Source organism: Cupressus sempervirens, chromosome 5, assembly GCF_028749045.1.
Source record: "Cupressus sempervirens isolate cs-2001-9-10 chromosome 5, ASM2874904v1, whole genome shotgun sequence".
Lineage (NCBI taxonomy): Eukaryota > Viridiplantae > Streptophyta > Pinopsida > Cupressales > Cupressaceae > Cupressus > Cupressus sempervirens.
Genome location: NC_143122.1, coordinates 821,160,047 through 821,304,225, shown reverse-complemented (window position 1 = coordinate 821,304,225; position 144,179 = coordinate 821,160,047).

Genomic DNA, 144,179 nt, shown 5'->3' with positions numbered 1-144,179 from the left:
AGTGAGAGTTTGAGCTAATTCAGCCCCTTCTCTTTGCCAACCTATGTCTCAGCTCATCTCAATTTCTTGTGCTTTTCAAGAAGTTGTCGAGCCTCATTTCTCTCCTTGCCACCTTCTTGAGGGGACATCATCTAAGTCTAGTCTCTCCTCTTCTTATCCGAGACTGGGGCAACCTTGTTGCTAAAACATCTTTCTCATGTCATTTTCATTAGAACTTCTTTGAAATAATGTTGTCTCAACACTATGTCAAAGAGGGGAAAAATGTAGACACCTAAATTTTATTACATCGCTTTGGTAATCCTATTTAGTTATCTCTAAAGGCATCATTAATTAAATTCCTATTTAATTAATCCTTTGCCATCCCCTAGCTGATTAATTTAATTAATCATCTATAGTCCTAATTGATAAATCAAATAACCTATTATTTATCAATTAAATCCTATTCTCCTATCTAATTCTAAAATCCCCATTTATTAAATAAATTTATTTGATAAATAAAATCCTCAAAATCTAAAAAATCATAACTTATCCCTAATCCTCCATTTTAGCCTAATCCACCCCATCCACCCATACTAACCAAGCTTAGCCACTAATTCACCCACCTTCATTAATTTCATCCACTTGCACATCTCTAACATCCCTAATCTAATCCTAAATCCAAACCTAATCCACCCCCTAATGTTGTCAGATTCCCTAAACAAGTTTAAGACTTTCCTAAGCCAAACCAAAGTCTCCCCTCAAAAATCCCAACCACCAAGTCATGAGTGCTCTTACAAACCATAAAAGACTCTTACAAACCATAAAAGACTCTTACAAGCCCACTCATGACTCTTACATCCATCTTCCACACTCTTCCCTCTTCCACACTCATTCCTCTTACATCTCTCTTACATACTCAACCCCACTCATCATGCTTTTAACCAAACCCTTACCCTACCCTCTCACACTCATCTTCTTTGTGACAAGTGTCACCTTCTCATTGGTGCTAAACAAGCACAATCCATGTGCTCTCCTTTGAGTGCATCCTAGCCCTCCTTAAGCTTTCATCTCTCCTTGCATCTTAGCCCTCCATCCCTCAAGCCCTTAGCCTATAAATTGAATCCCCTCCGAAGCCATTGCAACAACAACCATTTGAGTAAAGTTATCATGCTAGTTTGAGAAGCAAAGCCATCAAATCTTAACCTTATAATGCCAAATTGAGAGCTCACAATGATACCAATTCGCCATTACCCACTCCCATCCATTGAAGCATTTGAGCAAGCAATTGAGCATACATCCACATCAAAGGACACATCTACAAAATCAAGGAAGCATGGAGTGTTTCCTCTTTTGGGTTTGCATTTTATAGTGTGCTTTCTTTGTCTAATCTTATATGTGAATATAGTTTTAGTTTGTGAATGTTTTCTTTAATGTTAATGTTCTTTGCACACTAAGATCTAGTTCTACAACATGTTATTTGATCCTGATTCCAAAGAGGTCCTATTTCGACAGGATGTCAAATTTGATGAAAGCCCTCCTGTAGTACATTCCTCACCTCCAGAGACTCCTCTAGCTCCCACTACTCCCTCCTCATTTCCACTTTGTTTTACAGATGATGAGGATGATGATCATGGTGATCTTGATATAGCTCCACCACAGGATCCTCGCTAGATTCCTGAATGGGCTCGAGCTATTGCTGAGGTTGCAGGATCTCTAGCTAGTGACCCATCCACATCTCATCACACCTATTCTCACATTGGGAGTTCTAGTCTACTTAGTCACACTATTAGTACTGATCCTCAAACATTTGCAAAGGTGACAGGACATTCAAAATGGGATAGTGCAATGGAGGAGGAATATTCTTCTTTGATGAAGAACCACACATATGATCTTTGTTCTCTTCCTAAGGGGAGAAAACTAGTGTGTTGTAAGTGGATTTATCACACTAAGTATGTTGCTGATGGTTCTATTGATAAGGATAAGGCTCATCTTGTTGCGAAGGGTTTTTTGTAGGTTGAGGGTGTTGATTATTCTGAGACATTTGCCCCTGTCACCAAGATGAATTCTATATGCCTTGTCTTAACCCTCGCAGCTTCACAGGGATGGTCAGTTTATCAAATGGATGTGAAAAGTGCCTTCCTGCATGGTGATATCACTAAGGAGATTTATATGGAGTAGCCTCTAGGTTTTGTGCAGGATCCCACCTTGGTTTGCAAGCTTTGATGTTCATTGTATGGTCTCAAACAAGCCCCTAGGGCTTGGTATGAGAAGATGGACTCATTTTTGCTATTTATAGGCTTCACTCGCTACCATTCTGATCCCACAGTGTACATTTAGTGTCTTGGTCATGAGATTCTGATTCTTGTTTTGTATGTTGATGATCTTATTCTTATAGGTAGTTCATCATCCATGCTCTAGGATGTTAAGTGTGCATTGATGGACTAGTTTGAGATGAATGATCTTGGTTTGTTGCACTACTTTCTTGGTCTTTAGATTCATCAATCTTCCATTGGCATTTTTGTGTATTAGCAGAAGTATGCTCTTGACATGCTTCATCACTTTCACATGCTTAATTGTAAGGCTTCTCCTACACCATTTCAGTCAGGTGTTACTTTTTCTACCTCCTACTCCGCATCTACAGTGGATGCTACTTTGTATCGGTAGTTGGTTGGCATCCTATTGTACCTGACACACACTCGCCCTGATCTTTCTTTTGCGATTGGCCTAGTCTCTTGGTTTTCTCAAGACCCTCATGAGAGTCATTAGCAAGCTGCCAGGCATATTCTAAGCTACATTTAGGGCACACTTATGTATGGAATTCATTACACTATGGAAACTCCACACATTGTTGGCTCCACTGACTCAGATTGGGTCGGTGATGTTGATGATCGAAAGTCTACTTCTGGCTTTGTGTTTTTCCTTGGATCCAATCCCATGACATGGTCATGTAAGAAGTAGAATGCTCGAGCACTTTCATCTATAGAGGCTGAGTAAAGGGCCACAGATCTTGCTAGTTAGGAGGCTTTATGGCTTCGTCAATTGATGTCTGAGTTTGGATTTCCTCTTGATCATCCCACTATTTTGTGGTGTAATAATCAAAGTGCCATCCACATTTCATGCAACCCAGTGGAACATTAGTGTACCAAGCACATTGAGTTGCATATGCCTTTCATCTGTCAGTTGATTTAGGATGGTGTTATTACATTGGAGTACATTCCTACTGTTGGTCAGGTTGCAAACATCTTCACTAAGCCTTTTGCATCACCTCACTTTCTTTAGCTATGGTCAATGCATGGGGTTATGGAAGTTGTCCTTGGGGGGATTGGTTGAGGCCATCCTTCCCTCACTTCATATTTTTTTTAGCATGTTTTTTTTTACCTCTTTTTGGGGGAGAGTTTTTCCCATTTGGTTTTCTCTCTTGCCCCATTTTACAGAGGTTGCATTTAGTTTCATTATACTTGGGTACCTAAAATGGCCTCGTTGTCGGGACCCATTTTGCATTTTTTCCTTTGTTTTATGAGCTTAAGGCATTCCCCTAAGTTGCACTTAAATGGTGGTGCTAGAGTAAATAATTAATTAATTGTTAATTATTTACTCTATTAATTAAGCTTACTTAGGTTAATGCATGTAGTTGAGGTTAGTTGTTGATGTGAGGCCTCGCCCCCGACCCATCGTAGCATAGTGATACATTACTCTTATTTTGTTATCCGCGACTTGAGATGTAGAGACATTATCTGATGCTTAAAACATATTTTATTATTTCATGTTGTGTGATGTTATTTCCAGATATATTTGATGATTGTCATTTAATGCTCATGTATATGTATGTTGATGAAATCAGTAAAATGTGGGATTAACACATTGAGTTGGAATCTTTATGATTAAGGATATAAGTAGGATGCAAGAAAACCCTAATTTATGTATGTTTCAAATTATGTAAATTTCTGATACGTATATATGTACATGTGATTTTTGGGACTACTGATGTGTGCAATGAGTGTGCAGATATTTAGCCGAGAAACACTACGAAGGAACAAAACTGATCTCCATGTGCTAAAATTTGGAAACCCTATGGTTCGTAATTATGCTTTTTCAGTGTCGCTTGACACTCGTAAAATGTTACCTGCTTAAATTGCTAGTTAGAGTTGTTAGATGGACCTATTTTATTCCTAGATTTTGTTTTGTCTCTAAACCTCTTTCTTAAGGCTTTTAACTTGTTTTTATTCTAACCTAAGGGTATAGGTATGGGTTAGGGGTCTTTTCCAACCCCTAAGCCCCTAGCTTTGACTTTTGAGGGCACTCAAAAAGTCCCTTTTTTCCTTTGTGCGAAAATTGCAAGTGTTTGTCATGAGTTGTCTTACCCCACCTCCTTTTAGGGTTTAACCATGGTGTAGGTTGAGTTATGAGTTTCTAGTGTGGCTAGTGGGTGGAAATAGTTATTGCTCCTTTTGGGTGGTTGAGTTGGAGGCTTATTTAGAGGCCTTCCTTGGTCTAGTGGTTTGGTTACCCAATCTCTACATTTAGAGAAGATTTCTTGAAGCTTGAAGGAAGGAGGGATACTCTACTCAAATTTGTTCATTGCCATTACCTCTTTGTGAAGGTAGGAAACTCCCATCTCCCTTATTCAGTTTTTATGTTTTGTTTTATGTTCTTGTTACCTTGTTGTATTTTTACTGTTATATGGTTGTGGGTATGTTGGGAAGTTTTGTAAACCTTGTTATTTTTTATTGTTTTTCCTTTCTTGTTTATGTTTGCAATTTTTAGTTCCTTGTATGGGTGTTTTGGTATTACTCACCCTAGGAGAGGGCAGAAGTGACCAATTTTGGGAGAGGTCTATTTAGTTGGACTCCAACCTGTTTAGAGTCTCTTCTCAGGATGAGAAGAGGGATAAAGGGTAGGGTGTTATGGGCCCCTACCCATCAACACAAACCTGGTATGAGTATGGCAAGTTAAAATGGAAGAACGAAAGTTCTTGGTTATTGGCCCCGATTGGGCATCTGAATTGGTGTTGTGCTTGACTTCTCCAGTTGGAAGAATCCACCTCTCCCTAGTCTTGATTCACTGTGAATCTTATTGTGTAAACCATGTATGATTATGCATGCTTGATGTTCTTTTGGTTCTGCTTGGTTGTCACCCGATCAGTTATTGGTTTCCTCCATGGTTGTCACCTCTTAATTTCTCAATTGTCTTAAGACTAGTTTAGTCATTATGTTGATCCATCAGTTTTATTAGATAGTTAAATGAATACGTAGATGGTTATTTCATGTATTGTGGTTTCATTGAAATGCATGGCCATTTGAGGTTCATGGAAATAATAAACTAGAAATTTATAAGCGAATGCATGCACCTATTGTGGTAATATAGTTGCAAAAGAAAAATATACATTGAGTTTCAAGAGAGAGAGAGAGAGTAGACAAATTATCAAATAATCCACCTACAGGATGCTGGAGTTTGTATGAGAGAATGTGATAATCCTTGTTTTGTAACAGAGAATATTCTAAGAATCTATTAGTGTTTAAAATTAGAAATAAAACAATATATATATATATATATATATATATATATATATATATATATATATATATATATATGATATCTAATAAAATGCATATGTTATTAAACCTTTATAACTTTAATATTCTAAATATCCTTTCTTACCATAAAAACTTTATGTCATCAATGCCCAGCTTTCTCTCCTTGGGCGTCAGTCTTAAAAATGCATATTTTAAAGGGTTTTCTTTAAAAAAAAATGGATTGCAAGTCTTGGGTCATCACATGGGATGACGTCATTCTGACCCTTGTCCCATCCCTCCCCCTCATCAATTGGAAATGGACGCAGGTGTTGGGGAAAAGCATTTAAATTTAGTTGATTTAACATGCTACCAAGCAGGTCTGTGCTTATGTCCAACCTTGAGCCTTGTTGTAGCGTTGACCTCCCACTTGGGGCTGACTCAGGCCTGGGACAGTACATGCCGAGTCAGACTTGGGCAGCGCGCAGCCTGGAGATGTGAGGGTCTCGTGGGGTGGGGCAAGCCTAGGAGTAGGGTGGGCTTAGGGGGTTGGTAGAGTTAGTAGGTGTGTAGGGGGGGAGCTTAGAATAGGGGGTTAGTTGTAGGTAGTTTCTCATTTAAGTTTTCTTTTAGTGTGTAATTAGTATGTTTAGTTAGTTTATTAAGTATGTTAAGTTGTGTTTTATTTAAATGTTATTAAATATGTTAGAGTGTTAAGAGTTTAGTTTAGTTGTAGTTAGATTAGGAGATAGTGTTAGGTTAGTTTTAAACTTTAAGTTTAGTCTTAGATTAGTTAGTTATTTAATTATTTGATCTTAGTTTCTTTATTAACATTATATATATATATATATATATATATATATATATATATATATATATATATATATATATATATATATATATATATATATATATATATATATATATATATATATATATATATATATATATATATATATATATATATATATATATCTAGTTAGTTTAAAATGAAATTTTAAATTGTTAAAGAATAATTAGTTGAATTAATAAAGTTTAAGTTTATCTTATGTTTGTTTAAGGACGTTGTTTGTAATTGTTAATATTTCTTTTGTTACTTAGTTATGTTTAAATACTAATTAGCTAGTTTTAATTTAAATGTACTCTAATTGTTTGACCATTAAGTAGATTAAATTATCGATTAATTGGCTATTTAAATAAATTTTAAGGTAGTTTTTGATTGATTTGTTATTGCAAGAAATTTTAGATCCGAATTCATGTACATTGTTATGTAAGTAAATTTGATTGCATATCATTACAAGTTAATGTAAATGTTAAAACCAATAGAAAATGTTGGATTGTTTCCTTTATCATTTAGCCAAAAGTTAAGAGTAACTTACATTTTTAGTATCTTTTGATATGTTTAATTCTTAAATAGCATAACTCAAGATCGATATCAATCTTATAACAAAAGTTTCAAAATCTTAATGATGTAATAACCTTCATGTTTATAACCTTAAGACGTAAAGTAAAGAACCTGTACTAAAACTATTATCAATCATTTCAAACCTAGGGCATGTTTAATTATTAATTCAAAAAAAAATTGTGTCTGTGTTTTTGCCTTCAAGTTTTGGGCATGACAGTTGACAACACGGGAGTTTGTTCCCTTTAGCATACTTATCGTTTCCACCTCTTGTAGATGTGTGCTTAGTTGTCAACCTTATCTCCTACCTCATTCTAGCTTGTTCTACAAGCATCCATTAGGCCTTTTTTATTTGGTCTCTCCCTCATTGTAAATTCATTCCATTTTCACATAGCAATTCTAATTTCCTATTGTGAAATATTCTCTTGCATAGTATTTGCTTCAAGGTCTTTGCTCCCTAGGTTTCTCTTCAGCAAGCTATTTGCATTGCAGGTGATCTTGGCACATTATCAGAGTCAGATTCTCAACTCCTACAGTGTTACACGTGCCAAGTCTACCACATGGCACTTTGCCACGTTGCCCCTGTCATGTCATCTACTCCACCACATGGCATTGACATGGCATCTTTTTTGCATCGACATTTTTTGGGATGTCAAATTTAAGATCATAAAATGCTGACATCAACATGATGTCAGCACTACATCATCCACCAGCATCTCTCCTAGGTACTTTTTGACCTACCTTCAATATTTTGGCCATAACTTGAGCATACAGAGGTATTTTTCCGATTTGAAAGAAGTACTAGAAAGCTGGTTCCAAGATAGAGACATTGGTGTAGGTATTTTTAGGTTTTGATTCATTTTCATTGCCCATTTTTTTAGTTAAAGTCCAAAGTTCTATTTTTGAATATAGCAAGCTTATCTTTTGCATCCCATGTCAGTTTTTTGAAAATTTTATATTTTTGAGAAGCTAGTTCTGTAACCTTTTTAGAAATGTGGTCTTTTTTTTTAGTTTTTGGCCCATGCTCTTTCTATCATATTTTTAGCATTTTTTTCTATATGGTGGATATCTTGAGTGTTTTAGGCTTGAGGATCATTTTCCTGGCATAGTTTCTTTTGTTTTGGGATGTACTATGTTTTATTATAGCTTGATTTTGGTTTTGATCATTGTAGCTATCATTTTGAAGAACTTTTATGTATTGCACTGAGATAAAGTGTCACTTTTTCATTTTGGGGGTCATGAACGTTGTTTTGAGTCAGTTGTACATGCACTATTTTCATAAAGCACAATGGGGGGTATAGTTGTTTTTTGTTTTAGGCATTCTCCCTTTGTCAAGTGAGTGTCCCTTCCACAGAATTAGCCCTATGTCACGTCAGTGTGACCGTGTCTATATGGGTGTTTCTACCTCTTACTCTCTCGTCATTCTTAGTTTGTTTGTAGGAGACTTTGGCCCATCTTCTCAATTTTCTATTATCACACCCCATCTATATTAAGGGGGGTTATGTTGTTGTTTTAATGCATCCTTAGTTCAATGGTTCGTTAGTGTGAACTATGTATTTCGTAGTTGATCCTATACACAAGGCGATTGCAGTGGCTAGCTACCTATGCATTTTGGTGAGATGGATCATCTACCATATAGACATGCTTAGTTCATGCCTTCTTCTTCCATGGAGGTTCTTTAGATTAGCAATTTGGCAGATTTTGCAGCTTCTTCATGCTTCAATGATGCTCTTCACATTCACTTTCTTGTTCCTAGTTTTAGGGGATATTCCAATTTATGCCACTTTAAATGCTTTGTACTAGCTCATCTAAACACATAGTCAAGTTCCATTTTTTTTGAAAGTGCTTTTGTTTTTGTCTAATTTCCATATTTGCAATTAGATTATAGGTTTTTGTACCTCTTTCCCTCTCTCATCATTCTTGGTTCATTTGCAAGAGATTTTTAGCCCACCTTCTCAGTTGCCTGTCATCTCACCCTATCTACATTAAGGGGGGGTTATGTTGTTGTTCTAATGCATCCATGATTTGATGGTTCGATAGTGTGAACTATGTATTCAGTGGTTAATCCTATATACAAGGTGATTGCAATGGCTGGCTACCTATGCATTTCAGTGAGATGGATCATCTACCATATAGACATGCTTGGTTCGTGCCTTCTTCTTCCATGGAAGTTTCTTAGATCAGCAATTTTCTTCTTGATGTTAGAGTTTGGCATCTTCTTCATGATTTAGTGATGCTCTTCATGATCACTCCTTGTTCCTATTTTAGGGGACATTCCCCTAGTTGGAGGCTTCTTCAGTTCTTCACTAGGTTTACCTCTTTTTGGGGGAGGGTATTTTCCACATAATTTTTTCTCTTTCCCCATTTTTAGAGGTTACATTTTTGTTGTATTTGTACATGGATACCTAAAATGGTCTTGTTGTTGGGACCCATTTTGCATTCTGCATTTTTTATTTTTGTGAGCTTAAGGCATTTCCCTAAGTTGCACTTAAGGGGGGGGTGTTAGAGTAAATAATTAATTTATTAATTATTTATTCTATTTACTTAAGCGTACTTAGGTAAATGCATTCATTAATTAGTTGCAACATAGGATTTTGTTATAAGTTGGTTACAATACGGGAGTTTGATCTCTCTTAAGTCATACTTATCATCTCACATTGTTCAAGGACTTTTCACAGTATGTGGATCTATGCTTAGTTTTCACACTTATCTCCTAGTGTCTTCTAGCTTATTCTAGAAGATTCCTTGAGCTCTTTATATTCGGGCTCCCTCATTGTATTTTCACAATAGGGAAAGAGAGAAAACCACATGGAAAAAACCGTCCCCCAAAAAGAGGTAAGAACCTAGTAAAGAACATAAGAAGCCTCCAACTAGGGAAATGTCTCCTAAAATAAGAACAAGAAAGTGATCAAGAAAGAGCATCACTAAAGGAAGAAGAAGCCACAAATCTGCCATCAAAAAGAAAACTTTTGATCTAAAGAACCTCCAAGGAAGAAGAAGGCATGAACTAAGTGTGTGTATATGGTAGATGATCCATCTCACCGAAATGCATAGGTAGCAAGCCACTACAATCGCCTTGTATATAGGATCAACCACTAAATACATATTTCACACTATCAAACTATTAAACGAAGAATGCATTAGAAAAATAGCAAAACCCACCCTTAATGCAGACAAGGTGAGATGATAGGCATCTAAAAAGATGGGTCAAAGTCTCTTGTAAATGAACCAAGAACAACAAGAGAGGAAGAGGTACAAACACCTATAAAGACATGATAACAATGATGCTGCATGGGGCTAATGTAATGGAAGAGACACTCACTTGATAAAGGAATAATGCTTAAAATAGCACACAACTATCCCCCCCATGGTGCTTTATGAAAATACTGCATGTACTACTGACTCAAAACAATGTTATGAACCCAAAATGAAAAAGTGGCATTTTATCTTAGTGTGATACATAAAAGTGCCTCAAAGTGATAGCTAGAATGATCAAAACCAAAAACAAGTTGATACAAAACATAGTACAGCCCAAAACAAAGGAAACATGCCAAGAAAATGATCCTCAAGCCTGAAACACTCAAGATATCCATCATATAGCAAAAATACCAAAAATATGATAGAAAGAGCATGGCCCAAAATCTAAAGAAAAGGACCAAACTTTTAAAAAGGTGACAAAACCAGCTTTCCAAAAATATAATTTTTTTAAAAAACTAACATAGGATGCAAAAGATATGCAAGCCAGAGTCAAAACTAGAACTTTAAAATTAAACTAAAAAAATAGGCAACAAAAATGCATCAAAACTTAAAAATACCTACACCAATGTCTTCATCTAAGTACAAGATTTTTGGTGCTTCTTTCAGATCGGAAAAATACCTATGTATACTCAAGTTATGGCAAAAAAATTGAAGATAGGTCAAAAAGGACCTTGGAGAGTGCAAGAAGAACGTGTTGATGCAGTGCTGATGTCATGTTGATGTCAACATTAAGGGGGGGTTATGCTATTGTTCTAATGCATCTATGGTTCAATGGTTCATTAGTGTGAGCTATGTATTCAGTGGTTGATCCTGTATACAAGACGATTACAGTGGTTGGCTACCTATGCATTTTGGTGATATGGATCATCTACCATATCGACATGCTCGGTTCGTGCCTTCTTCTTCCATGGAGGTTCTTCAGATCAACAATTTGGCAAATTTTGTGACTTCTTCATACTTCAATGATGCTATTTATGATCACTTTCTTGTTCCTATTTTTAGGGGACATTCTCCTAGTTGGAGGCTTCTTTAGTTCTTCACTAGGTTCTTATCTCTTTTTGGAGAGGGGTTTTTCCCATTGGGCTTTCTCCTTTGCTCCGATTATAGAGATTGCATTTTTCATGGTTACCTAACATGGCCTTTTTGCTAGGACCCATTATGCATTCTACATTTCTTAGTTTTGTGAGCTTAAGGCATTTCCCTAAGTTGCACTTAAGGGGGGGTGTTAGAGTGAATTATTAATTTATTAATTATTTATTCTATTTACTTAAGCTTAGGTAAATGCATTTTAATCTAAGAGTTTGTTATAAGTTGTTCACAATATGTGAGTTTTTCTCTCTTAAGTCATACTTATCCTCTCACATTGTTGAAGAACTTTCCACCTAATGTAGATGTATGCTTAGTTGTCACACTTATCTCCTAGTGTCTACTAGATTGTTCTAGGAGATTCCTGAAGCTCTTTATATTCAGACTCCCTCATTGTATTTTCATAACACATATCTCATTCTTATTGTAAATACATATTTTTTTGTGTTTGCATATTCTCTCTCTATCATGTCTATTTAGGGTTTTTCCCTAGCTCCACACTCTTCTCTCCTTGGCTTCTCTTTGACAGGTTTTCGCATGTAGGTGATCTTGGGCATCTTCGGAGTTGGATTTAATCAACTTCAATATCCATGTGGCATTATTTTTTTGCATTGATGGCTAACATGACATCAAATTTTTTTCCATGAAATGATGACATCACTACATCATCCACCTTCTTGCACCTCTACTTCTAGGTTAGTTTTTGACCCACCTTAAATTTTTTGACCATAACTTGAGCATACGAAGGTATTTTTTCGATCCAAAAGAAGGACTGGAAAGACAATTCTGAGTGAGAGACATTGGTGTAGGTATTTTTAGGTTTTGATATATTTTTATTGTCCATTTTTTTAGTTGAAGTCAAAATTTTTATTTTGGACTCCAGCTTGTATATCTTTTGCGTCCCATGCCCATTTTTTGAAAACTTTATATTTTTAGAAAGTTAGTTCTATCACCTTTTCAGAAATGTGATCCTTTTCCTTAGATTTTGGCCCATGCTCTTTCTATCATTTTTTTAGTTTTTTTTCTATATGTTGGATATCTTGAGTATTTTAGGCCTGAGAATCATTTTCCTAGCATGGTTTCTTTTTTTTTAGGCTATACTATATTTTTTTATAGCTTTTTTTTAGTTTTGATCATTGTAGCTATCATTTTGAAGCACTTTTATGTTTTGAACTAAGATAAAGTGCCACTTTTCCATTTCGAGTTCATGAATATTATTTTGAGTCAGTTGTACATGCACTATTTTAATAAAGCACGATGGGGGGGATAGTTGTCTATTGTTTTAGGAAGTCTCCTTTTGTCAAGTGAGTGTCCCTTCCAACACATTAGCCCATGCAGAGTCAGTTTGATCGTGTCTTTATGGGTTTTTTGTACCTCTTTCCCTCTCTCATTGTTCTTGGATTGTTTGTAGGAGATTTTGGCCCATCTTCTCAATTGCCTATCATCTCACCTCGTTTGCATTAAGGGGAAGTTATGTTGTTGTTCTAATGCTTTTGTGGCTCAATGGTTCATTAGTGTGAGCTATGTATTCAGTGGTTGATCCTATATATAAGGCGATTGCAGTGGTTGGATACCTATGCATTTCAGTGAGATGGATCATCTACCATATAGACATGCTTGGTTCATGCTTTTTTCTTCCTTGGAGCTTCTTCAGATCAGCATTTTTCTTCTTGATGGCAGAGATTTGTGGCTCTTCATGCTTCAATGATGCTCTTCATGATCATTCCTTGTTCCTATTTGAGGGGACATTTTCCTAGTTGGAGGCTTCTTCAGTTCTTCACTAGGTTCTTACCTCTTTTTGAGGGAGGGTTTTTCCTATGCAGTTTTCTCTCTTTCTTTGTTTTCAGAGGTTGCATCTTTTGCATTTGTATATGGGTACCTAACATAGCCTCATTGCCAGGACCCATTCTGTATTTTATCTTAGTTTTGTGAGCTTAAGGCATTTCCCTAAGTTGCACTTAAAGGGTGGTGTTAGAGTAAATAATTAATTTACTAATTATTTATTCTATTTACTTAAGATTACTTAGGTAAATGCATTTATTAATTAGTTATAGTCTAGGAGTTAGATATAAGTTATTGACAATATAGGAGTTTGTTCTCTCCTAAGTCATACTTATCCTCTCACCTTGTTTGAGGACTTTCCACCTCATGTGGATGTATGCTTAGTTGTCATAGTTATCTCTTAGCATCTTCTAGCTTGTTTTGGAAGAATCCTTGAGCTCTTTATATTTGGGCTCCCTCATTGTATTTTCATAAGATATTTAGCATATTGTAAATACATATTTTCTTGTGTTGCAATATCTTCTTCTCTCTTATGTCCATTTAGGTTCTTCCCCTTGCTCCGCACTCTTCTAGCGTTGGCTTCCCTTTGACAGGTTTTGGCATGTATGTGATCTTAGGCATCTTTAGAATTGGATTTCATCAACTCCAATGATGTATTTTTCCAATCTGAAAGAAGCACCAAAAAGTTGGTTCCAAGATGGAGACATTGGTGTAGGTATTTTTAGGTTTTGATGTATTTTTGTTGCCTATTTTTTCAGTTGCAGTTCGAAGTTGTGTTTTTGACTCTGGCATGCATATCTTTTGCGTCCCATTTCATTTTTTTGAAAATTTTATATTTTTCGAAAGCTGGTTCTATCATCTTTTCAGAAATGTGGTCCTTTTTCTTAAATTTTGACCCATGCTCTTTCTATCGTATTTTTGGCATTTTTCCTCTATGGTGGATATCTTGGGTGTTTTAAACCCGAGGATCATTTTTCTAGCATGGTTTCTTTTGTTTTGTGCTGTACTATATTTTTTTATAGCTTGTTTTCAATTTTGATCATTGTAGCTATCATTTTGAAGCACTTTTATGTATTGCACTGAGATAAAATGTCACTCTTGCATTCTGAGGGTCATGAATGTTGTTTTGAGTTAGTTGTAAATGCACTATTTTCATAAAGCACCATGGGGGGATAGTTGTTTGTTTTTTTTGACACTCTCCCTTTGTTAAGTGAGTGTCACTTCTATGACATTGGCCCCATGTAGCGTCATTGTGACCATGTCTTTATAGGTGTTTGTATCTCTTCCTCTCTCGTTGTTCTTTGTTCGTCTGCAAGAGACTTTGGCCACCTTCTTAGTTGCCTATCATCTCACCTCATCTACATTAAGGGGGGGTATGTTGTTGTTCTAATGCATCTGTGGTTCGATGGTTCAATAGTGTGAACTATGTTTTTAGTGGTTGATCCTATATACAAGGTGATTGTAGTGACTAACTACTTATGCATTTCGGTGAGACGGATCATCTACCATATAAACACTCTCAATTCATGCCTTCTTCTTCCATGGAGGTTCTTCAGATCAGTACTTTTCTTTTTGATGGTAGATTTGTGGGTCTTCATACTTTAATGATGCTCTTCATAATCACTCATTGTTCTTGTTTTAGGGGACATTTCCCTAGTTGGAGGATTCTTCAATTCTTCACTAGGTCTACCTCTTTTTGGGGGAGGTTTTTTCCCATGTGGTTTTCTCTCTTTCCCCATTTTCAGAGGTTGCATTTCTTTGCATTGTACATGGGTACCTAACATGGCCTTGTTGCTGGGACCCATTCTACATTCTACATTTCTTAGTTTTGTGAGCTTAAGGCATTTCCCTAAGTTGCACTTAAGGGGCGGTGTTAGAGTAAATAATTAATTTGTTAATTATTTATTCTATTTACTTAACCTTACTTAGGTAAATGCATTGTAGTCTAGGAGTTTGTTATACGTTGTTGACAATACAGGAGTTTGTTCTCTCCCAAGTCATACTTATCCTCTCACTTTGTTCGAGGACTGTACACCTAATGTGAATGTATGCTTAATTGTCACACTTACCTCCTAGCATCTTCTAGCTTGTTCTGAAAGATTCCTTGAGCTATTTATATATGGACTCCCTCATTGTATTTTTCACCTTTTGTGGATGCTTGGTTGTCAACCTTATCTTCTACCACTTTCCAGCTTGTTCTACACGCTTCCATGAGGCCTTTATATTTGGTCTCCCTCTTATTGTAAAATCATCCAGTAACATAGCAATTTCATTTTTCCTATTATGAAATATTTTCTCTTGCTTTTTTTCCTTCAAGCTCTTACTCTTTCAATTTCTCTTCAGCAAGCTATTTGCATGTAGGTGATCTTGGTGAGTGTAGAGTTGGATTTCATAAACTCCTACAAGGTATCAAAGCTTCTGTGTTGCTACTTCGTTGAAGGATTTTTGAAGCCATGATTTGAAGTCACAAACTCTAGTTTGTTTATGCAGTTTTTCTTCAAATCGAGGGAACAACAAATTTTTGGAGCACTTTCAGCCCAAACAGACATTGCCATTGGATTCAAAAGGTTCTTTTTAGCTAGGATCCATATAAAATTCATCAATTCTTGAGATAAGGCTCTGGGAGGCAAAAAAAATTTAGTTTCAGGGCTTTCTGTATGACTGTACAGACGATTCAACACCAAAAAAACTTTAAAAAACACAACATAGAGCATGCCACCATAGCTCCACCCAACAGCCATTGTAGGGCCACTTGCACTCTACCTGCACCCTATTGCACTGAGCAACACCACCCAAGCAGCGCTCAGTCTCCTCTACATTTCTATTGCCACTCTCCCCAGCGGTGCTTCTTGATTTCCACCATCTCCACTAGTGAGAATCACCTTTCTACCACTTAGTCTTCGCTCTAGGTCCATCGCCCTCTTGTACCTACCATGTGGAGCTACAAATTTTTGAAATGTGTTTTTTCCCTAGCTACACAGTTACTTGGCCACTGCTATGTCACTTGCCATGTCATCATTACCATGTGGCTACCATGTGGACTTTCCATGTAACATGCCACTTAGTACTTTATTTTTTATGTTGACGAGTGATAGGACATCAATTTTAATATCATGAAATGCTAATGTCAGCATGATGTCAACACTACATCAGCGTCCTTCTTGCACCTCTCCTAGGACAATTTTTTATCTACCTTCAATTTTTTGGTCATAACTTGAGCATACGAAGGTATTTTTTCGATCCAAAAAACTTGTTAAAAATTTGGTTCTAAGGCAGAGATATTTGAGTAGGTATTTTTAGGTTTTGATACATTTTTATTGCCCATTTTTCAGTTGAAGTCTATAGTTGTGTTTTTTACTCTGGCATGCATATCTTTTACATCCTATGTCAATTTTTTGAAAACTTTATATTTTTGGAAAGTCAATTTTGTCACCTTTTTAGAAATGTAGTTCTTTTCCTTAGATTTTGGCCCATGCTCTTTTCCTATGTCAATTTTTGCTCTATAGTGGATATCTTGGGTCTTTTAGGTCCAAGGATCATTTTCCTGGCATAGTTTCTTTTGTTTTAGGCTGTCCTATCTTTTGTATCAGCTTTTTTCCTATTTTGATCATTGTAGCTATCATTTTGAAGCACTTTTATGTATCGCACTGAGATAAAGTGCCACTCTTGCATTTTGAGGGTCATGAACATTATTTTTGAGTCAGTTGTACTTGCACTATTTTTATAAAGCACCATGGGGGGGATAGTTGTTTACTATTTTAGGCATTGTCCCTTTTTCAAGTGAATGTCCCTTCCATGACATTAGCCCCATGTAGCATCATTGTGACCATGTCATTATAGGTGTCTGTACCTCTTTCACTCTCTCATCGATCCTCGTTCATTTGTAGGAGACTTTGGCCCACCTTCTCAGTTGCCTATAATCTCACCTTGTCTACATTAAGGGGAGTTTATCCTATTGTTCTAATGCATCTGTGGTTTGATGGTTTATTAGTGTGAGCTATGTATTCAGTGGTTGATCCTATATACAAGGAAATTGCAGTGGCTGGCTACATATGCATTTCGGTGAGATAGATCATCTACCATATAGACACTCTTGGTTCATGCCTTCTTCCATGGAGGTTCTCCATATCAGTAGTTTTCTTTTTGATGGAAAATTTGTAGTTCTTCATGCTTCAATGATGCTCTTCATGATCACTCCTTGTTCCTATTTTAGGCGACATTTCCCTAGTTGGAGACTTCTTTAGTTCTTCACTAGGTTCTTAACTCTTTATAGGGGAGGGTTTTTCCCATGTGGTTTTCTCTCTTCCTCCATTTTCAAAGGTTGCATCTTTTGCATTTGTACATGGGTACCTAACATGGCCTCATTACTAGGACCCATTCTGCATTTCATCTTAGTTTTCTGAGCTTCAGGCATTTCCCTAAGTTGCACTTAAGGGGGGGTGTTAGAGTAAATAATTAATTTATTAATTATTTATTCTATTTACTTAAGCTTACTTAGGTAAATGCATTTGTTGTAGTCTAGAAGTTTTTATAAGTTGTTGACAATACAGGAGTTTTTTCTCTTCTAAGTCATACTTATCCTCTCACATGTTCGAAGACTTTCCACCTTATGTGGATATATGCTTAGTTGTCACACTTATCTCCAAGCATCTTATAGCTTATTCTAGGAGATTCTTGGAGCTCTTTATATTTGAGCTCCCTCATTGTATTTTCATCACAACACATTCTCAATGTAAATACAATTTTATTATTTTTGCATACTTGTTGTCTTTCATGTCCGTTTACAGTTTTTTCCTTGCTCCGCGCTCTTGCTTCCCTTTAATAGATTTCCACATGCAGGTGATCTTGGCCATCTTCAGAGTTGAATTTCATCAACTCTAAATTTTTTTTAATTTTTTAGATGTCAAAATCATTTTCTTGGCATGGTTTCTCTTTTTTTAGGTTGTACTTTATTTTTTTGCAGCTTGTTTTTGAGTCAGTTGTACATTCTAAGAATTATGAACATTATTTTTGAGTCAGTTTTACATGCACTATTTTTATAAAGCACCATGGGGGGATAGTAGTTGCCATGTTTGTGCCATCTTCCTTTGTCAAGTGAGTGTCCCTTCCATGACATTAGCCGCATGTAGAGTCAGTTTGACCATGTCTTTATAGGTGTTTGTACCTCTTCCTCTCTCCTCGTTCTTGGTTTGTTTGCAGGAGACTTTGGCCCACCTTCTAAGTTGCCTATCATCTCACCCCATCTTCATTAAGGGGGGGTGTTAGAGTAAATAAATAATTAATTATTAATTATTTATTCCATTACTTAAGCTTACTTAAGTTAATGCATGTAGTTGAGGTTAGTTGTTGACAAGATGAGATTTTGTTCCCTTTAGCATACTTATCTTTTCCACCTCTTGTGGATGTGTGCTTAGTTGCCAACCTTATCTCTTACCTCATTCCAGCTTGTTCTACAAGCTTCCATGAGGCCTTTTTATTTGGTCTCTCACTCATTGTAAATTCATTCCATTTTCACATAGCAATTATAATTTCCTATTGTGAAATATTCTCTTGTGTGGTATTTGCTTCAAGCTCTTTGCTCCCTAGTTTTCTCTTTAGCAAGCTATTTGCATTGTAGGTGATCTTGGCACATTATCGGAGTCAAATTCTCAACTCCTACAACTTGTTGCTTGAACCTTTTAGTCTTTGTGGTCATAGCTTCCACAAAGTTCTTTGTTTTCGTCTTTGGCTCACTTGGTTGAACATCTGATACTGTTGCATAGGGAATGCTCTATTATGAAGACATTTTTGCAATAGGCACTGACAAAGGTTGCACATTCAGTATAACTTGCTTCATAGTCTATCTGAATTCTTATGACTCACTTTCAGTCCTACTAGCCTCTAATAACAATATTGTATCAATATTTTTGCGAGATGCCTTCTTTAAGGATGCCTGATGAGATGATTGTGTAATCTCATAATAGGTTCCAAATCTGTATTCAGCTTGGTCCTTCTCAAATTTCAAAAATAAATCAATGTATCCAACTTTTGTTTCATCACTGAATTCATAACCTAAGGGATTAAGAAATGTATCTCAAGGTTCAACTGCTTAAATGTAAGTAAAATCTACATCAACCATAACACAAAAGTTTTCTTTAAATATATCTACAATTGTAGGTGTAATTATGAATCTCCATTTCATTTCATTCTGAAATTTTTTCATTATTAGATTTCCACTATCCAATATCTTATCTACTAGATGTCGTCTACATACTTTTGTGATCTTCTCCATTGTACATCTATCACTGATCATAATCTCTATGACTAACAAATATGGTAATCTCTTAAGCACATGAAAGAATAAATGATTGATTAGTGACTAAAATCTAAACACACCCTTCTTAGTCCTTTTGATTTTCTCTAGATTTTCAAGAAGTTGTATTCTTAGAATTTTACTAAGATTAACTTTTTCCTTCTCAACACATATCTTGTAGGTTGCATAGATGAATCTTGCTAATGATTCATCAATCTTGAAACTTGCACATAAGGAGTAGGCAATGATTCTACTCAAGAATCTTACATCATCTTGTTTAATGGTGCTAATCATCATGGCCTTTTCATTATAAATTGCTTTGGTATAACTCTCAACTTTCTTCTTAACCAATTTCTTGCCAATAGCTACATTGCCTTGTTTACTAAGACCAATTACCTGATGAATAAGGTTGATAGAAATATCAACTACACTATCTTCCATCCATAGTTTTCCATCATGTATTCTACTTAGTATCATCTATGTCAAATTCTTGGTAGAAATGATATTTTAATAGGTCTAGTTCCTTTAAATGTTCAAAACTGGGCTTCACTGTCATATTATAATTAAAGGCTAATTCCATATCCTTGTTCATATACTCGCTTCCAATAGATTCAAACTTAATATTTAGATAACTTCCTACATCTTCCAAATAAACTACATTGTTCAACATAATGGATAATGTTGAACTAGGGTTTTCTTCTATAGGTTTCATGGAAACAACCTTCAATTTTAGTCTCTCCTCATTCTTGAAATTATGAACTACAGACATATCCATGCTTCTACCAAATATGATTTTTTTTTGAATAAATGATAAAATAATTCTTTTGAAAATAGGTTTTTCTATAAAATTTCCTTAACAAGTCACTTCTGAGTGCTCTCTACTTTGGATGTAATTTCTATGAAGTGGTAATCAAGTTTCTACTTGGTGCAGAGGCACCTAATTTCAAGAAGACAAAGATATAAAAGCTAGAGAAGCCATTTGTAATAAGTTGTCAAAGGAGGTCTTAATATGATAAATAATGTAAAAATTTTTATTTAATTGGTGAATGGATCTATTGACATCCATCTAAAGTCATTTGAGTCATAATTTTGGTCTAGGTTGGGTTTGTATGAAAGTTGTAATGTAAAAATGCATAAAGTGCATAAAATGTTGTCAAAAATGCAAAAGGGTTAAAGGAATGTAATGGGTTTCTTTAAAGGGTTGTTTGGAAGTTATAACCAACCAAAAAATATATAAAACTATATGTAAGGTCGAACCAAAACACTGAGGAAAGGAAGTGATACATTTTGGAAGAAATTTGGTAATATCCTATGTTGTTATTTTGATAGGTTTTCAGTTTTAGTGTTGGTTCCAGGTCTTGTAAGACCATGTACAGCTTGGAAACCATGTAAATTTTGTATATCAGGATAGAGAAGTGAATAAAATTTCTTTTTGCTTTGGTTTTGATTGGTTTCATTTAGAAATGAAGAAGTTATACAGGTTTTGGAAAAGCTTGTAAATTGCAGATTTGAGAATGCCCAACTCCAGTCAGATTGAAACGTTTGGTACAGGAATATTTTGAAAAATAAAGACCTCTAAAAATATTCATTGGAAAGATACATGAATTAAAATTCATTTACTTTTGGTTTGGGTTGTTTTTATATAGATTTGTGAAAGTTATGAATATTTGAGTGAAAACTGGTTTTTAAATGCCTTCAATGCTGTTGTAGGAAAAGATTTGTGCTTATAGATTGATTTATGTATTGGATAAATTAATGGCTTACAGATTTGGAAACTAGACTCACAAACGGATGATGTGGAATTGGTTTGGGGTTATTTTAATTTTTTTTGTAAACGTTATGTGATGCCCTCGGAAGGGTTACCAGTTTTGTTTCTGGTTTATGACAGAGAAAATGGGTCTTGATACAAAGACCATAACTTGTAATTGGTTTATTGGATGGATACCATATTTGAATATGTTTTACAATACCTAGTTTGGAAAAATTCCTCCAAAGTGGTTTTCAAGAAGATATTTAGAACTGAAGTTATGAACAATGTAATCAGACATAGAAATCTGATTGTGTGAGTGAAGATGTTGTCTTTATTGGTGTATAATGTCAGGGTTCTTTGTTGTAATCTTTGAGATTTTCTTGGTTCCTTGAGGGTGTACCAGCCTATTTTGAATCCCTTGAGTTGGATTAAGATTCCTTGAAGATAAATACAGAGGGCTCTACATCACTACTCCATTTTATTCCTTCAACTTGAACTTGCATTAATTGTATACTTTGCAAACACAAAAAAAATTGTCAATTACATTTTGTAATCAAATATTTGCTCAAGATCTTCTATCTGATCTTTAGATGCTACCCAAGGTTTTCCATAGCTTCCTTTCATCATGTCAAAGCTCCACAAAACTTTGCTCCACAAAATTCTTAGTAAGAACATAGTTTTCATCTTGTACTATAAAATTAACTTTCTCTATAATAATAGTAACTATTAATTCCTTTGCAACAAGTCTAGATAGGCTCCAAATTACAAGCAAGGATACATATAGTCTAAACTTATCTCGATACAACTTTTCCCAACTTCACTACTCATACTTCAATCTCTGAGTGAAGTTACAAATTTTGGTGTTGTGAACAAGCTTAATTCAACTTAATTGAATCAAACTTGATAACTAACTTCTATATTCATGTCTCATCATCTTCTATGTTTTCTTTTGAGAAGTCTAATCCTTTTACAAATGCTTCATTGAGTTCTTCTCAAAGTTGATTAACTATATTTCTTTGTTCCTCGTCATCTTTCTTAGTTCCAGAGTTCTTCTCATGGTTCCTTTTGTCATTTCTAACATTTCTTCCATCATTCCTTCTATTTTTGAAGTTTCTTCCATTATTCCTTCTATCTCCAAAGTTTCTATCCATTATACAATATTTTGTTGTATATCCAAAGTTTTTGAATAACTAACATATTGGTGGTCTTCTTCTAGGATTCTGTTGATCATCAGTTGCATGATCATTCCGAGCAATGTGTCTAAAGTTGTTACACTTATAACACGTGATCTTTATTCTTCCTTCATAAGGTCTTCTTTCTCTCAATCTCCTTTCATTAGATCTTCTTCTATCTGTAGTGTTAATATTTCTAGACATTCTATTGTTCCTTTTATCATTATAATATTTAGGTTTCCTACAATCAATTGCTTTATGACCCATACCATGACAATTATGACAATAAAAATCCTTAACATGATTAAGTGACTTATTTTTACAATCTCTTTTCATATGATCTATTTTGCTACATGAAAAACACTTACCTCTTAATTCATACCTAGTTTCCTTAAGAGATTCCACTTTCTTTTACTCATCCAAAATCTCAACTTCCTTGTCTTGTCCAACTTCTTTAGGTTTATCAAAAGATTGACTAGATTCAATCTTATCATCAGATTTATCTTTTTCTTTCAGATTTGATCTAATCTCATACTTCTTTGTAGGCATGTTAAATAGATAGCCAAGACTAGTCTTATCATAAGTAGGTCCTTGTATTGACATTGTATCATCAAGCTTTCCTCTACTAGAATAAAGATTCTCCAGTTGTTGCTTGCACTAAGTTAACTCGCCTTTCACAATAATATTGTACTTATGAAATTCTTCATGATCTTCTTTCAAGGTTTCAAACTCAGATGTCTTCTTATCTAGACTTGCTCTAAGATCTACATTTTCAATTTTCAAATCAAATTCAACTTTTCTTGGATCAATCCTCAAAGTCAACTTCAAATTAATAATCTTCAATTCATGCTTCAAGATCTTGTACTCTATCTTCATCTTAGAATAATCATCATCACTAGTTTTAGATTCAATGGACTTAGGCTTGGATTTGAGATGTTCCATGTTATCCTTCAATTGTCCAATATAAACTTTGGAGTCTTCATATTTTTCCTTCAGCTTATCTCTTTCTTCAGTAAGGAGATCAATTTCTTCAAGTGCCTCTTCAAGGTTCTTCATCAACTATTCCATATCCATAGGGATCTTACTCAAGCTATTAAGCCTCTTCTAAGTAGCTATGCTCTAATACCAATTGTTAGAAATTGGAATCACTTGGGGAGGTGAATTAGTAATTTATAAACTTTAGTCACCAATTGGATATTATTTTTTACTTTAAACCATACATAACAAAGTAATAAAGTAATGTTAAATAGTAACAATAACCATGCACAAAGATAACTCATAACACCATATTTTGCTAACTAGGGAAACCTTGGCCATGGGAAAATCCTAGTGGGGATGATAACCACTAGATAATATATTAATAAATAAATTCTTTGTTATAGGATGGACCCTATTAGGAGTCAATAAAAAAATTTAGTATAGAAAGTCCGTGTTAGGAGACTTTGAATCCATATTAGGAGATTCCAACCCTCTTAGGAGTTATGCCAACATTATTAGGAGTTATAGTATAGTAAATGCAAGATGAGCCCACTGCCCAAACATGCACTTCCAATTATAAGAAGAGCTCATTGCCCAAACAAGTAATTAGACTTCTAGAAGATAGAGTCTTTCTCAGTTTGATATTAGATCACAAAATAGCTTTACAAACTTCGCATATATCATTTTCACAAAAGTTCACATAAAATTTCTCAACTCAACTTATCCAAGATAGGACAATTGCATAATTGAATTCATGAGATGTCCTTTGCATAAATACCATGCCTTTACACAAATTGTTGCTAGGTTAGCTAAGACCATAATATACTTTTCTAGCTTAGAGTAAACATCTAGGATGTCAGCCCTAATTGGACAAGTAATTATTTTGTAAACAAAATATTTCCTTTCTTTTAATTTTGTTGTCATATTTCATTGGTAAAAAATGAATATCACTTTTCCATATAGTCTATACTGACTTTTGAGGTTATACATATCATCATCAACATGTTTACTATCTCCATTTAACTTTGCTAGTCATAATATAACTTCAGCAACAAGTTACATACATAACAATACATTATTGTATACCAAATTCATACTTAGACAATTTTTTGTGTACCAAAAGCTAAGTATCTTAATTTCTGAGGTTTCCTATAAGCATGCACATCATGTGTTGCCATAAATGACAACAATTACATATATTCATTAGCTAATTGTCAACAATTAACATCTTAAGGGATCTTGGATTTGTTTAGTGGTAACTGATTCACCCCTTCCCTCTTAGTTACTCTTCTTATATGTCCAATAGTCCTCATCTAGGTGTTTTTGTTTGATTCCTTTTTGTAACTATCTACCTTCTTCTTGTTGACAATCAAATCTTAGTTGATCTAGCTTTGGAACTTTTGACCTTAAACTAATACCTTTTTTGAATAACTCATTGTTGACTATCTCATATCCAATGTTAGATAATTGATCCTGTAATTCTATGATTCTCATAAAAAAAGAATTCATAGATTCAACTTTCTCATGCTTATGTTGTTTAGTTGTGTTTTAGTGCAAGATTTCTTCTAGTGTTATTTACTTAAAATGTATATTCTAAGGATTGGGCATGAGGTACGTAGTTGTTTTCTTTGCTAGAATGGGTACAATGTGATCCCTTATGGAATCCACTATTAATTTCATATCTTTTTTATTGTTTTCAATCCATTATGATTTTTCTAACTCATCCTTGGGGTATCTCCTTTTATCTTTAACATATGAATCCACTTTTGTTTCATCTAATATCATCATTATTCAAAATTTTCATGCTTTGAAGTTATTGGCTCCATTAAGGTGATCCATAAATCTGATTGCACTTGACATTTTTGAAGGATGGATATTTATAAGTTTAAAGGTATGCTATCTAAATCCTCAAGTTTAACTTTATGTTTGTTATAATTGTGGTTCTAGTACCATGTAAATGATTTAAACTTATATCAGATTATATGTTCTTTTCTCTTAATGTATGTAATATACATACATACATACATACATACATAGATACATACATACACACATACATACATAAATACATACATACATATATATATATATATATATATATATATATATATATATATATATATATATATATAGAGAGAGAGAGAGAGAGAGAGAGAGATAACTTGCACTATGTGTAAGAACTCAATCTTCTAGTAATATTAGGCTACAAGTTTGAGACTCACTCTATAAGAAGACACATGTATGTGAATTGTAAGTGCAATATAAATTAGATAGCAAGTGGATGATGACAAGAAATATGAATCAATATTGATATACCATATGTATTGATAATTTATTGATTATGATGTCAATACTACTACATTTGATTAGCATATATATTGTATTCAATAGGCAGATATAAATTGATCTTTCACACCAAGAGTCACAATTTTTATATGAATTTAGTTTGTATTAACTAACTAATCTAATCATGTGCATGATCTAATTAGTTAGTGAATGCTAACTAAATGTGACTATTTATGTGTAAGCGATAAAGATCCATATTAGATTAATCTATAATACCATCAAGTTTGATACTTAGTAAATATATATGTACATATTTCCATCTTAGTTCTACATGAATGTGCATGTAAGAATCAAGACATAACATCAATTCTATTATAATATGTATATGTATGTGAATGTATGTGAAGCATATATTCATAGAAAAATACAATGTTAAGTCTCTAACTGATGCTATTCATTAATACCAATACTAGCTCAATAGTTGTCATTTACTCATCTTCCTTTATTTCATATCCAAATGGTTGTAACCATGATTCTCAGGATTCCACAACTTTAATTATGTATGAATGGTGCTAACTTAATAACATACATCCTTGTATTTTTTTAATAATATAAGGTGGTATTTGATACTTGACATCCATCTTTTTTTAACTTGTTCTTTATTTATGACTCTCGTTCCTTTGATATCATGATCATTAATAGTAGCAAACCAAGATATCTGTAGGTATAGGATACATGTATCTAAACTTAGAAAAAATTTCTAACATGGAAATCCACATGGTCTCAAAGGTTGTGCAATTCGTTTTCTACACTTAGTAGTTAAGTGTTCTAATTGCCCACATTGAAATCATTTGACAAGAGAATTATCTTCCTCCTTTCAATAGTATATCAATTTCCTTGTTGTTAGTTTTATGCATTCTTTATCTTGTGTCCATTGTGATTACTATATATGAGCAATGTTAGTATGCTAATAGAAACCAAATTTAAATAAAGCTTCTACAAACTAAACAAAATTCATAAACTTCAAGATAGACTAAGATGAGCTCTCAATTGAGAATATGAGCCATTAATGGGCTCTCACAATGAGAAGCTCTCTTGTTGAGTAGCTTTGTCTAAATAGATAGGATGTATGCTCAAGCTTTATGCTTCAAAAAGTTCTTCAAATGGAGTTGGAATTTGGGTGTGAGTGTATGGTTTTGATGTAAAATGGGTTCTTAAAATGGCATTATGACTTTACTTCATGGATTGTGTTATTTTTCAAAGGGGAAGGATTCAATTTATAGGCAAGAGGCTTGAGGGATTGAGGGCTAAGATGCAAGGATGAGAAAAAGCTCATGGAGGGCTCAGATTGCATGAGAGGAGAGCACATGGATTGTGCTTCCTTACAGCCAATCAGGGAGTGACACATGTCACAAGATGAGAGGATGGAGGAAAGGGGAAGGATGAGTCAACAAAGGAGGCTCAAGGGATAAAATCTTCATAAAGACCCTCATAATGACTTGTAAGAGCAATAAAAGGGCTTGGAAGAGTCATTTATGGCCTAGTGGGCTTCATAAAGTTTTATGGTTGAGATATTTTGTGGGAGATGAGAGAAATTTTGACTTGGGCTTGATTAGGAGGGTTTTAAGCTTGCTTAGGCTTGTGCAAATTATTAGAGGATGGATTAGGATGGTTTAGGATTAGCCTAGGGATAGACAAGTGGATGGTATTTAATGAGGGTGGGTGAAGGAGGAGATATTTGTTAACTTTGGCTTGGGTTAGTAAGTTTTAACCCATGTTTAGAGAATGTGACAAGGTTAGGAGGGGATTAGGATTAGGTTTAAAGACATCTTCTAGAAGAGTCTAGACTATGGATGAGGATAAAGACTTTCTAGAATAGTCTAGAATTTCCTAGGATGAGGATGAAGACTTTCTAGAAGAGTCTAGAACTTCTTAGGATGAGGATAAGTTAGAAAATAAATAAAGTTTTATTTATTTCAAAGGTTTGGGTTGAGGAGATATTTATTAAAACTTTTTTAATAAACATGAGGATTAATATTTAATCTTAATTAAATATTTTGAGTTGGGATTAGGGGTAAGAAATGATGGGATTAGCCTTTAATTAAAATTAAAGAAGGATTAGAAGATTTTGGAAGAGGTTAGTGGTCTTAAGGAAATTAGCCAAGTTTTGGGCAAAAAATAATTTATTTATTTATTTTGGGTTTTTTGGTCAATTTATTAATTAAATAATTAATAAATAAGGAAATAATGTTTAAATAAGATTTCAACATTTTTGGGATGGATTCCTTAATTAAATATTTTTAATTAAGATAAAGGGATTTAATGGCATAAAAATAAATAAATAAATTAAATAATTAATTAATTAATAAATGATGATGTCATCAGGAGTTTTTCAAAAAATAAAAATACTTTATTTTCTAAAGGTTTTTAGGTGTCTACATTTTGCCCCTCTTTGATGTGATGCCGCAAGTGGCATGGCATCAAAGATAAGAAAATAAGATGCCCAAGGCTAGAATAGAAGAGGAGAGAATGGACTGCAAGATGCCCCCTCAAGAAGGCGGCGGGGAGAGAAAGAGAGGCTCGACGACTTCTTGAAAAGTACAAGAATTCGAGATGAGCAAGAAGACTCAGATTGGCTTAAGAGAAGAGGTTTAGTTAACTCAAACTCTCACTATGGGAGAATGATAAAGGAGAATCAGAGGTACAAGAGGAAGCAAGCTTAAGATCTCAGGAATTGCAGAAGATGAAGGAGCGGAGTGCTATAAAAGCAATCCAGGATGGAGAGATGGATGAGGCGATTAAAAAGCTGATGCTACAGGATTTAAAAGAGTCAGATTGGCAGAAGATAGGTTTCGGAGATCCCTAGGACTAGGATTGTGGATCTCGAAAGATGAGGCTTGGTGGACTGATTTGGATTGGTGGATCCCTAAGACTAGGATTGTGGATCCCTAAAGCTAAAGGTGAGAAGGGATTCAAAGAGATACTGATGCATAAGCTGGGGTTGGAGAGATGTATGTTGGATATGGATGGGGAACAATGGAGATGAACGAAAACCAATGAAGCTTTTTGAGCGGGGGGATACTTCAAAGAGAAGTAACACCATGTAGTTGAGCACTAGATTTGCTATAGGATTGTTGGTTAATTGCCAAGGTTACCAAGAACATTAAGGCCTTTCGACCAACTATCCAGAGGATTGATGAACTAACTCAAAACAAACACGCAAGGATTGCCCCAGAATCACACATGATTCCTAAAGGAAGTAGCGTGGAACCGACAATGGGTAACCCACAAGAAGAAAAGAAAAACAAACAAAAGACATGATCAAGACCTTACGCTCTAATTGCCCCATTCGCAGTATACCATGATATGGAAGATCATGGCAACCTTGAGGAGGGAACAAGGAGATTTCTTGGAAAAGATATTTCAAGACTCAACAGGGAAGAGTCCAAATCAAAAGAAAGCAAAAATCCAAAAGAGAATTGTTTTCCAATGAGATGGGTAGGACGAGGTACTAATGGACCAAGATCATATATGAGGAAAGCTATATCCTGCAAGGACCTATTGGAGAGCACCTAAGCTGGTAGATTTGGATGAGTGATGCGTTTGGCAAGCTGAACTAAGAAAGATAACACTTTGGTGACAGGAAATCTAGCTAAAGGATGCATTGGAATAGCTAACCAAGATGTGCGATGGGTGCAAGATGTTGATCAAGGATGAACTAACACGAACGCTGGATAGATACAATGGTACTAAGCTAAAGAGGATGTACAAGCTGATGGACCAAGATATGTTACAAATGTACAAGTTTGTTCATGTTTTGGTTTTTCTGAGATGGAAATGTTTGTGAAGGATGGGATGTCTATAATATGTGATAGGTGGATAGGTAGATGGTTTGCAAAAAGCTTAAGTGAAAATGGGGTTTTGTGTGTGCATGTGATAGTATACAAGCTAGGATACAAGATTATTTATAGGCTGGAATATGGTACAAACTTTGGACAAGACTCGGATATGCAAGGTATGGTACAAGATTTGCAAGGTATAATACAAGATTTGGTACAAGATTTTACAAGCTGAGGTACAAGATTTTACAAGCTGTACAGGAGGTATTTACAAGCTCCATTAGATTTTGGATATTTGGTTGGAACACCAAGGGAACAAGCAGGTATTTTATGGGATGGTGGGTGAATGGATGAGGGATAGGATAGTGATAGATAATGGATTAGTCTTAGTACACAAGGCACCTAAATTACCAGGTTTTCACCAAGGTTCATATCCAAGGCGCTTGAATTGCCAAGTTTTCACCATTGGATGCTTATTTCTCTTTACTATTTTTTTTTTTTTTTTGTATTTTTCAAAAGCTAGGTATACCAAGGATCTTCAAGCATAGAACTTCTTGAGATGAATGATGTTAGTAGGATCATTCAAGAGTTCTCCTTCCGGTGTAGATAGCTGATAGGCTCCAGAGCCAAAGGAAGCAGTGACAACATAAGGACCAAGCCATGTAGGTTCAAACTTGCTTTTCTTTTCTCGATCTACTTGGACTTTCATGTTTTCTTTAAGGACCATGTCACTTGGCTGAAAGTGTCATGGAAGCACCTTCTTGTTGAAATTCCTTTTGAGACGAGTTTGATAGACTATGAGATGATCATAGGCTTGTTGTTGCTTCTCGTCTAAGAGATCTAGCTGGGTGAGCCGAGCTACTCTGTATTCTTCATCTGATATTTGCCCTTGCAAAGATATGCACAAGGAGGGAAGTTCAACCTCTATAGGTAGTACCACTTCGACACCATAGACTAGGGAGTATGGAGTTGTGCTTGTGGATGTATGGAAGGAAGTTCGATAGGCCCATAGGGCTGAATTTATTTGTAGGTGCCAATCACGGCCGAAATCATTGACAACTTTCTTTAGGATTTTGAGGGTTTTGTTAGTTGCCTCTGCTTGGTCGTTACCTTGTGGGAAATATGGGCTAGAAAATCAGTGATGGATGTGGACGGAAGTGCATAATTCTTCCATGTTGAGATTTTCAGAGTTGCCTCCGTGGTCGGTGAAGATGGTGGATGGGATGCCGAAGCGGCAAACAATGTGGTACAAGATGAACTTGGAGACTTGAACTCCTATAGCAGAGACTAGGGGGACTTCTTCCACCCATTTAGTGAAATAGTCTGTAGCTGTTATTATCCATTTATGTCCATCAGATGAGAGGGGTGTGATAGTTCCAACAAGATCAAGGCCCCAACAAGCGAAAGGCCAAGGTGGTGCAATAGGCTGTAGATCCTGTGCTGGAGCATGTACAATATTTTCATGCTGCTGACATGGGAGACATTTTCTGACAAATTTATAGGAGTCTTCTTCAATGGTAGGCCAATAGTATCCTGCTCTAAGGATTTTTTGTGCTAGGACAATACCACTCCTGTGGGCACCGCAAAATCCAGAGTGTACTTACTTTAACACCATCGCGACCTCATTTTGGTCTAAACATCGAGAGAGAGTATCATGATAACCCCGATGATATAGGGTATTTTCTATGATAACATAGCGTAATGATTTAACCAACCAAGATACAAACATGGTTTGAATCCTCATTCGCATAGGCAGATGTGAAGAGCTGCTCTACTAAAAACTCATACTACGTAGCTACTTGGGGAATTTCCAAGAGTGAGCCGATAGTAGCCATAGCATCTACTGCTTTGTTCTGTATTCGAGGCACTTGGGTAAACTGAAGCCTTGTAAAATGCTGGGTTTGCTTATCAACTAGCTCTTTGTAGGGTAATAGCTTTTCATCTTTGGTTTGATATTCATTTAGGGCTTGCTTGATCATGAGCTGAGAATCGCCAAAGATTTGTAGCTCAACAATGTTCCATTCTATAGCTATCTTTAATCCTACTATGAGGGCCTCATATTCAGCTATATATTGTTGGTGCTAGGGAATTCTAGCTTGAAGGCTTTTGGAATGTAATCTCCTTCAGGTGTGACCAACAATATTCTTGCCCCTGATTCATGAGATGTGTATGATCCATCAAAATAAAGTTTCCATGGGGGTTGTTCTTCAATTAGACAGATATGCTCATCTAGAAATTATGTGATCAACGGATAAGCATCTATTAGAGGTGCATCAGCTAGGTGATCTGCTATAGCTTGCCCTTTGATTGCCTTTCTGTCCACATACTGGATGTCGAATTTGCTAAGGAATATAACCCATTTGGCCAAACGGCCTGTAAGTGCTGTTCTGGAGAGCATATACTTGAGAGGGTCAATCTTGGAGACTAGTTGGATGGTATGACTTAGCATGTAATGGCGAAGCTTTTGAGTTGAGAAAACAACTACCAAACAAGATTTTTCCATAGGAGTGTAATTGAGTTCATAACCAACTAGGGTTCTACTGATGTAGTAGATGGATCTTTCTCTGCTGTAGTCATCGAGCTGTGCTAGAAGTGCCCCTAGAGCAGTAGGCATTATTCATATGTACAAAATTAGGGGATGACCAGGAACTGGTGGAACCAAGATAGGGGGATCGATGAGATACTGCTTGAGCTGATCGAAGCTGCCCTGACATAAAGGATCCCACTTGAAGTTCTCATCCTTCTTTAGTAAATGTGAAAATGGTGTACACTTATCTGCAAGCTAGGAGATGAAGCACCAAATAGATTGAAGCTTTCCCTGAAGAGAATGAAGCTGTCACAGTGTCTGGGGAGGAGGCATGTCTTAGATAGCCTTGACCTTCTTGGGGTCAATCTCTATACCTCGTTTAGAAACTATAAAGCCTAGAAACTTGCCAGATGTGACCCCAAAGACACATTTCTTGGGCTTTAGCATGAGATGATATTTGGCTAACCTATCAAAGACTTTCTCCAGGTTAGCAAGATGATCCATGAAGTTATGAGATTTGACCAAGATATCATCCACATAATCCTCCAAAATTCTATGGATGAGATCATGAAAGATGGCTGTCATAGCTCTTTGATAGGTAGCCACAACATTCCTTAGGCCAAAAGGCATCATGTTGTAGCAAAAGGTTCCCCAAGGGGTAGTGAATGTTGTCTTATGCTGATCCTCTTCTGCAATCCTGATTTGATTATACCCAAAAAATCCATCCATGAGGGACAAAATTTCATGTCCAGCTGTAAGATCTACTATCATATCTATGTTGGGCAAGGCAAAATCATCTTTTGGACAAGCTTTGTTAAGATCTCTAAAATGAGTGCAGATTCTGATGTCACCAGAAGGCTTAGTGACAGGGACCATGTTGGAGATCTACTCTGAATATTCAATAGGTCAGATAACCTTAGCAGCTAACATTCTTTCTAACTCATCTTTGACAAGTAATGCCACCTTGGGGTACATTTTTCTAAGCTTTTGTCTGACGGGCTTGATCTTAGGATCGATTGCAAGATGATGAACTACAAGCTTTGGATCAAGCCCTGGCATGTCCTGATATGACCATGCAAATTGGCCAATGTTCTCTCTTAAGACCTCAAAGAGGAGATCAGTGGTCTTGTGATAGGGATGCAGCAATGTGAACAAGCCTAGGGATCTCTGAAGAACTGATGTTGACTTCCCAAGTATCCTCAATTAGAATAGAAGATATCTTTGGTCGATTATCTTGAGGAGGTAATGCTAAATCCTCATGTTCTACTTGTGGCTCTAGATGTTCTTGCTGAGGGGTTCTCTTCGCTACCTTAGCTAGTCTCAGATTCACCCTAGTTCCAGTTTTGGGTGTATCGAAACTAGGTTGGTGATTTTCTCCAAAACACCCCTTGGGATCTAGCTTGTAGATATAGGCAGAATCTGGCTTTGTTTTCTTGTGAGGTGTTTCAGCTCCCATGAATCTCAGAAGTGCTTCCTCTGATGTGAACTCATCAATGTGTATGACGCTTGGTTGGTCCCAATCTATGAGTTGTGGATGGGCAAGTGGTAGGTCAATGAGTTGGATGGATAGTTCTTGGAGAACAGAGTCTTCAAGGGAGATTTGGTCTAGGATATCATCGTAGGCTCTCTTTTCAACTTCCTCAAGAATTTCTTCAATTTCAACAAGGTTGCGGTGAATTTTCAAAAAAGCATGACCATTTTTATTGGTATCCTCAGTTGTGGGTATGCCAAAGCCAAGACCTGACTTTGATTCCCACTTGTGTGCGTCGATGGGGCACTGCATGCCTCTTTCTTCTGGTCCTAGACCACCACCTTGATAGTTCCATTTGTAAGTGATGAGCTTATGTTCTTGGTGATACTTTTGGCTGAAGTGATCAAGGCATGCCTGATTCCTTTGAGGTGCATCCTTATGTAACCAATTGTTGATATCTGAAGTGAGCTCCTCATGAAGAGGGATTTTTGAGGATACAAAGGTTGTTGGGCCAAACTGTTTGTATTGAGGAGGTGGAATCTCCTTAGCTTTGTGATATGTCAGTCATCCATGGGCATGTGGATCAAGTGGGAGTGCCCCGACAACAAATGCATCCAACAGACTATACTCTCCACAGCCCTTGTTATTGATCTTTATGGTAGATAGGGTAGAGGCGAGGATGGTTTCTAGGTCATTACAAGTGTGGGATGAGCTGGCGATGGATGTGTCGATATCAATTCCAGGGAAATGGTTTGTATATGAAGCTTCAACTACATTGAAGTAAGCAAAGGGTTCTGGATCGGCATGGATGGTTACCTCAGTGCCTTGATGTGGAAATTTGATGCACTGATGGTAAGTGGATGGAACAGCTTTCATGGCATGAATCCATGGGCGACCGAGGAGGATGTTGAATGGTAGGTTTAGATCAATAACATGGCAGAGTGTTTCTTGGATTATTGGCCCAACCTTGATTGGCAGCAAAATACTTCCTTTTGTCGTTCTTTCCAAGTTGTCATAAGCTTTGATGGTGATAACCTCACTGATGATATCTGCCTCAGTATACCCAACTTGTTTTATGAATTTTAGGGTGCAAATATTCAAGGCTGATCCATTATCTATCATTACTCTTTTCATGGCAAAATTGGATACCATGATGGCTATGCAAAGTGGAAGGGTGTGATCTGGCTCGACCACGGGTCTGTTGGTGGGTTTGAATGATAGGGCACATGAGGATGAAAGGTGTCCAACAAGATTACGAAAATTAGTAGCATTAATATCAGAAGGGACACAGGATTCTATGAGAGCACTGTCAAGGATGTTCTTGTACACAGGACTAGTGCGAAGAAGGTCTAAAATGGAGATTTGGGCTGGCATGTTCCAAAGGTGTTCCAAGATATTGTACTGGCTTTTTGATGGAGTTGATGGTGCTCGTGAAATAGGTGGGCCTGCGATGTTAAATCGGGCTCTTCGAGTGGTGACTACACACTCATTGTTTGGTCCTTGGATATTGATAACATTGATAGAAAGGTCTTTCTCGGATATACAACCTATAAGGCTACCATAGTCTATATAGGATGAAGTGTGGTCATTGTTCTTCCCATGCTATTGGTTTAGCTGATGGTTGTTGGTGTTGTTGTTGTTGGTTTGGATAGGTGCTTTTTTAGGATTTTGATTGTTGTGAGGAGGAAAAGCATTTTGATAGATTTGTAAGCCTGCATTGGGAGAGGTTTGGGCACCAACAGTGATTTCCTTCCGATCAATGAGGTCCTGCACATAGTCTTTTAGTTTCATGCATCTGAGGGTAGTGTGACCTTTTACCCTATGAAATTTGTAGTACTCATTGTCTTTGTACCATGCAGCTTTGGATTGGCTTGGGTCAATTTACTGGGTAGGAGGAAATTTGATGAGGTTTTCCTTGACTAATTTCTCAAAAATGACATCCAATGGCTCTCCAAGGGGTGCATAGTTTCTAGGTGTAGGTTGGAATCTGGGCTTTTGTCCTCTAGCTACATTGATGGCATTAGCTTGATTGCTAGACCCTTGAAAGTTTGGTCTTGGATTGTGGTTTTGATAGCTATGGTTATTCTATTGTTGGTAGTTGATAGCTTGTTGATTGTTTAGTTGATATGGTGGGTTGGACTCATTGTGAGAATGACCAACAATATTCACATGTCTGGTGTCAGTGACGCCATCTATTGCAACTTTCTTTTTTTCGTTCCAATATCTAGACTTGTCATTGGAATGTGATTGATTTTGGTTGGCCTCTTTGTAAATCTTGACCATACCATCTTTAATGAGTCCTTACTCAAGGATCATTCCTTTCTCTTTGATATCTTTATAGGTCTGCAAATAGTTCATGGTCATGTGGTGAGCCAAGCTGGGATGGGCATTATCAATAAATATTTTCACCACATGGCGCTCTAGCAAGGTGCAGGATATGCGGGTGGTAAGGGTTTGCCATCTTTGCAGGTATTCAGCAAGGCTTTCTCAACCTTTTTGCTTAGTGTGGACAAGGTCAACTATTGATAGCTCTGTTTCAACAAGATGGGCATATTGGGCTACGAATGCCTCAGATAATTCAGAAAAGTTTTTAATTATGCCATAGGGGATTCTATAAAACCATTCAAGAGCTGGTCCAGCCAAGCTTTTGAGAAAAAGGCACAAGAGGAAGACATCATTGTATGCCACGTCCTGGAAGTGCATGTAAAATTCTTTGATATGTGTGACAGGGTCTCATTTTCCTCTAAATTTGTCAAATTTGGGTACCTCAAAGTGTTTGGGAAATTGTGTCATGGTAATGGCTCTATCAAATGGGTAAAGACACACATTCTCAAACTTGAATGTCTTCGGATCATTCCCTTCTTGGATAGCTTTCAAAGCTATCTTCATTTGCTCCCATTTTGAATTGATAGGTGATGGCTGGGGTGCCCCCAATGTAGGAGTGCCTTGAGGTAGGTATGCGCTAGATGGGGCCACTAAATATGGATGGCTATGAGGGATTTTCTTATAGAGATTGTACATTGTTTGGGCAGCTACATGGTGGATGACGGGTTGTTGAGGGGGATGTGGCGCATATTGATGCATGTGCTGCGAGGCTTGCTGTTGATAGTGGATTTGAGATTGGGATTGAGGAACATAAGCTGGCTATGGGATAAATGAATTTCTTTGTGGAGGTAAGGTATAAGATGGTTGTGAAGCTTGGGGAAAGGATCGGGGGGCTTGTGGGGTTTGACCAAGGTATGTGGGTTGCGCCCCCATTTGGGATGGTACCTGCAAATAATTGGTGGTTGGCTGGATTGGTGGGTTACCTCCTAGAAGTGGAATTGAAAAGTAGTTGGTAATAGGAGGTAATGGATTAGTTGGTAGTGGAGGTGGTGGGATTTGAAAGCTAGGAAATGGAATTGATGGGGTTTGATAGCTTGGTGGCTGGATTTGGAAGCTTGGTAGAGTGGTGGTGGGAGCTTGGGTCACTTGAGAGCTAGGCAGAACATTGGTAGTAGCTTGTGGGGTTTGATAGCTTTGTAGATGAGGGTAGTAGCTTGTGGATTTGTGGCTGATGGCACTAAGCTTCTAAGACCTAATGGAAATGATGGGATTGTGCTTTGGGCTATGGTGAACAAGATGGGGGTGATGAAAGGTTGATTACTTGGCCCCATGGGCGACATCCCTATTGTATATTGCTGAGGTTCGCCAAAGATGCTAGCATTGATTTGGGAGATGAGTTGATTTGGAAGGTTGGGTTAGGGAGCAGTAGCCGAAATAGTGAAGGGCATGAACGGTGAGGTTTTTTGGGTAAAGGGGGTTTGGAACGGAGAGGTATGAACCAAGGATGGAGTGGTGGTGGCTGGGTTGGCTTGCGGCATGGAGATCTCAACTTGGGTGGATGATGATATGTTTGGGTCTGTTGGATCATATGGATTGGCTGGAGGCTCTTCTTTTGGCATATATTGAGGATAATTTGGATCATAAGAGCCTATGGGTGGTGGAAACTACCCAAACAACGGGTGAGATGGATCTGATAATGGAGGGGGTCTTCCAAAGTCAAAGGTTCCTACATTGTCCCTTCAAAAATTAGCCATGATTGGCTCTTTGTTCTTGTCTATAATGGTGTTTACTAATACTGCATTTCTTGGTTGGTTCATGAAAGCTTCAATGTTAGTAGGTGAATAGCTCTCTATGGGCTGAAGGATGGCTGAGTGCTCAAGGGGGGTGAGGCTGTTCGATCCAAATGATAGGGCTCCATTGTTTCTTTCTTCTTGGCTAAGTGAGTGACGGGTGGCATGAAAAATTCTCCTAGGGATGAGATGCAACAAATGCTGGTGGATGCAAAAGGGGAAAGGCTTTTCTATGCAAATGATTTCCTAGGTTGAGGCAAAGCTATATGAAAAAACCTAAGGAGGATTGGGTTTGGGATTCTAACTTCAAAGATATGTTGCCAAAGCACAAAAGGTCTGCTTTCCTGTGTGCAAGCTTGGTGGTGATTGTGTCAACTTAAGGATAGACTAATGATCCTTTAGGAAGAACTCAAGATTGACCACTTGTGGATCCCAACCTTTAGCTCAAGGTGATGAGGGATAACAAGTGGAAAAGCTAGATTACCCTAGACAAAGCTTTGTCAAAAGGGATAACCTTGGTGAGATTGGTGGATTTGGAAGTTTTTAGGAAATGGGAAACTTTTGGCAAGGTGACAAAAATTTTGAAAGCTTGGATGTGAGGTTTGGATTTCTAGCCAGAAGGTTTGGTTCTAAATGAGATGAATGAGCAAATATGCTTAAGGGGATGACAAAGGATGGCTGGCTTTTCTACAAAGATGACTCTAAAGTGAAGCTTATCCAAGAAGGTGTGGAGAAACAAGGGGATCTAATCATAGAAATCATGCCTAGTTGGTAAGGCATAAGCATTGTTAACTCCTGGATGTTGGTTAAATTGGATGGTACGGTCTAACCAGGTGTCTTGAAGGGCTTTTTCAGTAGCTTTGTCCTCTACTTTGTGAAGTTTAGCAATTCAAGGGCTTGGTGTTAGTTCCTTTCTCTTGGCTAAAAGTTCTTGGTATGCCTGAGATGGTTTGAGTTTAACTTTGTGGAACATCTGTTTGGGTTTGGGTTGCTCTGACATCAATTCTTGAATCTGCTTGGCTTTGAGAGATCTTGGTTGTTTTGCTTCAACTCGTTCAACTTTTGGAATAGGCAGTGACTACGCTAAGTATGCCGTAAGCTAGGATTGACCAAGTTTGGCAAACATTCATTCAACAAATAAAGATCAAGCAATAGATAGAAACAACCAGATAGAAGTTTTTGATTCTCAAAAAGTGATACTTGTGCCAAGGAGTGTGTATGTTCTACAAATGTTTCAATCAGTCACTTCAAACACATTAACATCCTAGATGGTTGTCTACAAGGCTGACAATTGGTTTAGTTAGGGAGTCCTCGATATACCCAAGGTACGTGAGGCCCAAATTCGTAGATGAAACCAAAAAGATGTCACACAGCCGAGAGGAGTGGTAACCCACTTCTCCTCTTTCACTTCTCAAGGGTATAAAGTTCCTTGAGGCTTAGCCCGAGTGATAAAATCTTGATCCCAAGAGAGGTGTCTTTCAATTCACCTCCCAGTTCTTATACTCTGCCGAAACACAAGAGTTGAGATCATCCAAGGGGTGATGAAATCCCCAAGCAGGCTTCCAAAAAAGAAACAAGGTTTTGGATCCTAATCTTATGCACCCAAGATGGCCTCAAAAGATGACAAGGGGAGAGAAGACTTGGATGACCTTGGGCTAAAAAAAAACACACTTGTTCTTTTACCAACTGACTCTTATGTGTGCTAATCTAGACTTTGCAAGCACTCATGTTTAAGAGACAATGTTCAATTCCAACTTGAAGCTCCAACAAAAGTAAATCGATCGAAGAATGCAAACAAGAAGAAGAGTTAGGGTCAACAAAAGCAAACTCGCGCACTCGGCGGCCCTCCACGTCAAGTATCGATTAATTTCCTTTAAAGCATTCAAGAGTTGGTGTAATTTTGTTTTAAGCCCAAAGCAAAAATGTGTGAGACTCGATTTGTCAAGCGCGTGCTCAGAGGCCCTCCACATCAATAGTTGTTCAATTTTAGTACCCAAATGAAGTTTGATCGATTTAATCTAGATTTTTTGTCATTTAAGAATTTTGATAAAGTTAAAGCAAACATTCAAAGACCAAGTGAGTGAGTTAGATTGTGGAACATTTAACACCTTTTTCAAGTAGACCCATCCCCATGAATGGCACTGAGATTGCAACCAATGGTTAATATTTGATGGGTGATTAGAAAAGAGGTGAGTCCAAGGAACTACTCAAATTGATTTTTGCAAATTTGTGTTTAACTTAATGAAGTTTCTTAAATTTCCAAAAATCAAACTTTGCCTAAATTGCATGTGGAAAAAAGATTTGTTTTGTTCAATTTTAAAAGCTCCAAATGAAGTGTTTGATATTGCAATGGTTAATTGATCCTTGGAATTCAAGATTGGATTTGTTATTTTAATCATGCATTCAAGGAAAATTTGATTTTAATCCATGGCATTCAAGAGTGTGTTTAGCAACATGCATTCAAAGACAAGTGATTAAACATTCAAGTTTTTTTCCTTTGAGCATTCAAGATTGAGATTATGTGTGTTGTTTTAAGAACTTTGAAGTGCTTTGTTTTAACCTTAGATCATTCAAGATTGTTTTTGGACTCAAAAATGAAAATGACTCTTTGGACTTTGCTTTTCATTCAAGATTTTGTGTTCTAGTTTGCATGTTTTAAGCCCAAAAATGATATTCCTAGATTGTTTTGATGCATGAAAAACTTAAGAAACATTCAAGATTTTGCAATAAGACATTTGTTTGGAACAAATAACAAAACTTTTAGGACAATTTTTGGCAACCATTTAGGACTCTTATTTTTCATGAGATTTTTAAAAGAACTTTAAAATATTTGCAAATGAGGTTCATTTTATCCTTGATTGATGCTTTGAGTTTGATTTAGATTTTAGTGTGCACTTAGTGTTGATTTTGAACCTTTTGAAATGAAAACTTGAAGTTCTTTTTAAATTTTCAAAAATGAAGTGTTCCTAACTTTGTATGAATGCATCTAAAACTTTGATGTTGCAATGATGCAAATGATTAGATTGGTTTAGTTTCACTTGTTAAAAGATTTTTTCTTTTTTGCATATTTTTAATTTTTTAATGGACTTAAGTATGATTTGGGGGTTCATTTTAAGCACTAAAAAGAAGTGTGTATGGTTTTGCTTCCTTAAAAAAAAAATGGCCAAGATCTCCCACAAGAAGAAGAAGAAGAAGTAGATGGAATAAGAAGAATATAGACAAGAAGAGGAAGAAGAATTTCAAGTGCTTTGTCCACCTATAAGCTTGAAAAATCTGCAAATACTATGAGATAGATGATGAGTCCCTTTGTCTTCTTCATGCTCATGTGGGCCTACAAAACCAATTTATACAATCCTACCAATCACAAAAACAAGCAAAATTAGCCAAAATCAGAAAATGACATACAAAACTTGACTAAAAAAGCTAATGAAAATGTATATGAGCAATGTTAGTATGCTAATAGAAACCAAATTTAAATAAAGCTTCTACAAACTAAAAAAAAATCATAAACTTCAAGATAGACTAAGATGAGCTCTCAATTGAGAATATGAGCCATTAATAGACTCTCACAATGAGAAGCTCTCTTGTTGAGTAGCTTTGTCTAAATAGATAGGATGTATGCTCAAGCTTTATACTTCAAAAAGTGCTTCAAATGGAGTTGGAATTTGGGTGTGAGTGTATGGTTTTGATGTAAAATGACTTCTCAAAATGGCATTATGACTTTACTTCATGGATTGTGTTATTTTTCAAAGGGGAAGGATCCAATTTATAGGCAAGAGGCTTGAGGGATTGAGGGCTAAGATGCAAAGATGGGAAAAAGCTCATGGAGGGCTCAGATTGCATGAGAGGAGAGCACATGGATTGTGCTTCCTTACAGCCAATCAGGGAGTGACACATGTCACAAGGTGAGAGGATGGAGGAAAGGGGAAGGATGAGTCAATAAAGGAGGCTCAAGGGATAAAATCTTCATAAAGACCCTCATAATGACTTGTAAGAGCAATAAAAGGGCTTGGAAGAGTCATTTATGGCCTAGTGGGCTTCATAAAGTTTTATGGTTGAGATATTTTGAGGGAGATGAGAGCAATTTCAACTTGGGCTTGATTAGGAGGGTTTTAAGCTTGCTTAGGCTTGTGCAAATGATTAGAAGATGGATTAGGATGGTTTAGGATTAGCTTAGGGATAGGCAAGTGGATGGCATTTAATGAGGGTGGGTGAAGGAGGAGATATTTGTTAACTTTGGCTTGGGTTAGTAAGTTTTGACCCATGTTTAGGGAATGTGACAAGGTTAGGAGGGGATTAGGATTAGGTTTAAAGACATCTTCTAAAAGAGTCTAGACTATGGATGAGGATAAAGACTTTCTAGAATAGTTTAGAATTTTCTAGGATGAGGATGAATACTTTCTAGAAGAGTCTAGAACTTCTTAGGATGAGGATAAATTAGATTTTTAGGAAATAAATAAAGTTTTATTTATTTCAAGGGTTTGGGTTGAGGAGATATTTATTAAAACTTTTTTAATAAACATGAGCATTAATATTTAATCTTAATTAAATATTTTGAGTTGGGATTAGGGGCAGGAAATGATGGGATTAGCCTTTAATTAAAATTAAAGAAGGATTAGAAGATTTTGGAAGAGGTTAGTGGTCTTAAGGAAATTGGCCAAGTTTTGGGCAAAAAATAATTTTTTTCTTTATTTTGAGTTTTTTGGTCAATTTATTAATTAAATAATTAATAAATAAGGAAATAATGTTTAAATAAGATTTAAACATTTTTGGGAGGGATTCCTTAATTAAATTTTTTTAATTAAGATAAAGGGATTTAATGGCATAAAAATAAATAAATTAATTAAATAATTAATTAATTAATAAATGATGATGTCATCAGGAATTTTTCAGAAAATAAAAATACTTTATTTTCTAAATTTTTTTAGGTGTCTTCAATTACATTTATAGAAACATTTAGACAATTGTTGCTAAGATGTTCCACTAGTATTTTCACATCTATATTCATAGGCTTTATGACCAAAGTTTTTGTAATTGTAACAATAACCATTGAAAAGAATGCTTCTAACTAATCTTGCTTGCTTCCAAAAAAAAAAATTGTGTGACCATAATTACCATATTTTAAATAGGAGGGCTTATAGGGCTTCTTACATCATGCATCAATTGATTTTTCAGATATTTGTTTGTTAGAATTCGATGATTCTTCTTTCTCCACCATTTTATTTTTGGTATATCCTAGGCCGATAGTGTCAGTATTATCTATTTCTAAAAAATTGAATAGCAATAAAGTTTAAAAATAAAAGTAGATATGATCTCTTTAATAGAAGAAGGATTGTGAGAAAATATAAGGCAAGGTTTGAGAAGAAAAAGACAAAGATTACAAGTTGTTGAAAGGCCTACCTACTAAATATCAGACAAGTGGACAAGGGAAGGGAGTAGTACGAATCATCATTATGCAAAAGGCTTTCTCCAGCTACTTGGATAAATTAATAGAGATATCTAGTAGTCCTAAAGATAGAGTGACATATCTTTAAGAGCTTAGTGGATGCATACACATGGAAATAGATGAAATGCAAGACTGGTTATGCACAATCAAAGATTTGGCCAAAGAACACTCCAATTGGCTTATCAGATACACTAACGTCCATGTCAATATACATGAAGAAATCATTCCAATCATTGTCATTGCCAAGGCCTATAAGATGAAATTAGAAAAGGGGAAGAAAGAAAAATTATATTTCTCCTACTCTTCTGTATTCTAATATGAAATTGTAACTAATAATTGCCTTCTTTCCATTTGTCATTTTTGAGAAGATAAACCGATCAAACTACTTTTTGTAATGGTTCATCTTAGAATCCTATATGTACTCCATAGAAAGATTAATGAAAGGTTGGCTAAATTTTGGTGTGAAATGTTTTAGATTGTAGAGACAACTTGAATACATTTTGTGTCAATTATTTACTCTTCCATTGCATTTTTTAGTTAGAAACTTCTTTTTGAGTTGAATTAAACTAATGAACAAACAAAGCTTTGTTGCCATATTTTAATATAGCCAATTGAAGATAATCATAGTATTGTTAGAGGTTGAAAGAAAATTTTTCTATTTGGTTTCTTAAGTTAGTTTCATAAATTTTAGAGTTAAAATCATTTTTTAAGCATCTTATTCATACAAATAGAATTCCTTATTGCATCATCAAATTCTATGGTTTCATAAGATTTGTGGACTCACAAGTCTGGTTAGTATTAAGATCCAAATTTTAGCTTGATTTAGTTCCTATTTAGGCCTAACTTGGTTTTCCTCTCCTATTATGTAGTCAAGAAAAAACTCCATCTTAGATTTACAAAAAAACAAATTCATTGTAAATCACAAACTCAAGGGAGTTGTACCTATAAATTTAGAGGAAATTAGTCATTTATTTATGATCTCCCAAATGTTGTAATCAGATATTGTTCATATATATTGGGCATTTAAAGATTAAATTGAAAAGGAACAATTTGTTTACCAATAGTTTGGAATAAAGAGAATTGTGAGGCATTTGAAGGCCTTCACTAATGTAGATTGGGCAGGAAGTGTTGATGACAGGAAGAGCAACTACGGTGGGGCATTCTTTCTTGGTAAGAGACTAGTGTCTTGGACAAGTATGAAGCAAAATTGCATGTCTCAGTCTATAGCAAAGGCATAATATGTTGCAACAACATCTAATTATTCCAATATTGTTTGGTTCTGACAGGTATGAAGGTAGAAATCAAGGATTCAGTGTTTATCTTATGTGATAGCACTAGAGAAATTAATATATCAAAGAATCTTGTGATGCATAGTAAGACCAAGCATGTTGCAATAAATTATCATTTTCTAAGGGAATTGGTACAAGACAAGGAGGTGAGATTGGAATATGTGAACACTAAAAAATAAATTGCAGACATATTCACCAAGCCATTACCTGAGGATGCATTTTTGTATCTAAGAGGTAAGATAGAGTTTATTCCCCTATCTAAAGCTCACTAAATGAATTTTAGTGATGCATCAACCATAGCATGTTGAAGATCAGTCAAGTTGATGCAATAATGAAAGGGTAGACTACATATGAATCTATACATCGGGTATATTAGAATTTACTAAACATTGTCTTCGACATTAGATGTCAAAGAGGGAGAATTTGGTTGTCATATCACAAAAATTTTGTTTGAAGATGTCAAAGAGGGAGGACTTATGAAAGACATCAAAGAAGGAGAACTTGGTCTAATATGAAAGAGGGAAATTTTTATATTAGAATAAGATGTTGAAGACAAAGTAAAATTGGAGAGTTTGCTGACAGAGGGAGAAATTGAAATCAAAGGGATAAATTGAAGTCAGAGGGATTTCACACTAATAGAGGGAGTTCTCATGGATGAGAATCACAATGAAACTAAGAATATTTTCCTTAATTTAATTTTCTTTAAAATTTCATTGTATTATGGCATGTTGAGTTTTCATCAATGCTAAAGAGGGAGATTGTTGAAAATAATTGATCAATTGTATATTGTCTTTGATGTTACACAAAATGTCATATATTTACTAGTCAATATATGTCAAGCTCACTTAGGCAATAAAGATAGTTTCCTATGTCTATGGAGCATTATAGTGTTTTCCAAGTTCAGAAGATAGTTTCTACTAAGTTCACTAAGGCGTTGAAGAAAAGTTATTAGAAGTTGAGTGTTAACCAGTGTTAACTAAACTCACCCAGTTAAAAAAGAAAGTTTTTGAAGATGCAATGTTAATTGAGCTCACTTGGTTAACACATGAAAATCATTTTTGAGTTAGAGTCTATTGAGTTGGGTCGGCTAACGAAGCATTTTCTTTTTTTGGCATATTGATTTTAATGGATTTGTTTGTTGGTTTTAGCTAACTGAGGAGATGAATACTAATTATTCCAAGTTTTATTCAAGTTGACTTGACAATATTTTTGATGTAAGTATAAGGCCAAGTTGAGGATTGAATGTGTGATAATGTGTGGAAGATAAACAGATGCTTAGAGTAAGCAAATTGAAAGGATAATGATAATATTCTTGTTCGACAACAAAGAATAATCTGATCAAGAAGGATCAAGTACTCGAGTCAAAATTGAGATATGAAATCAGAAATACATTTACATCAACAATCAGGTCATATCATTATTACTCTCTAAACATTGTAGCAGTGTATCAAATCTCTTAATAGAGTTAGCCTAATAGCTATTTGCCAAATCCTCTAACAAGGTGGCATTTTGAGATTGAAGTATCTAAAGACCTCTAACAAGGCTAGTCCTAACAAGGTGATTAAATCCCCTAATAGGGTCACACCTAATAGTGTGTTTTGTAACTTTTAACACAGTTGGCTCCTAATAGGGCTCACTTCAGAAGACTGAAAAATAGTAACTAGTATCAATTGGTGGTTTTTCCCAAATTGGGTTTCCAAGTTAAATATTGGTGTCACTTGTGTTCATGCTATTTATTTTGTGCATGAAATTAAGTTAATCAAGTTTAATCATAGTTAACACCTTAAGATCTACATGTTAAGTATTTGTTGAGTTACATTTGTTAATTCAGTGCTTGTTGAGTTACAACATATTGTTATTGTTAATTGGGTGCATGTGTGTTAACTGAGTGACAAGATTATCAACAAAGTTTATGTTTTGTACTGACATCTAATGGATTTTGGATTTGGAATTTGTGATATATTTGCAACAAAAACTTCCCTTCAATTTATACTTCTAGAGAACCCATTTGAGGACAATCTCAATTGAAATCCTAAAAGCAATAAAACATCCCCCTTATAAGTAGAGTTCTAGGCTGAATGACTCAATACTATCCACTATACTATAGGGGAGGAATATTTCTAGGCTATTCACTCAAAGATAAACCTTGGGATCCTTTGTAGCGGGGATTGTTGGAACTTTTAATTAGGGCCCCCTTCTTATAACTTGTCTTGATAGAAGTACCCTTCTCCTTCCCACCAATACATTTTGAGTCCTTCCCCAAGAATGCCAAATCCTTCTTTGGGGAATCTCCAGTGGGGTTGATTTGCACAAAGTCAACCCCCCTCCCACCTAATGGAAATTAACACATCTTCCACCTCACATTGGTCCCTCGATGAAAAGGTTAACACTATCTGCAAATTGGACATAAAAGAGTCCCATAGTCAAATTCCAACAAGCCCCTATGTGTCATACATATTCAAAATTGAAAATTGAAGAAGAGTGAGAAATTTGTAGAGCCTCTCATTAAGATGTAGTTGAAAATAAATGTTATTTTAACTCTTTAAATTAAATAATAAGATATCTATACTATGATCATACATATATATTTGTATGGTGAAAAATCACTCTCTTATTTGATATGTTAAACCATAATAAATATTTGTTTTTTCATATTGTTAGATGATTCCCATTTTATTCAAAATGCTTAAGAAAATACAATTTCTTACACATATTTAAAAATATGATTCATTTATATCAAATATTAATAAACTAGAAATAAGTGTTCCTATTTGATGCTTAGTATGAACAAATATATATATATATATATATATAATCATTTGTATAAGATTCTCATGATCTAAACTAGAAAATGAAAGATTTAAAATGTGTAAATTTATCTTTGAAGATGTATACAAAATGTAAGTTTTTCAATGGGTTTTTCCAATCCTCACAAGGGTTAAGACAAGTTGAGCCTCTCTCCACATTTCTTTTCATTATCATGAAAAGGCTTTGAGTATAAGTATTCAGTCCAAATATAGTCTTTTTCTTTGGAAAGGGGCACAAATCACAAGCACATCCATCTTGAATATGTGCTCTTTCTTTTAGGATGACACCTTGCTATTTGTAGAAGCATCCATTTAGGAAGAAAGGAAGACTAAAGACACCCTAGATTCATATATGTCTATGTTAGGACTAAAAGTAAATCTATAGAAATCAAAGATATTCTTATTTAATGTTGATGAAAGAGTTACCAAGAAGGTTGCCAATACTTTAGGCTTCATGGTGGAGTAATTTCCATCATCATATTTTGGTCTTCCTCCCTTCACATGAGCTAAAAAATTGTGTTATTAGGTATACATAATCAAAAGAATAAAGAGAAGGATATTAGCATGGAAAGAAATATGGTCATTAATAGTAGCCATGATTATTTTAGTGAAGGTGGTACTATCAAGTATTCCTTAACAATTGTTAAAGAAATTGAAAAACTAATTAAGGACATATTGTGGAATGGAAGTTATTAGAAGAGTGAAATATTTTGTTAGTTGCTTTACAAGATATGGCACAAACTAAAGCAATTGTAGGTGTAGGTGTATATGATTTGTAGCTCCCAAATAATATATTTTGTGGAAGTCTAATTTGGTAGATGTATAAAAATCCATATAGGGATTAGTGCAAGATCATGCAGCAAAAATATTTAGACAATATGAATCAAAAATGACTTTTCACCATTCTTAATCGACTTAAAAGTTTTGTTGTCTAGAACTTCATGATATAGGCTAGAGGCCTAGTCCAAAAATATATTTCATAGGAAGTGTATAAAGGAGATGAAATAAAATTATAAAACAAGTCTTGATAGGGATTACCTCCTCTAGCTAGTATTCAATAGGAGAATGACCTAGTTAATGTTTTCTTTGTTAGGTGGGGAATCAAACTTATTGATTATGTAGACTTCGTAGATATGTATTCAAGGAAAGCTATTTGAAAAGATCCTTATGAATTTCCAATTTCTAATGGTCAAAAAGTGTATCTTCATAAAAAATTTAAGGAAAGGGAGATATATCTATCTGATAGGGATGACACATTAGTGTGGGTACTAGAACAAGATGGTAACTATTCAATTAAAGAAGGTTCAAAGTATTGTAGAAAATTCATAAATCAAATCCCATTTATTAGGCTTTTTCCTTGTGCTAGAATAAATACACCATTCGCAATGATGAATGATTTTATTGGCTATCCTTTAAGAATGAGATCCTCACTAGTGAAACACTTAATAAGCTCTCCATTTCTTTATCTTTCAACTATGTCCTTTTCAATGAAGCCATAGATGGTAATGTTCATTTGTTTCTAAATTTTTCATTTGCAAACTAGTGCTAGACTTTTTCTCTCAATAAAACAAATTACAGTATGATTTTATCCAATATATTGTGGGATTTACTTCATTCTTAGCCTATTTGGCCTATTTTATATTCATCATCTAGTGGGAAAGGAATAAGTACATTTTTTGCAAGGAGACCAATCATGTTAGTGAAGTGGTGTTGAAGGACATTGAAAATTTAGTTTTTGAAGTGGTTAATTATAAGATAATATTTTTCAAATATATTTTTTCTTTTTAAACTTGGAATGAATAAATAGTGAAATAATGAAAGGGGGTTATGATTCTGTTTGGATTATTTCCACAATGGAATGTTGGTACTAACATTGATAAAACAAGTATTAAAGTAATGAAGTACTTTGAAATAGAAGAGAAAGAATTCTCGGATCTGTTCTAAAGACGACAAGTGTCAAATTGAAATTCAATCTTGTGCAATTGAGTAACCTCTTTTTTCTTTCATCCCATTTGATCTGATTTTGTTTCATCATTATCTGCAACTGATTTGCAAAATATCTCTGCTTAATGATGAAAGCTTTTTGAATCACCAAAATATCTGATTGCCCCATGAAAAAGCCAGTGAAAATGAGTTTTTATTGAGTAAATTTGAAAAAATTTGACCCTAACTGCATTTCCACTACCTTCTACTGATATTCAGGTCATTATCTTGACAAAATATCAAAACTGAACTTCCTAGTCTGAATATGGTTACAATTCAGGTACCTTATAGAAAACCTCATGTAACTCAAACTGACTGATACCTGTGCAAAAACAAACTCTAGAATCAGAATGTTCATCTTCTCTCAATTTTGACGATATATAACATCGCCTATCTGGCCTCTCGGAAACCTCCAAAATCTTATTTCAAAAATTAGTCCCCTGCTAGTAGGTTCAGGCTTGCAACTTTGATTTTTCATAAAATTAAAAAAATTCTAAAGTATAGACTTTAGAAAATGTTTCTCTTTGAAATTTTTGAATGTGCATACCCATTGCCTAGAAAAAATAAAAAATTATTTTTTATTTTCTACAAATTTTTCCTTGCCCTTTGAATCTGGGGTCAAACTGACTTTGACCAGCTACCACGTGTCTACATTTGATTGGCCCACATGGTCTGCATCATCTGCCATGTCAGCACGCTATGTGGATGCCATGTCACACTCGCTATGTTGCTATATTAATTAGTGAGCAAGTTCACCTTAGCAATGTAGCGAGAATCGTCAGATCTGCCAAATGGCACGATCTGGTGCATTCGAAAAATTTGTCTGCCACATCATAGCATGTCTTGGAATTTGTGCCACATGACGCCCTATGATTGGTTTGAAATTTTCTCATCACTAACTCATCCCCACCATGTCAGCATCACTATCCCTCCATGCTAACTCCTGCACATCTTTTGCTTTCCGAGATAACGAGGACCGCTCGATTCGCCAAGTGGCGCAATCTCGTGCAACCTCAATCTTTTGGCACCATGTCATTGTAATTGTTCTTTCAAGTAAAATTTTGCTTATGTCTCGCTGACATCACTCAAGCCCATGCGCATTAGTCTTTCCTTATAAAAGGCACCAACTTGTTAGACACTATGGTTTCGTGTGTAAGAGTATTTAAACTATTAAAAGTTTGGTGCACAGAGAATGTGGGATATGTCTGCTTTTACACTGTTCCTATGCCCTTTTCTCATGTGCGAGCTGCCTAATGTGCCTTTGCCTTCATGCTTCATTCCATGTCCCTCTTCCTTATAGCATGGTGTTGGACCTTCTATTAATTGCGTGTGATCTCTTTAGACGTGGTTCTGCAGGTGGGTTTCATACCTTGTATGTTTGCTTTGTATGAGGCTATGGATTCATTTTAGTGCATGAGGATATCCTGCTCTTCAGCAACTCTGCTTCCTTTGCTGTAGTCGCAGGTTTCTCCTCTTGTTAATGCGGACACCCTTCCTAATGCTGGATGGTCTGTATTGAGGCATCGGCTTCCTTTGATGCATGGAGGTTCTGTTCTTTCTCTGATTATGATAATTAACTAGGCTATAACTTGTACTTCAACTTTAGTTCCTCCTATACCTTGGAGGAGTTTTGCCTCGAGGCAGATGTCTATCGGGACCTTGGAGGAGAACGCTCTGGAGATGGAGTGCGATACCGTCGAGCAGAAGAATAGCGCTGGCTAAAACCATGACCCCTCCTCACACATTTAGGTGTTTCCTTTGCACTAAGACTCATTTCTATACTCTGACTTCGATTGGGAGGAGGTGTTGTACTCTTTTCTCCCAAAGGGCTATGGCTTAGGCCTTTCGATAGTCTTCTACTAGGGGTCCTGCTTTGACTTTTGGGAGGATTCAGAGGTGGGTTTTGCCTCGAATTTTTGCTCAAACTTTTGGGTGGGCCCTTGCTCTGGCTCCTTCGAGGGCTTGCACTTGCGCTCCCACTCAGACTTTGAGGACTTAAGTTGCTTCTTAACCTTTTTGGTGGTACAATGTTGAGGCTCCTTTGTAATACTAACTGGCTGCAGCTTTCAGAGCATTTGATTCCCCTATTCTAATTGGTGCCTTGGTCTCTATTGAAAGACCTCGCCGCTACCCTCCTCGTGAAAAAGCATATCTTTATTTGCATGTGGGGCTATTTGTTATAAATAAAAAATCATCACTACAATAGCTTGCATGACAACAAGTAGATCGGTCTTCAAATATATGGATAGCTCCATCTTCACCTCCAGTGAAAAGAAAATGACCAAATCGACTGCATTTCAAAGAGTAGACATTTCCAACATGGACATTCAACCTCACTGTGATTAGCTCCCTGTCTTCATTTGATGTGCAACTTGCTCCTTTTTATTTCTTGGTGTTGTTCCCTTAAAGATATCATTCCTTCACTTTTTGAATTTCATACCCAAGTTCAATAGCATAAATATCATTGGCAGTTGGTACCAAGATCAGTGGGAATGGGCTATTTGGAGTAAAATTTGCTTTGCACCAATTTGGCAAAATTGACAATTGTAATCAAACAGAATTTGAAACATATTCATGATTATTTAGTCTTTATTTGACCACTTGTGAATGTGGAAGATCCCCTTCAAAGTTTTAAAAAAAATAACACCTACTCTCCCATCAGCCTTAGAATTTGTAATTAAATCAAGCCACATTTGATATATCTTTTAAAATGATGCCCTCATATCAAAATGCCTTCACTTCTAAACATCCCACCAATCAGATATCGTTTAGTCGGGCCTCGAAACGGGTTTGGCTAAATTTTTTTTTATTTTCAAACAAATAATACTCAAAATTAATCTATTCACCATCTGGTGCTGATTGAAACCAAGTTCAACCACTGAAAACCACTTTTAAAACTCATTTTTCAATGTTCAGTCAACTGTCAAATATGCCAGGAGGTCCGTTGATTGGCTTTGAAAATTGGCCAAATCAACTTATCATGACGTTAAAATTGGCACACTAATTCTTTGCTCCACACTCTCACACCCTGTCAGATCTTGTCTCATGACGAATTCCCAATCAAAAGATATTGACAGTCAAAGTTGCCTTCTTAGATTTACCTGCAAGAAAACACGTAAGAAAACAACAAACTGGGTTTGGATTTGACCTTGAAAACCGAACAAATTAGCACATGGCAAAACAAAAATTGGGACATTCATTCTTTCTCATGAGGACATTATGGATCTACGATTTAAGCTAATGATGAATAATAGGGTGCAAATGGCGATCAGTCAAAGTGGGCTACTCAGAATTTTGCAAAATGGACATGCTGACAGAAAGCATTTTTTGGGAATGGAATTGACCTGTAAATGTGTGCAAATTGATTCGTCATAACTTGCAAACTGGCACACTTAAAGTATTTCAAGAGGAAAACATAGGGGTACAATCTATTTGACTTGAACAATCATGGATTAGGACATATAACATCACAAATAGGGCTTCCAATCAATCTACAAATACTGACACCAGCAAAAAGCTACAAATTGCGTTTGGAATCATGTTTGAAAACTAATCAAATAGATTTGTCATAAGCTGAAACTTGAACCATAACAAGTCTCTGACCTCTAAAATACAACGCAAAAGGAATTTCAATAGTTGGGTCAATTGATCAAAAGTTATAGCATGACAAATTTAAACTACCAACTTTGAGGGATTTAAAACCTAGTCAAACGGATTCGAAATGACTTGAAAATTGAAACATAGGTTTTGTGTTATGGACACTAGACACTTCTGAAGTGGCAAGTCATGATGCAAATTTGGGTGCAAGATATTAAGACTTAAATAGGGCTTCTTATCGCTGTTTGAGACTTTGTGTAAAATGCAGATTTCAAACTAGCTCAAAATAGGACTTTGCCAAATAGCTCAGAATGATGATTTATCTTCATAGAATAGGTACACACACTAAAATGAGGGTGTTAGAAACATTAAACACCTAAGGGACCTCATACTGACAACCAGGTACAATCTCATCAAAAGGGCATTTATAAGGCTTGTTTTTTGCAAATGTGGTCAAATTTGACCACACAATTTTTAGTGCTAACAAGCCCTATGATAAACATGGAAGTTTAGGCTCAAGATAAAGAAACTAATAATTTGATGCAGTTGATTGATCCCTCTATACTAATCTTGAGTGATTCTAGTAGAGAGACCAATCAGGACATTCTCCTCACAAATACAAATGGTATACTAGATTTTTATAGGGTTATCTAAGGCTCCTTTCATGAACTTAAAGAGGTGAATCTTAATATCAGATCCCTTGAGAGAAGGCTTAATGTTGAAGAGGGAAAGACAGGCTTGTTGGATGTAGCCATGGATAGAGAGGATTTCATCAAATTGGGGATAGAGCCAAGGTGCTAGAAAATAAGGTTACAAATTTGGATTTTGTTCTCATGGGAATTGTAGACTAGAGATATAAAAAATTGAAGGCCTCTAATAAGCACATCAAGATAATTATTGGCAAACTAGGGAAGTCGGATAGATTTTTCATCTAGGTCATTGTTGATAATGCCCCTCTATAGAGAATCTCTATGGCTAGGGGAGGAGAACTAGGTCCAACTACAAAAATTAAGAGCCAGTATGGAGTCTAAGCTCAAAGTTATTAAGATGGTTGTAGAGACTATGAATAAGTTGGAGGAAGAAGTGATTGAGCTTCTCAAGAGCCTTTGGTAGAAATTTCTTTAAGACCTTTTTTGTATGTGTGTCTGGTGTTATCTTTTACTCTATGGGACTTGTCCCTTTTGTTTGTATCCTTTTCTTAGGCTGCCTTTTTGTCACTTGCTAGCCATGTTGATATTGGTTATTATGCTCTAAGGTTTGCTATGTAATTATTCCTATTTTTTCTTATTTTGTATTATGGTTTAAGGGGCCCTTCAAAACTTATTTTCCCATAGTAAAAAATAAGTTATAGTTCAAACCATTAGCTTGATAAACATCTTCATAGTTAATGTTATTAGTTAGTGCTATTGAGCCTTTACCTCTTATTAGACATGGAGATCCATTACCAAATCTAACTTTTCCTCCATCACATTCTTCCATTATAATAAAGTTGTTCTTATCACTAATCATATGACATACATCCATTATCAATGATACATTATCATTTTTATTCATGCATATAATAAATGCCTTCTCCTCACAAATTTCTTCATCACCAATAGATAGTTCTTCCTTGACTGCAACAAATACTATCTCTTCTTCATCATAGTTTCCATTTGATTCTTCATTGCATGTACCATATTTTTCATGTTCCATAGTGTGAGAATTTTAGTTTAGGTAGTCAGGTTACCAATTTATCCATGGAATTTAAGGCATGAAAAAGAGTGTTCCCTAATCTTTTGTGTTAAATTCCATTGATTTTGGGAGTTTCATGAATAAGAGTGTATTTTTGTTTGACATATAGTTTGTATAATTAACCATGCCTTATTCCTATAGTTTTGGTTTTCTTAAATGTGTTGGTTTTGTGCTAGGCCAAAACTTTCCCATCTACAACTATGATCCTATATCTATTATCTTCAAGGAAAGATATGGATATGAAGTTTCTTTTGATATTAGATATGTATCTTGTACATCATTTACTTGAATTGTCATTCATGATTCTAGCTTAATGTTGTAGATCCCAATTCCTTTTACAACATGTGTAAAATCATCTCCTATGGTCATTTCATTAGTTTCTTCTATCATAGTTTCTATATTTTCTTAGAATCCAACAATGTGTCTAGATGATCCACTATTAATTACCCAGATGCTTGATTTGTTTGATACTTGATTTGGTAGTGTTGAATAAAATAAAAAATTCTCAAATTCTTCTTGTGATTATATTTTTCAAACATGGGAATAGGATGCATGTTTCTTTGTTTTGTTAGGACAATTTGCAGCATAATACCCATATTGGTCACATCCGAAGCATTGAACTTGTGAGGCATCTTTTCCACATTTTCCTTTCCCATGAAAAATTCTTGTCCTTTTCAAGTTACATTTCTTTCCTTTCTTCTTAGTATTGGTAATAAGAACTTGGATGTCCTATGTTGGATACAATCATTCAATTGTATGTTTTCTTTGATGTTACACACATGTCAAGTATATATAAAGAAATTAGTGTTTGTCAAGCTTACTTGGGAGTCATAGTAAGTTCCAATGTATGACGAGTATTTCAATGTTAACAAAGTTTGGATTTAGTGTTAACTGAGTTCACTAAGTTACCAAAGAAAATTTGGCATGGAATGCATCTTAATTGAGCTCACTTGGTTACCAAAGGAGTTTTGAAGGAAAGTTATTTCTAAGTGTTGACCAAGATGGGTTGGCTAATGAAGGATTTTCCTATATTAGTTTATTTGATCTAATAGTTTTGGTCAGTTCTAGCTAACTCATGGAATGAATTTCATTTTTTTGAAATTATATTCAAGCCGACTTGACAAGGTAAAATATATAAATATGAGTTCAAGTTAAGAATTTAATTCAGAAAAAGAATGAAATTGAAAAGATAAATCAATGACATGAATTGGAAGGATATCAGAGTATTTGAGTTGATCGAGCTGCAAAGAGCATTTTGGCTAAGGAGGATCAAGTATTCAAGCCAAAATAGAGATCTAAAATCAGCAAAGATAGTTACATCAGAAATTAGGTCAGGTCATTGTTACTCTCTAATAATTGTAGTAGTAAATCAAATCTCTTAAGAGAGTTAGCTTAATAGCTATTTTCCAAATCCTCTAACAAGGTGCTATTTCTAGATTGAAGTGTTTAATGACCTCTAACAAGGCCACTCCTAATAAGGTGATCTAAATAATTTAAGAGGGTCACACATAATAGTGTATTTTGTAACTTTCAATAGGGTTGGCTCCTAATAGGGCTCACTTTAGAAGAGTGAAAAATAGTAGCTAGCTACAATTGGTGTTTTTTCCCAAATAGGGTTTCCATGTTAAATCTTGGTTTCTCTTGTGTTCATGCTATTTGCTTTATGATTCTATAACTATGTTAATTAAGGTTAATCACTCTAAACATCTTAAGAACCAATTATTTTAGTATTTTCTTAGTGACAATAATCCTTAGTGTTAACTATGTGTTCCTTTGTTAACTGAGTTACGATAGTATTTCAGTTTCATCAGAGTTTGGTTTTGAATTGTATTGACATCTTAAGCAATCTTGGATTTGTTTTAGTGGCAACTAATTCACCCCTCCTCTCTCAGTTACTCCTCTTATATTTCCAAAAATTTGTATTAGAAATTTTGGTGCTTGCAAAGAAGGTTTCAAGGACCTAAGTTAAATATCAAGATGTCTTACAGAATGGAGATTCCTAAGCTAAACAAAGATAACATCTAAGCATAGAAGAACTTATGAAGCTCCATTTTGTGACCATTAGTGACATAGGCTTGAAATATATAGGGAACAAATATATGGAACTAACTAAAACTTTGACTTTGGATTAGATTGTGGAAAAAAAGAACCATAACATAATGATGCTTGACATTGCTTCCACTCTTAATTATGTTCAATTTGATGAAGTCAAAGGCTATGGTATTGCTCATGAAATATGGAACAATATGAAGGATATCTATGGATGTGATGATAATGTGAGGAGATATAAGGAAGAAATTCCTAGTGGTTAGTTTTTTGATAAATGTTGGGTTAGATAATTTTGATGCACTAGTGGGAAGCTTGATAGTAGTTGAGTTAGATTATTTTGATAAATATGTTCCTAATTTTAGTAGCCTTGAGTCTACATTTCAAACCAAGCTATCACTCAAGAAGAAAGCTACAAAGTCTAAAAGAAAGAATTGATAGTGAAGATGAAGATGGTTTTCATGATGATCTTGAATTCATTGAAGCATTGCTTGCAAGAAGATTTCCAAAAGGAAAAGGAAAGTACAAAGGAAAAATTCCTTTGATCTACTTTTCTTGTCAACAAGTTGGTCACATTGCTACAAGTTGTCCAAATAGAGAAGCAAAGGAAGAAAATAAGCATGAAAAGTACAAAGGCAAGAAGGATTTCAAAAGCTAGAAAGACTATAAAGATAAAGGTAAGAAATCTTGTTACATGGCTATAGATTTTGATAGTAGCGAAGAAGATGAAATGGTTTGCATTGTTGTTAAGGATGAATCAAGTGATGAGAATGATAAGATGATCCTCATCTCTCAATTCAGTAACAATGATGTATTTATTATTGATAGTGGTTGTTCTCACCACATGATTGGTGATAAATCTAAATTTGAGCACTTGGAACAGTATGATGGTGGGAGTGTTAGATTTGGAAATCATGAACCCTATTATGTAAAGGGGAAAGTTTGTATTGCACTAAATAATGATCTTAGATGTGACAATGCTTATTGGGTTGGAGGATTGAAGCATAATCTACTTAGTGTGGCACAATTGAATAACATTGGATTCAAGTTAGAATTCATGGATAAGAAAGCCAAGTTGCTAGATGGATAGGGAAATCTAGTTGGGGTTGGCAATCAAATAACATGCAATCTTTTCTACTTAGATCTAACTATAAATTCATTCCTCATAGATCAACTAGAAGAAAGATGGTTATGGCATAAAAGATTGTGCCATGTGAATTTTGATAACTTGGTCAACATAAGCAAGAATAGAAGGGTTAGAGGCATTCCAAGCCTAAAGAAACTTGATATGGGCATGTCCAAGAATTGTCAAATTGGAAAAATGAGAAAGAAAAGTTTTTCAAAAAAGAACTATAATTCTAAAGAAGTCTTCAAGCTAGTTTATACAGACCTTTGTGGACCTATTGGCATACAAAGCTACTATAGAAATAAGTACTTTATTTTTTTTGTTGATGATTATTCTAGGATGATGACAGTCATGTATTTAAAGGATAAATTAGAAGCATTCTAAAAGTTTAAATGGTATTTGGCAAGAGTTGATAAAGAAATAGGAAAGAAACTAAAGTGTCTAAGGTCAAATAGAGTAGGTGAATTCATCTCAAATAAATTCAATGAATTCTATAATGATTGAAAAATTAAAAGGTATGTATTTGCACCCGGTACACCTCAGAAGAATGGCATAGCTAAGAGCAAGAATAGATCAATCATAAATTGTGCAAGGACACTAATGATAGAGAACAATGCTGCTATCAAGTACTAGAAGGATGAGATAAGCACTGCAGTTCATACCTTGAACCAAGTTTAGCTGAAGGACTCAAATCAAAAACTCTTTGAATTGCGGTATCACTATAAACCTAGTGTTTATTATTTTAAAGTGTTTGGAAGCAAATGTTATATTCTGAAGGAGACAAGAAAAGGAAAATTTGATGTAAAAAATGATGAAGGCATATTCTTGGGATACTCAAATTAGAGAAAAGCATACAAATGTTTAAATCTATCTACTCACAAAGTTATAGAAAGTGCACATGTAAATATTGATGAATTTCTAGAAGAATCTAAAGAACAAAGCATAAAAGAACCTGAAAACTACAAAAACTTTGTTTACTATGAGCCTAATACTTTACCTAAAGTTCAAGCAAATTGTAGTTAGTAGTCTTCAACACCTGAGTCCTCAAAATCTAAGTGCAATCTAAGTCACAATCTAAAGGACCTAAGTCATAGTCATAAGGACCCATGTTTTAGTTAGTGCAATCTGAGTCATCTGATGTACCCAATTCATAAATAGTGGGACTTGAGCATGATTCAGAAGATCATAGTGAACCTAGTGAATTCATAAAGAAGGAGCCTAGACTTGCTAGATATGTCAGCAAGTATCATGCACCTAAGAAAATCATTAGAAATCAATTAGAAGGCATAATAACAAGGAATAAATTAAAAGGTGCATGTTTGCTAACTACGTTTGAAGCTAGAACTATCAAAGATGCATTAGAAAATTAAAGTTAGATTAAGGAAATGAATGAAGAGATTGATTAGATTAAAAGGAACAAAACTTGGACTCGTGTTCCAAGACCCATGGACAACAATGTAATTGGCTCAAAATGGGTATTCAAAAATAAGCTAAATGAGAATGGAGAAGTTTCAAGAAATAAGGAAAGGTTAGTGTGAAAGGGTTATGCTCAGGAAGGTATTGGCAATGGAGAGACTTTTTCTCTTGTTGCTAGACTAGAAGGTGTTAGAACACTCCTTGCATATGTAGTACACAAAGGATTCAGAGTATATGAAATGGATATGAAATCTATATTCTTGAATGGAATCTTAGAAGATGAAGTCTACATTAAGCAACTAGAAGGTTTAATTGATCCTAGCAAAAGGGAGATGGTTTGTAGACTACAAAAAGCTTTGTATTGTCTCAAACAAGCTCCTAGAGCCTGGTATGAAAGGTTATAGAATTATATCATAAAGATTGGTTTTCAAAGAACTAATGATAACAACAGACTATACATCAAAGAAGGACCAGATAAGAAGATTTTGTTGGTAGAAATATTTGTGGATGATACATTATTTCCTAGAAATGATGATATGTAAAATATTTTTCTATAGAAATGAGTAAGGAATTTGAAATGTCAATATTTGGAGAGATTAAATTCTTGGCTGGCTTACAAATTTAATAGATAAAGGATGGTATATGCATTACTCAATCAAGATACGTCAAGGAGATACTGAAGAATTTTGGAATGGAGGATTATGGACCAGTTAGAACACCTATGTCTATTGGACATAAGATTTCTGATAAATATGATTCCAAGGAGGTGGACCAGACTACATATAAATTAATGACTAAAGAACTTCAATATGTAGTGCACACAAGACTTAATATAGCATTAGTAGTTGATATGGTGGCTAGATTCTTTGCTAATCCCAAAGAAAATCATATGATGGCAATAAAAAGAATCATGAGGTATCTAAAAGGTACTGAAGAATATGGTTTGTGGTATAAGAAAGGAGACAACTTTGAATTGAGAGCATTTACTAATGTTGATTGGGAAGGAAGTGTTGATGACAGGAAGAGCACTAGTGGTGGAGTATTTTTTCTAGGAAAGAGGCTAGTATCTTGGACAAGCAAGAAGTAGAACTGTATCTCTCAATCTACAACAAAAGTAGAATATGTTGTTGCAATAGTCAATTGTTCCAAAATTGTGTGGTTCAAACAATCATTTCCAGGTATGAAGGATGTGATCAAGGACTCAGTTGTTATCTTTTGTGACAACACCAATGTAATCAACATACCCAAGAATCTAGTGATGCATACCAAGACCTAGAACATTTGAATTGGTGCAAGACAAGGAGGTGAGATTGGAATATGTGAATACAAAAGAATAGATTGCAAACACATTCACCAAGCCATTACCTAAGGATGCATTTTTGTACCTAAGAGGTAAGCTAGGGGTCATTCCCCTATCTGAAGTTCACTGCTTAGATTTTAGTGATGCATCAACCAAGCATGTTGAAGATCAGACAACTTGATGCAACATTGTCAAAGCAAATTTCATATGAATCTATATATTAGGTACATGGCGACTACATTTATTATTGTCTTTGGCATAAGATTTCAAAGAGGGAGAGTGTTATGTCATATGTCAAAGAAATTTTGGTGAATTTTTGAGATGTCAAAGAGGGAGAATTTGACATATCAAAAATTTTGAGTTAATATCAAAGAGAGATTTTGCTATTAGAAGGCAATATTGTAGTCATTATAATTAGAGATTGATGAAAAAAGGAGTTCACACTCATAGAGGGTGTTCTCATGAATGATAATTAGATTAAAATTAAGGATATTATCCTTACTTCTATTTTTTTCTAAAATTTCTATGTATCATGACATGTTGTGTTACCATCAATGCCAAAAAGATAGATTGTTGGATACAATCAGTCAATTTTATGTTGTTTTTGATGTTACATAAATGTAAAGTATATATCAAGCAATCAATGTATGTCGAGCTCACTTGGGAATCAAAGGAAGTTCTATTGTATAATGAGCATTTCAATGTTAACCAAGTTTAGAGTTAGTGTCTACTAAGCTCACTCAGCCACCTAAGGAAAGTTTGCATGGAACCAATGTTAACTAAGTTCACCTGGTTACCAAAGAAAAGTTGGCATGGAATGAGTGTTAATCGATTTCACTCAGTTACCAAAGGAAGTCTAAAGGAAAGTCATTTTTGAGTTAGTTTTGACTGAGTTGGGTTAGCTAATGAAGCATTTTCTTGTATTAGTATATTTGATCTAACAGTTTTGTTGGTTAGTTCTAGTTGACTCATGGGATGCATTTAATTTGTTTGAAATTGTATTCAAGCCAATTTTCCAAGGTAAAACATATAAATATAAGGTCAAGTTGAGGATTTTGTTGAGAACAAGCATGGGATTGAAGAGATAAATCAAGTAGATATTAGCATATCCAAGTTGACCAAGCTACAAAGAAAATTATGATCAAGGAGGATCAAGTATCCAAGCCAAAACATAGATCTAAAATTAGCAAAGATAGTTGCATCAAAAATTTGGTCAAGTCATTGCTACTCTGATAATTGTAGTGGTGAATTAAATCTCCTAAAGAGTTACCTTAATAGTTATTTTACAAATTCCCTAACAATGTGGCATTTATAGATTGAAGCGTATAAATACCTCTAACAAGGCCACTCCTTATAGGGTGATCTAAACCTTTTAACAGGGTCACACCTTACAGTGTATTTTGTAACCTTTAATAGGATTAGCTCTAAACAAGGATCACTTCAGAAAAGTGAATAACAATAACTAGTTCTAATTGGTGGTTTTTCAAAAATTGGATTTCCACATTAAATCTTGGTGTCTCTTGTGTTCATGTTATTTTCTTCATGATTCTACAACTAACTTAATTAAGGTTAATCACATTGAACATCTTAAGATGCAACTATTTAGTGTTTTTCGAGTGATAGTAATTCTTAGTGTTAATTGAGTTACAACAGTATTTTAGTTTCAATAGAGTTTGGTTTTGAATTGTATTCACATCTTAAGGGATCTTTGATTTTTTTAGTGGTAACTAATTCACCCCTCCCCTCTCAATTACTCCTCTTATATTTCAAAAAGTCCTCATCAAGGTATTTTTGTTTGATACCTTTTTGTAACTATCTATCTTCTTCTTGTAGACAATCAAATCTTAGTCAATCTAGCTTTGGAAGTTTTGACCTTGCACTAATACCTTATTTTAATAATTCATTGTTGTCCATTTCATATCCAATGTTAGATAGTTGATCCTATAATTCTATGATTCTCATAAAGAAGGAATTCATAGATTCACCTTTACTCATGCTTGTGTTCGAAATAAGAATTATTGAGAGGGGCAGGTGAATTAGTAATTTACAAACTTTAGTCTCCAACTAGATATTATTTGTTACTTTAAAGCATACATAAGAAAGTAATAAAGTAATATTGAACAATAACAATAACCATGCACAAAGATAACTCATAACACCATATTTTGTTAACTAGGGAAACCCTAGCCAAGGGAAAGCCCCGATGGAGGTGATACTCACTAGATAATATATTGATATATAAGTTCCTTATTAGAGGATGGACCCTTTTAGGATTTAGTGAGAAATTTTAGTATAGAGAGTCCCTGCTGGGAGGCTTTTAATCCCTATTAGGAGATTCCAACCCTATTAGGAGTTGTAGTATAGTAAATGCAAGATGAGCCCACCACCCAAACATGCACTTCCAATTACAAGAAGAGCTCACTGCCCAAAAAATAAATCAAACTTCTAGAATATAGATACTTTCTCACTTCAATATTAGATCACAAAATAGCTTTACAAACTTTGCATATTTCACTTTCACTAAAGTTTGCATACAATTGCTCAACTCAACCTATCCAGGATAGCACAATTGCACAATTGAATTCACAAGATGTCCCTTGCATAAAGACCATGCCTTTAAAAAAATTACTACTAGTTCAACTAAGACCATAATACAATTTTCCAACTTGGAGTAAACATCTAGGATGTTGAACCTAATTAGACAAGTAATTATTGTGTAAACAAAATAATTCCTTTCCTTTAATTCTATTGTCCTATTTCATTGGTAAAATATGAATATCACTTTTTTGTATAGTTTCTACTAACTTCCAAGATTATACACATCATCATCAACATGTATACTATCTCCATCTAACTTCACTAGTCATAATATAACATCAGCAATAAGTTACATGCAAAACAATACAGTGTTGTATACCAAATTCATACTTAGACAATTTTTTTTGTACCAAAAGATAAGTATCTTAATTTTTCAAGTTTCCTATAAGCATGTACATTAGGTGTTTCCATAAATGACAGCAATTAAATATCTTCATTAGCCAATTTTCATCAATCTCCCCCTTTGGCATTAATGGCAACAAAATAGGGAAAATTGGCTAAGTATCAAAAACTTAAAATAAATAACACATTAATATTACATCTATTACAACTTGTGCATCTTACATATGCTCCCTCTTGCAATATGATTTCATACTTTACAATTGTATCTTCTCTTTACCTGATTTATAATTTTCTTATGTACTTCTCCCCCTATGACATCAATGGCAAAGTTTAAAATGTCAAAAATTGCTGTCAAAAAAATGTTATTCTTTTGCCTTAAGTTGATAGTATCTTCATGCAATCAGCAAAACTTGTCTTAAGATTGTTCATACCTTTAGTCCATGTATCTTTGGCTGATTCAGAAGAGGTGAGAATTGCACATAAGGCATATGATGCAATCTCAACTACATTAAGTTGGAGTATAAAAAATTAGAATAAGTGTCCTTGGCCTTGACACATTCCTCCAACTATTTCTCAGCAATAGATATTTTCAAAGCAATAGAATCTCTAAAATCTAATACTCTCTTCAACATTTGGTCCTTTTAAAGTTCTAGTTTCCTAATATCACAATGAATACTAGCCGCTTGTCCTTCAAAATAATCAATTGTACTAGAAGGATGTTCTAACTAGCTAGATAGAGCTTCTAGCTCACTCATCTTTCCTTCAATCTGACTATTAATATCCTTAGTCAACTTGCTAGATATAATACACTTAATGTACAATACCTTGTCATCTTGTTAACACTTATGAGTATCCTTGATACAAGTATTGACGCTTATCAAATCATTTTTAATGTTCTAAAAAATGGTGCTAAACAAGTTAGCATCATGTGAGATTTGTGTCTTTGATTCTACAACATTCAACAGATTCATAAATTCGTCATCAAAATACTTTAGCACTACATGTGCCCTCTATTTAGGATCTACCTCTATATGCTACACTACCAGAGTACTATGTAATCTATCAATAACCTCCATGAAGGTTCTCTATAGGACCTCCATTATCCTATTCTTTTTAATAAGCTTTGACAAAGATGAGATTAAACTAGTTTCATCATCATCATTAGTTGGCAGGCTAGCAAGAGAAAGCGGAGTAGATGAACTAGAAGATTTAGTGTCATCTTCCCTTTGCTCCTTTCAGCTACCTCTTTGACTCTTCTCTCTTCTTCCTCTTTCTCTTCTCTTTCCTTTCTTTCTTTTTCTCTCTTCTCTTCCTCCTCTAATCTCTTCTTCTTGTCTTCCTCTATTATCCCTTTCATTTCTTTTTCAACTAATCTTTTCTTTTCTTCCTCTACTTTTCTTTTCTTCTCATCTTCAAACAATTTTTTCATGGTCTCTTCTATTTTCCTTTCCTCTTCCTCTAATAACCTCTTTTCTTCTTCAATTTTCTTCAATTGATCATCAATATCTTCAATGTAAGGTCCATTCTATTTGGAACTCTCAAATAGGTTTGTATCATCAATGTTGATGGTAACATTGGTCTGATCTATCTACATTATGTCATTGCTCACTGACACTTTTGAGGCTTTGGGTGTTCATGAAGATGTTGCCTTGGACTCTGTCAGCATCTGATTTATAGCTATTCCAATTTCCCTTCTTAACTTATCTTTCTCACCCATGATAAATAGAAATGGTCTTACTGTGTTCCTCAAGTAAGGTGCTAGATTGTTCAACAATCTCTTGATTTCTTCTTCATCATCAATCTTGCATATTTTTCTTAGCATATACTTCTAAAGTTCAAAGTCCTCTTGAGTTAGTGCCTTCTTCTCAATAAGTCTATTATAGATTTTCTAGTTTAACATGCCTTCAATATTCTTGAGTTTCAAATTGTTAGCTATAATGTATCTCACAGTAGAGATATCAATCTGATATTTATCAAAATTGTTATACAAATCATTAAAAAAATTCATCTAAACAAAGTTTCCTTCATTAGCAATAGCTAAGTTTATCTTCTCTATCTTTAGCTTCTAGGGTTGCCAAGCTTTTACTACTGATTTCTTAGAATTAGTCACCTTCTCTATATGTTTGGCTTCATGTTCTTCTTCTTCTTCACTAGACTCAACAATTGTCAACAATGTCTTTTGTCTTTTTCCTAGTTCAGTTGCTTGTGTTGGAGTTGATGAAATCCAACTCCGAAGATGCCCAAGATCACTTGCATGTGAAAACTTGTCAAAGAGAAGCCAAGGAAGGAACAGCGTGGAGCTAGGAAAAACCCTAAATTGACATGAGAGACAAGTATGCAAACACAAAAAATATGTATTTACAATGAGAATGTGATGATGTAAATAAAAAGAGGGAGAGGCCACTTATAAAGGCCTCATAGAATCTTCTAGAACAAGCTCGAAGATGCTAGGAGATAAGTGTGACAACTAAGCATACATCCACATTAGGTGGAAAGTCCTCAAACAAGTTGAGAGGATAAGTATGACTTAGGAGAGAACAAACTCCCGTATTGTCAACAACTTATAACAAACTCCTAGACTACAACTAATAAATAAAATGCATTTACCTAAGTAAGCTTAAGTAAATAGAATAAATAATTAGTAAATTAATTATTTACTCTAACAACCCGCCTTAGGTGCAACTTAGGGAAATGCCTTAAGCTCACAAACTAAGAAATGTAGAATGCACAATGGGTCCCAGTAACAAGGCCATGTTAGGTACTCATGTACAATGCAAAAGATGCAACCTCTAAAAATTGGGAAAGAGAGAAAACTACGTGGGAAAAACTCTCCCCCAAAAAGAGGTGAAAAACAACATATTGAAAAAAGCATGAAGTGAAGGAAGGATGGCCTCAACCAATCCCCCCAAGGATAACTTTCGTAACCCCAAGCATTGACCATAGTTGAAGAAAGCGAGGAAATGCAAAAGGCTTAGTGAAGATTTCTGCAACCTGACCGGTAGTAGGAATGTACTCCAATGCAATAACACCATCCTAGATCAACTGTCGGATGAAATGCATATGCAACTCAATGTGCTTGGTATGTTGATGTTCCATCGAGTTGCGAGAAATGTGGATGGCACTCTGATTATCGCACTACAAAATAGTGGGATGATCAGGAAGAAATCCAAACTCAATCATCAACTGACGAAGCCATAAAGCCTCCTAACTAGCAAGAACTATAGCCCTGTACTTAGCCTCTATAGATGAAAGTGCTCGAGCATGCTACTTCTTGCACGACCATGTGATGGGACTAGAGTCGAGGTAAAACATAAAGCCAGAAGTAGACTTCCGATCATCAACATCATTAGCCCAATCTGAGTCAATGTAGCCAACAATGTGTGGAGTCCACATAGTGTAATGAATGCCATACATAAGTGTGCTCTGAATGTAGCACAGAATACGCCTGGCAGCTTGCCAATGACTCTCATGAGGGTCCTGAGAAAACTAAGAGACTAGGCCAACTGTAAAAGAAAGATCAGGGTGAGTGTGTGTCAGGTATAATAGATTGCTAACAAATTGTCAATACAAAGTAGCATCCATTGTAGATGAGGAGCAGGAGGTAGACAAATGCCTTAAAAACTTGAAATGAGTTGAAGGCATCAGACTTGTACTTAAGAAAGTACACCCATGTGTGTTTGGAGAAGTCATCAATGAATGTAAGCACATATCTAGCACCCGAAAAAGAAGGAGTAGGCCAAGAGGAAGAACAAAACCCTTTGGGGGATGGCAAATTGCATGATTCCGTCTAGGTCCATGGATTTATGTTTTTGGGTAGAGGGAGTCAGTTGTGCCAACTACATTCAGAATCAAATGCCTCACAAGGCACTTTGACATATGACTCTTGAGGAGGCTTGGTCTCATGTCAAGCCTGATGTATCATCATTCAGAGTTTTTGGGAGTATGGCATATGCATTTGTACCTGATGCTCAGAGGAAAGCAATGGAATTGAAGAGCTGACAACTAATTTTTTTTGGTTACTACAATGATGTAAAGGCTTACATGTTATTTGATCCTGATTCCAAAGAGGTCCTATTTCGACAGGATGTCCAATTTGATGAGAGCCCTCTTATAGTACATTTCTCAGCTCCAGAGACTCCTCTAGCTCCCGTTACTCCCTCTTCATGTCCACTTTGTTTTACAGATGATGAGGATGATGATCATGGTGATCTTGATATAGCTCTACCATAGGATCCTCCCTAGATGCGTAAATGGGCTCGAGCTATTGTTGAGGTTGCAGGCTCTCTAGTTAGTGACCCATCCACATCCTATCGCACCTATTCTCACACTGTGGGTTCTAGTCTACTCAATCACGCTATTAGTACTGATCCTCAAACATTTGCAAAGGTGACAGGACATTCATAATGGGACAGTGCAATGGAGGAGAAATATTCTTCTTTGATGAAGAACCACACATGGGATCTTTGTTCTCTTCCTAAGGGGACAAAACTAGTGTGTTTTAAGTGGATTTATCACACTAAGTAAGCTGCTGATGGTTCTATCGATAAGCATAAGGTTCATCTTGTTGCGAAGGGTTTTTTGTAGGTTGAGGGTGTTGATTATTCTGAGACATTTGCCCCTGTCACCAAGATGAATTCTATATGCCTTGTCTTATCCCTCACAGCTTCACACGGATGGTTAGTTTATCAAATGGATGTGAAAAGTGCCTTCTTGCATGGTGATATCACTGAGGAGATTTATATGGAGTAGCCTCCAGGTTTTGTGCAGGATCCCATCTTGGTTTGCAGGCTTTGATGTTCATTGTATGGTCTCAAACAAGCCCCTAGGGTTTGGTATGAGAAGATGAACTCATTTCTGCTATTTACAGGCTTCACTCGCTACCATTTCGATCCCACAGTGTACATTTAGTGTCTTGGTGATGAGATTCTGATTCTTGTTTTGTATGTTGATGATCTTATCCTTATAGGTAGTTCATCATCCATGCTCTAGGATGTTAAGTGTGCATTGATGGACCAGCTTGAGATGATTGATCTTGGTTTGCTACACTACCTTCTTGGTCTTCAGATTCATCAATCTTCCATTGGCATTTTTGTGTATTAGTAGAAGTATGCTCTTGACATGCTTCATCACTTTCAAATGCTTGATTGTAAGGCTTCTCCTACACCATTTCAGTCAGGTGTTACTTTTTCTACCTCCTGCTCCGCATCGACAGTGGATGCTACTTTGTATCGGTAGTTGGTTGGCAACCTATTGTACTTGACACACACTTGCCCTGATCTTTCTTTTCTAGTTGGCCTAATCTCTTGGTTTTCTCAAGACCCTCATGTGAGTCATTGGCAAGCTACCAGGCATATTCTAAGCTACATTCAAGGCACACTTATGTATGGAATTCATTACACTACGAGAACTCCACACATTGTTGGCTACACTGACTCAGATTGGGTCAGTGCTGTTGATGATCGAAAGTCTACTTCTGGCTTTGTGTTTTTCCTTGGATCCAGTCCCATGACATAGTCATGTAAGAAGTAGCATGCTCGAGAACTTTCATCTATAGAGGTTGAGTACAGGGCCACAGTTCTTGCTAGTCAGGAGGCTTTATGGCTTCATCAATGGATGTCTGAGTTTGGATTTCCTCTTGATCATCCCACTATTTTGTGGTGCAATAATCAAAGTGCCATCCACATTTCATTGAACCCAGTGGAACATTAATGTACCAAGCACATTGAGTTGCATATGCATTTCATCTGTCAGTTGATCTAGGATGGTGTTATTGCATTGGAGTACATGCCTACTATTGGTCAGGTTGCAGACATCTTCACTAGGCCTTTTGCATCACATCGCATTCTTTAGCTATGGTCAATGCATGGGGTTATGGAATTTGTCCTTGGGGGGATTGGTTGAGGCCATCCTTCCCTCACTTCACTTTTTTTTAGCATGTTGTTTTTTACCTCTTTTTGGGGGAGAGTTTTTCCCATGTGGTTTTCTCTCTTGCCTCATTTTATAGAGGTTGCATTTAGTTGCATTGTACTTGGGTACCTAAAATGGCCTCATTGTCGAGACCCATTTTGCATTTTTTCCTTTGTTTTATGTGCTTAAGGAATTCCCCTAAGTTGCACTTAAAGGGGGGTGTTAGAGTAAATAATTAATTAATTGTTAATTATTTACTCTATTACTTAAGCTTACTTAGGTTAATGCATGTAGTTGAGGTTAGTTGTTGACAACACGAGAGTTTGTTCCCTTTAGCATACTTATCTTTTCCACCTCTTGTAGATGTGTGCTTAGTTGTCAACCTTATCTACTACCTCATTCTAGCTTGTTCTACAAGCATCCATGAGGCCTTTTTTATTTGGTCTCTCTCTCATTGTAAATTCATTCCATTTTCACATAGCAATTCTAATTTCCTATTGTGAAATATTCTCTTGTCTAGTATTTGCTTCAAACTCTTTGCTCCCTAAGTTTCTCTTCAGCAAGCTATTTGCATCCTAGGTGATCTTTGCACATTATCAGAGTTAGATTCTCAACTCCTACACTATTACACGTGCCAAGTCTGCCACGTGGCACTTTGCCACATTGCCCCTGCCACATCATCTACTCCACCACATGGCATCCACATGGCATCTTTTTCGTGTCGACATTTTTTGGGATGTCAAATTTAAGATCATAAAATGCTGACATCAACATGATGTCAGCACTGCATCATCCACCAGCATCTCTCCTAGGTCCTTCCCTACCTTCAATTTTTTGGCCATAACTTGAGCATACTGAGGTATTTTTTCGATTCGAAAGAAGTACTAGAAAGCTGGTTCCAAGATGGAGACATTGTTTAGGTATTTTTAGGTTTTGATTCATTTTCATTGCCCATTTTTTCAGTTAAAGTCCAAAGTTCTATTTTTGAATCTAGCAAGGTTATCTTTTGCATCCCATGTTAGTTTTTTGAAAATTTTATATTTTTGGAAAGCTAGTTCTATCACCTTTTCAGAATTGTGCTCTTTTTTTTTAGTTTTTTGCCCATGCTCTTTCTATCATATTTTTAGCATTTTTTCTATATGGTGGATATCTTGAGTGTTTTAGGCTTGAGGATCATTTTTCTGGCATAGTTTCCTTTGTTTTGGGTTGTACTATATTTTGTTATAGCTTGTTTTTAGTTTTGATCATTGTAGCTATCATTTTGAAGAATTTTTATGTATTGCATGGAGATAAAGTGTCACTTTTGCATTTTGGGGGTCATGAACATTGTTTTGAGTTAGTTGTACATGCACTATTTTCATAAAGCACAATGGGGGGTATAGTTGTTTGTTGTTTTAGGCATTCTCCCTTTGTTAGGTGAGTGTTCCTTCCACAACATTAGCCCTATGTCATGTCAGTGTGACTGTGTCTTTATGGGTGTTTCTATCTCTTCCTCTCTCATCGTGCTTGGTTCATTTGCAAGAGACTTTGGCCCATCTTCTCAATTTTCTATTATCACACCCCATCTACATTAAGGGGGGTTATGTTTTTGTTCTAATGCATCCTCGATTTAATGGTTCGTTAGTGTGAACTATGTATTTAGAGGTTGATCCTATACACAAGGCGATTGCAGTGGTTGGCTACCTATGCATTTTGGTGAGATGGATCATCTACCATATAGACTTGCTCAATTCATGCCTTCTTCTTCCATTGAGGTTCTTCAGATTAGCAGTTTGGCAGATTTTGCAGCTTCTTCATGCTTCAATGATGCTCTTCATGATCACTTTCTTGTTCCTAGTTTTAGGAGAAATTCCAATTTATGCCACTTTAAATGCTTTGTACGGGCTCATCTGAACACATAATCAAGTTCCATTTCTTTTAAAGTGCTTTTTTTTCGGTCTACTTTCCATATTTACAATTAGATTATATGTGTTTGTACCTCTTTGTCTCTCTCATCATTCTTGGTTCATTTGCAAGAGATTTTTAGCCCACCTTCTCAGTTTTTTATCATCTCACCCTATCTACACTAAGGGGGGGTTATTTTGTTGTTCTAATGCATCCATGGTTTCATGGTTTGATAGTGTGAACTATGTATTTAGTGGTTGATCCTATATACAAGGTGATTGCAATGGTTGGCTACCTATGCATTTTAGTGAGATGGATCGTCTACCATATAGACATGCTCGGTTCGTGCCTTCTTCTTCCATGGAAGTTTCTCAGATCAGCAATTTTCTTCTTGATGTCAGAGTTTTGCAGCTTCTTCATGATTCAGTGATGCTCTTCATGATCACTCCTTGTTCCTATTTTAGGGGAGATTCCCCTAGTTGGAGGCTTCTTCAATTCTTCACTAGGTTTACCTCTTTTTGGGGGAGGGTTTTTCCCACGTGGTTTTCTCTCTTTCCCCATTTTCAGAGGTTACATTTTTGTTGCATTTGTACATGGGTACCTAAAATGGTCTTGTTATCGGGACCCATTTTGCATTCTGCATTTTTTAGTTTTGTGAGCTTAAGGCATTTCCCTAAGTTTCACTTAAGAGGGGGTGTTAGAGTAAATAATTAATTCATTAATTATTTATTCTATTTACTTAAGCTTACTTAGGTAAATGCATTCATTAATTAGTTGCAGCCTAGGATTTTGTTATAAGTTGTTGACAATACAGGAGTTTGATCTCTCTTAACTCATACTTATCATCTCACATTGTTCGAGAACTTTCCACCTTATGTGGATCTATGTTTAGTTGTCACACTTATCTCCTAGTGTCTTCTAGCTTGTTCTAGAAGATTCGTTGAGCTCTTTATATTTGGGCTCCCTCATTGTATTTTCACAATGGGGAAAGAGAGAAAACCACATGGGAAAAACCCTCCCCCAAAAAGAGGTAAGAACCTAGTAAATAACATAAAAAGCCTCCAACTAGGGAAAAATCAATAAGATCAAGAAAGTGATCAAGAAAGAGCATCACTGAAGCAAGAAGAAGCCACAAATCTGCCATCAAAAAGAAAATTTTTGATCTAAAGAACCTCCAAGGAAGAAGGCATGAACTAAGTGTGTCTATATGGTAGATGATCCATCTCACCGAAATGCATAGGTAGCAAGCCACTACAATCGCCTTGTATATAGGATCAACCACTAAATACATAGTTCACACTATCAAACTATTGAACCAAGGATGCATTAGAACAATAGCAAAACCCACCCTTAATGCATACAAGGTAAGATGACAGGCAACTAAAAAGATGGGTCAAAGTCTCCTGCAGACAAACTAAAAACAATAAGAGAGGAAGAGGTAAAAACACCTATAAAGAGACGATCACAATGACATTGCATGGGGCTAATGTCATGGAAGGGACACTCACTTGACAAAGGAATAATGTCTAAAATAGCACACAACTATCCTCCCCATGGTGCTTTATGACATAGTGCATGTGTTACTGACTCAAAACAATCTTCATGAACTCGAAATGCAAAAGTGGCATTTTATCTCAGTGTGATACATAAAAGTGCTTCAAAGTGATAGCTAGAATGATCAAAACCGAAAACAAGCTGATAAAAAATATAGTACAGTGCAAAACAAAGGAAACATGCTAGGAAAATGATCCTCAGGCCTGAAACACTCAAGATATCCATCATATAGAAAAAATACCAAAAATATGATAGAAAGAGCAATGCCCAAAATCTAAAGAAAAGGACCACATTTTTAAAAAGGTGACAAAACCAACTTTCGAAAAATATAAAGTTTTCAAAAAATTTACATAGGACATAAAAGATATGCAAGCCGGAGTCAAAAATAGAACTTTAAAATTGAACTAAAAAAATAGGCAGCAAAAATGCATCAAAACTTAAAAATACCTACACCAATGTCTTCATCTCAGTACCAGCTTTTCGGTGCTTTTTTCAGATTGAAAAAATACCTCCATATACTCAAGTTATGGAAAAAATATTGAAGATAGGTCAAAAAGGACCTTGGAGAGTGCAAAAAGAACGTGTTGATGCAGTGCTAATGTCATGTTGATGTCAGCATTAAGTAGGGGGGGGGTGGTTATATTGTTGTTCTAATGCATCTGTGGTTCAATGGTTAATTAGTGTGAGCTATGTATTCAGTGGTTGATCCTGTATACAAAGTGATTGCAGTGGCTGGCTACCTATGCATTTCGGTGAGATGGATCATCTACCATATAGACATGCTCGGTTCATGCCTTCTTCTTCCATGGAGGTTCTTCAGATCAAAAATTTGGTAGATTTTGTGACTTCTTCATACTTCAATGATGTTCTTTATGATCACTTTCTTTTTCCTATTTTTAGGGGACATTCCCCTAGTTGGAGGCTTCTTTAGTTCTTCACTAGGTTCTTATCTCTTTTTGGAGAGAGGTTTTTCTCATTGGGCTTTTTCCTTTGCTTTGATTATAGAGATTGCATATGTCATGGGTACCTAACATGGCCTTTTTGCTATGACCCATTTTGCATTCTACATTTCTTAGTTTTGTGAGCTTAAAGCATTTCCCTAAGTTGCACTTAAGGGGGGGTGTTAGAGTGAATTATTAATTTATTAATTATTTATTCTATTTACTTAAGCTTACTTACGTAAATGCATTTTAATATAAGAGTTTGTTATAAGTTGTTGACAATATGAGAGTTTTTCTCTCTTAAGTCATACTTATCCTCTCACATTGTTGAAGGACATTCCACCTAATGTGGATGTATGCTTAGTTGTCACACTTATCTCCTAGTGTCTTCTAGATTGTTCTAGGAGATTCCTGAAGCTTTTTACATTCAAACTCCCTCATTGTATTTTCATAACACATATCTCATTCTTATTGTAAATACATTTTTTTTTGTGTTTTCATATTCCTTCTCTATCATGTCTATTTAGGGTTTTTCCCTAGCTCCACACTCTTCTCTCCTTGGCTTCTCTTTGACAGGTTTTCACATGTAGGTGATCTTGGGCATCTTCGGAGTTGGATTTAATCAACTTCAATATCCATGTGGCATTATTTTCTTGCATTGATGGATAACATGACATCAAATTTTTTTTTGCGAAATGCTGACATAACTACATCATCCACCTTCTTGCACCTCTCCTTCTAGGTCAGTTTTTGACCTGCCTTCAATTTTTTGCCCATAATTTGAGCATACGAAGGTATTTTTTCAATCCAAAAGAAGCATTGGAAAGCTGATATCTTGAGTGTTTTAGGCCTGAGAATCATTTTCCTAGCATGGTTTCTTTTATTTTAGGCTATACTATATTTTGTTACAGCTTGTTTTTAGTTTTGATCATTGTAGCTATTATTTTGAAGCACTTTTATTTTTTGAACTAAGATAAAGCGCCACTTTTGCATTTTGAGTTCATGAACGTTATTTTGAGTCAGTTGTACATGCACTATTTTAATAAAGAACCATGGGGGGGATATTTTTTTGTTGTTTTAGGCATTCTCCTTTTGTCAAGTGAGTGTCCCTTCCAAAACATTAGCCCATGCAGAGTTAGTTTGACCGTGTCTCATCGTTCTTGGTTTGTTTGCAAGAGATTTTTGGCCCATCTTCTCAGTTGCCTATCATCTCAGCTCATTTTCATTAAGGGGCAGTTATGTTGTTGTTCTAATGCTTTTGTGGCTCAATGGTTCATTAGTGTGAGCTATGTATTCAGTGGTTGATCCTATATATAAGGCGATTGCAGTGGCTGGCTACCTATGCATTTCGGTGAGATGGATCATCTACCATATAGACATGCTCGGTTCATGCTTTTTTCTTCCTTGGAGGTTCTTTAGATCAGAATTTTTCTTCTTGATGGCAAATATTTGTGGCTCTTCATGCTTTAGTGATGCTCTTCATGATCACTCCTTTTTCCTATTTTAGGGGACATTTTCCTAGTTGGTGGCTTCTTTAGTTCTTCACTAGGTTTTTACTTCTTTTTGAGGGAGGGTTTTTCCTACGTAGTTTTCTCTCTTTCCCCATTTTCAGAGGTTGCATCTTTTGCATTTGTACACGGGTACCTAACATGGCCTCATTGCCAGGACCCATTCTGCATTTTATCTTAGTTTTGTGAGTTTAAGGCATTTCCCTTAGTTGCACTTAAGGGGTGGTGTTAGAGTAAATAATTAATTTACTAATTATTTATTCTATTTCTTTAAGCTTACTTAGGTAAATGCATTTATTAATTAGTTTTAGTCTAGGAGTTATTTATAAGTTATTGACAATACAAGAGTATGTTCTCTCCTAAGTCATACTTATCCTCTCACCTTGTTCAAGGACTTTCCACCTCATGTGGATGTATGCTTAGTTGTTACACTTATCTCATAGCATCTTCTAGCTTGTTCTGGAAGATTCCTTAAGCTCTTTATATTTGGGCACCCTCATTGTATTTTCATAAGATATTTAGCATATTGTAAATACATATTTTCTTGTGTTGCAATATCTTCTTCTCTCTGATGTCCATTTAGGTTCTTTCCCTTGCTCCGCACTCTTCCAGGCTTGGCTTCCCTTTGGCAAGTTTTCGCATGTAAGTGATCTTAGGCATCTTCAAAATTGGATTTCATCAACTCCAATAAGGTATTTTTCCAATCTAAAAGAAGTGCCAAAAATTTGGTTCCAGGATGGAGACATTGGTGTAGGTATTTTTAGGTTTTGATGTATTTTTGTTGCCTATTTTTTTAGTTGTAGTCCAAAGTTGTGTTTTTGACTCCGACATGCATATCTTTTGCATCCCATGTCATTTTTTTGAAAACTTTATATTTTTGGAAAGCTAGTTCTATCATCTTTTCAAAAATGTGGTCCTTTTTCTTAGATTTTGAGCCATGCTCTTTCTATCATATTTTTGGCATTTTTTCTCTATGGTGGATATCTTGGGCGTTTTAGACCCGAGGATCATTTTTCTAGCATGGTTTCTTTTTTTTTGTGTTGTACTATATTTTTTTGTAGCTTGTTTTCAATTTTGATCATTGTAGCTATTATTTTGAAGCACTTTTATGTATTTCATTGAGATAAAATGTCACTCTTGAATTCTGGGGGTCATGAATGTTGTTTTGAGTTAGTTGCAAATACACTATTTTCATAAAGCACCATGGAGGGATAGTTGTTTGTTGTTTTAGGCACTCTCCCTTTGTCAAGTGAGTGTCACTTCCATGAAATTAGCCCCATGTAGCGTTAGTGTGACCATGTCTTTATAGGTGTTTGTATCTCTTCCTCTCTCGTTGTTCTTCGTTCATCTGCAAGAGACTTTGGCCACCTTCTTAGTTGCCTATCACCTCACCTCGTATGCATTAAGGGGGGGTTATGTTTTTTTCCTAATGCATCTATGGTTCGATGGTTCAATAGTGTGAACTATGTATTCAGTGGTTGATCCTATATACAAGGTGATTGTAGTGACTAACTACCTATGCATTTCGGTGAGATGGATCATCTACCATATAAACACTCTCAATTTGTGCCTTCTTCTTCCATGGAGGTTCTTTAGATTAGTACTTTTCTTTTTTATGGCAGATTTGTGGCTCTTCATACTTTAGTGATGCTCTTTTTAATCACTTATTGTTCTTGTTTTAGGGGACATTTCCCTAGTTGGAGGCTTCTTCAATTCTTCACTAGGTTTACCTCTTTTTGTGGGAGGGTTTTTCCCATGTGGTTTTCTCTCTTTCCCCATTTTCAGAGGTTGCATTTCTTTGCATTGTACGTGGGTACCTAACATGGTCTTGTTGCTAGGACTCATTCTACATTCTACATTTCTTAGTTTTGTGAGCTTAAGGCATTTCCCAAAGTTGCACTGAAGGGGTGGTGTTAGAGTAAATAATTAATTTATTAATTATTTATTCTATTTACTTAAGCTTACTTAGGTAAATGCATTGTAGTCTAGGAGTTTGTTATACGTTGTTGACAATACGAGAGTTTGTTCTCTCCCAAGTCATACTTATCCTCTCACTTTGTTTGAGGACTGTACACCTAATGTGGATGTATGCTTAATTGTCACACTTATCTCCTAGCATCTTCTAGCTTGTTCTAAAAAATTCCTTGAGCTATTTATATATGGGCTCCCTCATTGTATTTTTCACCTTTTGTGGATGCTTGGTTGTCAACCTTATCTTCTACCACTTTTCAGCTTGTTCTACAAGCTTCCATGAGGCCTTTATATTTGGTCTCTCTCTTATTGTAAAATCATCCATTCACATAGCAATTTCATTTTTCCTATTATGAAATATTTTCTCTTGCTTTGTTTCCTTCAAGCTCTTACTCTTTCGATTTCTCTTCAGCAAGCTATTTGAATGTAGGTGATCTTGTTGAGTGTAGAGTTGGATTTCATCAACTCCTACATGGTATTAGAACTTCCTTGTTGCTGCTTCATTGAAGGATTTTTGAAGCTGTGATTTGAAGTCAAAAACTCTAGTTTGTTTATGCATTTTTTCTTCAAATCGAGGGAACAGCAAATTTTTGGAGCACTTTCAGTCCAAACGGATATTGCCATTGGATTCAACAGGTTCTTTTTAGCTAGGATCCATATAAAATTCATCAATTCTGGAGACAAGGCTATGGGAGGCAAAAAAAAATTAGTTTCAGTGCTTTTCGTATGACTATACATACGATTCAACATCAAATTTTTTTTTGAAAAACACAACATAGAGCATGCCACCATAGCTCCACCCAGTAGCCATTGTAGGGCTGCCCACACTCTACTTGCACCCTATTGCACTGAGCAGCACCACCCAAGTAGCCCTCAGCCTCCTCTACATTTCTGTTGCCACTCTCCCGGCGGTGCTTCCTGATTTCCACCATCTCGACTAGTGAGAATCACCACTCCACCACTCAGTCTCCACTCTAGGTCCATCGCCCTCTTGTACCTACCATGTGGAGCTATAGATTTTTGACATGTGTTTTTTTCCTAGCTACACAGTTACTACCACTTGGCACCACGTGATGGTGACATGTGGCACGTGTGCCATGTGGCACATTGCCACATGGCCACTACTACATCACTTGCCATGTCATCATTACCACGTGGCTACCATGTGGACTTGCCATGTGGCATACCACTTGGTACTTTATTTTTTATGTTGACGAGTGACAGGACATCAATTTTAATGTGGTGAAATGCTAATGACAGCATGATGTCAACACTGCATCAACATCCTTCTTGCAGCTCTCCTAGGTCAATTTTTGACCTACCTTCAATTTTTTGGCCATAACTTGAGCATACGAAGGTATTTTTTCGATCCAAAAGAAGTGTTGAAAAGCTGGTTCTAAGGCAGAGATATTCGTGTAGGTATTTTTAGGTTTTGATGCATTTTTAATGCCCATTTTTCAGTTGAAGTCTAAAGTTGTGTTTTTTACTCCGGCATGCATATCTTTTACATCCCATGTCATTTTTTTGAAAACTTTATATTTTTGGAACGTTGATTTTGTCACCTTTTTAGAAATGTAGTTCTTTTCCTTAGATTTTGGCCCATGCTCTTTGTATCATATTTTTGGCAGTTTTGCTATATAATGGATATCTTGGGTCTTTTAGGTCCAAGGATCATTTTCCTGGCATAGTTTCCTTTGTTTTAGGTTGTCCTATATTTTGTTTCAACTTTTTTCTTATTCTGATCATTGTAGCTATCATTTTTAAGCACTTTAATGTATCGCACTGAGATAAAGTGCCACTCTTGCATTTCGAGGGTCATGAAAATTGTTTTTGAGTCAGCTGTACTTGCACTATTTTTATAAAGCACCATGGGGGGGATAGTTGTTTACTATTTTAGGCATTATCCCTTTGTCAAGTGAATGTCCCTTTCATGACATTAGCCCCATGCAGCATCATTGTGACCATGTCATTATAGGTGTCTGCACCTCTTTACCTCTCTCATCGATCTTGGTTCATTTGTAGGAGACTTTGGCCCACCTTCTCAATTGCCTATCATCTCACCTGTCTACATTAAGGGGGGTTTATGCTATTATTCTAATGCATCTGTGGTTTGATGGTTTGTTAGTGTGAACTATGTATTCAGTGGTTGATCCTATATACAAGAAAATTGTAGTGGCTGGCTACTTATGCATTTCGGTGAGATAGATCATCTACCATATAGACACTCTTGGTTCATGCCTTCTTCCATGGAGGTTCTCCATATCAGTAGTTTTCTTTTTGATGGCAAATTTTTAGTTCTTCATGCTTCACTAATGCTCTTCATGATCACTCCTTGTTCCTATTTTAGGGGACATTTCCCTACTTGGAGGCTTCTTCAATTCTTCACTAGGTTCTTAACTCTTTATAGGGGAGGGTTTTTCCCATGTGGTTTTCTCTCTTCCTCAATTTTCAAAGGTTGCATCTTTTGCATTTGTACATGGGTACCTAACATGGCCTCGTTACTGGGACCCATTCTACATTTCATATTAGTATTTTGAGCTTAAGGCATTTCCCTAAGTTGCACTTAAGGGGGGGTGTTAGAGTAAATAATTAATTTATTAATTGTTTATTCTATTTACTTAAGCTTACTTAGGTAAATGCATTTTATTTATTTGTTGTAGTCTACAAGTTTTTTATAAGTTGTTGACAATACGGGAGTTTTTTCTCTCCTAAGTCATACTTATCCTCTCACATTGTTCGAAGACTTTCCACCTTATGTGGATATATGATTAGTTGTCACACTTATCTCCAAGCATCTTATAGCTTGTTCTATGAGATTCTTGGAGCTCTTTATATTCAAGCTCCCTCATTGTATTTTCATCACAACACATTCTCATTGTAAATACAATTTCATTATTTTTGCATACTTGTTGTCTCTCATGTCCATTTAGGGTTTTTCCCTTGCTCTGCGCTCTTCCTTCCTTGGCTTCCCTTTAATAGATTTCCACATGTAGGTGATCTTGGCCATCTTCAGAGTTGAATTTCATCAACTCCAACATTTTTTTAATTTTTAAGATGTCAAAATCATTTTCTTGGCATGGTTTCTCTTGTTTTAGGCTGTACTTTTTTTTTTCCAGCTTGTTTTCAATTTTGATCAATGTAGATATCATTTTTAAGAACTTTTATGTATCGCACTGAGATAAAGTGTCACTCTTACATTCTGAGAATTATGAACATTTTTTTTGATTTAATTGTACATGCACTATTTTTATAAAGCAACATGGGGGTATAGTAGTTGGCCATGTTTGTGCCATCTTCCTTTGTCAAGTGAGTGTCCCTTCCATGACATTAGCCCCATGTAGAGTCAGTTTGACCATGTCTTTATAGGTGTTTGTACCTCTTCCTCTCTCCTTGTTCTTGGTTTGTTTGCAGGAGACTTTGGCCCACCTTCTCAATTGCCTTTCATCTCACCCCATCTTCATTAAGGGGGTGTGTTAGAGTAAATAATTAATTAATTTTTAATTATTTATTCTATTACTTAAGATTACTTAGGTTAATGCATGTAGTTGAGGCTAGTTTTTGACAAGACGAGATTTTTTTCCCTTTAGCATACTTATCTTCTCCGCCTCTTCTGGATGTGTGCTTAGTTGTCAACCTTATCTCCTACCTCATTCCAGCTTGTTCTACAAGCTTCCATGAAGCCTTTTTATTTGGTCTCTCACTCATTGTAAATTCATTCCATTTTCACATAGCAATTATAATTTCCTATTGTGAAATATTATCTTGTGTGGTATTTTCTTCAAGCTCTTTGCTCCCTAATTTTCTCTTTAGCAAGCTATTTGCATTGTAGGTGATCTTGGCGCATTATCAAAGTCAGTTTCTCAACTCCTATAGCTTGTTGCTTGACCCTTTTAGTATTTGTGATCATAGCTTCCACAAAGCTCTTTGTTTTCCTCTTTGGCTTACTTGGTTGAACATCTAATACTGTTGCATAGGGAATGCTCTATTATGAAGAAATTTTTGCAATAGACACTGACAAAGGTTGCACATTTAGTATACCTTGCTTCATAGTCTATCTGACTTCTTATGACTCACTTTCAGTCCTACTAGCCTCTAATAAAGCTTTCTTCATTAATGTATCAATCTTCTTGTGAGATGCCTTCTCTAAGGATGCCTGATGAGATGATTGTGTAATCTCATAATGGGTTCCAAATCTGTATTTAGCTTGGTCCTTCTCAAATTTCAAAAATAAATCAATGTATCCAACTTTTGTTTCATCACTAAATTCATAACCTAAGGGATTAAAAAATGTATCTCAAGGTTCAACTGCTTAAATGTAAGTAAAATCTACATCAACCATAACACAAAAGTTTTCTTTAAATATATCTAGAATTGTAGGTGTAATTATGAATCTCCATTTCATTTCATTCTGAAATGTTTTCATTTTTAGATTTCCACTATCTAATATCTTATCTACTAGATGTCTTCTACATACTTTTGTGATCTTCTCCATTGTACATCTATCACTGATCATAATATCTATGACTAGAAAATATGGGAATCTCTTAAGCACATGAAAGAATAAATGATTGATTAGTGAATAAAATCTAAACACACCCTTCTTAGTCCTTTTGGTTTTCTCTAGATTTTCAAGAAGTTGTATTCTTAGAATTTTACTAAGATTAACTTTTTCCTTCTCAACACATATCTTGTAGGCTGCATAGATGAATCTGGCTAATGATTCATCAATCTTGAAACTTGCACATAAGGAGTAGGCAATGATTCTACTCAAGAATCTTACATCATCTTGTTTAATGGTGCTAATCATCATGGCCTTTTCATTATAAATTGCTTTGGTATAACTCTCAACTTTCTTCTTAACCAATTCCTTACCTATAGGTACATTGCCTTGTTTACTAAGACCAATTACTTGATGAATAAGGTTGATAGAAATATCAACTACACTATCTTCCATCCATAGTTTTCCATCATGTATTCTACTTAGTATTATCTACGTCCAATTCTTGGTAGAAATGATATTTGAAGAGGTCTAGTTCCTTTAAATGTTCAAATCTGGGCTTCACAGTCATATTATACTTAAAGGCTAATTCCATATCCTTGTTCATATACTCGCTTCTAATAGATTCAAACTTAATGTTAAGATAACTTTCTACATCTTCCAAATAAACTACATTGTTCAGCATAATGGATAATGTTGAACTAGGGTTTTCTTCTATAGGTTTCATGGAATCAACCTTCAATTTTAGTCTCTCCTCATTCTTGAAATTATGAACTATAGACATATCCATGCTTCTACCAAATATGAATTTTTTTTTGAATAATTTTTTTGAATAAATGATAAAATACTTCTTTTGTAAATAGGTTTTTCTATAAAATTTCCTTAACAAGTCACTTTTGAGTGCTCTCTACTTCGGATGTAATTGCAATGAAGTGGTAATCAAGTTTCTACTCCATTTTATTCCTTCAACTTGAACTTGCATTAGTTGTATACTTTGCAAACACATTTAAAAAATGTCAATTACATTTTGTATTCAAATATTTGCTCAAGATCTTCTATCTGATCTTTAGATGCTACCCAAGGTCTAGATAGGCTCCAAATTACAAGCAAGGATACATATAGTCTAAACTTATCTCAATACAACTTTTTCCAACTTCGCTACTCATACTTCAATCTCTGAGTGAAGTTGCAAACTTTGGTGTTGTGAACAAGCTTAATTCAACTTAATTGAATCAAACTTGATAATTAACTTCTATATTCATGTCTCATCATCTTCTAGATTTTCTTTTGATAAGTCTAATCCTTTTGCAAATGCTTCATTGAGTTCTTCTCAAAGTTGATTAACTACATTTCTTTGTTCCTCATTATCTTTCTTAATTCCAGAGTTCCTCTCATGGTTCCTTTTGTCATTTCTAACATTTCTTCCATCATTCCTTCTATTTTTGAAGTTTCTTCCGTTATTCCTTCTATCTCCAAAGTTTCTATCCATTCTACAATATTTTTTTGTATATCAAAAGTTGTTGCATAACTAACATATTGGTGTTCTTCTTCTAGGATTTTGTTGATCATCGGGTGCATGATCATTCCGAGCAATGTGTCTAAAGTTGTTACACTTATAACACATGATCTTTCTTATTTCTTCATAAGGTCTTCCCTCTCTCAATGTCCTTTCATTAGATCTTCTTCTATCTATAGGGTTAATATTTCTAGACATTCTATTGTTCCTTTTATCATTATAATATTTAGGTTTCCTACAATCAATTGCTTTATGACCCATATGATGACAATTATTACAATAAAAATCCTTAACATGATTAAGTGACTTATTTTTACAATCTCTTTTCATATGATCTATTTCGCTACATGAAGAACACTTACCTCTAAATTCATACCTAGTTTCCTTAAGAGATTCCACTTGCTTATATTCATCCAAAATCTCAACTTCCTTGTCTTGTCCGACTTCTTTAGGTTTATCAAAAGATTGACTAGATTCAATCTTATCATCAGATTTATCTTTTTCTTTTAGATTTGATCTAATCTCATACTTCTTTGTAGGCATGTTAAATAGATAGCCAAGACCAGTCTTATCATAAGTAGGTCCTTGTATTGACATTGAATCATCAAGCTTTTCTCTACTAGAATAAAGCTTCTCCAGTTGTTTCTTGCACTAAGTTAACTTGCCTTTCACAATAATATTGTACTTATGAAGTTCTTCATGATCTTCTTTCAATGTTTCAAACTCAGATGTCTTCTTTGCCAGACTTGCTCTAAGATCTGCATTTTCAATTTTCAAATCAAATTCAACTTTTCTTGGATCAATCCTCAAAGTCAACTTCAAATTAATAATCTTCAATTCATGCTTCAAGATCTTGTACTCTATCTTCATCTTAGAATAATCATTGTCGCTAGTTTTAGATTCAATGGATTTAGGCTTGGATTTGAGATGTTCAATCTTATTCTTCAATTGTCTAATATAAACTTTGGAGTCTTCATATTTTTCCTTTAGCTTATCTCTTTCTTCAGTATCAATTTGTTCAAGTGCCTCTTCAAGGTTCTTCATCAACTATTCCATATCCATAGAGATCTTACTAAAGCTATTAAGCCTCTTCTAAGTAGCTATGCTCTAATACCAATTGTTAGAAATAGGAATCACTTGGGGACGTGAATTAATAATTTATAAACTTTAGTCACCAATTGGATATTATTTTTTACTTTAAACCATACATAACAAAGTAATAAAGTAATGTTAAATAGTAACAATAACCATGCACATAGATAACTCATAACACCATATTTTTTTAACTAGGGAAACCTTGGCCAAGGGAAAATCCTAGTGGGGATGATACCCACTAGATAATATATTGATAAATAAGTTCCTTGTTAGAGGATGGATCCTATTAGGAGTCAATAAAAAAATTCAGTATAGAGAGTCTGTGTTAGGAGACTTTGAATCCCTATTAGGAGATTCCAACCCTGTTTGGAGTTATGCCAACCTTATTAGGAGTTGTAGTATAGTAAATGCAAGATGAGCCCACTGCCCAACATGCACTTCCAATTATAAGAAGAGCTCATTGCCCAAACAAGTAATTAGACTTCTAGAAAATAGAGTCTTTCTCATTTTGATATCAGATCACAAAATAGCTTTACAAACTTCGCATATATCATTTTCACAAAAGTTCACATAAAATTTCTCAACTCAACTTATCCAAGATAGCACAATTGCATAATTTAATTCACAAGATGTCCTTTGCATAAATACCATGCCTTTACATAAATTGTTGCTAGGTCGACTAAGAGCATAATATACTTTTCTAGCTTAGAGTGAACATCTAGGATGTCGGCCCTAATTGGACAAGTAATTATTTTGTAAACAAAATAATTCCTTTCCTTTAATTTTGTTGTCTTATTTTATTGGTAAAAAATGAATATCACTTTTCCATATAGTCTATAATGACTTTTGAGGTTATACATGTCATCATCAACACGTTTACTATCTCCATCTAACTTTGCTAGTCATAATATAACTTCAGCAACAAGTTACATACATAACAATACACTATTGTATACCAAATTAATACTTAGACAATTTTTTGTGTAAGATAAGCTAAGTATCTTAATTTCTGAGGTTTCCTATAAGCATGTACATCATGTGTTTCCATAAATGACAACAATTACATATCTTCATTAGCTAATTGTCAACAATTAACATCTTAAGGGATCTTGGATTTGTTTAGTGGTAACTGATTTAGCCCTTCCCTCTTAGTTACTCCTCTTATATTTCCTATAGTCCTCATCTAGGTGTTTTTGTTTGATTCCTTTTTGTAACTATCTAGCTTCTTCTTGTCGACAATCAAATCTTAGTTGATCTAGCTTTGGAACTTTTGACCTTGCACTTAAACCTTGTTTCAATAACTCATTGTTGACTATCTCATATCCAATGTTAGACAATTGATCCTATAATTCTATGATTCTCATAAAGAAGGAATTCATAGATTCAACTTTCTCATGCTTATGTTGTTTAGTTGTGTTTTAGTGCAAGAGTTCTTCTAGTGTTATTTAATTCAAATGTATATTCTAAGGATTGGGCATGAGGTACGTAGTTGTTTTCTTTGCTAGAATGGGTACAATGTGATCCCTTATGGAATCCACTATTAATTTCATAGCCATTTTATTGTTTTCAATCCATTATGATTTTTCTAACTCATCCTTGGGGTATCTCCTTTTATCTTTAACATATGAATCCACTTTTGCTTCATCTAATATCATCATTATTCAAATTTTTCATGCTTTGAAGTTATTGGCTCCATTAAGGTGATCCGTAAATCTGATTGCACTTGACATATTTGAAGGATGAATATTTATAAGTTTAAAGGTATGCTATCTAAATCCTTAAGTCTAACTTTATGTTTGTTATAATTGTGGTTGTAGTACCATGTAAATGATTTAAACTTATATCAGATTATATGTTCTTTTCTCTTAATGTATGTAACATACATACGTACATACATACATACATACATACATACATACATACATACATACATAGATACATACATACATACATACATACATACATACATACATTATACATACATATATATATATATATATATATATATATATATATATATATATATAGAGAGAGAGAGAGAGAGAGAGAGAGAGAGAGAGATAACTTGCACTATATGTAAGAACTCAATCTTCTAGTAATAATAGGCTACAAGTTTGAGACTCACTCTATAAGAATACACATGTATGTAAATTGTAAGTGCAATATAAATTAGATAGCAAGTGGATGATGACAAGAAATATGACTCGATATTGATCTACCAGATGTATTGATAATTTATTGATTATGATGTCAATACTACAACAATTGATTAGCATATATATTGTATTCAATAGGCAGATATCAATTGATCTTTCACACCAAGAGTCACAATTTTTATATGAATTTAGTTTGTATTAACTAACTAATCTAATAACGTGCATGATCTAATTAGTTAGTGAATACTAACTAAATGTGACTATTTATATGTAACCAATAAAGATACATATTAGATTGATCTATAATACCATCAAGTTTGATACTTAGTAAATATATATGTACATATTTCCATCTTAGTTCTACATGAATGTGCATGTAAGAATCAAGACATAACATCAATTCTATTATAATATGTATATGTATGTGAATGTATGTGAAGCATATATTCACAGACAAATACAATGTTAAGTCTCTAACTAATGCTATTCATTATTACCAATACTAGCTCAATTGTTGTCATTTACTCATCTTCCTTTATTTCATATCCAAATGGTTGTAACCATGATTCTCAGGATTCCACAACTTTAATTATGCATGAATGGTGCTAACTTAATAACATACATCCTTGTATTTTTTTAATAATATAAGCTCGTATTTGATACTTGGCATCCTTTTTTTTTTTGAAATTTTTAAAAGTAATTACACATGATTATACTATGATTTCTTCCCAATTACTCAATAAACTTATTAATTCAATGTACTACTTGCTCTCCTATTGTCATTTTCACTCTACCAATGCTAGAAAAATAGTTCTATACATAGAAAAATATACAAACTAATTATGTTCCATAACTTAATCCTTGTTTCTTGATTTCCCTTAAATTGAACATTAGTTGATATCTCATCATTTCATCCACATGATATCTATTTCCTTTAGTAACTTACTCTGTTGCAACCTATAGTGCTCCACCTGATATGTTTTCTATTTGATATGCCTAGTAAAATTTATATTCAATGACCATTGCTACAAATTTCATTTGTTTTTCCAAAATTTTTCTTACAGCAAAAGTTATTTTATTCTTACTTGTAACTTATTAATCCTTTGATTTATGTTTTATGATTCATTTCTTATATGCATTTCTTTCCATCATTTGATAGACTAGTGAGTTGATGAATACTTTTTTCCTTATTTCTACTTGTCTATCTCCTCCTCGCTAGATATAGTCTCCATGTATCCATCTCAATACATACTTGATCCATTTTGTTTCAAAGTTCTTGGGTATGTGCATAATATGCATCAATCCTTTCATCTTTGTATATAAGTCTAACATAGTATAACACTTTCTCAAATTATTTTTTACAAATTCTTTCTAGAATGTGTCTTTCTCATGATAAATGTTGTTAGATGTAGAAAAAATCTATGTCTAATGGTTTCTTAGTTTTTGGATGAATTCCCTATGTCATCTAACATAGGGTCTTCCATTGATGTTTCATTATCATATTTCTTTACCGACATCTTCTTCATTTCTTCTTTGACATGTTCTTTATTTATGGCTCTCTTTCCTTTGATATCATGACCATTAATAGTAGCAAACCAAGATATCTGTAGGTATAGGATACATGTATCAAAACATAGAAAAAAATTATAACATGGAAATCCAAATGGTGTCAAAGGTTGTATAATTCCTTTTCTACACTTAGTAGTTAAGTGTTCTAATTGCCCACATTGAAATCATTTGAGAAGAGAATTATCTTCCTCCTTTCAATAGTATATCAATTTCCTTGTTGTTAGTTTTATGCATTCTTTATCTTGTGTCCATAGTGATTACATTTATAGAAACATTCAGACAAATGTTGCTAAGATGTTCCACTAGTAGTTTCACATCTATATTCATAGGCTTTATGACCAAAGTTTTTGTAATTGTAACAATAACCATTGAAAAGCATGCTTCTAACTAATCTTGCTTGCTTCAAAAAAAAAAATTTGTGTGACCATAATTACCATATTTTAAATAGGAGAGCTTATAGGGCTTCTTACATCATGCATCAATTGATTTTTCAGATATTTGTTTCTTAGAATTTGACGATTCTTCTTTCTCCACCATGTTATTTTTGGTATATCCTAGGCTAATAGTGTCACCTAGTTTCATCTAATTTTTCAATTGTTCATTGGATTTTTTCATGCTTTGTTCTTTCTATCAATTCACTTCATGCATGGTTATCTTTTCATTATCTTTCTAAGACTGAATTTTTTTCTGTGGTAATTTCTGTAGTGTTTATTTTCTTTATTTTAAGATATTCTTTGGTATTCTTGCAAATCCTCATTCATTCCAATATTTTTATCATTTCCTAACAGGGATGAGGCTTCTACAAAGGCTTAGTCTCCTAACAAGGACTCGAGACACTATACATTATTCATAGATTCCTAATAGGGTCAATATCATTACCCGAATTCTTTATATAGTGAATCATTTTGTGGGTTTCATTGCCACTAGGGTTTTCCCTTGGCCAGGGTTTCCCTAGTTTAAAAAAATCATGTTATGAGCTTTGTTTATATAAAATTATTTATACTATTTGGAATTATTGGTTCTCTTTCTTATGCATGTGGCAAAGTAATTAATAATATTCAGTCATGTGAAAAAAGATTCAAAATACTAAATCACTCCCCCTGTCAGTATTATCTATTTCTAACAAATTGAATAGCAACAAAGTTTACAAATAAAAGTAGATATGATCTCTTTAATATAATAAGGATTGTGAGAAAATAGAAGGCAAGGTTTGAGAAGAAAAAGACAAAGATTACAAGTTGTTGAAAGGCCTACCTACTAAATATCAGACAAGTGGACAAGGGAGGGGAGTAGTAGGAGTCATCATTATGCAAAAGGCTTTCTCCAGCTACTTGGATAAATTAATAGTGATATCTACTAGTCCTCAAGATAGAGTGACATATCTTTAAGAGCTTAGTGGATGCATAAACATGGAAATAGATGAAATGCAAGACTGGTTATGCACAATCAAAGATTTGGCCAAAGAACACTCCAAGTGGCTTATTAGATACACTAACGTCCATGTCAATATACATGAAGAAATCATTCCAATCATTGTCATTTCCAAGGCCTATAAGATGAAATTAGAAAAGGGAAAGAAAGAAAAATTATATTTCTCCTACTCTTTTGTATTCTAATATGAAATTGTAACTAATAATTTCCTTCTTTCCATTTGTCATTTTTGAGAAGATGAACCGAGCCAACTACTTTTTGTAATGGTTCATCTTAGAATCCTATATGTACTCCATAGAAAGATTAATGAAAGGTTGGCTAAATTTTGGTGTGAAATGTTTTAGATTGTAGAGACAACTTGAATACATTTTGTGTCAATTATTTACTCTTCCATTGCATTTTTTAATTAGAAACTTCTTTTTGAATTGAATTAAACTAATGAAAAAACAAAGCTTTGTTCCCATATTTTAATATAGCCAATTGAAGATAATCATAGTATTGTTAGAGGTTGAAAGAAAAGTTTCATAAATTTTAGAGTTAAAATTATTTTTTAAGCATCTTATTCATACAAATAGAATTCCTTATTGCATCATCAAATTCTATGGTTTCATAAGATGTGTGGACTCACAAGTCTGGTTAGTATTAAGATCCAAATTTTAGCTTGAGTTAGTTCCTATTTAGGCCTAACTTGGTTTTCCTCTCCTATCCTCTGGTCAAGAAAAAACTCCATCTTAGATTTACAAGCAAACAAATTCATTGTAAATCATAAACTCAACATAATTGTATCTATAAATTTAGAGGAAATTAGTCATTTAGTTATTATCTCCCAAATGTTGTAATCAGACATTGTTCATATATATTGGGCATTTAAAGATTAAATTGAAAAGGAACAATTTGATAAGTAGGAGATGATTTCCACAGCTAGTCAAATTGTGATGTGAATATCAGAATTTAACTGTGTGATTTTTGAGTCAAACTCGATGACCCATGTTTCATGAGTAGTGATTCAACATGAATCCATCTCTCATGATAATAAATGGAACACTTAGCACTCATTGAATCTAGGTGATGCTCACAGGGGTGAAGCACCGGGACTTCCCGGGAGGTCACCCATCCCAGTACTACTCCAGCCTGAGCGCGCTTAACTACGGAGTTTCCTCCATAGTTAAACCCAAAGCTTGCAACCCCATTTGCAAAACCTTCACCAAGTGTTGTGCCTTATGAACCATTCATTAGAAAGCCCCTTAAGCTCATCAATTGATAAGTAGGAGATGATTTCCACAGCTAGTCAAATTGTGATGTGAATATCAGGATTTAACTGTGTGATTTTTGAGTCAAACTTGATGACCCATGTTTCATGAGTAGTGATTCAACATGAATCCATCTCTCATGATAATAAATGGAACACTTAGCACTCATTGAATCTAGGTGATGCTCACAGGGGTGAAGCACCGGGACTTCCCGGGAGGTCACCCATCCCAGTACTACTCCAGCCTGAGCGCGCTTAACTACGGAATTTCCTCCATAGTTAAACCCAAAGCTTGCAAATACAAGTGTTGTGCCTTATGAACCATTCATTAGAAAGCCCCTTAAGTTCATCAATTGATAAGTAGGAGATGATTTTCACAGCTAGTCAAATTGTGATGTGAATATCAGGATTTAACTGTGTGATTTTTGAGTCAAACTCGATGACCCATGTTTCATGAGTAGTGATTCAACATGAATCCATCTCTCATGATAATAAATGGAACACTTAGCACTCATTGAATCTAGGTGATGCTCACAGGGGTGAAGCACCGGGACTTCCCGGGAGGTCACCCATCCCAGTACTACTCCAGCCTGAGCGCGCTTAACTACGGAGTTTCCTCCATAGTTAAACCCAAAGCTTGCAACCCCATTTGCAAAACCTTCACCAAGTGTTGTGCCTTATGAACCATTCATTAGAAAGCCCCTTAAGCTCATCAATTGATAAGTAGGAGATGATTTCCACAGCTAGTCAAATTGTGATGTGAATATCAGGATTTAACTGTGTGATTTTTGAGTCAAACTCGATGACCCATGTTTCATGAGTAGTGATTCAACATGAATCCATCTCTCATGATAATAAATGGAACACTTAGCACTCATTGAATCTAGGTGATGCTCACAGGGGTGAAGCACCGGGACTTCCCGGGAGGTCACCCATCCCAGTACTACTCCAGCCTGAGCGCGCTTAACTACGGAGTTTCCTCCATAGTTAAACCCAAAGCTTGCAACCCCATTTGCAAAACCTTCATCAAGTGTTGTGCCTTATGAACCATTCATTAGAAAGCCCCTTAAGCTCATCAATTGATAAGTAGGAGATGATTTCCACAGCTAGTCAAATTGTGATGTGAATATCAGGATTTAACTGTGTGATTTTTGAGTCAAACTCGATGACCCATGTTTCATGAGTAGTGATTCAACATGAATCCATCTCTCATGATAATAAATGGAACACTTAGCACTCATTGAATCTAGGTGATGCTCACAGGGGTGAAGCACTGGGACTTCTCGGGAGGTCACCCATCCCAGTACTACTCCAGCCTGAGCGCGCTTAACTACGGAGTTTCCTCCATAGTTAAACCCAAAGCTTGCAACCCCATTTGCAAAACCTTCACCAAGTGTTGTGCCTTATGAACCATTCATTAGAAAGCCCCTTAAGCTCATCAATTGATAAGTAGGAGATGATTTCCACAGCTAGTCAAATTGTGATGTGAATACCAGGATTTAACTGTGTGATTTTTGAGTCAAACTCGATGACCCATGTTTCATGAGTAGTGATTCAACATGAATCCATCTCTCATGATAATAAATGGAACACTTAGCACTCATTGAATCTAGGTGATGCTCACAGGGGTGAAGCACCGGGACTTCCCGGGAGGTCACCCATCCCAGTACTACTCCAGCCTGAGCGCGCTTAACTACGGAGTTTCCTCCATAGTTAAACCCAAAGCTTGCAACCCCATTTGCAAAACCTTCACCAAGTGTTGTGCCTTATGAACCATTCATTAGAAAGCCCCTTAAGCTCATCAATTGATAAGTAGGAGATGATTTCCACAGCTAGTCAAATTGTGATGTGAATATCAGGATTTAACTGTGTGATTTTTGAGTCAAACTCGATGACCCATGTTTCATGAGTAGTGATTCAACATGAATCCATCTCTCATGATAATAAATGGAACACTTAGCACTCATTGAATCTAGGTGATGCTCACAGGGGTGAAGCACCGGGACTTCCCGGGAGGTCAGCCATCCCAGTACTACTCCAACCTGAGCGCGCTTAACTACGGAGTTTCCTCCATAGTTAAACCCAAAGCTTGCAACCCCATTTGCAAAACCTTCACCAAGTGTTGTGCCTTATGAACCATTCATTAGAAAGCCCCTTAAGCTCATCAATTGATAAGTAGGAGATGATTTCCACAGCTAGTCAAATTGTGATTCAATGATTGCTAAGTGTTCCATTTATTATCATGAGAGATGGATTCATGTTGAATCACTACTCATGAAACATGGGTCATCGAGTTTGACTCAAAAATCACATAGTTAAATCCTGATATTCACATCACAAAAGGAACAATTTGTTTACCAATAGTTTGGAATAAAGAGAATTGTGAGGCATTTGAAGGGTACTAAAGATTATGGATTATGGTAAAATAAAGGAGGCAACTTATATTTGAAAGCCTTCACTGATGTAGATTGGGCAGGAAGTGTTGATGACAGGAAGAGCACCTGTGGTGGGGCATTCTTTCTTGGTAAGAGACTAGTGTCTTGGACAAGTATGAAGCAAAATTGCATGTCTCAGTCTATAGCAAAGGCATAATATGTTGCAACAACATCTAATTATTCCAATATTGTTTGGTTCTAATAGGTATGAAGGTAGAAATCAAGGATTCAATGGTTATCTTATTTGATAGCACTAGTGCAATTAATATATCATTAAAGAATCTTGTGATGCATAGTAAGACCAAGCATGTTGCAATAAATTATCATTTTTTGAGAGAATTGGTACAAGAAAAAGAGGTAAGATTGGAATATGTGAATACTAAAAAAAAAATTGTAGACATATTCACCAAGCCATTACCTAAAGATGCATTTTTGTATCTAAGAGGTAAGCTAGAGTTTATTCTCCTATCTAAAGCTCACTAAATGAATTTTAGTGATGCATCAACCATAGCATGTTGAAAATCAGTCAAGTTGATGCAATAATGAAAGGGTAGACTACATATGAATCTATACATTGGGTATATTAGAATTTACTAAACATTGTCTTCAACATTAGATGTCAAAGAAGGAGAATTTGGTTGTCATATCACAAAAAATTTGTTTGAAGATGTCAAAGAGGGAGGACTTATGGAAGACATCAAAGAAGGAGAACTTGGTCTAATATGAAAGAGGGAAATTTTTCTATTAGAATAAGATGTTGAAGACAAAGTAAAATTGGAGAGTTTGCTGACAGAGGGAGAAATTGAAATCAAAGGGATAAATTGAAGTCAGAGGGATTTCACACTAATAGAGGGAGTTCTCATGGATGAGAATCACAATGAAACTAAGAATATTTTCCTTACTTTAATTTTCTTTAAAATTTCATTATATTATGGCATGTTGAGTTTTCATCAATGCTAAAGAGGGAGATTGTTGAAAATAATTGATCAATTGTATATTGTCTTTGATGTTACACAAAATGTCATATATTTAGCGGTCAATATATGTCAAGCTCACTTAGGCAATAAAGATAGTTTTCCTATGTCTATGGAGCATTCTAGTGTTTTCCAAGTTCAGAAGATAGTGTCCACTAAGTTCACTAAAACGTTGATGAAAAGTTTGTAGAAGTTGAGTGTTAACCAGTGTTAACTAAACTCACTCGGTTACCAAAGAAAGTTTTTGAGGATGCAATGTTAATTGAGCTCACTTGGTTAACACATGAAAATCATTTTTGAGTTAGAGTCTACTGAGTTGGGTCGGCTAACGAAGCATTTTCTTATTTTGGCATATTGAATTTAATGGATTTGTTTGTTGGTTCTAGCTGACTGAGGAGATGAATACTAATTATTCTAAGTTTTATTCAAGTTGACTTGACAATGTTTTTGATGTAAGTATAAGGCCAAGTTAAGGATTGAATGTGTGATAATGTGTGGAAGATAAGCAGATGCTTAGAGGCAGCAAATTGAAAGGATAATGATAATATTCTTGTTCGACAGCAAAGAATAATCTGATCAAGAAGGATCAAGTACTCGAGCCAAAATTGAGATATGAAATCAGAAACACATTTGCATCAACAATCAGGTCATATCATTATTACTCTCTAAACATTGTAGCAGTGTATCAAATCTCTTAATAGAGTTAGCCTAATAGCTATTTTCCAAATCCTCTAATAAGGTGGCATTTTGAGATTGAAGTATCTAAAGACCTCTAACAAGGCTAGTCCTAACAAGGTGATTAAATCCTCTAATAGGGTCACACCTAACATTGTGTTTTGTAACTTTTAACACAGTTGGCTCCGAATAGGGCTCACTTCAGAAGAGTGAAAAATAGTAACTAGTATCAATTGGTGGTTTTTCCCAAATTGGGTTTCCATGTTAAATCTTGGTGTCACTTGTGTTCATGCTATTTATTTTGTGTATGAAACTAAGTTAATCAAGTTTAATCATAGTTAACACCTTAAGATCTACATGTTAAATATTTGTTGAGTTACATTTATTAATTCAGTGCTTGTTGAGTTACAACATATTGTTAGTGTTAATTGGGTGCATGTGTTTTAACTAAGTGACAAGAGTATCAACAAAGTTTATGTTTTGTACTGACATCTAAGGGATTTGGGATTTGGGATTTGGGATATATTTGCAACAAACACTTCCCTTCAATTTATACTTCTAGAGAACCCATTTGAGGACAATCTCAATTGAAATCCTAAAAGCAATAAAACATCCCCCTTATAAGTAGAGTTGTAGTCTGAATGACTCAATACTATCCACTATACTATAGGGGAGGAATATTTCTAGGCTATTCACTCAGAGATAAACCTTCGGATCCTTTGTGGGGGGGATTGATGGAACTTTTAATTAGGCCCCCCTTCTTATAACTTGTCTTGATAGAATTACCCTTCTCCTTCCCACCAATACATTTTGAGTCCTTCCCCAAGAATGCCAAATCCTCCTTTGGGTAATCTCTAGTGGGGTTTATTTGCACAAATTCAACCCCCCTCCCACCTAATGGAAATTAACACATCTTCCACCTCACATTGAGCCCTCGATGAAAAGGTCAACACTAACTGCAAATTGAACAGAAAAGAGTCCCATAGTCAAATTCCAACAAGCCCCCATGTGTCATACATATTCAAAATTGAAAATTGAAGAAGAGTGAGAAATTTGTAGAGCCTCTCATTAAGATGTAGTTGAAAATAAATGTTATTTTAACTCTTTAAATTAAATAATAAGATATCTATACTATGATCATACATGTATATTTGTATGGTGAAAGATCACTCTCTTATTTGATATGTTAAACCATAATTAATATTTTGTTTTTCATATTGTTAGATGATTCCCATTTTATTCAAAATGCTTAAGAAAATATAATTTCTTACACATATTTAAAAATATGATTCATTTAAATCTAATATTAATAAACTAGAAATAAGTGTTCCTATTTGATGCTTAGTATGAATATATATATATATATATATATATATATAAAATCATTTGCATAAGATTCTCATGATCTAAACTAGAAAATGAAAGATTTAAAATGTGTAAATTTATCTTTGAAGTTGTATACAAAATGTAAGTTTTTCAATGGGTTTTTTCAATCCTCGCAAGGGTTAAAACAAGTTGAGCCTCTCTCCACATTTCTTTTCATTATCATGAAAAGGCTTTGAGTATAAGTATTCAGTCCAAATATAGTCTTTGTCTTTGGATAGGGACACAAATCACAAGCACATCCATCTTGAATACGTGCTCTTTCTTTTAGGATGACACGTTGCTATTTGTAGAAGCATCCATTTAGGAAGAAAGGAAGATTAATGACACCCTAGATTCATATATGTCTATGTTAGGACTAAAAGTAAATCTATAGAAATCAAAGATATTCTTATTTAATGTTGATGAAAGAGTTACCAAGAAGGTTTCCAATACTTTAGGATTCATGGTGGAGTAATTTCCATCATCATATTTTGGTCTTCCTCCCTTCACATGAGCTAACAAATTGTGTTATTAGGTATACATAATCAAAAGAATAAAGAGAAGGATATTAGCATTGAAAGAAATATGGTCATTAATAGTAGCCATGATTCTTTTAGTGAAGGTGGTACTATCAAGTATTCCTTAACAATTGTTAAAGAAATTGAAAAACTAATTAAGGACATATTGTGGAATGGAAGTTATTAGAAGAGTGAAATATTTTGTTAGTTCCTTTACAAGATATGGCACAAACTAAAGCAATTGTAGGTGTAGGTGTATATGATTTGTAGCTCCCAAATAAGATATTTCGTGGAAGGCTAATTTGGTAGATGTGTAAAAATCCATATAGGAATTAGTGCAAGATCATGTAGCAAAAATATTTTGACAATATGGATCAAAAATGACTTTTCACCATTCTTAATCCACCTAAAGGTTTTGTTGTCTAGAACTTCATGATATAGGTTAGAGGCCTGGTCCAACAATATATTTCATAGGAAGTGTATAAAGGAGATCAAATAAAATTATAAAACAAGTATTGATAGGGATTACCTCCTCTAGCTAGTATTCAATAGGAGAATGACCTAGTTAATGTTTTCTTTGTTAGGTGGGGAATCAAACTTATTGATTATGTAGACTTCGTAGATATGTATTCAAGGAAAGCTATTTGAAAAGATCCTTATGAATTGCCAATTTCTAATGGTCAAAAAGTGTCTCTTCAAAAAAAATTTAAGGAAAGGGAGATATATCTATCTGATAGGGATGACACATTAGTGTGGGTACTAGAACAAGATGGTAACTATTAAATTAAAGAAGGTTCAAAGTATTGTAGCAAATTCATAAATCAAGTCCCATTCATTAGGCTTTTTCCTTGTACTAGAATAAATACACCATTCCCAATGACAAATGATTTTATTGGCTATCCTTGAAGAATGAGATCCTCACTAGTGCAACACATAATAAGCTCTCCATTTATTTATCTTTCAACTATGTCCTTTTCAATGAAGCCATAGATGGTAATGTTCATTTGTTGCCAAATTTTTCATTTGCAAACTATTGCTGGACTATTGTTCTCAATAAAACAAATTACAGTATGCTTTTATCCAATATATTGTGGGATTTACTTCATTCTTAGCCTATTTGGCCTATTTTATGTTCATCATCTAGTGGGAAAGGAATAAGTACATTTTTTGGAAGGAGACCAATCATGTTAGTGAAGTGGTGTTGAAGGACATTGAAAAATTAGTTTCTGAAGTGGTTAATTATAAGATAATATTTTTCAAATATATTTTTTTCTTTTCAAACTTGGAATGAATAAATAGTGAAATAATGAAAGGGGGTTATGATTTCGTTTGGATTATTTCCACAGTGGAATGTTGCTACTAACATTGATAAAACAAGTATTAAAGTAATGAGGTACTCTAAAATAACCATAATATAATTGATTCACTGCACTAATATTTAGATTATGCTAGTCATATCATGACTGGTGAATATTGAAATATTCATAAGTCCATCTAAAGGGATTATATGGCTCAGTTACCATAGCGTCTCTAAATGAGGTAATAATCACTTCAGCACACTAGATGTCAAAGCTTGGTAATGACATGTATCATATGAATAGTTTTGTAGAAGGTTGATTTTCTTCTACTAAATTTTATTCTAGAGGCTTCTCCACTTCATCTCATTATTATTTTGCATGTTTGCAAGCTCAATTATCATCACACTTTTATCTCATCATTTTATCATACATATTGTGTTCAAATGTATAGTAATGGAAAGGATTATTAATTGTGCAAGTGAAGTCTATTTCACATGCCAATTGGTGGTATTTATAAGCTTCAAGTATTTATTTCATCCTCATCAATTATGTAAGTGAAGGTCTATATGCTTGAGACTGTCATCTTTTCTCTTCTATGGGTTTCTTGTAGATATGGATGACTTAAGTGAATCGAATGTGTGTGTATGTGTTGACATGGTTCATGGTGAAATACCATTTGAGGAAATAGTGTCAAACTCAGAGTTAGAGTAAATCTTCACAATACATTGCCACTATTTTTGGGAGGTTGTTAAAGCCATTTTGGCTAAAGAAATTTTGTACTAGTTTTATAAAAGGGTTCTCTTTCCTTAATAGATGGTATCAATTTTATTTTCCAATTTTCTTGATCGTTCTTAGTCTTGAGTTTATCTTTTTGTTCATCATTATCATGCACATGAAAAAATTGGTGATGTCATATAAGTATAATTTATTTTCTTCCAAAGCATTCATTCATACTTTATTTTTCCCTAAGCTAGTTAGGAAAGGTGATTGGTGCAAAGTAGTATTCCAAAATGTGAAGATTGATTGATGGTTTTTTGGGCTTCACATGGTTTTGTTATTAGACTGGGCCAATATACTTGGACCTCACAGAGATGACATGGAATTTTTCCCTTCTATTTGTGAATGATTTCATTCCAAGTGAAGGAAATTTTGGAGTAGGATTTTCATGATGCAATGAATATTTATCATTGGGTTCTTTTGGCTATGATGTCTATTGAAACTTGCTGATTTATTTGATCAAATTTTTCCAAACCATAAAACTCCTTTCCAAGTAGATTATTAGCTATTCAACATCTTTCAAGAGCTTAAAAATCTTGAGGAACTCAAGCATGTCAAAAGGTCATTCTTTATTATTATTTAGAAATCTAATCTCTTTCTCCTTCTAATAACTTAGTGGTGAAGTTCCTTTTTGAAGTAGGACAAATTAACTTAGCAATGAAGTTTCCTATTTTATAAAAGGAGAATTTTTTTCAGTTTGGTGAATGCATATGTGCAATTAGGAAAGGCTCAAAACAAAGAATCCGACAAAGGAAAAACAATAATTGTATCTGTGGTAGTAAATAACCTAGCACATAATTTTTAACTTTAAGTTGGTTCTTTTTATTTCCCTATAGAGCAGTGATTGCTCTAGGAAAAGAACATTTTGTATATAGTTGTGTAGTGTTGTAGTTTTCAATTTCTAACAATGGTAGGAAGTTTTAATGTAGATGATTACTAGTTTGCAATAGTTTTTAAATTGAATAAGAAGCATTATAATCTATTGCACTTCCAATACTTCCATCATCTTGATATCTATTCTTATATTATTTATTCCACTACGTGATTAGAAATAGAGAAGCCATCTATGTGTTCCATCACTCTGCCCATTTTGGGTAAAAATAATTTGATTTTGGAAGCACTATTTGGATATCTACTATTTTATTTTCCTTCTAAAATTTGAACATGGTATTAGAGCTATAGAGCCCTTAATCTAAGTGAGTTCGAACATTTTTGTTCATTGGGTGTTTCAAGTTATTATGTAGGAGACATGATTAGAGATGAAAGAAATGTGTGGCAGAAATCACCATCCTTTAATGGAAAAAACTATCATGCTTGGGTGAGAAAAATGAAGACAATCATGATAGAAAATGACTTGTGTGATCTTGTCAAGACTGGTTTCATAGATACCCAAAACCCTACTTAGTTTTGTGCCCTCACAAACAATCAAATGACTTAGTTAAGACAGACAAGAAGGAAAGATGCTAAGGCAATGAGAATGATTCAAGAAGCCTTGATAGAGGCCTTATTTTTGAGAATAGCAGAGGCTAGTTATTCCAAAGAAGCTTGGAACATTCTCGAGACTACATTCAAAGGGACTTATCAAGTCTATGTTGTGAAGTTGCAAATGCTTCAAAAAGAGATTTAATCTCTTCTTATGAAAGAGAATAAATCTATTTTTGAGTTCATCACTAGAGTCTCCACTTTGATAAACTAGTTGAAAGCTAATGGATAAGAGATTGAAGAACAAAGAGTTTTGCAAAAGATCTTGAGAAGTTTACCACAAAAGGTTGATACACTTGTGATTCCTATTAAAGAGTCAAAATACTTGTCCAAGTTGACTATTGATGAGTGGATGGGATCTTTCCATACTCATAAGAAGCATATTAATAAATTGGAAAATTCTTCTCAAGAGCTCACTTTTAGAGCTCAAGACAATGCAAGAGGTAGGAGGAGAGGAAGAAACAACTCTGATCATGGTTCTAGGGGAAGAGGATGTGGTAGCTCTGGACAAATAAATTTTGGAGGAGAAATCTTCACAAGTAGCTCTCAAAATAGCCCCCAAGGAGGAAGAAGAAATAGCATCTCTAATAAGAGAAATTTTGAATTCTATTATTGCCACAAGTTTGGGCATTATGCAAATGAATGCTGGATGAAACAAATAGACCAGCCTTAACAACATGTTAGTGTTGCTAATGAAAATGTTGGAGAAAGAAATAAAAATACAACCTTCATCATGTGCAATATTGGTAAAGAAGATAGCTCTAAAGTTTGGTATTTCGATAGCAACTGTAGTAACCACATGAGTGGTAATGAAAGTATGTTTTATTTTACTAATAAAAATTATAAGTCTGAAATCAAGATAGAGAAAAATGTAGGTGTTCTTGTTGTGGGGAAAGGATATGTTATGACCCACACTAAGCATGGTCAGAAGAAAGAACTTAGAATTTTTATTTTTTCCCTAGTATTAAGAACAATTTGATGAGTGTTGGACAACTCATTCAGAATGGATACAAAACACTACTAAAAAATGACCAATGCGTCATTCATGAGAAAGATGGGAGCAAGAAAGTTGTTGCATCAATTCAAATGATGAAGACCTACATGTTTTCATTGAATATTGAGACATGTTTCAACACTCAATCTATTGTTGCATCTCCCAAGCAAGTGTGTACAATAGTGCATAAGAAATCATCTTTTAAAAGTATGATTGAAGACCCCTCCAAGCTATGGCATCTATGGATGTTTTGGCTATGCTAGTTTGAATTTGTTATCCAAGAAAAGAATGGTGGATGGTTTTTTGAGTGTTGGAGAGTCTAGTAGCAAGTCTGAGGCTTGCATTTTTGGGTAAGCAACATAGGTTTCTCTTTAAATTTGGTAATTCCACAAGGGCTAGAGCACCATTGGAGTTGGTGTATACTGATTTGGTAGGTCCTATGCAAGTGGATTCCATAGGAGGGAGTACTTACTTTATGACCTTTATTTATGAATTCAATCGTAGAATTTAAAGCCCAGGTTGAAAAGGAAAGTGGACATTACATCAAATTCCTAAGGTCAGATAGAGGAAGATAGTATACCTCCAATATTTTTGTGAAAATTTTCAAGAAAATGCTATAAGGAAGGAGCTAACAACCAATTATACTCCACAAAAAAATGGAGTGGCTGAAAGAAAGAATTGAACTATCGTTGAGATAGCAAGAAGTATGTTGAAAGAAAAAGGTCTTCCAACAAATTATTGGGGAGAAGTTATTGCGACATCAGTCTTCTTGATTAATAGAAGTCCTACCAAAGCAATTTGTGATAAGATGCCTCTTGAGGCATGGGAAAGCCATAGATGGATGGTTGAACACTTGAGATTATTTGGTTGTGTAGCATATTCACACGTAGTTAAAGGAGAAAAGATAAAAGTTTGATGATAAAGGTGAGAAGTCTATTTTTACGAGTTATAGTTTAGAATCTAAGGCATATAGATTATATAATCCTCTTACTAAGAAGATCATCAATTCAAGAGATGTTGTGTTTTTATAAAATGAGTCATGAGATGGCTCGGTTAATGCATCATCTAGAACTTATAGTAAAGTGCCTATCAATTATGAAGATGATGAGTTGGATGATCAACAAGATGAAGCAACAACAAAAACTTATGGCACCAGAGATATTTGGATTTCTCCTGAAAAAATTAGGCAGCAAGGGAAGCAATTAGAGATAGCAAAATAGTTGGCTTTGTATAGCTCTAGATAGTTCCAAATTTCTCCTAACAGAAATATGTTGAAAGCAAAGCAAGTTGGGATAGCTAGACAGTTGGCTTCAGATTCAGCATACACATCATAGTAGTAGTAGTAGTGAGAGTTTTGATCCTACTCTTTCATCCCTTCTACCAAGAAAGACTAAAAGTCTAAGGGAGATATACCAAGATGAAAGGTATAATAATTTTGATGAGAATAGTAATTTTTCCTTATATTCTCATAGTGATCTAGTTTACTTTGAAGAAGCTGTGAAAGAAGAAAAATGATGTGAGGCCATGGATGAGGAGATAGATTCAATACAAAGAAATGAAACTTGGGAACTCACTAATTTGCCTCCCAATAAATTAGTTATTGGTGTGAAATGGGTGTATAAAACCAAGTTTAATGTGGATGGGAAAATAGATAAGCATAAAGCACGTTTGGTGGTCAAAGGACACAAACAACAGTTTGGTAGAGACTATGATAAGACATATGCACCTATTGCAAGGATGGAAACTATGACTACTATCATAGAAATTGCAGCCCAGCACAAATGGAAGCTATTTCAAGTGGATGAGAAAATTGCCTTCCCTAATGGTGTGTTGAGAGAATAAGTCTATATGGATTAGCCACCTGGTTATAAAGTTTTGGGTGAAGAAGGTAAAGTATATATGCTAAAGAGAGCTCTTTATGGGCTGAAGCAAGTTCCAAGAGCATGGTATGGTTGGATTGACTCATATTTGTTGATAAATGGTTTCAAAAAAAGTGATGGTGAGCCTACTCTTTACATTAAAGAAATAGATGGTAAGATTTTAATTATTGTCTTATATGTTGATGATCTAATTTTTACTAGAGATGATGATTTCCTTATTGCTAGTTTCAAATAAACTATGAAGGATGAGTTTGAAATGATAAATTTAGAAATCTTGAGATACTTTCTAGTCATAGAAGTTAAGCAAATGGATGATGACATTTTTATTTGTCAAGAGAAGTATGCACGTTAGATTTTAGAAAGGTTTAGAATGTTGAACAAAAAGGCATCCCCAACACCAATAGCAATAGGTATTAAATTGAGTAAGGAAGATTACAACAATGGTGTGGATCCAACTATGTTTAAGAGTTTGGTTGGAAGTCTAATGTACTTAACAACAACTAGGCCTCACATTATGCATGTAGTGAGTTTGATTTCCAGGTTTATGGAAAGATGAAAGGACACTCATTGGAAAGTAGGTAAGAGAATTGTGAGGTATGTGAAATGAACAAAAGGATATGGTATTTTATATACTATTGAAAGTGATTCTAGTCTAGTTGGTTATACAAATAGTGATTGGACTAGAAGTCTAGATGATACTTTCGGTTATGTTTTTCCCATGATGGGTTTCGATGTGATTTCTTAGTCTTCCAAGAAGCAACCCATAGTTGCCCAATCTATAACCGAGTCTAAGTATATTGCAGAAAATGCAACAACATGTCAAGTGGTTTTTCTAAGGAGGATCTTAGTTGATTTGAGGTAAGAACAAGTGAAAGCAACAACAATATTTTGTGATATAATGTCTTTAATTGTTTAAGAAAAATCTTGTGTTTCATAGTAGAAGTAAACATATAGAAATTAGATATCATCTTATTCATGAGCAAGTTGAAATCATTTTCAATAAAAAGAGAACAATGGTCCCCCAAATCTTGACATTGGGAATGGATCAAATTGTTTAAGGAGGTCCAATTTTCTAAAGCAAAAAAGAATGAATTATAAACTTGCAGGTAACCAAAGACAATTTGGGAAAAATTAATGGGTGCAACAAATATTTTTGATTAAAAAGAAAAACTAAAACTTTCCAAGGTCATCTAATTTTCTTGAGACATTATGTTGAGAAGCAATATAATGATTCCTTGAGCAACTCCAAAATTAACAAGTCAATAGAAAATAATGGCTTCTTGATAAAGCCACAGCTATATTTTATTGATTCTTATAATCAAACAAGATCATAGATATATTCTTTTCAAGATCTAAAGTTGTTTTTATTTTTCTTAAATAAGAGTATCATACTTTTCTTATTATAACTTCTTACCAAATAATTTAATTTATATTAGCATATAGAAACACTTTCTTTTCTAGATCTAAATGTGTATAGGTAATGATATAATCTATATTCATATTTTACTCATAAAAAAGATGTTACCCTTTTACATGTACCCTCTAAATGATCAGAAACAAGCCTTTTACCAAATTTTTGTGTGGTTGCCATCAATACTCCAAGAAAAAAAATCTATGAATGAAAGAAGTGGTGTTTGAGAGTAGCTTCCTTTTTAAAGAGGCTAGGAGGGTGAATTTAATTGCTATTATTCAATTATGAGTATTTACATAGTCTAAAATAAGATTGTGAGAATTAAACAAAAACATCCATCATGAAAACTTGTACACAAAAACAAAAGCAACCATAGTATGTAATAATGCTCATAATTTTGCAAAGCTAATTTACTTGATCTGCAATCTGCACCATTTTCTTACTACCTTTCCAAGCCATGATTACATGCTAGATGTAACATTTTTCAAGGTCAATTTTAAATTTTTAGGAGATTCTTCACACATGAATATAATGTGCTCATTTCTAACCTCATTTAAATTTAGGGAAATGAAAGTTAATATATTTAAGAAATTATTGTTTAAAAGGAGGTAATAGTTTTTATTTTATTGCACAAAGATGATTGTTGTATGTTAGAAATAGATTTACATTTTCTTGGTCAGAATAAATAGTTAAATGAAGATAGGGGCCTTTTTCATAATTTAAAAAACTCATAATTACAATAATAATAATAAATTATTACGTAAAAAATTATTTCTAAAATGATATTTTTATAATTATTGTTTTATACGTTAAGAATAAAGGATGTTGTTAGAAAAAAAAATTGTAGTCCAACCACACCACCATAGAATGCTCTAAGAAATCATCCAAGAAAATTTACTTTCTACTTTACTAAAAACTCTAAGAAATAATCCTCCAACTTTATCAAGAATTTTAAATTAAGAATTTCAATTTTTTCCCTACCCAAAAAAATTATAATTATTTACATTAAGCTTATAGGATGTTGTCTGGTAATACTCAATTTTCATAGAGTTTTCTAAAATAGTATCATCAAAAAATAATACCTGCACTTATCAAAATTTCCTCCCTCTATTTTGTATAATGTATAATCTCACTACAAAAACTGATCTAGAGTCTTAATGATCCAACTAGTCGACACTAAAAGGAAGGTTAATAGTGTCTAGAATATCAAGACATGTTAGGTAGTTCTAGAAGTATTATTAGCAAATTAAGATACTGATAGAGGTGAGGGGTGCGGGCTGAATTATGATCTATAAAACTTTTAACTCTTTGAAACAAATCAAATGCATTCACTATTAACCCATCTTATATCAACATCATGAACCATACAACCATAAATAGTTATAGATCTAGATTTATCCATCACATGCATAAACATGAAAGCTAATGTAAACACATGACACAAATATTGATTACATAGAAACCCTCCAAGGTGAAGGTGATACTGGGGTGGGGATGATACCTACAAATCTTCACTAATGCAACAATAATGTGTGCCTATTAAGGCTACAAAGTTTGATCACTTTTGGTGATCTACCTTGTGAGGGGTCTACCCTACTAAGAGCTTACAAGACTTATTTAGTCTACATTGATTAAAGGATTTAAACTCACAACTAAGTAAACACTATGTTAGAAGATTCAAATAGGCCTATTAAGACCACTCTATTAAGATATTTAACTTGATTCACTTGCTAGAATGTATAAGTACCCAATCCTTCAATTAGCACATTGATGCTATATTAAAGATCTTCTCTTTTCAATTATTATATTATCTCCTTATTTTATATACTCTATTTTTCCCTTCATTTATAAGTTTCTATGTTTGATCTCTTCTCCTAACTAATCAAACATAGCCTTCCTTCACTTGTACACTTTTCTTTTGGCTCTCTCTTTATCCTTCTCACATGCATACATGAATTTAGGGCTAGGAATATCCTTAAATAAAAATTCTAGATCATGAGATCAAAGATCCAAATTTCTCCCTTTTGTCACCTAGTCCTTCCATTTGTCTCATTGGTTTATCACCTTGCATAGTGAAAGATAACTTTTGACAAAATGCATAGACAACTCCTTAGTTGTCTCTACAAACATAAAATCACATATAGAAGTTGGCTCAATTGATTTACATAAGTATTTGTTCCATCACAAACACATATGCCAAAACTGGTTTACTTGAGACTTGAATACCTTGATGCCTAGTCACAATTGATAGTCATGGTGTCCCTCAATTTTTGTATGCTCAAAATTTTCTGTGAAACTTGATATGAAAAAACTTTGTTTTCTCAGCATCTGTTGACTTCACTCAGCATAAATCGGCACTCGATCCATACTGACAAGCTCAGCATCCTAAGACTTGCTAGACTTAGACTAAAACATAAATAAGTCCATAATACATTAGGGCTTCCTTGGGTGGCTCGATCACAGTGATTATTGACAACTCTTCCTTGGAAATGACTAAGTGTTTGACACTAATAGGTGACATGACTTGGAGATCAACAATCTCCCCACTTGACATTAGTGGCAAGAACACTTTGGCATGACTTATAATTACATTCAGAATTTCAAAATAGCACTCCCTCTTCGACTATGACTCGATCTTCATAAAGACTTCACTATATACATCATATGTACATGTCTACAAAAATGAGTAGTATTACATTAGAATACCTATGATCTTTCATTTGTTTCTATTTCTGATCATGATTACTATTTTCCCTTTGTATATTGAACTCTTTTCTATTTTTCCCCTTGGTTTTGTCACTCATGGCTTAGCGATTGTTGGGGTCAAATTATACTTGTCAAAAAATGATTTATGAATCTTTAAAATCATAGCTAATGCATGATCCCAATTGGATCTAACAAATTCCAAAAATTTCATCTTGATCTCTAGCTGAGGAGCTAGATAGACTAAACTATTTTTTGTAGAGAGATGTGGATCTCTCTAAACTAAATCCTTTGTAGTTATAAGTTCTTTCTACATTTACTCCAAATGAAGTATCAAAAAAGATTTAATAGAAACCAATTTAACTCTTATGTTTTAATCTTTAGCCATTAGCTTGGCTAATCTCCCTTGTGCAAGAGTCAATCTATTGAGATTAATGGAGCTTGAATTTGTGTCCATGCTCAAAGAATGTCATGTGGACTTCAAATTTGACTAAATTTTATCAATAGCCTGGCAATTCTCCAAGCTGAAGAACTCAAAATCACAAAGTTTCTTATGTACAAAGAATGAATATTTTTTATAACTTCATCTAAATTATGTACAAGGGTGGAAAGTTCAACCTATCTAATAGAAATTTTTGTTGAAACTTTCTCCAAAACTTTAGCCTCAAATTTCTTCTCAAACTAACTCACAAGCTTTTCATTTTCCTTAATGTCATCATTTTTTTACCTTCTCAACAATATGAACTAATTTTTATATAATAGGTGTCTTCTCATTAACATTAGGTATCTCAAATACATTTTTTTTTTTAAAGTCTTTTATTTTATGCAATAGCTACCTTTGTTGATTTTCACTTTTTAGCTCCCCTTGCTTTGTCTTTCTCTTCAATAATTCTTGCAATATTTTCATTTGATTAGAATTTATTTTTCTTGAGGTCATACTTAGGAATTACAATGACCTCATCTAATGTCAGAAGATTTCTAGGTGACTTGGCCTTCTTCTTCATTTTCTTTGACCTAAGTGTCCTAACACTTGGTAATATAATCTACAATTCTATTACATCAGCACTCAACCACTGTGTCCTTTGGCATTTTTTGAAATCTACTTCTGAGTAGGTATAAGGTGTTATACAAGTGTATTAGTTGATTTTTTAGTAGATGAAGGCATGTACACTTGGAAATAGAACTAAGTGTTGTATTGTTTCTTTCTATTCAAGTTCCTAGTCTTCCTCAGTCCTTTTTGGCTCGATCTCCCTTGCTTCCTCAATGTGGGGTCCTCATCACTTGCATGTTGATATGCTTTCTTTGGTTCTTTTCCTTCTTCTTTGTCAATGATAAGATTGTCCATGGGCATTGGATGTAACAATTTAATCATTTCCTTTCCTTATTCCTCAACACTTACATCTTCTTGACCTTTCTCCTCAACTGTGATTGTTGATTGGGTTGGTCTTGAATACACAATTGGTGCACTTTCAATCCTTGGATAATCCTAAAATTATATTAGCTCTAGATTGATGCATGATAGAGGAGTCTCTAAGGTTGCATTTATGAATACTTCACTTTTGATTTCTTCCTTAATTAAGACATTAATATTTGTCTTTGTTCCATCAAGGATGTCTTCTATAGTAAAATCATCTTGTTCTTCACTCTCCACTACCTTTCTTCTTATTTTCTCATCTAGATTATTTGGCTCATTATAATCTTCCTTATTATCCAATTCCATTGTTTCTTCCTCTTTTTCTTATTCTGTTGGTTTAACTAATAGCCCTAATGCCTTCTTCCACACTAATGTGATCTTTTGCACTACCTCTTCTATTTTATTTTTTAGAATTTTATAAGCCCTTATCTTGGGCAAAAAATTATTTTTGAAATCCATTAGGGCTATAGACATATATGTCTTCCCTAAAACTAGCAATTCTAAGATAATGTAGCTTCTCTTATTTTTCTTTTAGTAAACAATGCTTGCTTATATGTTGTGCCCATCTTATTGTATAGTTCCTCCTTTGCTTCTTCTTTTGACCATGCTCGGTCCCTTTAGTTACTTGTTTTCTCTTTGGTGGTGTCTTGTGCTTAACAGGCTTACTTATCTTTTCTACCCCTTTCTTTGGCTCAGTAACCGCATGAGACATTGTCTTAGATCCTAGGCTTGTGAATCTTCTTTGAGGTGTAGAGGTGGGATGTTGAACACTTTTATTGAAATTCCTCTTTACCTTAGGATCTACAATCACAATTTCCTTCTACTTTGTTGCCTTAGGCTTGGAAACCACTATCTCTTTTTCTTTTGTCTCATCTTCTTCATCATCCTCATCAATCTCCTCATCTTCCTCTTTTCCTTCAGTAATCTATAGGGGTCCTTCTCCAAGTTTTCCTTCAAGATCAAAAATCATTTCTTCTTTTTCTATCCATCATAGGAACTTTCATTTGCATCACCATCTTGATCTTTCCTATCTCATATGTATCGAATGGCTTAGCATTATTTTCTATCTCTTTAAACAACAAGGTTATCACAACTATTGATATCTCATCTAAATTTACCTCATATTGCAAACGCCTTAGAGATGCAACCCTTGGTAATACAACTTGTGCATAAGTATAGTCAATGCCCACCATGAAACAAATGTCATCATAATACTGGTCAACAACTGACTTAAGAATCCTTATCATGTTCTTCATTTTAGATCTTTAAACTCGTCAAAGTATGCATATAGAATAGTTTCATAATTTTTTCCTAGGTGCTCAATAAAATCATCAATTTTCTTAGTTACTAGTTTTTTCCTATCCCACACAACTTTCACAATTGTAGGGAATGAATTTTTCCCATGGAAAAATATACACAACAAAAGTGATCCAAACTTACATGAGGTATTCTTATCTTTCCTTATGGCTCCAAGATTCTTAGCTAATTGTATTAGCTATAGCTCAGCAAGGTTATATTTGTGGTAATTCTTTGCAATCTTGTATCTTAAGTCAGCTGCAATGCATGGTACACTATTCAGTTAGCTAGAATGATAAAGTTTTTTTTGGAAAGTGAAACTAGTAAAAGCTATACATGAACAAACAAGGATATGACTATAGGTTTAAGTATCTACTATGTAGAAGAAAATTGGTAGATTGGTGAAGGTTATGCAAGAACCTACACCACAAGCCAAGAAAAGGGTCAAGTAGATTACCAGTGGATTAGGAGAGAGGAAAAAGACTATGCAGATAAACAATTTTGAGTGTTCAAAGGATGATGCTCCCATATTTTTTTGGGTGGGTGGGAGGATACTAGGGGACACATTAATGCCTATTATTCTATTGGATTGGAAATGTCCCTTTTCTAATTTCATATGATATTTCAAGCCTCTAATCACATTTTTAAGATCAAACAACCAATCTTTCAAAGATCCACCAATTTCTCAATAAACCCCAAATCGAGTATGCCAAAAATAGTGCCAAAAACTTCATAGCTTCACATATTATTAGTAAATCTGAAAGTGGAAATTTTTATGGAAATTTCACCAGCATAATAGCCTAAAAAATGAGATTTTCAAATCTGTATAACATTTACACAGCAGCTCCCAAATGGAGGTTAAAAACAATGCTCATCGAGCTCTTGAAAACAACATAGAGTAGCCCAGAAACACCACAAAAACACTAATAATATATCACAAAAGTATAATCATGAGAAAATACATATATTCAGCTCTATTTTAACATCTAAAAGTCTGAAATAAAGCAGCAAGCCAAACTGATATGAAATACTCAACCGGAAACACCAAACTCTTACAAAAAACACACCTGAAAAACCACAAATCTATACTATTCAGCACAAAGGAAAACTCTACATGAGCATGCACATGGAATGGCTTCAAAATCCCATCCTTAGCCTTCCTATAAACCTACAAACTCTTGTTCTTGGGTCTCCTTCTTCACAGGTTTGGCAGCCTCTTAAGAATAACAAAGAAATGAGCAAAAATCAAGTTCTGGAATGAGCCCAAAATGCCTCCAAACCCCTTAAAAGAGGGCATAAACCTAACTCACATATAAGAGGGGTTAATAAAACATATTTTAATAATAATTTTCATTTATTAGTCCATTAGCTTCCAAATATTATCCCCTTTTTTTGAAACTTCACCTTTTTAGGCCTGCTTGCCTTAGAAAAGATTATTATTTTTAATTATTTGAAAAGGGGACATGACAAGTCCTCCCCTTCCAAATATTTCTTGTCCTCAAGTAATGGCTGAACAATAAACCAATCAATCCACCTAGATCCCAAATGTATTCATGAACTATACAATTGTCAGTTAGCATAGGCTCCTGTAATATCCTCTGCAATATGACCAAGAGGAATCCATAATGAAACTAATAATTACTGCTCCACCAAACTCCAAAGTCACAACTTCCATAGTCAGAAACCCACAAGACACAAACTCTTAGAACATCAAAACCCAAGTAAAGTGGACAAATCAAACTACCAACACAGTAAATACCATCAATGCATCCCACTGGCCTATACAAAATGTACAATCCAACTCTGCAACAATGGTGAATGCTTTCAAATGAAACTGTACCATGTATGGAGAATCCACACACTGTACAACTCTTGCAGTCAATACAACTCTATAGATCACTAGCCATTGTCTCATAATTATAACTCCCATGCACCTCTAATGGTGAAAAGCCATCACAAGATAAAAAACAAGAAATGGAACCCAAACCAAATTTTCCGGCCATCAACTCCTCAACACAAGGATCAAATGCTAACTAATATACATACCTTGCAATACAATGTTGATAAAAAAAACCAACCTCAGTCAACAAATCACCATGAACAAGTGATACAACCCACTGTGACTAATCACCAGCTAGGTCAGGAGATGTCATAGCCAAAGGAGTAGAATCAATAACAACACCCGCTGAAGCATCACTCCAAAACTCCTGCTCTAAGTCGTGTATTATCAAGCTATCAACTACAGAACCTATTGCCATGTCATGCCAATCACAACTCTCATCCCGAGGCATCAAACTATCCCATAACTTATGATAAGCACTAGGAATCAAAGTACATCTTTGTATCATCATCTCACCAACATGGTCATCAATAGTAAATTGATGAGCATACCTCACAATGCAATGTCGATAGAATGCACCAATCTCAATCAATGGCTTAGACTCTAATCCAGATGTAACTAACTAAAATTGATCACTAATCAAGTTGGAACTGACTACTAACTCTGAAGACATTGCCAAGGGAGTAGTATTACTAGCAGGAACCATGCCAACTGTCGGCTCACCAACATCACACATGATCTTTGATACAACATCTCTAGTCTTCGTGTCATTAGTACTAGAGGTCACCACCATGTCAGGCATACCACAACAATCTTCTACAACACCTAACTCAACTGATCCTGACACTAGTGGGGATGAACCTGGTATGCCAATGCTAGTATCGAGGATGGATGCATCCCCATCTCCACTGTCTTTGACAATCTCGACCATGGACATTCTTAGATCACCAGACACCACAACTTTTGACTGTACAGAATTTGGTAAAGACTGTAGTTGGTCTAGCTCCATGGTCACCTTAGCCAAATGAAACTGTGACTCCTTGAAAGCCAACTGTGTACTCTCAAGAATCTCAAAAGTCACCTTGAGTTTCTGAGTAAGCTCACTCACCTCATCTTCACTAGCCAATAATGCATCATATGTTGTACTCCCCCACACCATAAGATAATCTCTATCGGCTACTAACTACATATAATTCTATCTCAAAATTTGAATAGCCTTGCATAAAGAGTGGATCTCTGTCAAGGAAAGATAATTTCCTTCCTGCTCATCACTAGTAGGAGAACCCCATCCATAAACTGCTAACAACTTACGAGTAGCATTGAAATGCTGGCAAGAGATAGCAATGTCTCGGTCACTAACTCTACACTGATTAGACGCATGATGGCTCTGGCTTGATTGTCTCCTACAAACCTCCTTTGATGCACTATCTAAAGGAGTATCCTCAAAGTTACTAGTCTCTAGAGTATTACCATCCATATCCTGTGAATCAACTCTAAAGCTCATATCAACATACAGAGTATCAAAAACTATAGCACTGCTGTCCAACTCCTCTGTACCCAAGTAAACTAAGTCTTCAAAACTGCCCACTACATCCTCTTGGATGTCATCAATGCCAATATGATCCTAGAACTCATTTGTACACATTGCCAAATATGAAAGATCATCAACACATTCCAGCAAGTATGGTCAACTTGATATATGAACAAAGCCCAACATCGATGTATAAAAACTAATACCAACATTAGATAACCTCCTGGCACAAGAAAAGACAACACCAATCTGGTAATCAAATCCATGATATCACCCAAACAATCATTGCTACCAAAAAGTGTTAAAGATTCCCAGTCAACTGAATCCCAAATGCCAATATAACAATCTCAAGTCCATATCTGTAAACTATAATCAGCTGGTAACTCAAGCAAACTCCTCACCTGAGTAATATGACCAATACCAACTAATTTCACATACATGTCTGACATTGTCCCTATATCCTGGATGTGAAGGCAAGATGAACTCGCAACATTATCAATGTCCACATATGATCTACCATTTGCAGAAAGCTGAGTATTAGGAGTGCAAGATGAAACTAAACTCAATTCCATTCCATGCTTATCCCCATGTCTCTTCCAGTCTTGTAATGTCAATCGAGTATTCACCAAAGAAGATCGAGTGTCCTCAAGCTTGTGAGAAAGCCTATCAACTTCCTCCTCCTTCCTCCTGAAGGCATCTGAATAGTCTCCAAAAAGGATAAGAAGATGGTCATGATCTGATAGAAGATATAAATAGCTTAACTTCATCGATCCCATTCCTTCCCTAATCGCCTATAAGTCAACACAAGGAGACTTTTCCTGAACTCCCTTATGTCTACCCTATAACTGAATCATCTGAATGTGATCCTCTATCATATCCCGCATCCTGTCATGATGAGATAATGAAGTCACAATACTATCTTTGTTCACTTTCAGTTGGCTAGACAAATCATGTGAAGTACTACCTGCCTCAACCTCATGTGATGAAGCATCTAATTGTGCCTGGTACTCTTTCTCAGCAAAGTCATGAATGCTCAATGTCTGCTCATCTCTACCAGGTATCTCACCATCATGCACAAAAACATCCTCATAATCATCATCTAAACCCACTACCTCCTGTGGTAGAGTAGAATTTGAGACCTCTACCTGACTATAAGCTAGTTTCTCAAACTCCTCATGCAAGTTCTTGGTAATTGTGTCATCTGCCCTATGAGAAAATCTGCCAAATAGAAATCCAGTCAACTTATTCACCTTAGTTGGGTCAGACAACATGTGATTCATCATACGGTGGTGCTTAACCAATTGTTCAAACATGCCATGGCTTATTTTCATAATTTTATCTCGAATGTCTAAATAACCATCCTTTCTACTGTTCTGACTCTGGATATCAATTCTCCAAGATCATGTCCTCTGAGACTCTGTACTATACCTATCCATTCTAGATAAAGTAGAGTGTAACCCTAATAGGTTATAACTTCTTCAAACACCAAGAACTAACATGAAAATGATTAGAAGTAGCAGGAAACCATAGATTTTGACATGCAGCTGATTAGAAGCAACATCCAACCACCAAATTCACCAAGAACTAACATGCAAATGATTAGAAGTAGCATGCAACCATAGATTTTGACATGCAGCTGATTAGAAGCAACATGCAACCACCAAATTCACCAAGAACTAACATGAAAATGATTATAAGTAGCATGCAACCATAAATTTTGACATGTAGTTGATTAGAAGGAACATGCAACCATAAATTTTGACATGCAAGATTTGGGTAGTTGTCAAAACTGACATGCAAACTTCTACAAACCCTCAGGCTGGCAAGATCATAGCTCTGATACCACTAAAATGTCTCTTTTTTTATTTTATATGATATTTAAAGCCTCTAATCAGATCTTTAAGATCAAACAACCAATCTTTCAAAGATCCACAAATTTCTCAATAAACCCCAAATTGGGTATGCCAGAAATAGTGCCAAAAACTTCACAGCTTCACATATTATTAGTAAATCTGAAAGTGGACATTTTTATAGAAATTTCAGCAGCATAATAGCCTACAAAATGAAATTTTCAGATCTGTATAACATTTACACAGCTGTTCCCAAACGAAGGATAAAAACAATGCTCATCGAGCTCCCGAAAACAACATAGAATAGCTTGGAAATACCACAAAAACACTAATAATCTATCATAGAAGTATAATCACAACCAAATACATATATTCAGATCTATTTTAACATCTAAAAGTCTGAAATACAGTAGCAACCCAAACTGATATGAAATACTCAACCGGAAACACCAAACTCTTACAAAAAACTACAAATCTGCACTGTTCAACACAAAGGAAAACTCTGCATGAGCATGCACATGGAATGGATTCAAACTCCCATCCTTATCCTTCCTAAAAACCTGCAAACTCATATTCTTGGGTCTCCTTCTCCACAGGTTTGGCAGCCTCTGAAGAATAACAAAGAAATGAACAAAAATCAAGTTTTGGAATGAGCCCAAAATGCCTCCAAACCCCTTAAAAGAGGGCATAACCCTAACTCACATCCAAGAGGGGTTAATAAAACATATTTTAATAATAATTTTCATTTATTAGTCCATTAGCTTCCAAATATTATCCCCTTTTTCTGAAACTTCACCTTTTTGGACCTGCCTGCCTTAGAAAAGATTATTATTTTTAATTATTTGAAAAGGGGACATGACAGGCTTGTCCAGAAATCTATGGAGCACATTAATGAACTGATGCCCCCCTATTATTCAGAAAGGAAGGCTAATGCCACCTAGCTGAGAAACTTGATAGCCTTGGCCCCATTGGGGGTAGGGGGCTAGCCCTCCAATTCAAGGAGCCTACTAAAGTAACAATTCTAGTTGGGGGCATAGTTTCCTAGCCCATATTCTATACATAACATGCCCAAAAAAAACTTTTGAACAAGTTGTTTAGGAAGCAAGGACAACAACATGAAAGAAAGCATGGAAACCAAAGGTAGAAAATCTGAATATGTAGATTATAAATGATGATAATTTTGTTCAGTTAAATAAATATTATAGTATGTACAATAGTATGGATAGAAGATAGCTAGAGAATGTTGTCATAATAAATCTGACGTTGAAGAATAAAAAGTTTGAGAGTATAAAAAATAAGATTCCTAAAGACCTATACAATACATTGGTTGATATGAAGAAAATGATATTAGAAGAAGATTTGAGCATGAGGATAATATAAATAAATAAGTTATGTGATGTTGAATCAAAAGAGGAACTTGATAGAGTATTGAAGGGTGTTTAGCCCTTATTGAGGAACAAAAGAAGAGCAATTATTCTAATGGGAGGAAATTATGGGGAAGTTAGGCAAGAAATAGAGGAGGCTATAGTAAAATATATGTCATTGATACCTAAGTTGAGTGCACAGACCAAAGCTTATAGTCTAGTATATGTAGAGGCAAAAGAAGATGAAAAGGAGACACAGAAAGAACTTTCACCACCTCACATTGTTATGGGTATTGAATCGATACAAGTGGATAGCACACACATAATTGTGGGTGTAAACGAGAATCCTTTTGTAGGATATGGAGCAAATATTATTGGCAATATCAGAAATATCATTGCATATAGAAAATCTAGACTTGTAGGTTAAGGAAAAAGTGTTGGTGAAGACTTTTGATGAGGAGTTCACAACTTTATTTGAGGTAGCAGTAGTGTAAGTGCAAACAAAGCATGATGCATCACTATTTGACATGGTATGCACAAATGTTAAGAATGATATGAAAACCTTAGATGTATATATAAAGGAGCTAAGGAAGAGATTAGATCAAGGTAAGAATTTAAACACTCATTACTAGATTACAGGAACTAGAGGTCAGAATTAAAGATTCTAAAACTAAAATTGAGAAGATCCAAAATTCTATTAGAGGAATTGAGTTTTATAAGGAGAAGTTACTAAGGAGATTCTCTATTCTCAAAGAATATTTGTTACCCAAAATTTTCATTTTGCAAAGGCAATTGGAGGAATGTCTTACAGTGAAGAATTCCTACGACAAGTTTACCTATACTAACTTGAGCATAGTTGAAGTGGCATCTTATGCACTTTTTGCACTCATTAGTATCTTAGATACAATCAAAGGAAAATGGAAGGACTTAGACATGTTGATGTTTATTTTGCAGATTTTATATCGAGACTGACGAACTGATCATCAGCAAGCAACAAGTTTTGTGATACAATTTTTGACACCTTTGTCATTGATGTCAAAGAGGAAGTATTATGTAGAGAAAATTGTTTACATGTGAATTTATATGTGAGGGGGAGCTTATGTATGTATCAATGTAAAGGAGTGATAAAGAATGTAATGATCCATCAAAACATGAATAAAATTCTTGTGTTTTAAATGCAAGTTTTGTAGTTAATTTTTATGTTTTAATGTATGACATCATTTAGGTACATAGCCAATTTTACCAAATGTGTCCATCAATGTCAAAGGGGGTTGTTATTGGTAATATGGTTAGATAGATGTCTTGATGGTTTTGATTTATGGCAACATACATTCAGTATTTCATTTTTGTATTTAGAGTTAGAAAATTATCTAAGTGTTAGATAGTTTGCAACAATACAAGGAACAAATCTTAAGTGTATAGATTACTCTTCAAGAGTTAGCTTATACACACTTAAGGGAAGCTTCATGACACTATAATGATGATGTGGTTAAGAGAGAAAATGTGTATGGATAGTACGATGCAAGTTATAATTAAAATACTAGTCTGGGTATTTAACAAAGAAGGATAGAGCATATTAGTAAATAGAGTTGTACAACTTGAGGAATTATTTTGGTTACAAAATATTTACTAAGTCATGATGAGTTGACTATGTGGATAATATTCCATAAGTTATTTTATATTATGTCAAACATGTGAAGACATGAAAGCCAATTGTGTAGCAATTTGTGAATGTGCAAGGTATAAATAAAGATCTTGTATTGCGTAGTTATGTAGAAGTCGTGAGATGTTATAGATGTGATGTGAACTATTATGCAAGACTTATGTGATGCAAATTTTGATGTTTGATCAAAAAAAGTGTGAAGTATAGTAAACAACAAGTATTTTATGTATACTTATCTTGTGAAGAACTGAGTTGTATAATTTCATGTTAGGGTATTGAGCTCTTCTTGCATACATTGCAGTTGTTCTACCAACTCCTAACAAGGTTGAAGAAACTCCTAATAGAGTTGAGGCTTCTAACAAGGCCTATTTTTCTAACAGGGACTTGGAACACTTTATGTACTTCATAGACTCCTAATAGGGTCAATATCCTTAATAGGTTCCTTTTTGTTTAGTGAATCATCTAGTGGGTATCACCACCACTGAGGTTTTCCCTTGGCTAGGGTTTCCCTAGTTAAAAAATAATGGTTTTATGAGTTATCTATGTGCATGGTTATATTTATTGTTCAACATTGTTGGTTTACTTTCATATGCAAGTTATAAAGTAATTAACAATATTTAGTTGTGGGAAAAATTTTGTAGAATATTGATTCACCCCACACACACCCCCTCCCCCCAACCCCCTTAGTATTATCTATTTTTAACAATTTGTGTACAATCACTTGGACTACAAACTCAATGATAAGATCGGTGATACCATCTATAGATAGTCCTCAGCCATTTCATTTTTTCTTTGTCTTTTCTTTGATAACATTCTTGGTTGAGAAACACATGGTGTTTACTCGATTTAGGGTAGGATACCTTATCACTTGATGAATTATTGGATTTTATCTTTACTGGCCCATTCTATAACCAAATTTGTATGTCATGTACCCTTCTTAACAAAACCTTTATCCCTTTGACTTTGAAAACTTTAGGAAAACCTAGGGCATGGGTAAGCCCTTTCTCAACCACAATCTTATTCTCCTCCATTAGTACTCAATTTTCATGCAAGTTTTCATAGGTATTATTCAATTTAAAATATCCAATCTCTACAATCTTACACATATAGCATGAGTGAATGCCATGCGCCATGATAACTCTAGGAGGAAAGTATGACAATGTGCTTGATGTGTCTCCAGACATTGCAACATCTAGATATGCCTTCAATTTCAAAGGTGAGCATTGATTGTTCCTCACAATTTATGCAATTTATCGATGGCACATTTTAGATTCATACAACCTTTTGCACAACTCACTCTATAAGTTTAAAATCACTTGATAAATGAAAGCAATCTTCAAATTTTCATATATAGCTTCAAATGCTCTAATTAGTTCTTCAATAAATGATTCGTACTAAGGTGGGTACAATAGAGTTGTCTCAACCTCAATATAAACCTTTTTTGCAATACCTTCCTCTATGAAAACAATCACTTGGTCTTTATTACCATTTGAATGCCTTGCTTGGTCAACATATCAACTCAGTCTATATGGGAGCTTGGTCCACATAGTGATACTCAGTCATTATAGAAATCGATACTAATGCTCAACATCAATTATGCATATGATTTATTTTCTCAAATCTTGCCTCAAATATGTCCCAGTACATCTTGATTCATGCAGATATGGACTTTTAACATATCTTATGTCAAGAATTAGTATATCGTGTAACATTCCAATGCATAGTTCCTTATATACCTTCTTTTCTAGTTAGAAGTAGTGTAATCACTTGATCCATTAGATTAGTTGACCTCAACTTTACTGGTTCCACTACTTCTTTCTTCTTCCTTCTTTCTCTAGGTTTGATTCACCAGATTCCTTTCTCATGTTTATTGCTAGATGTTGGTGCTTAGTTATTGTAGTTATTTCTCACATGTCCAACAATTATAGAAAATTAAGGTTTCATTCATCTAACTCTTAGATTTACCTTTGAAATGTGTCTTTATAAAATTTACTACACCATGACCATACTCACCACAATAATGAAAGTTATGCCATGTTTTGTAATCCTAGTTGTATGAATTACCTTGCTTAAGTGTATGCCCTTGCTTCTTGCATATTCAATTAGATTGTACCTTGGATTTGCATTCTTGAACTCTATGTCTATATTTGTGACAATTTTAGTAATGACCTTCAAATCTAGGTGCAAAAAATGTATTACTAGCCTTTGATCTACATTCATGTGCTTGGTGTCCTTATTTCTTGAAATTAAAATAGTATCCATTGAATTTGATTTAGGATTTTTCTTACCAATTTTCTTGTGTAAATGTTTTTTGTGTGCCCCATCTTACCACAATGATAGCATGGAGGATTTTTCTTTGGCTTTACATTTCTTTTCTATCCACTCTTTGATGATTCTCCTTCCTTAGATAGCTGCTTAGTATAGCCTAGGCCAGATGTGTCAATAGGTCTCCTTTGTAATCTCATAAGCTCTTCATAATATCACCTAGCTTCTTTAGGTTTGTTAAACCTTTTAATGAATTCCTTTTCATGTTTTAGTTCATTCTTCAAATGCTCATTCTCAAATTTCAAATTAGTAATCTCCACATCCTTTCTACTGAACTCTTGAGTTGTAAGGAGTAGTATTTTGGTCATATCAAACTAATTTTGAGTAAGCCTTTGCACTTTACTATTCCCTTTCTTTTTCTGCTTAGTCACTTCACACAATCTTACTGACTTTATTTCATGTTCTCTTTAGAGTGCTCTTCCTTATTCATTTAGTGTGTTATTACTTTCCAATAGGTCTTCTATTAGTTCATCACTTTCAATAGAATTACCTTCTTCAAGTTGTCCTTCAGTGTCTTTTTCATATAGTGTGATATTCTATTGAATAGCCTAGTCCTTTCTTTTCTTTAAGGATTTATTTAACTCCTCTCTTGCAACTTCAAGTTGTTTTAGTATGATCAAGATGTCAAGTTTCTAATTCTCACTGATCTTTCCCAACTTATAAGACTCCATTTCCAAGATCATAACTCTCAATTTGTTAGAAATCTTCTAAAAGAAAAAATCTCTAATAATAATTGTTGGGAAGTCTTATTAGGAAAGTAAAATACTGAGAGGGGGATGAATCAAGTTCTATAAAACTTTTAACTTTTTGAAACAAATCAAATACATTCACCATTAACCCATCTTATATCAGCATAATGAATAGTATAACCATAAATAAACATAGATCTATCTATCCATCATATGCATAAACATGAAAGTAAATGTAAACACATAATACAAGTATTGGTTACCCAAAAATGCTCCAAGGTGAAGTGTAAAACTAGGGTGGAGATGACACCCACAAATCTTTACTACTACTGCAATAAAATTATCCTATATTAAGGCTACAAAGTTTGATCACTTGTGGTGATCTACCCTATGAGGCATCTTCCCTGCTAAGAGATTACAAGACTTATTTAGTCTACCTTGATTAAAGGATTTAAACTTACAACTAAGTAAGAACTCTATTAGGAGATTTAAATAGGCCTATTAAGACCACTCTGTTAAGAGATTTAGCCTAATTCACATGCTAGAATGTATAATTGCCTAATCTTTCTGTTAGCACTCTGATGGTAGATTATAGATCTTCTCTTTTCAGTTTTGATTTGATCTTCTTATCTGATATGCTATGTTATTTCCTTCATTTCTAGGTTTTTCTGTACAATCTATACTTCTGAATTATCAAACATAGCTTTCCTTTACTTATAAACTTCTCTCTTCACTCTCTCTTGATCCTTAGAGACTTAGGGCTTCAACTCTCCTTAAATAAACATCTAGAGAAGGTTCTAGATCATAATCAACAATCTAGATTTCTATATTTTATCACATAGTCCTTTCATTTATCTAGTTGACTGATCACCTTGCATAGGGATTGATAACCTTTGACAAAATATGTAAGAAACTCCTTATTTGTCTCTATAAACATAAAATAGTGTATAAATGTCAGCAAAAAAGTTTTACATAAGCGTTTATCTCATCACAAACAAATATGCCAAAACTAGTTTACTTGACACTTGAATACTATGATGCTCAATCACATGACTGATATACATGGTGTCCCTTGGCTTTTGTATGCTTGGCACTATCTATGAAACTTTCCATGAGATAACTTTTCTTTGCTTAGTATTTTTTGACTTCACTCAGCATAAACTGGCACTCAGTGCATACTAGGGTGTTCGGTAACATAAGAATTTCTCAGCTCAAACTCAAATATAAACAAGTCCATAATATATTCAACATTCCTTGGGTGGCTCAATGGTAGTGATAATTGACCAGCTTTTCCTAGGAAATGAATAAGTATTTGATACTAATAGAAAACATGACTTGGAGATCAACAAGGTAGGAGAGACTGTCTGTAGTCTTCCATTGAACACTCTAGATTTTAGATAGAACATTCTAGGATGTGGAATACTCTAGAAGATGAGTTTCTATTTTTGTTTATTACCTCTATAAATGTGTACAATTCATAAGGGAAAAAATGAATTGCTTTAAAAAATTTGAATGTTGTACTAGTTGTAAAAAAACTAGATTAATATATTATTGTTTATCTATTACATATCTCTATTGTGTTTGTCTCTTGCTATATTTTCTTAAATTAGAGTAGCTATTATTTTGTATTAATATTATTTCTATGCAATTTTTAACATAGTATCAGAGCTAAGGATTCAACTAGAAATAGATTACTAAAATGATTTGTTTAAACACATTCTATATTGTTGGAGTAGTATTTGTTTGAAGTTCCTTTTTGTGGCTAAGATGGGCTCTACAAATGAGGTCTTGCCAATATTTGGTTGAAGTAGTTTTGCAGATTGGAATAGTGTAGTCAAGAATGCTTTGAGAGAAAAGGATTTATGGAGGACAATGAATAAGGAGATTGGAGAACCTTAAACTAATAGAGATAAAGATCTTTGGAAATGAAAATTGGAGAAAGCTAGAAGTATTGTTGCTAAAGCTCTAAGCCCCAATCTTAGTAGAAGATTTGTTGATATTGATGATCCAATAGAGTTGTGGGAGAATTTAGAAAAAAAATATAAAGATGCAGATATTTCTAATACATTTAGTATAGATGAAAATTTGGTGAATGTAGATCCATCTTATTTTGTAAAGGTGGCTAATTTTTTTAATGACGTTGTCATTCTAAGTCCCCATTTAAAGAAAATAGGTGTTAGATAGGTGCAAATATAGATTTTTAGTTGATTAGAATGGTTGAAAGTAAGCTTCCTCAGCCATACAAGGTATTTAAGGAATCAAAGAAAATGATTATTCAATTAAATCTTAATACTCCACAACAAAATTTTGATCAATTTTGTAAGTTTGTTCTAAATAAAGAAACTTGGCTTATTAAAGAATGATATATTAAGAAGAATCATGCATATGCAGCTAAAAGTATAAAAAAAAAAAATTATGGGAAGAAGAATTAGAGTGGATTTAATAAATTTAACTATAAAGAAGGTTCTAACCATTTTTTAGAAATGATTGTACATAAAAATTAGATGGAAGAAAAACTATTATTTCCAAGTATTGTGGAGGTGAGAATCACATGGAGAAATTTTATGTAAGAAAGAAGGATAGTGAAAGAAAGAAATTTACAAGCCCAAGAAACAATAGTTTAGGAGGAAGTTTCTACACCTAAAATTAAATATATTGTTAATGTAGGGTACTTTGCTTCAAATTCTATTAAAGAATGGATATTAGATATAGGTGCATCACTTCACATGACTGGAGATAGATCTTTTCTTCCTAATTTTTATCAAGGAAATAACTTGAATCAATAAATTACTATCAACAACTAAATGAAACTTCTAGTTTTAGGGACAAGAATTGTTAATGTAACAAATGGGTCTTTGAAAAATGTTTTATTGATTGAATAATTAGGGGTAAATATTATTTTATTTTACAAAATATTTAAATATGGATATGAGTTTGTTGTTATTGCTAATCAAGTTATTCATAGAAATAGAACAAACCTAAGAAATATAATTTCTAGTGGTAGAGTTGATAATAATGAGAGTACTTTTAAATTTGTGGGATTTGTTGATGATGAACTTCTAAACTCTCATGCTTATAATGCTCAAGCTAATTATATGTCCAAACTTTGGCACACTAGACTTGGACATATAAATCATGGAAAACTACAAATATGATTATAATGGATATGGTTAGAGGATTTTTAAATAACTCACCACCTAAAGTAATTTTTGAAGGGTGTGTGCTAGGGAAACATCATCAAGATCCTTTTGATTCAAGTAAAACAAGAAGAGTTAATCTGTCATGTCCCCTTTTCAAATAATAAAAAATAATGATCTTTGCTAAGGCGGGTAGGCCCAAAAAGCTAGAGTTTCAAAAAAAGGGGATGATCTTTGGAAGTTAATGGACTAATAAATGAAAATTATTATTAAAACATATTTTATTAAACCCTCTTGGAATTGAGTTAGGGTTATGCCCTCTTTTAAGAGGTTTGGAGGCATTTTGGGTTGATTCCAGAACTTGATTTTTGCTCATTTCTTTGTTATTCTTCAGAGGCTGCCAAAGCTATGGAGAAGGAGAGCCAAGAACAGGAGTTTGAAGGTTTCTAAAAAATCTAAAGATGGGAGTTTGGAGCCATTCCATGTGTATGCTCATGCAGAGTTTGCCTTTGTGCTGAACAGTGTAGATTTGTGGTTTTTCGGGTGTGTTTTTTGTAAGAGTTTGGTGTTTCCAATTGAGTATTTCATATCAGTTTGGGTTGCTGCTGTATTTCAGAATTTTATATGTTAAAATAGAACTGAATATATCTATTTGGTCATGATTATACTTCTATGATAGATTATTAGTGTTTTTGTGGTATTTCCAAGCTATTCTATGTTGTTTTTGAGAGCTCGATGAGCATTGTTTTTATCCTCCGTTTGGGAGCTGTTGTGTAAATGTTATAAAGATCTGAAAATTTAATTTTGTAGGATATTATGCTGCTGAAATTTCTATAAAAATTTCCACTTTTAGATTTACTAATAATATGTGAAGCTGTGAAGTTTTTGGCACTATTTTCGGCATACCCGATTTGGGGTTTATTGAGAAATTGGTGGATCTTTGAAAGATTGGTTGTTTGATCTTATAGATCTGATTAGAAGCTTGAATATCATATAAAATTAGAGGAAGGGACATTTTAGTGGTATCAGAGCTATGATCTTGCCAGCCTGAGGGTTTGTAGAAGTTTGCATGTCAGTTTTGACAACTACCCAAATCTTGCATGTCAAAATTTATGGTTGCATGCTACTTCTAATCATTTGCAAGTTAGTTCTTGGTGAATTTGGTGGTTTCATGTTTCTTCTAATCAGCTACATGTCAAAATATATGGTTGGATGCTACTTCTAATCATTTGCATGTTAGTCTTGGTGAATTTGGTGGTTGCATGTTGCTTCTAATCAGCTGCATGTCAAAATCTATGGTTGCATGCTACTTCTAATCAATTGCATGTTACTTCTTGGTTTTTGAAGAAGTTATAACCTATTGGGGTTACACTTTGCTTTATCCAGAATGGACAGGTATAGTACAGAGTCTCAGAGGACATGATCTTGGACAATTGATATCCAGAGTCAAAATAGTAGAAAGGATGGTTATTTAGACATTCGAGATAAACTTAGAAAAATAAGCCATGACATGTCTGAACAGTTGGTTGAGCACCACCGTATGATGAATGACATATTGTCCGACCCAGCTAAGGTGGATAAGTTGACCAGATTTCTATTTGGCAAATTTTCTCACAGGGTAAGTGACACAATTACCAAGAACTTGCATGAGGAGTTTGAGAAACTAGTTTATAGCCAGGCAAAGGTCTCAGATTCTACTCCGCCACAGGAGGTAGTGAGAAAGGATATTACGTAGATTGATAGTAATGGTCAACTTGATACTCAAATTGAGACTATTGTATATAGGTCATTAAAGGGTGATATCACAGGTATTCAGGATGGTATAGTTACAATAGGTAGTGACTACAGTGTAGTGGGTTCAGATGATGATTATGAGGATTTTGTTGTGCATGATGGTGAGATACTTGGTAGAGATGAGCAGACATTGAGCATTCATGACTTTGCTGAGAAAGAGTACCAGGCACAGTTAGATGCTTCATCACATGAGATTGAGGCTGGTAGTACTTTACATGATTTTTCCAGCTAGCTGAAAGTGAACAAAGATAGTATTGTGACTTCATTATCTCATCATGATAGGTATGTGGAGTTAGTTGGTATTGGTCATATTACTCAAGTGAGGATTTTGCTCAAGTTACTAGCTGATTCTATTTTACAGATATGGACTTGAGATTTTTATATTGGCATTTGGGATTTAGTTGACTGGAGATCTTTAACACTTTCTGGTAGCCATTTTTTTTTGGGTGCTATCATGGATTTGATTAGCAGATTGCATGATGTTGTCTTTTCTTGTTCTAGCAGCTTGTTCGATGTCGGTATTAGTTTTTATACACCGATGCTGGTCTTTGTTCATATATCCAGTCGACCATACTTGCTGAAATGTGTTGATGATATTTCATATTTTGCAGTGTGTACAGATGAGTCCCAGGATCATATTGGCATTGATGACATCCAAGAGGATGTAGTGGGCAGTTTTGAAGACTTAGTTTCCTTGGTGGTTTCTTTTGGTATAGAGGAGTTGGATAGCACTGCTATAGTTTGTGATACTTTGTATGTTGATATGAGTTTTGGAGTTGATTCACATGATATGGATGGTAATACTCTAGAGACTAGTAACCTTGAGGATGCTCCTATAGACAGTGCGTCAGAGGAGGTTTCTAGGATACAGTCTAGACATTGCCATCATGTGTCTAGTCAATTGAGAGTTAGTGAGCAAGACATTGCTATCGCTTGCCAACATTTCGATGCTTCTCGTCAATTGTTAGTAGTTTATGGATGGGGTTTTCCTACTAGTGATGAGCAGGGAGGTAGTTATCTTTCCTTGACAGAGTTCCACTCTTTATGAGAGGCTATTTAGATTCTAAGACAAGATTAAACATAGTTAGTAGCCAACAGAGATTATCTTATGGAGTGGGGCAGTACAACATATGATGCATTGTTGGCCAAGGAAGATGAGGTGAGTGAGCTTACTCAGTAGCTTGATGTGACTTCTAAGATTATTGAGAGTACATAGTTGGTTTTCAAGGAGTCATAGTTTCATTTGGCTAAGGTGACCATGGAATTAGAGCAACTACAGTCTTTACTAGATTCTGTACAGTCACAAGCTGTGGTGTCTGGTGATTCGAGGATGTCCATGGACAAGATTTTCAAAGATAGTGGAGATGGGGATGCATCCATCCTTGATACTAACATTGGAATTTTGGGTTCATCCCCACTAGAGTCAGCTTCAGTTGAGTTGGGTGCTATAGAAAATTGTTGTGGTATGCCTAATATGGTGGTGACCTCTAGTACTAATGGCACAAAAATTAGAGATGTTGTATCAAAGACCATGTGTGATGTTGGTGAGCTGACAGTTGGCATGGTTCTTGCTAGTAATACTACTGCCTTGGTGATGTCTGCAGAGGTAGTGGTGAGTTCCAACTTGGTTAGTGATCGATTGTCGTTAGTTACATCTAGATTGCAATCTAAGCCATTGACTAAGATTGGCACATTCTATTGGCATTACATTGTGAGGTATGCTCATCAATTTACCTTTGATGACCATGTTGATGAGATGATGATACAGAGATGTACTTTGGTTTCTAGTGCTTATCATTAGTTATGGGAGAGTTTGATGCCTCAAGATGAGAGTTGTGATGGGTATGACATGGAAATATGTTCTATAGTTGATAGTTTGATAATACATGACTTAGAGCAGGAGTTTTGGAGTGATGCTTCAAAAGGTATTGCTATTGATTCTACTCCTTTGGCTATGACATCTCCTAACTTAGCTGATGATCAGTCACAGTGGGTTGTATCACTTGTTCATGGTGAGCTATTGACTGAGGTTGGTTTTCTTTATCAACATTATATTGCAAGGTATGTACATCAGTTAGCATTTGATCCTTGTGTTGAGGAGTTGATGGCAAGAAAATTTGGTTTGGGTTCCATTTCTTTCTATTTATCTTGTGATGGCTTTTCACCATTAGGGGTGCATGGGAGTTATGGTTATGAGATAGTGGCCAGTGATCTGTAGAGTTGTGCTAACTGCAGGAATTTGTATAGTGTGTGGATTCTCCATACTTGGTATATTTTCATTTGGGAGCATTCACCATTGTTGCAGAGTTAGATTGTACATTCCATATAGGTTGGTGGTATGCGTTGATGGTATTTACTATGTTGGCTATTTGATTTGTCCACTTTACTTGGGTTTTGATGTTCTAAGAGTTTGTGTCTCGTGGGTTTCTGATTGTGGAAGTTGTGATTTTGGAGTTTGGTTGAGCTGTAATTGTCAGTTGGATTATGGATTCCTCTTGGTTATATTACAGAGGATATTACAGGAGCCTATGTTAATTGACAATAGTATAGTTCATGACTACATTTGGGATCCAGGTGGATTGATTGGTTTATTGTTTAGCCATTGCTTGAGGACAAGCAATATTTGGAAGGGGAGGACTTGTCATGTCCCCTTTTCAAATAATAAAAAATAATGATCTTTGCTAAGGAAGGCAGGCCCAAAAAGCTGAAGTTTCAGAAAAAGGGGATAATCTTTGGAAGCTAATGGACTAATAAATGAAAATTATTATTAAAATATATTTTATTAGTGTTTTGGTGGTGTTTCCGAGCTATTCTATGTTGTTTTTGAGAGCTCGATGAGCATTGTTTTTATCCTTCGTTTGGGAGCTGTTGTGTAAATCTTATATAGATCTAAAAATGTAATTTTGTAGGCTGTTATGCTGCTGAAATTTCTATAAAAATATCCACTTTCAGATTTACTAATAATATGTGAAGCTGCACTATTTTCGGCACTATTTTCGGCATACCCAATTTGAGGTTTATTGAGAAATTGGTGGATCTTTGAAATATTGGTTGTTTGATCTTAAAGATTTGATTAGAAGCTTGAATATCATATAAAATTAGAGGAAGGGACATTTCATAATCATCTATTACAACTCATTTGTAGTGATTTATACGAACCACACTATCCTTTACTTTCAAGAACTTGACATGTTCTCACTTTTATTGATGATGGTAGTAAAAGAGTAGGGGTTTATATTATTGAAAAGAATAATGAAGTGCTTGACTTGTTTCAAAAAATAAAGGCATTATTTAATAAACAATCACTACTACAATTAACATCATTTTTTGACCAAAAATTTTGACCATCAACTAAATAAATTTAGGGTGGTTGAACTGTAAAGGCAAAAATTTCATTTTTTTACATATAAGACCCATGTTGGTCAAAATTTCAACCAACACAGGGCTCATACATCCAAAAAGTTCAAAAAACATTTGCCCAATTACGTTTTTACACCCGATTTCTTTTGACATTTTTGGAGCATTTTCACATGGTTATCTCTACATTTTCGCATGGTTTTCTCTGAGCCTAGTTCCGTTTTAGCTTTTCTCCACCCACCTGATTAATGACGCCTACTAGCCTTGGGAATAATATGGAAGGGGGCCCTGCATTTGCATCAATATAGGGGGGCAGAATAGTAGTTCAAAACTCTCGATATTGTCTTTCTTTCATTCTTCTTGATGTGCTCGACTTCAAAAGTTGTTCCATTCACGACCTCAACTCACACCTACATCTTTGGTGGTCGAGGAGAGGGATTTCTCTTCGAGCATATTTCCATAGGTACATGTGTACTTTTGTAGTAGGTTTATATGATAATATATAAGATGGAAGTGAGTACTATTACTATCATTATTATTTTTTATCCCAAAGTTCATCCATTGTTGTGTAATATAAATGGGAGAGTCTCTGCTCAAGTGTGTTTTCTCAGTGATGTTTTGATGATAAGTGTTAAAAAGAGTCTAGCTGCAAAAAGAATGTAATGTGCTTGTTGTTTCATTTTATTGAAAGTGTGTAGATGTAGATTTATCATTTGGAATGTTGGTCTATTGTAACAACTATTATACTTTTTGTTATAGTAATGAAAGAAAAGAAAGGAAATGTATATGCAGAAGCTATAGTTGTAAAAGCTTAGAAGAAATAATAATGACAAATTTTTTGTTTTATAAATATAGTTGTGTTGGTATCATATTTTTCTTTTTTTCTTTTTTTAATAATACATAATTATATTGTATCATTTAGACAACAGTTTTCAAAAAAAGAACAAAAAGAAAAAAAAATTGAGTGAGTTTCTCTCTTCAACTCTAGAACATTCAACTTAAACATCAACACATAAAGATAATAATTTGAAATTTGGTGTGTTTAGTGCTTGGAGTTCTACCCCTAATACCTAGGCCATGTGGGCTATAAAACATGATATTCATGTGATTCTATGTTAGATGATGATGATGATAATGAATAATCACCATCTACTACTAGCTCATGTAGTGATAAAAGGTCTTCAATGTACCTCCAACTACAAGTATGCCATGGAAAACTTGTGATGGAGACGACTCCTCAAACTAATAGACTATCATGGAAATTTTTTGATGAAGATGACACCTACAAATACTGGACTATCTTCAAAAACTTATGATGAAGATGGCACCTAAATTTACTAGACTATAATTGAATTGATGTACTTTAGATCCTTCATCGAAATTTTCTGTCATTTTGTTAGAAGATGATTTATCTTCTAGTTCAACCAAAAGAATCTCTCTCCTATATTTCAACATTACATTTAATTGTTGCATTGCAATTAGGTCTTCCTAAAAGGGTTTCCATTTGGATGAATAACAAGCTTGTTGGTGTTTTAAAACTACTAAGCAACAAAATTCTTAATACCAAGATGACAATACTCACATAGTCTAAAGACTAGCCAATTCTTATTATCAATTGTATGTGCACACCATTTGGGTAAAACTTCTACAAAACCAAGGGCAGTTTTCTACTCTTTTGGCTTTGGAAAACTAGGGTGGGTATACCCAAGGATGATACGAGACTGGGAAAACTGTATGAGAATTATCTTAGTGTCATTCTCATTCTCATCTCAAATTCTCCAATACATGTACAATTCTTGATACTTTAATAAACACATCCCATATAATAGATATGGCCAAAAATCTTCTATAGGTCTACAGATGTTCTCAACAATAATGGCTAACTAAAGCTAAAACATTCTATGCAAACAAGTAGAGGCCAAATTTGAAGATCTACCAGAAATAAAAGTAAAGTTGATTATAATTCTACATTTTGACAATCATGTGTAACACATTTCTCTTTCATCTAGATTAAATTTGATCAGTGCATAGTCCATTGGGGTTCAAAGTCTACTACAAATCTCTAGATCTAATTTGTTGCCTTACAACAAATTTTATCAGCAATTCTTATCAAAAATTGTCATTCAAAATCCTTTCCACTACTAAAACAACCTTATCAAATTCATCAAAGCTTTTACTTAATCCATTGAATTAATAGCCATGATAAACAGATATACAACCTAATTGAATTGCATTCAATTGCACAAGCCTTTACTTATACAACATCAAGATAACCAAGTAATCAAAAGGAGACAAAGTTGAAAAAGAACTGATATGGGGATAGTTCATAATTTGTATTCATTTTCCTTTAAAATTGTATACAATTTACAATAGACTCATAATGACCTTTAGAAAGAAACACAGATCATTCTATATTCATGTATTCTCAAAATCTGACAGAGAAAATACATCACAAATTTTTGCTCAAAAATGGTGGACCAAAAAAAACTTAAGTGTATCACTTAGCAAATAGAATTCAAACCTTTTCTCTTGCCCTATAATTTCACTTATATAGTGTGAAATGCAACAAGCTTCAAGCTAAGAGAAACTGACATGTGTCTTTTACAAGGAATATCTACATACACCTATCACAAAATGACAAAACTATGGGTAGCAGAAGATATCGAAATCAAATCATTCCTTTTGGTGGGTTAGCTTCTGTTACATGTTCTGATGTTGCTGAGTTGGCTATTGACCTTATTTATCTTCATATGTAACTGCTAAATTAGCCAATGATGAAGCTTTTTCTAACAAGGGCACCTTAACCTCCACTTGTAGGCTTCCACCACCTTCACTCTGCATGGTAAGGACAACTTCAACCTTTTCCTTTTCTTTAATTGTATTGGCATCTTGTGGTCATGGTTCTGCAACTGAAAGTGACAAGTTTTTCTTGTCTTCTTCTTCTTATTGGGTTTGAGTAGTAATGGTATCAATGATTTGGACTTCCACACCCTGCACCTCATCACTGTCAGTTTCATCTACATCAAACTATTCACTAGAAGCCATTTCTGCCATCCACCTATCAAATAATGTGTCATCTGGCCAACTGAATTGCAAAATATCCTTATGTTTCTTTATTATATAATCAGCCTCATTATCAATATCAACAAATTGCTATTTTAAAGAATCAAAGAATATTTTGGCTTTCACCATTTCTTCTGTTGTGGTGGCCCACCGTGCATGCCCTGTTTCATTTATGACTTGATTCATTCTTAAATAGAATAAATCATCAAGTTCCTTTGCCCATTCCTCTTTTCTTTTCAAACTATTTTTCTTATCTAGGGCATGAGGAAATAAATTGAATTTTTGGCTCTTATATTTGTCTAAGTAGCCTATTATTATCTTCTGTAAGTGTATCCTTTTGCTATCAAAATCAGCAAGATCAGAAACAATGTCAAAGGTTTTATCAATCTGATCACCAGAATTATTTATAACAGATAGACACAATAAGGTTATTGCTTTCTCCCTTCTCACCCATTTGTTCACAATAGGCTTTAGAGCCTCATCATCTGCTTTTAACTCCTCCTAGATGTTAATCACCCTAGCCAATTGATCATGGATTAGTGGCCATTCAACCTTGTCTCCTAGATATGCAAGAGTTGTTCTTAGTTTATCTTCATATTTAGATTCCAGCTCTACATGTAAGGCACATAGTTTACTCTTTTCTTCTTCAAAATCTTCAGCAGTGTAATACTGTGGCCCTTGGGGTGTGTCTAGTATTTCAATGAGGGGGGTAGATTTGAAAGGTTCAACAGGGGGGTGAGGGTATGTTATTTTAGGCCTGGTGGATTTTCCCAGTAGCTTGTTCTCAAGCTCAACTCTCCTTTTTACCTCTTTATTGTAGGCATCCACAACTACCTCATATTTACTTTGTAATTCAAGTATTTCCTTGTCCTCCCTTTTAGCAATAACCAAGGAAAACTGAGAATAATCCACATTCACGTGGGCTGCCTATACGTGTGAGGTATCAACAACTCTCCTCACAATAATATTCCCTATTAGTCCTGAACCATCAAGCTCTGCTGATATAATCTTGGATCCTCTTCTTAATGACCACATAACAAGAGTAGCTTGATCATCACTAAAAGCAGTCCCTACAAATTCCTTTTTATTTGGGTCTTGTAACTCCAGTCTATTAGAAACAGAGTTGAAAATCAATGCATCTACAATATCCTAACTAGGAAATAATACTATGTTAGAATTTTTTACCATTTTCCTTCCCTCCTTAGGGGTAATGTTCTATAATTCTTGCATCATTTGCTCCTTTATTTGGTTTTGGATGGAGGCTTCATCCATTTTTGGATGCTCTATTTTCATGTTCTTACATCTTTCCTCAAAATTGTGGATGTTTGCCCTCCAAGAAAATTGATGGAAAGCCCTAGACCTTACAAAACTGTCATCTGACAAAAATTGTTGGCTGGCTTGTTCCAAAACAAGGTCCAATTCCCTTCCCTTAAAATCAGCTACAGTAAGCTCGAGGCTTGGCACAGGAGGTTCTTGGGGGTTCCCTTCATTGATCTCTGCTTGAGTGACAAAAACTCCCCCTTGTGATCCAATTTGTTCAATTTTCTCAATAGTGAGTTGCTCCTCCCTGGTTCTTAAAGGGGTCTGTGAAGGTGAATACTCCTCAACATGAGAATCCTTCTCTCTTATTATTTTCCTCCTCTTAGGGGAGGGCTCAGTAGGCCTCTCTTCCAAAACCCTACTAGTGGACTCAATTATTTGTTTGCTTTTGTTCACTATATTCTTTTTATTTTGAACAATAGTATATCCCGACCTTTTTTGGATAGTTAATTGACCTGCCCTTATATTGGGAGTAAAACCCAATCTTCCCATTACTTCCTTGGCCTTATCCAGGTAGAACCTAATAAATAATTGCTTCTTTTCATTCATTTCCTCTATTATTTCAAAAAAATTATTCATAAGTTTTCTCATCTTATCTACATTTGTAACTGCATTGTCCAAAAGACTATAATCTAGATCAAAACAATGAATGAAATCCAAAATTTTAGAAAATACTTTCCACTTTTCTTTCCTAGTCTCTTGCTCCTACAAGGAGTACTCATTCCTTATTAAGTCTTCGGAAAAATAAAATTCATGCTCAATTTTACCAAGCTTAATTCTCTACCTTAGAGCCAAATGATAAAATCCTTCAGAATCACAAAAATGAGGATGGGAAGTGGCCATCTTATAAGGATCCAAAATCTTGTACAGAGAAAGCCAACCTCCTTTTGTGATTACAAAATGATGAGCCACTGTGCAAGTAGGAAAAATTAACCCCTTTTGTCTTTTCAATAGAAGGGCTTCCTCCACTCCTCCTTACTGGGCACAATATGTCAGCAACTCCTACCTTCAAAGGCACTTGGTAGGGTAGTATGTGAGGGCTTCCTTTAAAACCATATATTCTAAATACAGTAGAAATAGAATATGGAATGACATCTCCCCAATTATGTGAAACTTTCAAACCACTTGGGTTGTCCATAGGCCTAATGAGATTCATTAATGCTTTGGGGATTCTGGGATTGTCCCTTAATAGGAGGCATCTCAACTTTTAATCGAAATACCTATCAAACCTAAGAAAATTGGCATTCTCTGCATCCCAAGTCATATCTGCACTCCACAATTGAATTGGTAATGCTCCCCCACTCTCTTCTCTGTCTAATTCCATTTCTTTACTAAAATATGTTACTCCCTTGAATAAGAACATGTGCATTAACAAAGAATAATGGCCATAAGTTTGTTCCACCTTACCCTTAGCAATTCCAATTAGTCCAATGTGAATCTCCTTAGCTAAGTAAGAAGCAAAATCAAAAATTATATCCACACAAAAAGAGGAAATCTGAGTAATCATATACATAAAATCCATAGGCATGAACTCTTCTTCATCTCTCCCAAAAACTTTACACAAGGACCTATATATTTCTATAGCCCTAGAATTGAAGTATGCACTTTTGAAAGGCTCCCTAGAGGATGTTGTTATTATTGGCAGTGTTCCAATTCTACCTATGTGTGTGCTTAGGACTCCTTGCCTAACTGCATCTCTCTTAGACATATACTCATTTTCTAACCCTTTCAAATCAATGGTCACATGATAATCAGTGATAGGCCCTAAACTGAAAACTTTCCTAATCTCCTCTACATTGATTGTAATCAAGTTTTCACCATCAATTCTCATCACTACCCTAAGGGATTAGTCATAATTCTTATCTACAGCTTCCAAAAGATCATAATCCATGAAAATACTAGGAACCACCAATTTCCCTAGACCAAAATTCCAGATGTTGGCATGTGGGGCAAAAAGGTTTCTCTCTAAAAACCATTTTTTGAATAAAACAAGACCAGTCTATGAAGTTGTTGCATCCCTAACCCAGATTCCTTTGTCATACAACCCATCTATTATTTTCAGCCTAGGGTTTAATGAAGTTAGCCTCTTAACTTCTATAGTTTCAACAGTGGAAGAAGGGAGCAGTTCAAGAAAATCATCATGGATATTCCTATCCAAATAGTTCTCTTGACCAGAAAACACTTTCTATTTTGGAGCCATTTTAATTAACTCTCGAAGGAATTGAAATAGTAGAAGGATTATAATGCAAGTACTTACTTTGAATTTCACTCTAGTTCTTCTCAGTGTTACTGCAATCTTTCTACGAACAAATTGCTTCACAATCTTATCGAATCCAACATGGTCTTCTCAATAACTATTTTTGCTTAGAAATGCTCTGAATATTTGTTCGAGTATGGTGGAATTAAGAAAATATTTTGTGTTATACTCTATTTTTCTTCACACATGAAGGTTTCATCTGTCATAAATGCACAAGGTGGCATCACCTTCTATATTCAAATTTACACCATGGATTTACAAAAAATCCTACGATCTAGGGATGCAAGCAAAGATGACTCATGTTCCTCTTGACAAGCTAGTAGTCAACCCAATGAAAATTTTCCATGTGTACCTTTCCTTCATTATTGGTACCTCTGAATTGGATCCATAGAACTCTAGGGACACATGTCACTTAGGTGCTATCTCGCTATACATAAAGAGTGAGCACCTTGCCATAGCGAGATAGTGCCAGTCATTGATCCTGATTTGATCATGCAGATGGCATTTGATGCATTGCTCAAAAGAAATATGGTGGGCCCCTTGTCGCCATGTCTCTATTCATAACCTTTGTGCAACTCACCATAGCAAGATAGCGACGATCATGGATCTGAGATAGATCTGATGATCAGAGTCTTTCATATATTTTGTGAATATGGCGTGGGTCCAATCATTGATGACGTGATGAAATCCTACACCACTAGCATTTTGATTCAAATTTTTGAAGACTTGGCTCTATTACCATGCTTTTTGGGGCCCATATTTGTTTATTTCTCATTCAGGCACTATGTCACTAATGGCAAGAAGAACAAGTTCTCGATAGAAAAAGAGCGAATCTCAGTGTCTTTTCTTTTCCTGGCGTATATGTGTAGCCCATTAGATGCTAGCGTGTTTCAAAGCTTTATAATTGATATCTGATGGAGTACTTTCTGGGACCCACTTACTCTAAAAAGTTTTCATAGTGCTACTTCCCATCTGGGTGCTATGTCACTAAGGATGAGAGACACCAATTCTTTGATAGTGACATAGCAATTTTTGGTGACTCATTAAAATTCAGGGTCAGAAAGACAAAGATGAGTGAATTCATAACTACCCTCATTAATGCATTTGACACATAATAAAATAGCACGTGCACCACACAGCCTGAAAAAACTTACGATCATCAAGAAATTTAAAAGTGACTGTTGGCCATTATTTCTGGTGAAGGCATCATGTCACTAACGACGAAGTGCCCAATTTCTCTGAGAGCAACAAAGTGACTAATCAAAAAAACTAAGATTTCTGTTGACACCTTTTGTACCTCAATATTGTAATTCCTTTTCAGGTTCTGACATGTTTGTTATAAATGTGATGAAATATCTCTGAAACAATACAATCTACGGTCACCGTATTTCCACTTGACAGTATCGATTTTCAACTTAGCAATGGTCACTATGTTGCTAAGGGTGAAATAGTTGTATCTTTTCATAGGGAGATAGCAATTTCCATAGATCTTTTAGGGATCGGGCGGTCAAAAACACAAAAGAAAAGATGTGACTCAGGGAATGGAAAGTTTGAAAAGGATGGGAATCTTCACATTTTTTTAGTTTTGTGACCAAAAAATTTAAAAGAAAACAAGACCTAGGGTTTTGACAAAAATTTGCTTCAAAGACCCACAAAATATGACTTGGCTAGAAACCCTATTCACCATAGGTGGATCCCTATCCAAATTCTTCAATACCTTGGACAAAGGAATTCAATTATGCAAAAATTCAGACCAACAAAACTATCATGGAAAAATTTCTTACGAAGATGCCACCTGCAACTATTAGACTATCATAGAAAAATTGTGATGAAGATGACATTAAAAACTATTGGACTATCATGTGTACAAGTCACAAAATGATTCCAACATAGGAAATTAAGTGTACTACATAGGATAGTGATGACTGAATTTCCATGCCCTCCAAATTTGGTGGTTGTAACATTTATACCAATTTCATTTGTGGGATACGCACTCTTGATAAGTTAGTTAGCCTTGCGACTAAGGTCGATGGGGAATGTTGACACATGCAACCTGAGCATGAGTTTGAATTTGGTATTTCCTTTGATATTTTTACTTATTTTCCAAATAGAAGGTATCATGTCCATTTTGTCTATCATGATAAGTTGTCACAGGTTTTTTGAATGAATTTATTTTCTTATATGTATTTCTTCCCATAGAATGAACAAAAATTATTAATGCTCCACCAAAAGCCATAGAAGGAACAACAATCTAAAGTTTGGGCTTGCCGCTACCAAGATCTCCTCCCTTTCCAAAGAACCCCAAATAGCAAAAGCAAACAAATAAATTCAAGACTGTTTAAGCTTTACCCAATAATAATATCCCAGGAGTCTAAGAACAACATTTGACTACAAGGGTGGTGACGAGAAGTGTGGGGCAGCATCCCTTCAGACCATATAAATTCTTCTACAGTTCATGTTTTGAATGCCATAAAAACCTAGAATTAACATTAGAATCCATGGTTTGAATAATATAAAGTCTTAGAGTCAATCAATACAAAATCCATGGTTTGGTTGCTATGAAAACTTAGGACTAGTACTAAATTTCATGCTTTGAATGTAATAAAGACTCAGAGTAGTCATATAATGTTTTTTAACTCAACATTGCACTCTTCCCTGGAACATCCAATATAAAACCCTAGGTCACATTGCACTCTACCCTAGAACATCCAATATAAAAGTAAAAACTCAATAACAAAAAATCAATCAATTTCATTTCTAGGGCTTTTATAATTCCTCAATAAAGTTTGACTCATGAGGCTTCACCAATATGTCACTTTAATGACTTAGATAACTACTTTTGGTGTTTGAATTAAGTTATGTCATTATTAAAGGCATACTTTTCCATTAAATATAATGGCTCCTCAATAATACTTTATGAAGATAAGTAATAAATTTACAATATAGCCATTATAAATAGCTTTATTACTATTACTATAATTTTAATATCTCATTGATTACTCATCATCTCTCTGTCTCATCTGAAAGTTGGTCAACCATCAACTGCCTTACTAAAAATATTAATGGTTCTCTCTATTAACTCCTAACCTACTATAACTAGTAATTCCCTAAATATTTGATAAAATCAGTAGTGTCAAGGGTTGTCACTACATTGAGATCGGCCAAAGTGCCTTGCCAAATGTAGAAATGTTGGATACATAACTTACTATAAATTGTAAGTGTACCTAACTGAAACAAATGAGGAGCAATCGTAAACACTTATGTACTATAGAAGGGAAAGATTCTCTTGTTTTTAAAGATGGGGCCCTCTAGCCATTAGTCTTAACCTACGAGGGCCAATAATAGGTCAATCCAAACATAAACCATGGCGAGCTAAAATGAGGACATTACACTTTATAACCAATCCTACTTGTCAAAAAATACATAGGACACTTCAACAAACACTTTGGCGAGCCCTCTTAACTCAAACGACCTCTATTCATCTTTAGAGATCCCATTTTCATCACCAAATCTCCATTAAATGATCTCTAGCTTCTCATGGAGTTCCTATATTAGAAGCTTCATACATAGTATCACTTACATCATCTGCAATAGTTGGTGATAATCTAGATGTAACCAATGCATGATTGCCAACTAAATAAATACTAGAGCCAATGTTGAGATCTAACTCCACAATAATAGCTATTGAGTTTCCATGTTTTTTTATCAATGGGTTAATCTATTGAATTATTAGAAAATTTATGAGTCAATAAAAAAAACTCATCAAATCAAGCTCAGTGTTATTCTCAATTATAACAACAACCATTTAGGCCAACTGTTCATAAACTACATATTGATATTTGGTTGAAAATCAATAGTTTGGATGGCGAATCTGATAATTTTTTTTATGGTTGTAGAAGAAGAACTCATTTTTAGCATATCCTTGCTCAAAATAGTTTCCACAAAAATTAAGATCCACTAAATATTCTACACCTCAAAATAGAAAACAATCAAATGATGCTAGTTTTGTACACCATGTTTACTTTTGTTCGAATTATCTTCCTACCAAATAATAGTACAGGTCTTTTCTATAAAACAATGCTACTAGCTGCCACATTTCTAAAATGATCAACTTCATGCCACTATCGACTATACTCTTGCACCTATGCTTGGTGCAAGCACTAGTATATAGTACTTAAGATACCACTGAATATCTAAATCATTGTTTTTCAAAGAAGTTGTAAGGCATAATTCGAGTGAATTTAAATACTCCAGGCAATTCTTGAGTGCAGATGTTTCAATTCCTTAGTGTCAAAACTTGAATATATTTCATGCTTATCATTTCCTCTAGCAATTCTTAAAACATCATTAAAATATTTGTTCCCTTTGACAGTGTCAAAGAGTGTATATATACAATATTTTTGAAGTTGTTTTGTGCTAAATGACCCTTTTGTGATCAAGTCTTGTAAATATCTTTGTTGGTACAACTGCAGATTTCTTAATGGCTTTGTACTAGTACCCAAGATTAACATTGATGACATTAGTAGAATTCCAAGTTTTTCTCTTGTATTCCTATTAATTGTACTTGATTGTCAAATATGTTAAAGAAGAAACAAATGCTAGTTAATTTACAGACTGTAACTAACCTGAATTGCTTGATGTATTTTTTAAATGTTGAGATGTATATACTAAGAATTTTTTGTTGCTACAGGCCAAGCCATAGCTGACAAATAGGTCAAAGCTTCCAACTATTGTGGATCCTGTGATTAAAGAGTTGTTGAACTTGAAATATCTTTAGCAAGTAAGTTGCATGAAAAATATTTCTTTTGAAGGGAATTGGCATTATTTTTAAAATACATTCAGTTTATACAATTTTACTCATGTTTTGGTGGATAAAAACTTAATGTTCTTCCACATTTCTTGCCCATTTTATTGCATATCTAAAATAATACATATTCTTGCCATTTTCCAATAGCTAAATGTCTTTAACTATGATTGGAATTTTGCATAAAATGTATTTTTTAGGTTAGATTGTCAGCTAGTTTTGGTTGATCGCCATTTGAAAATTAGAGGTGCTAATCCTTTCATTGAAGATAAAATTTATAGTGCACTACATATCATCACACTTACCCAAAAAATTTGAGCCAAACATTTGATTATCTAGATTGAAAGTCATTGTCCACTTCATAATCTTAGCAAGAAGAACACCATAAGTGCTTGTGAACCAAGTATTTATGATGAAGCAAGAAGGAAAGGAAAATGAAAAAATGTGTTGAGTCGAGAGATAGACATTGGAAAGAAAGTTATTGATTATAAAAAGTATTAAGATCAAGTTTTAAAATAATGTTTTAATTGGCAAGCACAAAGTAAGATTAGTAGCTAAAGAGCAACAAATTTTCCTTGTACATCCATGCACTATCTCCATGATTCCATGTTTGGTCCTTAGCCTCTTTGTAATAACCACATGATTGATGATTGCCAAATAGTGCCAACATACTATGTGGAAAGACCCTTTCTAGATCATATTTCAATGCAACAATTTATCAAACGATGGTGCTTTGAGGGGACAATGATCATCTTCAACTATGTGACTTTGGCTCATTGCTTCAAATTTGTTACAAGATATAGAAACTTACTGACTGTAAACAATAGGTACGTTCTTAGAAAAAAAACCCATACTCATTGTAAATAGTAGTTATGGACTTAATGCATATTTCATGAGTTTTGGTTCATAATCATCAGCTTGAATTGTTTGTTTAATACCCAATGCATTAAGGTGATGCTTACAATTTGAATTCATAACAACCATTTCTCATCAACTTCATTTTTTTTTTGGTACCCATTGCATTGATGTGACACTTACAAGGTTGAAGTATTGCAACTTCCTAGAAGGTCTGCCTACTCAATTCCATGGTGATCCAACTTTCCTTGATCCTTCAGAGAATGATGTAGGAGCATCAAGGTCAAGGTTGAAGGCATCAGAAGACATTAAGGTCTCAAGATAACCAACATGACCATGTTAGAATAGTTGATGTAATAAGACCCTATGAAGGTCCTTTTTGATATGTTTGTAATCATTTTAGTTACATTTGAAAACACTAATTAACAAAAACCATATGTGCAGATATAAAAATTAATCACAACATGTCCAATTTATTTGTAGGTATATTTTTCTATGAAAAAAGACCATGCCTGACAACATGAATCTAGAAGAAAATAATGAGACAATGGCTGCATTGTGGGCTAGGTTCCAAAGAAAACTTGATAAATGTTATTGTCCTTGCAAAAAGTGTAAGGGTTTAAAGAATCAAAGAATTCTAATCACAAAAGCCCAGAGTCATTGTAGGCAATATGGTCATGTTGAAGGGGGCCATGATTTTTGTCCATTGTTGAATGTGAATTTCCTACTAGAGGAACATGGAGGTTTGAATATCCAAGCTAAGGATGACACTCCCATGGAAGAAGATGATAATGTGCGAAGGACATGATTGAAGAAGATGGTATTGGGGAAAGTGATGAAGAGACTCACAATGATGGTACTAGTGAATCTGATAATAATGATGAAGATGGTCTTGATATACCTTTACTTGAGAAGGCACATGAGACCTTGTACCCAAGCTCCCAAACAACTCTACTATCAGCTATAGTGTTGTTAGTGAACTTAAAGGTCATGAATAGCATATCCAATGTAAAAATGTCATGTATGCTAAGGTATGTCATTTTTGTCATCTTCAATGTTATCATACAATTACTATTCATTATATTAACAATGCATATTTGTTGTTGTAGGTTGATTACTGAGTTTTTGTTGCCACCATCAAACATTTTGCCTCGTTCGTACCGAGAATTATCTAAATTATGGATCAGATTGGAATGAAGTATCAGACAATACATGCATGTCCCAATGATCACATTCTATATCATAAACAACATGAATTTGTAACAGAATGTCATGATTGTCAAGTTAGTAGATATCGGTCAGATCAAATAACAAAAAAAAGTGCCTCACAAGGTTCTTTGGTACATTCCCATTATTTCACGTCTGGAACGGTTATTCAGGTGTGCTAGCTTGGCACAATTTATGGATTACTATGCATGCAATAGAAGTCAAGATGACATTATGTGAATGCCTATCTATGGTTGTACATTTAAAGAGATAGAAGAAACATGGTCACACTTTAAAGAAGAACCTCATAATCTAAAACTTTCATTGGCGGTAGATGGTGTTAGTCCTTATGGAGATATGAGATCTATTTACTCAGTATGGCCTATTTTTGTTATTAACAGTAACATTCCTCCTTGGATGTCCATAAAGAGGGAGCACATAATGTTGTCAATGATTGTGCCAGGTATTTTTTTTTATAGTTATCTAAATTAATTTATAAATAGTGCATGAAAATGGTTATAATAATTATGTAATGTTTATGTTCATTCAATTGCTAGGTAAATACCAAGTTAAAGATATGAACGTGTATATTGAGCCCCTAATTGATGAATTGTTGAAGTTATGGAATGGCATCACTATGTATGACATCTCTAGAGTGATAGGACATCGACAATTTCAATTCTATGCAATGCTTGTATGGACAATACATGATGCCACTGGGCTAACTCATTTTTGTGGTATGTTATATTGGTAAGATCACATATTTTTGGTCTATTATAGTGCTTACACATTACTATCAAATGCTTAAGTTGTGCATGATAATTGTACATGATCCAATTATACATGATCTTTTAGGTCTTCAAAAAAGGGAAAATTTGCATGTCCAATTTGTGGTCCAAAGATGAAATGTCGTCATTCGAGAAGTTTAGGAAAGCAGGTGTTTGATGAGTTTAGACACTTTCTCCACAATAATCATAGGTATCAAATTGCCGAAAAACATCTTTTCAATGGGAAAGAAGAGACATCATCAAGGCCAACATTAGAATAGTAATTAAAATGCCAAAAAGTAAGTTGTGTTACCATCAGTTTTCACATCTCCCTCTTAGCTATTGTTTCCTTTTCTTTTCTTCTCTCCCTTCGTATGCATTGCTTATCTTCTGTTATTCTTTCTCTTTTGTAATTAGCTTTTTCATGTTTTCTTTCAACTATTGACCATTTCTGTCTACTTCTCCCTCTATCTTCATTTGATTAGTTTCTGTATTTTCTCCCTCTTTGACAACAATGACAAAGACATACTGTTTCAACATCTTAATATGCAAGTGTAGCTTTTGTAGGTTCATTTAGTTTCCCCCTCTACCACCTTGCTTGTGACTGATTTAGAACTTCAACACTTCAATTAATTTAGGCATGATTCTAAAGTAAACATCCTCTGCATCAATGTGTAAAACCTTCAACAATCAGCTCATTTGATGCAGGCAGTCTTGCTTTTACC